Below are 110,373 nucleotides of genomic sequence, written 5' to 3' on the forward strand. Positions count from 1 at the left end.
TCCCAATTTTGTTGCCCTCCTCTTGATTATCCTTTGGCTCCTGGTTGTCAGGAGTTGCCTGTAGCAGCTGAGACGGTTGAGGGGCCTTGAGGGAGAAACCCTCCTTGCTGTCTGTGTGCCCGTGCGGTTCAGAGAGCCTCCTAGGCTGGGTGGGGTGTCACCTGCTAAAGGAACTGAGCTTCTACTACCCCCTGCCCCATGTTGTGACTGAGCGTGAGGGGTTGGGGAAGTAATTTTCCACTGTGGGCTCCACTCCACAGGGCTCTCCTGTAGGCCACAGAAGGAGCCTGAAAAGAAAAGAAAAAAAATGGAATAGTGCAAAATGTCACGTTATCGGGGCTGTAAATCTGTGAGACCATGTTGAGTCCTACTCAAGATTTTGTACATTCAAGGAGGCAAATCTTGTCCTTTTTTGACAGGTGCCGACACATGTACAGTCTGGCAAAATCAGCCAGCTCTTCTAGCCTATACATGGGCTGGCAAATTTATGGGCGAGAGTGGGGTTTCGTGGGCTTGCGACCGTGCTGTCATTTGGGTTCAAACCCTTTCTCCATTGCCCCAACTTTGGCCTATTGAAACCCTTTTTCTCCAACGGCTGCAGCAGGTGTGCTCCAAGTAAGAAACTAGAAATGGGTTGGGGGTTTTGTTTTTTGGTACCTTACCACAGACTCTTTATTGCTCTCCCACCCCCACCTGTCCCCTTCTTGTTTTTTTGGGGAATGGTTTCCCCCTTCAGCTCTCAAGCTGTTTCCCTTTTTAAAAGGACAAAGTTTAAGCATTTGGGAGGATAAGCTGGAAGGGAAGTTGCTGAAGTTTTCAAAGGTATAAAAACACAAACGTCAACCTCCCCAGAAGATGGATAATTCGAAGGAGGACTCAAGAGAGTGCTCCCTGACATCCGGCGGCAAGGGAGATGCTGAGGCTCTTTTTGTTTTTTGTTTTTTAGGTTTTAAAATCAGAATCTTGCTTAAACAGGTTGAAGGTTTTATATTAATTTAAAAATAAAAAAAAATCACTTTTTTAACCAGAGTGGCACTTGTCTCTTTGTCCCCCACCCCACCCTATTGCCTTACACTTCTTCTTTAATTCAAAGAAATCTGCTGGGTATAAATGATAGACGTTAGAACTGAACGGAAACCAAAAACCAATCCTTCCTCTTTACATACGCAACATTGCAAAGGCACACAGCTTGCTCTCCTCTTCCTTCCCCTCCCTTCCTTTATCTAGAAACCTACTCCACTCTTCCCTGCTGTCCCTGCTGCACGTCACTCATTGGCTTATGTGAAAAGCAAAACGAAACTAGGTCGTTGGTGTTAATATTAGCATTCATTTGGAATTGCTTCGTAATGCAGGTTAAAAAAAAAAAAAGCACACACACATACACACTTCAGTGCCAGATGAGGAGAGAAACATGGGAACGAGAGTGCTAGCTGTACTCCCATTCCCATTTCTCTCTCCAGAGGTTGGAGGGTGTCTTTGTGAATCGGGGAGCCAGCTTCTACTCATGTATACTCCCCCATGCAGTGTAGACCCCTGGAAAACCAGGATTTACATCACATGGGAAACATATCTGTTTAGGAGCAGGACCTCCCTTTCGGGCTGCTGCCCTCTAATTTGCAGAGGGAGATGATGGGGCAGGGGGCAGACTTAGGTTGCATTCGTATGGTGGGTGTATTGCATTCATTTATTATAAGGCTAGTGCCTGGTTTTGCTAACTTTCCTTTCACGCTGCGTAAGCCTGTTCCACCACATCTCTACCTCTGCACCAACACGGTGCGGGAAATGTTGTTCGCACAGATGTCAAAATGCCGTCCCTTGACATTGTGCCGTTCTGTGCTGAAATTCCGGCATGCTTTCTAACCAGGCTAAAAAAGGAGGGCATGAGCCTCAAAATGCAGTGCAGTGCATGCTGGTATGCCGCCTCTCGGCTCGTCATGTGAGCAGCTGCGGCGTGAAAACGGGGGAATGCCACACTAAAGGTCCCGTGATTTTCCAGGTTGAGAGGGCTGCAAACAGTTTTTGCTGGAGTCAAATAACATGAAAATGAGTGCTAAACTTGCACAATATTCCATTCCATTCCATTCCATTCGTTTTCCCGAAGTAGCTTTTGCATTGTGCAAAAGCTCAAATATAATGTGCAAAATAACATTTAGGGAGATGTCAGGAAAACGGAATAAACAGCAGCCTTTGCAGACTTGTTCCCACACCACCTCCTCACATTAGTTCCACGTCTTCCCTAGACCCCTGAAGAAGAGTGCTTGTGTGTTCTCATCTTAATTGCCTTGTAGTGAACACTTGGCTGCTTTGACTTTTGTGTGGAGCCGCTATATCAAGCTGCATTCAAGTTTATCTCTGCTGTCAGCATTATTGCTTTGGAAGAAGTGGATTTTTTTTAAATAGAAGTTTTTGAGTAGGCTCTGACCAGAACAAAAACACATTGAAGTGGGTGTTGAGGCATCTTTTCCCATTGTGTGTGAGTGTGCATGCAAACACACACACACACACACACACACACACACACACACTGTTGTGTCACTAAAAGCTGGGGTTACACACTTCCTAAGCCATCCTTCCCCTCACTACATGGAGAAGTGAACAGAGGGGCCACACACTGATTTGAATGCAGGATCTGGATGCTGAACACATTTCCTACCAGGATCAGGGCCAGGCCAACATCCAGAAAAACACAAGATCCCTCAGTTCCAGTTTCATGCAAGTGGTGTGAAACTCTCTGTCTCTCGGGCACACAGAGGTAAGTTCAAATTGTGGTGAATGTTTGAATGTACATTTGTTTGTTCTTACTATGGGGGTGTCTTCAGCAGCTCAATATATAATGGAAGGTGGGTGGGAAATTATGGGCAAGGAAAGTAGAATTTAACATCACCTGAGGGATAATTATTAAATATGAGTCGGGGGTTCACCTCTGCATTGTGGAATCTTGTCACTGCCGTTATTGCTTTCAGTTGGGATAATGTAACCCAAAAGAGCAGTGCTATGCATATTTCCAAAGAGAGATGGAAAGCCTGCTGTCATAAAAAAGAAGTCCGGGAGATCTTGTTTGCAATGAGAAGAACTTGGTGAAGGAGATCCATTTTGCTTCTCAGTCCCATCTTTTCTTCTACAGCCCAGACTAAAGTCTGCTGTAAGCCCTTCACACTATTGGCCTTGTTAATAAGTGTATCTTTATAAGTGTGAATTTTAACACTTGCTCAAATCTCTCTCTCCCCCCCCCCCCCCTTGTCAACTTGGTGTAAGAACAAAAGTGGGGCTGTCATCAACACTTCATTGCTAAAGACTTTCCTGCAGGCAATGGTGTGCTACTGCCACTGTTCTTCTTTAGGCCAGCCTTGCGCTATTGGACCACATTGGTGTTGGTGAATTCGGTTTAGGCCTTCTTGTATGACTGCCTTCTGTTCAGCCAAATGTCTCTCATTCTAGTGATCTACCAATGGACCATTTTTAAAAACCTTCCTTGTATTCAACACAGCACCACCTGTGGCCCCCACGTACCTGATCAGGTATATTAGCAGCCGCTGAGCTCACTCCATTTTTTTTTTTTTAAAATAATTTTTATTAATTTTCATAAAACAAAAAACACACAAATAAACAAACAATACATGACTTCCCCATGCCTCCCCTTCACTGCACCCCTGTTTCAAAAAGTTTTTAGCAATCCTTCATTCCTTTTCAAAATTTGATTTCCCTCCAAATTTTCTTAACTTAAATATTTACAGCTATAGTTCTCTGATTCTTAACCCTTAACATCGCTGAGCTCACTCCAAACCAGTAGTCTTCAACTTTTTCTGACCCAGAAGCCCCACCTTCAGCCCAAATATACATTGGTGGGCAGGACCTGCTTTGCATATATTTGTATAGAGTGGTAGTACTGTGTTTGCAACCAACCACTGAAGGCTCTATGCTCCCATGTTTACACATTTGAGGGACAAAGCCTATAGGCTGAGTTGAGTCATCCATCCTTAGCAAGACTGGAGACTGTTGGTTCTATCTTTTCATCTCGGTATTAGGTAAACAAAAATACTCTTTAGTGAGTAGAACACACCATTCTGTTACAGTCAGCTGAGCTTTGTTTCTAATAGCATGAGGGCATGGCAGAAGCAGCCTAGAATTCCCCCACCCCATCCCATGTAGACCAGGGATGGGGAACCTGCGGCCCTCCAAATCTTGTTGGCCTCCAACTCCCATCAGCCCCATCCAGTATAGTCAGTGTGCTGGATGGTGGAAGTTGGAGGCTAGCTACATCTGCAGTGCCACAGGTTTCCCATCCCTGGTTTACACACACAGTGAATTCCAGGCTAACAATGTTTGGAGAGCCACAACACCCATGTTCTGCCCAGATCCCAGCAATTTGACTATCAAAACATAACAGCGTACATGAAAGAAAGCAAAATTCTGGGTAGAAGACTCCTGAATTATACATACCTTTAAGAGGCTATAGGCTTAACATCTTTGCTTGACTCTTAAGCCCTATTCAGGCTTTTGTTGGGGGTTGAGCATGCAACCACTGTCCCTACTTTTTCAGGTTTCTGCATGATGCTGTCCTCTCCAATTTGAGGCAGGTGATGAGATTCAGGGGGTAGAGGTAGTGCAGTTGGCCCCACACTGTCTCCCCCCACTCCAATTTGCCCATGTGCTGCTTTATCCTACTTTCTAAATGCCTCTGGATTGCTTCTCTGTTTAAAAAACTGCCACTTCCCATGTCCTTGTTGCCATGGAGAATTACAATCTCCCTCTCTGGTTTTAGCCCTTATGTGGAATTGGCTCTTGATGCTCTTGAATACCTTCTCCAAGAACCCCTCTTTGAGAAATTAGATTCTTACTTTTTCACATGCAGCGTAGCTAAGCTACAATTCTTTTGACTTCTTGCGTCCACAAGCACCAAGCTGGTGTTATTTGGGGCTTCTTTGAAGTACACTGGATGGATGGCCCGGATTCTAAAGAACTTGCTTTGTGTGTGTTTTCAAAACCCCTAGGTCCGCCTCAAATTTAATGTGGCTAAGTAAGGCCTGAACTTAATGCCGATGGCATTGCATTTTCCACAAGCAATGAACATTGTGGGAGTAGGTGCAGTGACCTGCAACTCATCATTTTCAGGGTTTGTTCATACAATTTCTTACATTCTGCCTTCCACCGGGGCACATCACAGCAATGAAATCTACAACTAAAAAAAAAACAACAACACATGGCACAATCTCTCCATTGCAAATGAAACATAACAGTGTAAATTCAGCAAAAGAGGTGGACCCCATAAAACAAAATATTGTAACTGCCAAAGTTGGGGCAGGGGAGAGGTGTGTCTTCAGCATATGAAGAAAGTTATACAATGCAAGACACACCTATATGATCAGGGCTTTTTACACACAAATGTGTTAAAACACCTTGAGCTGGGCCCAGAAATGAACTGTCAGCCAGTGCAACTGTTTGAAAAAGGGGTTACATAAATTCTAAATAGAACCCCAGCCAGTAATCTGGCTGCTGCATTTTGAACCAGTTGGAAGTTTCTGAGGGATATATCTCTCTGGCTTTCTACTATTGCCTGTGATGAGTTCCCACCAACAACGAGCTTGAAATGGGAGGCGAGGGGAGCTGAAAGTTACACAGCCTGGCTGGCTTCTGAAAATGTCTTTGCAGCATCTGCTGTCTGTGTGCTTCAAGTGATTTGAGCTTTGGCAGAGAGAAATTGGGTATATAACACAGGAGGATTTTCCCCTCTGTGTTTTTCCCTCTGGAAAGATCGGTTTTCATCACTACTGTTGTTTTTAAAAAAGCATGTTCGAAGTCTGGCTTGCAGCGAAGCTGCTGTGTGTGCCACATGCCTAGCATGGCATATAAAATCTGGAATCTGGCTTTAGGCTACAGGGGAAACCATAGCTTCCTTTCTCTTATCTCAAATGGTCACGGCTCTAGTCCTCATTGACCCAATAGCTTGAATAGTGCAAAGACCCAAAATTGCTATTAGAATGAATTGAGTCAAAAGTAAGAGTGGTTTAGATATTGTGTGTGCATAATATGGGTGACAGCTGTTGCCTTAGAGGCATTGACACTCATGCAGTGCCCGTCCTGTTCTGCCAACAGATCAGAATGCCCTTTCAAAGGGGTGGATGCTTTGGCCACTGATGGTCTCATTTCTTCAAAGAAGTCTTCTCCCTCCTGTGCTTTAGTCAGGCTGACTCACACTGTGTCCACGTTCAGCCGAGAAATTATAGTGAAGCATTACGTATAAAAGAGGTTAAACTCCAGGCAGCTGCTGCTGATGCACTACTTACTGTTTCCTGAAAGCAGCAAATGAGCAACTTGGCAGCTGTGGGGGAAATGGTTTCAGGAGGGGAATGGAGTCTGCTGTTCTGTTTTGGGAAGTCTTCTGGCCTTTGTTGTTCATCAGACTGCTTTTGTTTAACTCTGGGGTGGGAGTGGGAGAACAGCTTCAGTCGAGTCTTAGGTTGCAAAAATGTGGGCATCTAGATTTATGTATTTTTTAATTTAAATAGGAGCATTACAAATGGTGTAGCTATACTTGAAGCTTTGTAAACATAAGAAATATAGAAAACATTGGACCTACAACGAAATATTGCAGTGTGAAATGCTCCTGTCCGTAATACGAGTCGGCCATTCCTTTTTCAGGGATGCTTCATTTCATTTGAGCATGCTAAAATCTTCATTGGTTTGTTCTGGGGGTCTCCTCTTAGGTTTTTCCTAACCCTTGTTTTTCATACTTTTGCAAACCTGTCAAAAGGGTTCTTTCCTACTACGCATGGATGGAGTCCTTTCTAGCTTCAGAAGGAACCACACTTAAGAGAATGAGTTCGCTATTGACGTACAGTGGTGCCTCGCAAGACGAAAATAATCCGTTCCGCGAGTCTCTTCGTCTAGCGGTTTTTTCGTCTTGCGAAGCAACCCTATTAGCGGCTTAGCGCTATTAGCGGCTCTTAGCGGCTAAGCGGCTCTTAGCGGCTTAGAAAAAGGGGGGGGGAGGAAAAAAACTCGCAAGACTCGCAAGTCATTTTCGTCTTGCGAAGCAAGCCCATAGGGAAATTCGTCTTGCGAAGCGCCTCGAAAAACGGAAAACCCTTTCGTCTAGCGGGTTTTTCGTCTTGCAAGGCATTCGTCTTCTGGGGCACCACTGTATAGGATTGGCTGCGTCAACCTGTATAGGATTGTTGCTGCTACACCTGTCTTCTTGCTGTACTTCAGTTGCTGTGTGTGTGAGAGAGATCAGGTACAGTGTAGTATAAATATACAGTGAATACTCTTATTAGTCACAATAATGATCATAGAGAAAGATTTGCTCCGTTTGTTGGAAGCACACCTTGAAACTCTTAAATCACGCCTATTCAGAAGTATTGGGCTAAGTCACATTTAATGAGACTTATTTCCAGTTAAGTTTATTTTCAATATATCGCTCTGTGAACTCCTATACTGATCTACCACTGAGAGTGTCAAAGGAGCTGGTATGTAAAATAGAAGATTGACAAGGAACCTGATGGCTGCCGCTTGATGGTTATATATATTGCCTATATGTAACAAGAGGGAATAAGTTGCCTAGGTAACCGCAGACCTGTTAGTTTAATTTCAGAGGTAAACAGGGCCCGGACCAAACTGTAAAAGCGAGAATTCTAAAGGTGATGGAGTAGATTCTATGTGAGTTTTAGAATGCTTTTGGTAGGTAACGGAATGTAGAATGGATCGGTGCACCCTAATCTGATATCTTTTAAAAATTGCTGCTGATTTCCCTTAATTAGGGAAATGTGTTCCGAACCAATTCTCTGGATTTCAGTAAATTAAAACTTGGGTTCAGCAACGTGAACATCAGTTGGTCAAATAAAACCTATGCCTCTCTGGTTCAGCAAACCATTGATACGATAAGGCACAGGAAGCTCATATTATCCTCCTTTAACTTAATGTTTTGTGCAGGTATCATGCAGTGGGTAAGGAATTACTGGCGAGAACAAAGCGCTTCCATGCTAGAGATAAGTACCAAGTAGCATTCCTCAAGGGTGAGTCATGGGACCCATGTTAGGAAATACTTTGGGTAGTAACCTGGGTAATGGCAGTAGGAGTGTTTTTAATTAAGTTTGCTGATGGCGCCACAGTCGCAGGCATTGTCAATACAGATAAGGATCAGGCACGTTATGCAGCTTGACCTGGCTGACGTTATAGACTGGCAGGGATAAAGTGTACAGACATAGTGCTTTGGGTGCCCTAATCAGGATTGATTCTGTATGTTAATTTGAAGTAAAAGTTGTTGGCAGCTAGATCTTGCAACACAAAAACTGCTTCTAGATTTGTTGACTCATGCTGTAGGAGGGGCACTGTTTGGGCACAGAGAAACATAGTCCAAAGCTGAGAGGTGGTGCCATGTAGTGGTTAAGCAACTGAGCAGTGAGCCAGGAAGTTCTCTACTCAAATCTATCTGACCCGACCTCAGTAGGTGCCTTGTTGTGCAAGGGTGATGGTGGTATTGACTCACCTTTTTCAAGATTCTTACATAGGGGTTCCTGAGAAGATAAGAGAAGTGCTTCGACTTCTAAAGTGCTACACAGCACACATGTGTTTCGATTGTTGCTTTCATCGTCTGGGACTGGGACAGACCACCAGTTTGTGTGGGGTTTTTGCATGCCACAACTGCGAAAGGGTTGCTTCAGAAGTAGGCGATCGGGGGTTTCCCCCCAGAATGCCTGGCCATAGTCGCAGTTAGCTTGATAGCTTTGTGGTTTAGAGAAAAGCTTGCTGTTTTTCTTCCAGTAGTAACTGAAGCTGCCTTGAATGCTGTAATGTTGTTAAAAACCTTGGCTGTGTTACACTTACTAAATCTTGCACAAAGGCAGAGAGAGAAGCTGAACAATAACAAACTAATGTCTTGGCTGTGCTTTGGGAACAAATCCGAAAATAGCCTTGCAGAATGTCAACCAATGGGAAGCTGGAGAAGGGTGAAGCAACCAGTGACTTAAGTGATGGAGCCAGTGACACTGTTGACTCTTGTCACCAAATGCTATCACTTCCATAGGACCTCAGAAACCCAGTCCTAGTTGGCTGGGGTAGCCTAGGGATCTGGTGTCATCCCTGCTTTGAGAGTTGCTTGGCAGGTGCTGCTGTCTGTGCCCTGCCCTTTTATGAGCGATAGTTGTCCTCTTGCGTAAGCCTCCCCACCGGGTTGTGTGCACTCCTCTCTTCTTGCAACACGTGGCAGATTCCTGGAAATGCGCATGAATTCGCTTCCTTGCACCAGGCAAAAGGGTTCAGTAGTTTGAGTTTATATCTTATCCTCTATCAGAGATTTAAAGTCAGTAACAATGCTGATTAAAAAAGAGCAAATGATTTTTAAAAAATCCACACCCACCCCTAATTAACCATCAAAAATGTCTTCTCAATGTATAATGTTTCTTTTCTGCAGAAAGATGCTGAAGCTGGGGCTCTGGTGAAGCTCCAGGAGGAGCAAACCTCCATGAAATGGCTTTTAAAAGCTGGGGATTAGACAAATGCAGGAAGGAACCCATAAGAATCAGCCATGATAACTAAATGATAACCAGAGGCAGTTTACTGGGGGAAAAGCAAAAGAGGAAGATTCCATGCCCTGTTTGTGAGCTCCCCAGGAGCATCTAACTGCAAGAAACTAAACATTGGACTAAACAGACCCTTAGTCTTGTCAGGCACGTTTACTGTGCTTTTTAAGCTTGCTGCTATCATTAATGCTTTGACTGTACAAGCCTGTTTTGCATTAGTTTGCCTGCTGCATCTAGTTATGGACATGGACAAAAAGACTATGCTGTGTACAGAATCTTACCCTCCCTGAGCATTGCAAAGGGATTCAGCCTGCCTGCCTGTTTTGTTATTTTCTTCACACCTGTAAGGGCAACCTGTGGCTCTCCAGATGTTGCTGGACTCCCAACTCCCATCAGCCCCAGTTAACATGGCCCCAATGGTCACAGGTTCTCCATTCCTATGTTAGATAGGCCCCGGTTCTTCTAAATAATGGTTGAAACAATTATATATATCTGCTGCTCATTGTGTGTGCCACAGGAACATGTGGTAAGATAATGTCAGTATGCAGTGCACTAAGAGACAGAATAAGCCACATGCTGAATGTTTAGTATCTAACGGCTTCTGCTGTAGCTTGAAGCCATCATTCTGCTGAAGGAAGATGCATTTTGTACCTGGCCACAGATTCTGTATTTTGCACAGTGGCCAAGAAAAATCCGTATAGTCAAAGCTATGGTTTTCCCAGTAGTGATGTATGGAAGTGAGAGCTGGACCATAAAGAAGGCTGATCGCCGAAGAATTGATGCTTTTGGATTATGGTGCTGGAGGAGACTCTTGAGAGTCCCATGGACTGCAAGAAGATCAAACGCATCCATTCTTAAGGAAATCAGCCCTGAGTGCTCCCTGGAAGGACACATCGTGAAGCTGAGGCTCCAATACTTTGGCCACCTCATGAGAAGAGAAGACTCCCTGGAAAAGACCCTGATGTTGGGAAAGATGGAGGGCACAAGGAGAAGGGGACGACAGAGGACGAGATGGTTGGACAGTGTTCTCGAAGCTACAAACATGAGTCTGACCAAACTGCAGGAGACAGTGGAAGACAGAAGTGCCTGGCATGCTCTGGTCCATGGGGTCACGAAGAGTCGGACATGACTAAACGACTAAACAACAACTCATTAACTACATGTTGCTTCTTCTCCCTGCACCCCCCCCTTGACCCTCAAATCAAATATCTCTCATTAGTATTGGTTCACACATGCAAGTTTGAAACTTGGCATCTTGCAGGTGTTGAATGAGGCATTTGAAACTAAACACTGCAGAGGCTGATTCTCCTCAAACACTATGCCGGGCAATGAAATCCATATACATTCAGCTGCGAGTTATCAGTGAATCAAGTGTACATCTTTCCTTTGATTAACTGAAATCTTAAGAGGCAGGTTATCTGAGTACTGAGCTAGATGAACCAGTGGTCTTCTTCCTATGTTCCGCTGTGTATTTTGCATTAGTTAAAACTTGCCATAGTTGGACCCTACCCCTCCCACCTCCAGTTTCATGCAATGGCAGCAACAAAGCTTTTTGCTCCTTAAACGCCTTAGCATTCTGGCAGCTGGCATGTAAATTGTGCAATAATCCAGTCGCCTGGTATGCTGTTCTGAATTCCCACTTGTAAAATTTCAGGCACATCAGCTATTACTATAGCAAACTGGGACACATAATGGATGAGACTTGCAACTAACATGAATCTGAGCAAGCACAAGGGACTGCTCTGTAGAATGTGGTTAAGAATCATGGCCCCATTTATGGGGGGCCCTGTGCCATCTCCAGTACTAAGAGCTTTCTTCCTCTTTATGTGCGTGACATAAAGGGGTGGTGGTCAACTAAGTTTTATTCAGAATAGACCCATTGAAATTAATGGACCTAACTTAGTCATGATCTTTAATCTGAGTGCGACTGCTGTGAGTAAAGCTTGGATGAATATCACCCCAAGTTTCCCCCCTCCTACTGTAGAAGCAGAGTGCATTGGCCCTGGTTCTTACGTCACATTAAACCAAAGTTTTGAAACAAACTATGGTTTAATAATAATAATAATAATAATAATAATAATAATAAATTACTTATACCCCGCCCTCTCCAGCCAAGACCGGGCTCAAGGCAGCCAGCACCAAGTACAAAAACAACTGATTTAAATACAGCTAAAAAAACAAGATTAAAATACAACATTAAAACATTAATGTGAATGTGCAGCAAGTTCTTGCTCCCCACCCATAAGCGCTGCTCCTGATGTTGTTGCACTACTCGGAAACTAGGTAGAGTCTGGCTTATTGTGGTATCTGGCTTGTGGTTCATTGTTCTTCAAACCAGCCACAAGCAGTAACCATGCTTTATTCTTGACTTACTGCTTGTTGCATGTTTAGAGGAAACAAACCCACAAGCCCTGATTCGAACATCACAACAAAGTAGACGCCAGCTTGTTTTGTTGACAGTGTAGAAGCAAAAGGAGTGGGAGGAGCCTTTTGAGCCGCATGCATGAGCACACTGCTTGTTCACATTCAACCATATATATTTTTTAAAAAATATATATATAGTTTAATACGGCATGTGGACTAGGCCATTCTTTCTACCCACCCGAGCCTGGAAGGACTCATCCTATTCCTAAGTAGCAACCCCCCTTCCCATGCATCGACACCTTGCCATCTCACAAACTTTTGCTTTTTAAGTTTGTGTTTCAGTCTTTTCGAAAGCTGTACTATTTACCCTCCCTCCCCGCCTCCAGCACACATTCAGGTCATTGTGCAAAATGAATTGCCCGCCCACCCCTCCAAAATATGTTCTCATCTTTAAATAGAGGAGGTCTGTTGCATGAATGCTGAAATTTCTTTTGGGGGCATGTATTCACTGGTAGTTTGGATACGCCCACAGAATAAACTTAAGATCCCTGGACATGTAGCAGCAGCAGCAGCGTGGATAAACTGCGGCCATTCATCCACATTGCTAAGAAATAATTTTTACAAACACACACGTATGGAAAGCATTTGCTGCTCTCATCCTAGCAGGGAGGCCCAACAGCTCCAGGCCTGCTTGGTTGGCCTTTCATTGGCTAGAATTTGTTTTGACTCTACAGTGCCTATTCTTTTCTCTCGCTTCAGGACTGAATGTGCTCATGTATTTAATGTACCGACACTGTGGGAAATATGGAGAGCTGCAATGAATAGGCTAGTTCACAGGGCTCCTTTGCCCCCTTTCCACCCGCAACATACTGAATGCTTGCTCTGTTCAGGGAGCAATGGAGGCTGACAGCAGGAAGGGCCAGAGCGCTGTGCTCATTCATAAGCGCTGTGTGTGTTGACAACAGATTAACCCATATGCAGTCGACTCCACACCACCCCTTCGCGACGGCCATTTTATTGGGCCTGTCTTGTTCATAGCATTAAGGCCTTAAGAGTAGGAATGAGGTGTATCTTCGGCCTTGCTGTGCAGTGCAGGTCTTCGTGGATATAAAAGCTGTCTGGGGTGGGTAGCGAAGCTGTACTCCTTTATATTCAGTTAGGGTTGATTTATACAGTAGCACCATTTTTTAAGTTGCCCTGTGCAGACTTTTAGTTAGGCTGAGGCTCTCGTGTGACTGCCAATTGGAAATGGAAGTACTGTACTTTATGTAGACCATGTTATGGCACTAACACACACGCGGGCGCGCACACACACACACACACACACACACACACACACAGATACACAGGACTTTTATTCCTTGCTTTCTCTATGAGGCTAGTTAGGCCAAATATTGTAGGCAGCTACCTATGGTTTGCATAAAAGGTAAAGGTAAAGGTACCCCTGCCCTTACGGGCCAGTCGTGTCCGACTCTAGGGTTGTGCGCCCATCTCACTTAAGAGGCCGGGGGCCAGCGCTGTCCGGAGACACTTCCGGGTCACGGGGCCAGCGTGACGAAGCTGCTCTGGCGAGCCAGCACCAGCGCAGCACACGGAAACGCCGTTTACCTTCCCACTATGAAGCAGTACCTATTTATCTACTTGCACTTAGGGGTGCTTTCGAATTGCTAGGTTGGCAGGAGCTGGGACCGAAAGACGGGAGCTCACCCCACCGCGGGGATTTGAACCGCCGACCATGCGATCGGCAAGTCCTAGGCACTGAGGTTTTACCCACAGCGCCACCCGCGTCCCCATGGTTTGCATGGTTTGCATACTCATGTATTAAAGGGAGTTGAAACGGCAGTCCCTGTAAGAAGCCAAGAATGCCTTCTCTCAGACCACCAGAGGGGGCAGTAGGGTTTACACCGTAATGTAAATTAAAGTACCGGAAAGCTGAATAAACGGTGTTGCAAAGGGAAGATGGTGCTCACCTGCTATACCTCTGGTCTCTCAAAAGAGTCCTGGTACAGTAAATTAAAGATTAAGGCATTTTTTTTAATGACTCAAAACTTTCATGGCCTAGAGACCCTCAGATTCATGAAGTGTTACCTCAGTTGGCAGGTATATGAGGTCAGTCAAGCAACTTACACATTCCATGGCTCTGATGAAGTGAGCTCTAGGCCACAAAAGCTTATGCTATAATAAATTAGTTAAGCGGTCCTTAAACTGCAACCAACTGTTCAGCAGTGGAACAGACTCCCATGAGAGGTGGTGGCCTCTCCTTCCTTGGAGGTTTCTAAGCAGAGGCTGGATGGCCCTCTGTCATGGATGCTTTAGCTGAAATTCCTGCATTGCAGGGGGTTGGACTAGATGACCCTTGGATCCCTTTCAACTCTATGATTCTATTATTCTGTGAATTAACTGTCCATTAACCACCCTGCAGTATTCTGTCAGGGCGGTTAAACTGGATCTCCCTGCTGCTGTATGCTCCACATACCCTGGCAGGTTTTTGTGCTTCCTCATGGATGACAGGAACTCTGAATTAGTTTTTTAAGTCAGTTGATATTTCAGTCACAGAACCAGGGTGTGCATTAAAGCTGGCTGTGGGGCAAATTGTCTGATTGCTCTGTCAGAGGGCCCGCTCTAAAGCCTTAAATGAGTTGTATGGGGAAAAGTTCCTCATTAAAAATTGAAAATCAATCTAGTCCTGCACTCTGTGGCTCCCTGAACCTGAGGCACACCTGACTTCTCAACTGGTTCAAGCCGCATTTTGGCATTGCAGCTAAGGAACACGCAGCAAACACCGCAAACTCAACAACAGAAAATACTTCAGGGACTCCAAATGCAGGTTTCGTAAGTGCTGCTTCATGTTGTGCATAGGAGCTGTACTGCCCACCCACCCCCCAATATGGAAAAAAGCTGCACTTCTTTCCTGTGTGTTCCTTCAGCCAGTCAGGAGCTTTATCTGTATCACATGTTTTTGAACACTGCCTCTTTTATATTGTTGTTGTTAAATTTATTACCCGGCCTTCACCATGTGGTCCCAGGGTGGGTTTAAACCATTAGAAACAATTAAAAACAACCCACAACCACAAAACAAGGCTCTTTTAGCTAGGGTTGCCATATTTTTAAATGTGAAAATCCAGACACAAAAGTTATTTTTTGGCCAAAGTTGTTGAGCTACAAACAAGTGTTTTTTTTACCAGCACCCTTTTCCCCCTAGAGTAAAAGCACTGGTAGCATTTCACAGTTCTGCCTCCTTTCCCTTCCACCCCTTACGGGTGAAACAGGAGGCTGGGTTCCTCGATTAATTCATGGTGAACCAAGGCTGCAAAACAAAGGCTAAAGACTGGCCTTGTTACTGATAACTGTACCCGCTGGCTGTTCTAGGAGTGCAAGCACATTCTTGCTTCACTCAGGACCGAGGCCTTCCACACCCGCTAAACTTTCCTTAAAGGTCCCCTATTTATGTATACAAAACCATTCTTTTGCAATAGGCTTATTTTAACACTCTCGACCAATGTTGTTGAACAGAGGCCAAGTAAGGGCAGGGTAGCCACAGGGAGAGCCAATGCAATATTCCCGTATGTGTTGTGCAGCGAGTGGCTTCAAGGAAGCATCTTATCTCCTTTCATCCACAAGACAAGCAAGTGGCTTGGTTTCTGGAATAAAAATACCTCTCCAGCTTTGCTGCCTTTGCTGGAATTGTGGGTTGTGGGGAGTGTGCTTCCTCCTGACATGCCCTGCTACTCTCTGCCCAGACTTGGATTTCCTCCCCACTCCTGCGTTGTTTAAGACATAAAGTGTGGGGCGGGAGAGAGAGAGGAAGAGGCGGTTGTGAGAAGTACTTGAAGGCTTGCCAGAAGTATGATGAAAAAGCAGTTTTCCCCCTCACACACATTGGTTGTACAAAAAAATACCAACAGCGTGGTGGTCTGAGACCAGAGTTAGACTTGTTCATCATTTGTAAACAGTGACTGCTATGAAGCACCATATGTAGCTTCTAACTTTTTATATCTGGGCACTAAGAGACTGATAAGACCAAGAGCCTCCCTTCCTGAGCATTTCTGCTGCTAATTTGCTTTGATTTAGGTACCAGGTACAACAGTGAGCTGGTCAACTGTGATCAAGTTGTGTTTTTAAAAGGTTTCCTAAACATTTCTTTGCCGCGATAGCACCAGCTTTACACTGTCCTGCAAACCTTCCTTGAGAGTTTGTGTGGATCATATGTTGAGTGCAAATGACTCCTTTTTTTTGGCAATATTATATCAGTTACATTTATGTCCTGATTGTTTTATTGGGCTAGTTTGCTAGCAAAGCGCAACCACATACCTGGGAAGTCAGCCTCAAAAGCTTCGGAGTTTGTCTAAAAATGGCTTAACAACTTTCAGGGTGTCCTGGTTTTTACTTTTTGAAATATGGCAACCCTAACATGTTGAGCCCACCAAAAGAATTCTAAAAGGTTGGAGAATCAGGACTTGGCAGAAGTTCTGCTGACACTTCCTCAGCAAGGCTTGATCTTCTTCATTCTGGCTTTTATTATGCTTTCCAACATCTCCGCTGCATTGTGTTTCTTGACATCTTTTTGCTTGTCTTATCAGCTTATATTTATTTTGTCAGTATCTGCGCTCTTTCATGTTTTATCTCGTTTGGGCAGGACTTCCACTTTTTAAAGGAAGTTGTCTCGTGGTGTTTCCTTTTATAGTTTCTTTGACTCAACTCGTCTACCACAGTGCTGCATTCTTTGGATTGTTGTAACTTTCCAATTTTAAGATAAACATTCTGTTTTCGAGTTCCTAATATGACGGTTTTAACTAACCTTTGAGCATCTTCAATATATCTGACCATTTTTGAATCTCCCATTGCAAGTAATCTTCTATTACAGAGTTCATTTTTCATTGTTAAATGTATTGAATTTTTGGAGCATCTTACCACTCATATAAATGTGTGGCTGTCCCCAAGCAGTTCAGTAACACAAGTCTCCCTTACCATTGTACACATTGTCAAGGAGGGGGTCACTTTCCCAAGTCTTCCCTCTAAGCTACTAACCAATACTTGCTCACAGGATCACTACTTCATGACACTAATTAATAAGTATCTGTGAGTATAAGGGGAAGCAAAACCTTGCCACTGGCACTGCGATTGTTGTTACACGACCCCCTGCCACCCACACCTTGCGTGTAGATATTAGGGGGTTGAAAGGGGGTGGCACACATGGGTGCACCCCTGCTTCACCTTCTCATAAAGTCCTCTTTGTGCGCATGACACGTGAAGGAGTAAATAACATGCCCCAGATCTGAGCACCTTCGTGATTAAGTCAGGGGTTGCCTCCCCTCTAGTTGGCTGTGTGAGTTTGACCTGCTTCTCTGGGTCACAGTAATTTATCACATCGAGAAATTTTGTCTCCTCAACATGAACACTCAAGCCGATGTGAGAGTAAGCTAAAATCACTTATTAAAACATTTTCTCTTTAGAATGCCGCCTTGATGTCTCTCTCCTTCGAAAATTTATCGTCAAGAGTGCTAAGTGCAGGAGGGAATAGTGTGCACTCAGTTATTCATCTATTTCTTAGGCTTAGGGTTCTATACAAACTGGATCAGTGCAGGAAATTGACCAGACCCCTTTCAATCCAATCTACAGTCCTTTTAAAAGAAACTCTGTATAACAGGCCAAGTAGCTCACTACATGCTAGGAAGTTCTTTTATGTGCAGTATGCAGTACAGTAAGCGCACATCTTACATACATTTAACTTGTGCACATTCAGCTTTGCGGAAAGTCCAGGAAAAAAATCTGGGCGCCATTGTACCCAGTGTGTTTAGATTACAGTGGTACCTCAGGTTACATAAGCTTCAGGTTACAGACTCCGCTAACCCAGAAATATTACCTCGGGTTAAGAACTTTGCTTCAGGATGAGAACAGAAATCATGCTTTGGTGGCGCGGCAGCAGCAGGAGACCCCATTAGCTAAAGTGGTGCTTCAGGTTAAGAACAGTTTCAAAAGTTAAGAACAGACCCCCAGAACGAATTAAGTTCTTAACCCGAGGTACCACTGTACATGGCTTTTCTTTAGTCCAATGTTAGAAGGTACAGCTAAAGCATCTTTGCCGGCTTTCTGTTTTGCAGGAGGCTGGACAGTTGCCTGGACAGAGAATTGCCACCACAATGTTCCTCAAACTCATGTTGCACATTACAGGAGGTGATGAAAGATGATGCACCACATGCTTTATTATATTGTGTGGTGTAGTTGACCCAGGGAGACCTGGGTTCAAATCCTTGTTGAGCCATGAAGTTCACTGGGGTTGGCCTTAAGTAATTCTCATCTCGAGTCTAGCCTAATTTCCATTCAGAGCTATATTTTGAGGTTAGTGAGATGAAACCCATGTAGCCTTTTCCTTCTATCTTACATTTTCCATGCAGATACAAGGGCAGGCATCACTTGCACTTTATATTATGGCTCTTTACACGACAAGACAAAACAACAGAATTGAAAACAAGTCCTATGGCCCATCCCATTTCCATTTGTAGCCCATATTTATGTATGTTGGCCTGAAGTCCTTGAAAGAAAGATGTGCTGCATAACAACAAGGAGAGGGGGAATTTGTGGGTCTCTTCCCCCTGCCCCAGTTCCAGATGTGAGCCTAGCCCCTACGCCTCTCAGTGCAGGGTGGTGCAAACAAGGGAGTTTCTCCCTTCACAATGTCTAAAAGAAAGCACAAGCTGCTGTTGCAACTTCCTTTTTAATGTGCAAATAAAAAGCCCTAAGGTCTCTGTGGTTTCCCCTCAGTGACACGGTGTTCCAGTCTTGAGTGTTGCAACAGCCCCTCAAGAGCTCTTTTGAAATGAGTGGAAAGGGCCGTTGGTGAATGGGAAGCAGCTTGTGAGGGCAAAGAAGAGGCGAGGAGGAGAGTATATGGAAGTGATAGTGTCTCTGGCTCTTGCTGTTCTATCTCCAGTCCCAGAGAACAGGCCAAGGAAGGGGTTATGAATGATGCTTCTGCTTCCGGAAACAGGATACCATATTGTGAAAGGCAGATGACTTTGTAGGCCACAGGCCACAGCTCTGGTCGTTCTGAGAAGATAGATAACTCACTTTTGAAACCAAAGGAGCTTCTGCTTAGAGATGCCACAATATGGAGGGAGGAGGATGAGAGACCTTGTAATCTCCTGCTGCTTAACATGCTGGGCTGGCCCTACTGTTAGACGGGGCGGAGATGACCGCCTCAAGCAGCAGCAGCTGGGTAGGGGTGACCATTCCTCTCTCTTGGCAGAGCTCTGTATGCCATACTGCCTGTGCAGGTCCCCCTAAACTATCATATTACCTCTGGTATGATGGTGGACACTAACACCTCTTCTTTGTCACAGCATTCGTTGTCACACTTAGACTGCAATCCTGTACACACCTGGGGGTAGGTCCCACTAAATTCACTAGAAGTGCGTTTTGAGGAGCCAAGCACAGTAGGAAGTGGTGGTGAAATGCATTTTCCTCCTCCACTTTCATCACATGGAATATAAAATGTGGTTGTCCACAGCTTGGCTGTTTGTTACCTCACTTCAACACTCCAAGCATGCAAGCTACTGGCTTAGGTTCTGCCCACAGTACAAAGAAATGGAGATGGGGTTGCAGTGGGGACATGTTCTGAGTGAAAAGGGGGTGATCCTGGGGTGTAAATGGTTGAGGACCACAAGTGCCCTGGGCATTCTGCCTCCCTCGTTGCATTTCTGTCAGACCAGGGTGTCGTTTTAAGCTAGGCTGTGCTATGCTAGAAGGATCCTTTTCGTTGGCATGTGGGCATCTGTTCTGTTTGACTTGCAATATGATGGAGCCCAAACTCTGGAGGGCAGCACATTAACTTAAGAACCATTTGACAGAGTATAGCAAAAGCAGGCAGGATGCAGCATTGGAGGGAAAGAGAGCCTTATGGTTTTTTTTGGGGGGGGGGAGGGAGAAGTGCAGGAGGCATTTTGGGGGGGGGATGTGTGTGCTGCCCAAATGCATGCTAGGGATGGAGAAAATGCTACAAATAAAAAGGAGCATGCATAAAATACAACAGCCCATGTTTGCTTCTGGGGGAAAATGCATAGTAGACTGCAGTCTCTCTATACTTTCTCCAGTGAATTCTGAAGGCTATCTTGACCAAATACTAGATCTAGTCTCATACTTGAGGGATCATGTATACCTACGGTTTTTGGATCTTTGACTACTTAATATAAATGGTATTGGCAGGAGCAGTTGAAGTGGACAGAGTTCTTTGGGTCCAAGAATGTGTCTGGGGAGTAGCAGCATGTTTTTCTGTTGTTTGTAACCAAATGTAAAAGATTTCCTGAATCACAAACACAATAGGATGGACTGCAGCAAAAAAGCCTGAGGACTATTATGTCAAGCATCTCTTGGTGTGCATCTCCTACATGCCTCCTGTACAAACATGGAAGATACTTTTTATTGATACTTTACATTTTTAATTGATAATATATAAACTGTTTAGAGGTTTTTCTACAGTCAAGCCACATATAAATTTTATTAAATAAATTAAAATAAACTGGCAATGTTTTTGAGAGAGACTTTTGTCAAAAGACTGACCGTTCTGGTTTGGGGAGGATGTACGAAGATGGAGCCAGGTACAGGCAGTGTGCAGGTCTTGTTGCTTGAATACTAAACCCCTCCCAAGTATGCTGTATGTTAGATGGATTGCTTTGAAACAGCTTGACATTGAGGAATGTTTGTCTCACACACCTTTCTTTCGTTCGTTGACAGCATCATGGTATTTTAACTCCACAGCCTCAGGTGTAGCCTATATTTGATGAGTCCTAATTGCAGCCCTATGGGTGGTTCTTGCGCAAACTAATGTAATTTTGTCACATTTATTCACAAATTCTTAAGTTAAATCCCCCCACATGATGGTGGAAAAAAGCAGGGGGTAGGGTGGGGAGCCCATGAGGTTACTGGACTCCATCTCCCATCATCCCTAGTCAGCATGGCAAGTGGTCAGGGAAGAAGGGAATTGTATTCCAGCAACATCTGGAGGGTCACAAGTTCCCCACCTCTGGATTAATGATTCTCCCATCTGTAAGGATTCTACTTCTATTATATCCTGCCCATTTTAAGGGAGCTGGCACATGGGCTGATAACCTACCTGCCATGGTCACCAAGAGTTCCAAGGTGTGACTCCCACAAGCACTCAGTCCCTATGAAGCATTTCCCAGTAATTTACAGTGGGAGACACCTGTGATCTACAGTGGGCAGAAAATATTGTGACATTGCAGGCCCTGGTGTGACACAAGAGATCAATCCTATCTCCTCTGGTCCTTCAGAGAACTCTGGAGGAAGGGTAGGTAAAGCCTCTTGCTTTGTGTGCTGTGTTTAGGCAGGAGAGTGGCCGGAATTTTTTCCTCTCTCACTGCTACTTAAGCTTCTTCAGTGTCCTGCATAAAATAAAAGACAGCAAGAACGTTGATGCAGTGGCCCTGCTACTGTTCTCTGAGCCCTTGCAAATGCCCGACACTGTCATTCTTTGGTGCCAGCCGTGCTGTCAGGGGAAGACTGAATAGGTGCAAATATGTTGCTAAAACACAGTTCTTTGTAACCTCCAAGAACAATTCGGCCAATATCCTTCTCATTCTACTGTGTGTTAGCACCTCCGCGTGAACAGTTCGATATCGCCCTTCTGTTGTCTTATGAGACAGCCTGTGATATTTTCCCAGTCTGCTTGCATTCTGCATGATGCAACTAGGCACTGAAAGATCCGCAGCCATACTGGGGAACCAAATGTTATGTTTTCCACCCAAAGCTTATTTGGTTTGGAAAGCTTTTGGAATTCCAAAGTGATGATTTAAGATTTGCAAGGGGGTGAAAGTTTTGGCCACACAGAAGTGGAATTTAGTTAGCGGCTTGCTCAACTCACTGATCAGTTCAAACCCATACTTGAGACGAAGAAAATAAATGTTCACCTTGTGAAAACCACATGTATTTCCCCACAGTTCCTCTGCTATTTTGGGGTTGTATGAAGTTTCTATTTTACTTGCCCAGTCATATCACAGGACTAAGATGACCACGGCATGCCAGCCAACAACATAAACCCATTTAAATTTTACATTGGTTGCCAAATAACTGAACACATATCATCTTTTCATACTACATACATTCCAATTAGCATGGCCTGATCGGTTTAAGAGGTAGACATTTTAAGCAGGAACCTGCTGAGCATGTTCAATCTCTAGTGAGAACTAGTTTTTTGCTCACAGGTATCCTTACTGGTGTGCATTGCATCAAAACAAACAAAAATGGCCATTAAATTTTGAACAGTAAATAGTTCCACTCTGGAAACAGATCTGAATTACTGACTCTGGTGAAAGCTATGAATTCCATATTTATTAACGAACGTAAGAGTGATAATTTTTGTCATGAGTTATACGTGCTGAACCCAAAAGCAACTGTATTAACTTCCTAAGATAAAACTGCAACAACTAAAGAATACATAGCCCCACATGCAGTGCTCCACTCAGCCACTGCAGTCTTGTATCTTTCCCCCCACCTTCCCTAAAGTCAACAGGGGCAGCAATTAGCTGGATCCCAAACCGGATTGGCCCTTTATGTCACAGCAACTTTTTTTATTTCAGTGGCCAATGTGTGCCTGGCTCTGGAATAAGAAACAAGAGGAAAAGGAGGAAGTTGAAGATGTTGAGACTTGAAATCAGCTGTCTCTTTAACTGGTTTGAACAGAATAATTTGTATTGAAGAACCAATTTCCTTGGACAAATAAAGTGAATGGCCGCTGACCCAGTAAAACTGGTTTCTACAGAAGGAAATGTTGCTACCCCGCCAAACACATTTGGTCCCAAGCCCATACCAGCCCAGCCCAGCCCATGCGAACATCACTGTATGGAAGAACCACAGAGACTGCACCTGCTGTAGCCAAAGCACAGCAAAAAGGCTGTGTTCCTGTGGCAGCAGTATGTCTGCATGATCTTCTTCATATTTTGTTCACTCTTTATTGTCTTGCTTTCATCTGTAAGAACCATGCTTTCATTGGGGCACAAAGCTGGTGGGTCTCTGCTTATGCTGACTGCTCATCTGAGTGTCTTGAGGGAATCGTCATTCGTAGCTCAATGGTTTCTCTGTCCTGCATTCCAGGCTCCTCCGTAATCCGCAAATGGGTTGTGGTTTTGTCCCCTGCAGACTTAGCTGCAACACAGAACAACAGCCATAGACAGAATCATAGAATTGTAGAACTGGAATGGACTAATTATTATGAGTATAAGAAATTGATTAATGAGAAATGAGTATAAGAAACTGATTAACCAATATTTTATCCATTGGACTACAGCAGGCATAGGCAAACTCGGCCCTCCAGATGTTTTGGAACTACATCTCCTACCATCCCTAGCTAACAGGACCAGTGGTCAGGGATGATGGGGATTGTAGTCTCAAAACATCTGGAGGGCCGAGTTTGCCTGTGCCCGGACTACAGCTACCATCTGCCCCAGCTAACATGGTTGGGGATAATGAGGTTTGTATTCCAATAACATCCAACAGGCACCAGGTTCACAATTCCTGACATATATGGTGGTGCCAGCTTATTTTATAATGTGGGAAGTAGCCTTGAGAGCTTCAGATCACCTTGTTAAGAATGGAAGAAGAGGCTCCTGGATCAGGCCAATAGCTTATTTCATCCAGAATCCTGTTCTCACAGTAACCAACCAGATACCTGTGGAAAGCCCAAAAGTAGGAGCTGAGTGCAGCAGCACTCTCCCACTTGTTGTCTTGCACGACAGCAGCAGGGCAGAGGATAAGAGGTCTGCCCAGCACTATGACCTTGAAGGCGAATTTATTAGTTTTTTACATGGCTTTGGTTCTGCTAGAAAAGTGAAGATATAGCTCCCATGCAGAAAGCCTGAAGCTTCACCTAGCCAGACTTTTGACTGCTAGAGGCATGAATTTTCACCAACAGAAGGCTCAAGACCCATGCCTCATTGCATGGAGTTTGAAGGCTTCCAATTTTATTTTTTAAAATTATTTTGCAAGTGAAAGTGATGCACAAAATTGGCATATTATGTGCACTGGCCCATTTACCTTGACAAACATTTTAGACTTATGGGGTTGTGACGATTGATCTAGGTTTTTAAAAGATAGCAGCATCTCAAACAGTCAGTTGTTGAATGGAGGCAGGGTTAATTTGACTGAAGCATTTAACCCCAGGATTAGTTTTCAGTGCTAGAAGTCACTATGGAAAATGAAATATGGCATTTGCAATTCTATACCTCCTGCTAAAGAGGAGAGGAATGATCTTCCAGATCCTGTTAGCAACTTTTCTATTGTTATGCACAGAACAGAATATACCTGCTGCATCATATGTACTCCACCCAAGGAAACACATCACACACCCCTCTCTCACACACCCACATCCCTACACCTTTAAGGCTGTGGAGAGCCTTTATCGGTCCAGTCTTCTCACAATGTATACTTGTTTTCCCACATTCAGTTTAAAAAAGTATATTTGCCTTTCATGTGTTACAGACTACTTCACGGGTACACTTAGTGTACTGCCAATTTTGTAACATGTAAAGCAGCCCTCAAGCCGAGGTGTAATGGGGTTTAGCATCAAACCCTTCTTGTCATTCCTATATGCAAAATGACTGCCGGCTTTGAGCAGAGAGATAATTTTATCCAGGTGGTTAAAATTTCTCCAGCAGCCACTGGCTCTTTCCTTTCCCTTTCACCCTCAGCCTTGCTCCTTCCCCTCTTCCCCCACCTTCGCCGCACAGGGCAGGCAAAGTTCACTGAAGGGTTCTGTACATTTCCACAAGTTAGGTGCGCTGCTAAGTAAACAGTGCTCTTGGTCTATGCTAAGCAGCCCCATGATTTCCTGCAGTGCTCTTCAATCAGTCTGGCACACAGTCCAATTGTTCTAACTGACTGTGTTTGCAATTACATCTCAGATGTGAGCGTTCAGCACCACGGTGCTACCAGAAGGGAGCTCTCTATAATGGACAGATGGATTGGCAGGAGCGGAGATTGCAAGCAGACCTAGAATCAGTGAACCAGTGACAGTCCTCTCACTAGAAGCCTTTGCTGGCCCTTTTTTTTTAATTTAAGAAACCTGCATGATTCTGACTTGAAGCTACTTCCCTGAGCACAAAATCTGCAAAGATGTACAATGGAACTGGCCTATAGAATGTACAGAGGAAATACCCACTCTAAAGCCTTAAAACTGGCTTAACTGAAATCTCTCCTGCTCAAGGGATTCTGGGAAACATAGTTCTGCGAAGAGTGTGCGCAAACTACAGCTCTCTTAACAAGATTCCCTCTATAAACTACAATTCCCAGGATTATTTGGGAAAAGCCACAACAGTTTTAAGGCCAACCAGACTAGTGGGTTTTGGTTTTTTTGCAGGTGCAATTAACAATGGATTAGTAGTGTATTTAAACTTGACCATCCATCACTACCCCAAACATTCTGGGCATGAAAAATTACCAGATTTCAGCAGGAGATTATAGGACATGCAACATTTGGAAACAAAACTGTATGTCCAATGTAGGTGCCAATGATAACGGAAATCACATATAACTGTGCCAATGTCATCATTAGCACAAATAATCATGAATGCATAAAAAGGATGTCTGCAGGGGCCCTAGGTACAGTATAAAACCAATATAAAAGCAGAGTTTGTCTCACAGACGCTCCACTTGTGTGGACTGTCCTATTCTATATTAATCCCAGAGTGAGTATATAAATTACGGAAACCTCACTATCTTATCTGAGTGGGTCTCATCTCATATTTTCTGGATCCTGACCTGGCTCGGAACTTACCTGACATGCTGCGCAAAGACACTTTGGCAGTGTGGGGACGAGCTGGAAGATTGGCAATGTCACTGAGCGTGGGATGATGCCTTTGTGAGGACGACCGAATGAGCTTGTTTCTCGGTCTTAAAACACCTGGCGGGAGAAGCACAGAGAGTGGAAGGACACTTCAGTATTTCTGCTACACACATACAAATAGTGATGTAGTGATTTAAAGAAGCCAAACAAGAGCCATCCTTTTACATGCATCAGGTCTCTTACAGATGTGCTTATTCAGTAAACCAGGGACGAGGATCCTGCGATCTGATCTGCCAAGATGTTGCTCAACTGCAACTCCCATCAACCAAAGTCAGCCTGCCAATGGTCAGAGGTGATAGAGATGGTAGACAGGGAACAACTGAAGGGTCACAGGTTCCCCATCCGTGCAGTAAACCATTTGGCAATTGCTGTACATCTCCCAGCTCTGAGACTGGAGTAAGGGTCAATCAAGAGATGGACTAGAGCTCTTTTCTTTTTCTTAAATCACCCCTAGCCATAGAAACCGGCAGCAGGAAAATGGTGCTGGCTTTGCATTCTGCAGCTGAAGGCAAATGTTTCACATTTTCCATGCAAGGTAAAGGCAGCTCTGCATATTAACACTTAATAACCTGAACAGTGTTCATGAAAGGGTTAACAAAATCTACCCAAAGCATCTGCACATGGAATATAACACTTACCGTCCTTTCCAGTTATTGATGGGAGTTGTGCGTCCATCCGTCCTTTGTAGATATGACCATCAAGACCCAGTATATCTACCTCTTCATGCTAGGAATCAATGCAAGCACAGGGCAGATTTCAATTTAGCCAAACAATTTAGGGCAAACATTAAAAATCCATTATAAACCAGTCCTGCAGTTTCACTCCATCAGTCTCAACACTTACGGTGGAGCTTGAAAAGCTTTCTCACTTTGACAGCAGGGTGGCCAGGCTGGAACCTAGTGATCCCTGATTTGCCTTTTAAATTCCCTGATCCAGTGACAGCTTCCCTGCCCATCTCTGCCTTAGTCCTGTTGTCAACTCACACCTGTTTGCATATTACCTCCAACCTCCAGATTTTGTTGGACTACAACTCCCATCAGCCCTAACCACTGGCCATTCTGACTGCAGCTGATGGGAGATGGGAGTCCAAAAACATCTGGAGAGCATACCTTGTTGCAGAAGGCTGCCCTACTCTACCAAGGAGCTTACAAAGGTAGAAACTTCATCTCTAGGTTGCAACCTGTTGGTGGTTCCATTGACTGAGAAAGAGTGGGAAACGCTGGAATCCCTTCTCTGCAGTAAACAGATACAGTGGTACCTCGGGTTAAGTACTTAATTCATTCCGGAGGTCCGTACTTAACCTGAACATGAAGCACCACTTTAGCTAATGGGGCCTCCTGCTGCTGCCGTGCCGCCGGAGCACAATTTCTGTTCTCATCCTGAAGCAATGTTCTTAACCTGAAGCACTATTTCTGGGTTAGCGGAGTCTGTAACCTGAAGCGTATGTAACCTGAAGCGTATGTAACCCGAGGTACCACTGTACAGACTGTCAATGATGTAACAGGCAACTTGGATTTTAAGTTGAATTTGTCCCAACCCTTTATCACATTGGTGTCCATCTACTGGTTTAAAACTCTGACATCCGAAGTAGTCTCCCAGTGCATATATTTGTAAGATTTCAGCCCAAGCGGAAGATAAACTCTCATCTTCTAGACTGGCAGCTTTCATGTAAATCCAACATGCCATGGTTGTCAACTTAAAAATGCAACAATATAATATTGTTCTAAAAACCTCAAGAATTAGAAAAGTTAATGAAAGAGCCCAGCTGCAGCCACTGGTAAGGAAATCTATACTTTGCCCCCAGAAAAGGGAGAAGAACAGGAACTAATGGTCTGTAACCCACAACTGTACTGGGCTCTGTACTATGGTAAGGTCAGACCAAGAGAGTTATATGTTTACATTTTTCTAAGCAGAGGTAATAAAAGATGAACAAGTATGCCTTAAATTAAAAGCAGGTCCATCATGCAGGTTTGGATTACAGGTAGGATGACTACTTGAATACTGTGTTGTTTGTGTGTGGCATTTAAATTTCCAACCAGGAAGAGGAGCTTGGGCAAAAAAATTTTTTTTGGGGGGGGGATAATTGAAAGCTGGAGAAGGGAGAATTCTGTTCAATATTTTTACTTTCCAGTTGTTTTAATTTCTTGTGGTTAATTATTTTGAGTGCCATTCATAGGAGAGAGGTGGGATGCATGTTTTATGTCAGGGAAATATGGAAGGAAAGTAAAGGAGGCCAAGGCTGTGGAAACCAAGATAGAGGCTGCACTTTGGATGGTGGGCATCTGATTGGGTATCTGGGGGAGAAGAACATTTGAGATAAAAAAATATATATGGCTTTTTGAGCCCCCACAATCAGGACATGTGTTCTGATGCACAAGAAGCCTGCAAACCGTTTAGTCATTGTATTTCTTGCATGGCTTCTAGCAACAAGCACTATGAGAGTTGGGATACTGGCCTAGAACTAGCACTGGTTTGAGCTAGCAAGGATGAACAAAACATTTTGCAATCTAAATTAACTTTTTGCTAACAAAAGATAATAAAAAAAGAAATCAGGAGAGTGTGGTCAAAAGGAAATTTGTTTTTCAGTTATCTTTATGTTACATAATTCAGAGAGAGATAAGCTGGTGGCAGGTGAAATGTGTATCACAGGAACAATACCAAGCCATTAGCCCTGCCATTAAGAGAAAATTGTAATGTCAGCTAGAAAGGAGCATTTTCTACACACGGTGATCTTGTTCTCATTCTCATTTAGATAATACATTATTCCCTTTTTGCAGGGTCTGAAATAAGCCTAGACTGCAACTTCCTCAAGGTCAACAAGTGTGTCCAGACCAATAATTGTGTTGACTTCCATTTATTGTTGCCGTTCCAGTACTCAGCCTTTACACAGCACACAGAATTGTGGGCTTGGGTTTTATAACATTTGCATTTCTGAAAACCACCTTAAATGTGTGTCCCCCGCCCACATGCAAGAGTAGAAGAGCCTTGAAATGGGAACCTAAAATTGGCCCGTTTCAGTTTCTACTAAAATAAATTAGCAGAAAATAGTAGCATAGAGCCTATGTGAACGAGCGCAAATTTATGAAGGAAAGGAAAGTCTCTAATACTGAAAGAAGGGTTAGACCATGGTCAGGAAAAAGAAAGTATGTGGTTTCTCTTAAGACCAAGAGCAGTAAAATTTGTTTCTCTTCAATTTCCTATATGAACCTGCCTGACTATTAAGTTCAGTAGGGAAGCTCATATAAGCCCTCTCCCCCATGTTAAAAAGGACAAGGGAATGGGGTTCTGGGGCCCTTTCCCTTGACAACCACAGTCATGTCTCCTGCTGACAGCAAGCAGGAAGGAAATGCTCCCTCACCCTCTATTCACACATTCAGACAGTGTGGGAAAGGGCTCTCCACAGGCACTGATGCATGCAGGCACTGTGTGTGCAGGTGGCAGAGGGTCAACCTCCTTATTGGCTGAGGCAAAAGGATCTGTCCAAATGGTAGGCAACAAAATGGGAGGTGGAAGCTCAGTGTACGTAAAGATGCAGCTTGGGGCAAAAGCAAAAATTATCCCAACTTCAGATATAGTTTGATCAGCCTGAACTGGCGGTGACATGGAAGAGGTCTCTGGATCTTGGAAGAAAAAACTCAATGTCAACCCAGTTTGTGGCAGCTGCGAAGGAGGCAAATTCCTTACTAGGGATTAATAGGGGAGAGACTGAAAACAAACCTGTAGATATCACAGGGCCTTCATATCAATCTAGTTGAGATGCTATGTAGAAGTATGGCTGCCACATCTCCAAAAGGATATTGTAGAGGTGGAAAAGGTGCAGGAAACGAAGGGGCTGCAGCACTTCCCTTGTGACAAAAGAAAGCACTGGAGCTTTTTGGGGGGGGGCAGGGAGGAGACCAGGAAAAACATGCCTGAGGTTTATAAAATTAGGCATAGTATTGCCAAAACTGATTGAGGGAAGTTTTTCTCTGTGTTATTACTAGTGCTAGGGATCATCCAATGCAAGGTGCAGTAGTGTTTTCTCTTTTTAAAAAATCAAATAAATTTGATGAGTTTCAAAGTTACATGTGAAGAAACCAAAGGGAGAGAGGATAAGCAAATACTCAGTGCAATCCAGACTGTATTTCTCCCTCTTATGTGAAGTGGATCATGCAAAGCAAGTGCAGGCCTGTGCATCCCTTGTAGGCTCCAAAACCTACAGGTCAGCTATGAGTCCAGCCTGACTTCCACGCCCCACCTTCCGGCTTCCTCCCCACCCCCAGTTCTTATTACCTTCATCACCGCCAACATGGCGTTTTCGTCCGGTTGGACTGGTGCCATAGACTGTGCAAACTGCTGCAGCCGTCCGTAACGCCGGTATGGGTAAGTGAGGGTGTGGCTGCCTCCGCAGTGCCGAGGAACGCTTATGTAGCTGAAGTCTGACATATCAGCAAGCCTGTCGCTGTTAGGAATCAAGGGTCAACAGGTCAAAGTGGGGAAACCCAGTGTGTAAGGGGCCGAATGCAAAAGAGCAGGCTCGTGAACCTTGAATGGTTTGTAGGAGGTGGAGTTTCAGCAAGTATAGCTTGTAACACAAACTGCACCATCTTTTGCACAACTGTCAAAGGCACAGGTGCTCTGTCTTCTTGCTCCCCTTGCTCCCAACTACCAACCGACTACACTAACCTGGTTTCTGGAGGACAACACCCCAAACCATACATAGGTACCTGGTGGATTGTGACAGAATCTGTATACTCGTCCAACTGCTAGTGCTGGCTTTGCTTCTCCATGCTGCACCAATTCTTTAACAGACCAGCTGTCCCAACACACAGCCACAACTCCCCCTGCATTATTCTTTATTTTCTCACTTCACTACAGTGGCCAGGTGAAAAGGGGGACCAGGGTGGGCTACCACATCTTTAAACTGTGCAGAAGATGAGAATCTCAGCCGGTAAGCCTTGCATGTGGAAATCCCGTCTTCTAAGCAGCTCATAAAAGTACAGCACCCACCCACCCTGTCCTCTTACCCAACTGGGGATCCCACCCATCAGCCACATTCATGGCTTACTAGCTAGACCAGTGATAACCAACAGGATGCTGTTGGCCTGCAGCTCCATTAAAGACCGAGGGCCATGTTGGCTGGGGCTGAAGGGAGTTGGAGTCCAGCTTCTTCTGAAGGCTAACCTTGAGCTAGACCAGGCAGGACTTTCCTTTTGGACGTTATAGCTGGGGAGAAGGTGGTCAAGAGGGGAACAGGAAATGAGCAAGGTGGAAGGTCTGTGGCACCACCTTTTGTTGTGGCTGCTGAGAGGTTAAAAGGAACAGGAAAGGTCTTTCCAGGTGCAATAGTAATTTGGTTTCGGTGCCGAATGTTAAAAAAAGTTAGGTTGCAATTCTACACTTGCTTACTCCACAGTAAGCCCCATTGAACTCGGTGGGGCTTGCGTTGAGTGTATATGTGTAATATGCCACAGTAATGCTGTGCTTGATTTTTCATGGTGCACTTTAGCAGCTACCTTGAGTCTCCTTTTGGAGGGAGAAAGGTGGGAACAGACAAGTAAATAAGATAAGTATGAGAGAGCCAGCCAAATGCCGCTCCCAGGTTGTTTAGGGTCAAGTCCTGCCCAAGGATATTTTGAAATGCTAACTTCAGAAAGCACTTTTTTGGGGGGGGGGTTACATTTCTTTGTCACAATTTAGCACCTCTGTCCTTAATTGTCACACAAAACACCACTCACAATTACACTGAACATTTTCAGAATGTCAAAACTGATTCATTTCCCAAATAAAGCAGAAAACACTAAGCCGCTCCAGAGAGGTCATGGTGGAAGGGAAAACTGAAATATTAGGTGCATACTCAGTGCACAACAACAACCTGCTCCTGGCTTTGTCTCCCTAGCCTGCACTTCATCAAGCAGCAACACACACTCACACACACACCCCAGAATGAAAGAGTAGATCTTGTCACAAGTCAGCATGTAGACAAGGAGGGAGCTTCCTAGACAGAAAGTAGAATTTCAGGCATGGAAGCAATAGGTGGAGCAGCAACTAGCAAGCTAACAATGAAGCAGAAATAAAAATGCAAGCTACATTGCCAGTTTTGATGGGAGGGGTTTCTGAAGTCTTGGTGGAACTTTGCTGTTGGGAACCGGGGTGGCATACCTGACCTGCAGTACAAGGTTAATGTTTGTTTGCATGTTACTTCTTTGGTTCTGCAGGTAAAGGAGTTGGCTTGCAGACATCAGTAAATATATTGTGAAGCTGTAACAGTCAGGTCCGACTTGTTCAACAGACATCTCAAGCTCAGAGTTTGCTTTGGAATTCCAGATTTTATTACCGTGCAGCAGCAGCAGCAAGTCTGACCACTAAATATGTGCATTCTTTCCATTCACATAGCTAAATGTACGCTAAGGAGAAGCACCTTAAGGGGTTGCTTCAGGCATGACGAAATTCCTACACTGAAGTTGGTTCTGCATAAGAATTTGCATAGATCCTGCATGCCAGTTATCCAGTGAGATAAGACTAAGAGCACGTGAGGAGCTTGTGGCTTCTTGCCACACAAACTTGTTCCAAAAAGTGGATTCTGTGTATAGGAATTTTCACCCATGTGTGCAACAAAGTGAAGAAGTTCCACATTGGTAAGTGAGAAGGCTCAGCATATAGTTAGCTGCTCCTGCTCTTCTTGTGGCTGATTTCTTGCAAAGCTGATATTGTTTACACCCTATTTGGAATATCCACCTGGATAAAAAGAATTAACTAGGAGCTCGACCCAGAGATTTAGCTAAGTATTAATGACTGTTTCATAAATCTGACTTTCAGGGATTTCTGAACAGGTGGTGTTCTGTTGTGCCCATGCCTTGAAATCCCTAGGATGGCTGCGTAATGAAGCATTATTCAAGCCCAGCATCAGCACCTGAAATGATGGGGTAAATGTCTGGGCCCAGAACCCCCAGAAAGCCCACTGGAGCTGACACTGCTGCCCTCCCCTTTTGATTTTTTAAATGTAGCTTACCCAACTCCATACTCATCAAAGAAGCACTGAGCAAAGTGGCCTGAGCCACCAACATCTTTTATTCCTCCATACTCATTCTGGGATAATAAAATGGCCTTCTCCACCACTCCTGCCACCAAGGAGGAGGCATTCCAGTGTGCAGCCTTGCTGCTCGTCTTCCCCGCCTCCAGGTGGAGAAGCCAAGGAAGCAGCAATATTTGGGTGAGTGTCCTGGCGAGAGCCATGGTGTTCCTGTGTTCTGGCTGCTGCTTGGTTTTCCCCTGGGGGAGCAACACTCAGAGGAGCACCTTGGCTCGCACCAGGTTCGGCAAGAACTGGGGCGTGGTGGCAGAAGTGGGGTACGGTGGGTGAGGCCAGGAAGCCGCAATTGGGTGGGGTGTGGAGTTGGATCTGTCCCGGGTGCCTTCAAACTGAGTGCCAGCCCTACTTTGCTTCTCGTTGCTTTGGAGCTATGAACTTCAACTGCTCGAGACCTTTTCTCCTACCGTTTGCCATACGGGGTTGAGCCAAGACACTGGGCCTGCAGCATCTCCCTGATCATCTGAGCGTTGACCTTCGCTGCTCCACCACTGTAATGGCTCTGCACCTTCTGTATATCCATGAGCATCTTGGAATGGATGCGGCGCAGCTTATTGAGACTCGCACTCTTCTCCAGTGCATCAAAACGAACACCAGGTCCTAGCTTCAGACTAGGGTGGGGTACAATAGGATGGGAAGGGGAAAGGTGGGGTGCAGCAGCACAAGCCAGAGAGCAAGGAGACGGCAAACAGCCACAGAAAGAGAACGGAAAAGAGAAATCATACTGCTAAGCAGGGCTGTTGCTTCCAGCATGCCTTGCTTGCATTTTACACGCCTTTTGTGAGAAAGCAGGAACTAGTGAGAACATTTACGTGGAGCTATGCTACCCGGGAGGACCTAACCAGGTTCACTCAAACTGACAGCTATGAAGAATCTAAAAAGCAAAGGACACATGTTCAATGGGACACATTTTCTACAGAAGATCCTCTGAGTGTAACAAATGGAGGGGTTGCTGAGGTCTACTGCCCCATCCAGCGACACTTCTATCTAAGGATGTGTTGAGAGATTGCCCAAAGGAAACTTTCAGCCAATTTTTGACAGGGATGGTTGGAGGAAAGGGAGGGATTCACCCCCACTTACCCCCTTATATCCCCGTCCTCCTTCCACCACCGGTTTCCTAACTTTGGCACTGGGGTTATTTCTTTTAGCCTCTGGTTAACAGATGCCACTGTAATTTTTTGCTACACGGTGACAGAATATTGTTTGCAAGAGAACTGTAGGAAACAAACAATGGCATCCACTAGCTGCCAGGAAAAGCCTTGCCACACCAACAGAGACTAATTCCCTGCCCTGCTCCCCTACCTGCCAGTTTGCTGAAACGATTGCCCCATTCTCATCACATGCAAATGGGGCAGAGGAAATGGGGGAGCTCCCTCTGTCCAACCTGTCAGTGAAAAATCTTGTTTTGCTAGGCAGGAGTATTTGGGCTGCAAGCTATTTTCCTGCCACTCCTGCCTTCCCCCAACAGAATGATAGCAATATCACCAAGGCCAGAGGCACTTTGCATCTGCTGTCTTCTCAGTTTCATTCTCCCCAGCAGGCCCCCCATTTCCAAATCTGTGCCCCGTCCAATTCCCACCTGACCTGCCTCTTAAAATACACACAAGCTAGGAACCAGAAAAAAACCCTCCGAAGCCCCTTGTCCTCTGCGTACCTGCGGTTCAGCTGCCTGATTTGTTCCAATTCATAAACCATGTATGGCCGGAGGGATTGGTGAGCAGGTAAACCTGGCACAGCAGGGAGTGTAGTGATGTGTCTGCCAAGACAATAAGGCAGGTTAAGCAAAGGGAGGGGTGGGAGAACGAAGCAGCTACAGGACAAGGAAGTCGTCCCTGGTTCAGCTGCTGACATCTGCTTGTCACAGAAGGGCAGGCCATGCAGGACCCTGGGCTGGCTGATGGGATGTGTTTTTCCCAAGCTACCAGTTGGAGGCTGTGGTTTCCCCATCATGGCTGAGCAAGGAGGACTCAAATCCAAATCACCCAGCTTCCAAGTCCTGTACTGCACCTATTTTTAAACCACCACATACCCCTATAAATATTTATTGTTAATTTTCTGTCCTTCCTCCCGAAGGAGCCCAGGACAGCAGCATAAGCACACAAGCACCATAAGAGTTCCACACATGGACTTACGGGCCAGGAACAACCATTTCCAAAGGTCGGTCGCAAGAGATGCAGTGGAAATGGGCCAGGAGTCTCCTGTTTGGGTAGAAAAAGAGATTCTTAGGCCAAATGAAGGAATTACGGCAATGGGAGTATAGAGCAGGTGCCGGGGTGGGGGGGTTGATACAGGATATGCAAATGTCTGCCCGAACGGTCCGTGCGAAGGAGAGTAAAATGATAGTTTGTACACACATTTTCATGAAGGGGGAGATGCCCTGAAGTTGAAAGGTTTGTGGACTCACAACAGCAGAAGAAGAAGCAACACAAGTTGTGTCTAGGGAGCTCCTTATGTGCTTGGTAACACCAGGCACTCACAGATCTCTCCGTGGATGAGGAGGAGATGCAGAAGGCACTTTTTGCACACTGCAGCACAAGCAGGCCAGGCACATTCACCTGCTGCCTTCTTACCCCGTTCCTATGTAGTTTCTGACTGCCTGGGTAGCAACATAACAGTGTGGAATTAACTTGGGTATCCTAACACTCAGCATGGGTGCCTCTTATTTAAAACTGACCACCTGGGGAGTTGTCAGAGAGCAACAGGAGATCATTCTCGATATTTTAGAACAACACATTTTCAAAATCTAAATGTCAAATTGCATGCGAAAACGTTGGGAGTTGTTTTTAAAAAAGAACGTCAACAACCTGCTTTAGAAAACAAGTACAGTGGTACCTCGGGTTACATACGCTTCAGGTTACAGATGCTTCAGGTTACAGACTCCGCTAACCCAGAAATATAACCTCAGGTTATGAACTTTGCTTCAGGATGAGAACAGAAATCGTGCAGCAGCGGCACAGCAGCAGCAGGAGGCCCCATTAGCTAAAGTGGTGCTTCAGGTTAAGGACAGTTTCAGGTTAAGAACGGACCCCCAGAACGAATTAAGTTCTTAACCCCGAGGTACCACTGTACTCCCCTCTTCAAAACTGCACGTTGGTTGCACTTTGTACTGTACTTCTATTCCCTACCCCCCTTTTCCTTCTTCGAGGGAAGCAGATTCCTCCGGTGGAGATCAGGTAGCTATGGAGATCCTTCCCTCCCAAACATGACACACCTTTACCTAATCCCACTGACTGACGTTAAGGAAGCAGAGGTGAGCGGGGTTATGAGTCAGGAATTGGCACCACCAGCTACTGCTGGGAAAGAGGACTTGGTGCATGGGGCAGGATTTGAGCAGCTTCAAGCCTCTCTGTTCCTTGAAGATCGCCCTGGAGGAAGAGCTGGAATTAACTGTGCATACACAACTTCGCCTGGGGATACCATGCTTCTTGTCGGAAAGCATTTGCTGGCGCCTTATTCCTCCACTCTTTCAAGTACAGTCACTGTTTCGTTCCGTCAAAGGATGTGGAGAGAAGCAACGAGCAAGGCCTGGGAGGCGGCCTGCTTGGCTGTTGGATCCAGTCTCTATCTTCTTACATAACGGGCACACAGTATGGGGGCTGCTGACTGGGCCACCACCCTCCGCCCAGCAGAATGCATTCGTAATTGCCAGTTTCCATCGCTGAGCCTATTCGCTCTCCCTTCTTCGAGGTGAGTGAGCTGTGCCCCATGTCCCCACGCGTTGCAAGCACCACCACCCTCTGGTGGTGACACATGGGTGATGCAGCTTGCAGCACTGAAGGAAAGAGCATCCATTGACAAGAACATGGAGGGATGAGAGAGTGCCAGCTGGCCAACTGGGCCACTCCTTCCAAAGACTTCAAAAAAACCCAAAACAAAAAACACAGCTATGCAGCAGAGTGCGATTGAGATGCCTATAGGCAGGGGAACGTCCAAGATTCAGAGAGAGCCCCACCTGAACAAAATTATCAGTTTCAATTTCTCACTTTTCCAGTCTTAAAATTCAGTTTGCCCCTTTTCCACATTAGTTTGCATTAAAAAAAGGGGGGGAGGGGGAAAGGTCCAGGCAAAAAAATGTTTGCAATTTTGTGTACATTTCTCTGTAGATGTGCACGTTATATGTCATTTTACCTAACACACACATTTCTGCTGGCAATTTTCCATAACACAATGCATTTTTGTACTCTAACATACACAGTTTTGTGTGTGTGTGTGTGTGTGTGTGTGTGTGTGTGTGTGTTGTTTTTTTACTGAAGACATGCATTGCAAAAACACTGAAGGAGGACCAGCAGACTTTGGCGGGGGGGCTGAATCATAGAACGGTAGTGTTGGAAGGGACCCTGAGGATCATTTAGTCCAGGGGTCAGCAAACTTTTTCAGCAGGGGGCCAGTCCACTGTCCCTCAGACCTTGTGGGGGGCTGGACTAATTTTTTTGGGGGGAAATGAACAAATCCCTACGCCCAACAAATAACCCAGAGATGCATTTTAAATAGAAGCACATGTTCTACTAATGTAAAAACACGCTGATTCCCGGACTGTCCGCGGGCCGGATTTAGAAGGTGATTGGGCCAGATCCGGCCCCTAAGCCTTAGTTTGCCTACCCATGATTTAGTCCAACCCCCTGCAATGCAGGAACATGCCACTGTCCCATAGGGGGATCGAACCTGCAACCTTGGTGTTATTAGCACCATACTCTAACCAACTGAGCTATCAATTCCACCACTCCTTTGACTTGCCTGGAACCAGGGAGAAGAGAGGGTGTACTTTGGGGAGAGTAAAGAGAGTAAGACAGAGAGGCTTGGAGGGACACACTTGACCCCAGGGCCTACTCTAATCATACTGCAATAGTAAACGTGAAAGGCTTCCAGTCTTCCAAAGCAGTTTTTTTTTAAGCACCCCCCCCCAAACATAACTTCTACTCTTTGAAAGCAGAGGTTTCTAGGCAACCTACTGACATGGGAGAATAGATATATAGGCAGGTAGGCACGGTATACTCCTTCAAGCCAAGGGTGTATTGTTCCACAAACTGCTAACTATGCCTAGAAGCAGCAAACACTTCTGAAAAGAGTTTGAGCAGAGAGAACTAAGAAAAACCAAGGATGGTGTAGAGCAGGGGCCAGCAACCTTTTTCAGCCATGGGTCGGTCCACCGTCCCTCAGACCATGTGGTGGGCCAGACTGTATTTTTTTTTGGGGGGGGGGAATGAATGAATTCCTATGCCCCACAAGTAACCCAGAGATGCAGTTTAAATAAAAACACCAGGCAGGTCCCAGAAGTAACCCAGAGATGCGTTTTAAATAAAAGGACAGAGTCTACTCATGTAAAAACATGCTGATTCCTGGACTGTCTGTGGGCCGGGTTGAGAATGTGATTTGGCCGCATCCGGCCCCCAGGCCTTAGGTTGCCTACCCCTGGTGTAGAGAAAGCATCTTCGGCAAGGCTTTCGGTGTTGGAACAGGGCTCACTGTTCCCAGCGTAAGTGTCAAAAACAAATACCCAGAGCCCAAAGAGTGCAGTAGAGAAGTAGGGCGTGTGGACCCCAGCTTGCTGGAGAAAAACCATTCTCTTCAAAGTGCTATGTTAGGGTGCAAGCTACTCCAACGTCCTTTCTTTCAGGAACTCATACTAGATATACAAAGAGCGCTGAGGTCAGGCCAGGCCAAAGGGCCATAGTCCATCCAACACATCTTATCCTGACAGGCAGTGTCTCAGCATTCTGCTCCTCTACTTAAGACCCTTCAACTATAAAACCAGCACACGGTTCCAAGGAGCATGTTGTAGGCAGTGTGCATTGGCATGCTGGAGGCTTTCGTTTTCGCACAACACCCATAAACGTGAGACACGTGTGGCAACGTGCATCAGATTTGGCTTGACATCTGCCCGCTGTTCTCATACGTCTACCAGAAGATAAGAGTTGTCTGTCTTCAGACCTTCTTACCTCCTGATCCCAGCAGCTTCGTCTCCTATTTCTTGTGGCATCCTCTCCTTCAGCTGTTTCCGGATATCCTTCCAGCGCTCCTCCAGCTGCTGTCGGAAGGGGTCCAGTTCCAAGCGGTCCAGCTGCACAGAAAGGGACAGAACGGTTCTGGAGAGAGCTGCATGTTCAAGGCACTGCAACGCTACCATCCTGCAACGCTACCATCCTGCAATGCTACCATCCTGGAAGCGGCACAGCTGCAAAGCTAGCACTGAAGCTCTGCCCCATTGAGTGAGTTGCTGCCATTCAAAATATTGTTCAGCCCACCTTTCTGGTGCTCAAGGCAGCTTACGGCAGAAAAGTCATGCATCCATTTCAACACAAGCTGGGAAAATGGCATAGTCATTAATCAGTGCCTAAGTGGTAAAGGCCTAGATATGGAGGAGATACCCCGGGAGAGCGTTTGAAAAGGCGAGGTGCCACCACATGGTAGACCCTGTGATGGGCAGGGGTGTGTGGAGAGACAGAAGAACAAATTGAAATATTTTGTTCCCCCTTTACCAATTAAATGAAGCAAAGATTTAACTGAGGGCCATTTAACGCTTTCTGACTGCTGAAATGAGGTACTTTGAAAACATATGAAAGACCATAAAAGCTATATTAAATAATTAATGGCTGGATGGCAAGATTAGCATACAAAAACGCATATTAACTTACACTGCATTGTTTTAGAGAGGACGTGAGTTAGAACATTTAAGATAATTGTATGGTGTGTAAAGAATGGAAATGTTCATATGCTTTGTATGTTTAAATTAAAAGAAACTTAAAAGGGAAAGAAGAAAAAGGTGTAGGTTCTGAAGGCAGGCTAGCAGAGAAGAGCCTCAGATGACAATTGGTATGAACAGGCAGGTTTCTATAGGAGAAGGCATGCCTTTGGCCTAGGGATGCTCAACTATTTCACTTGGCCTGTCATTTTCAAGTGACCTGGTCTGATTTGCATTCCTGGACAGCAGATTAGAACACAATTATCCTCCACTTTTTGCACCCTTATTATTTTTTGCAATATAGTTCTCAGGTAAAAGATAATAAAAATACTAAAATGCATTCAAAAATGTGTATTTAAGGACAAAGTTCATACACAAATATGTATTTTATGTGATCAAACACATTAAACAGATTTTTAAAAAAAATGCATTAAAAAGATTGATGCAGAAATGGGATAGAATGGGACCCACAAGTAAAAACATGTAAAACACGCATGCATTGGTTGACAATTAGACTGGCCTGTCCATCCCTACTTCAGACATCCTGTTTATAGAGATTTACTGGTAAAAGCTGACATTTCAAATTGTGTCCAGAAACAAACTAGAAGCCAGTATTTAGAGGCAGGAATCATGCGTATTCCTACCCTTCAGCCTACCCTGACTCACCTGATTGGCAGGGTCAGGCACGAGCAATGAGACATGCATGGCTGGCTCACCAGCATAAGCATTTACAGTAAGTGTTGGGAACAGGGCAGAAAGGGATGTGCTTCTGCATGAGTCACTGGGTACTCCCAGCCACATTCCACAGCACTGAACCACAAACATGGGAAGCTCTCGACACTTTGGGATGCCCTCATTGGCCTGGCTGTGAATCATGGGCAAGGCAAGAGCCTTGCTTACCTTGGAGTCCATTTCAATCAAGAGTTTGTCAAGCATCTTCTGCCAATCTTGTTCTTGCCCAGCCATCTTGTTCAACAGCTCCTGCATCATCTTATGCAACTGCTCCGTGGTGGCATCGAACTGGCTACGGCTGACCTTCGCAGCAAGGGCAGCCTTATCTGCTTTCTGGAAAAGTAGGGGGAAAGATGGGGGCATATCTTTGGTCAGATCTGTATCGCAAAGAACACCCCCACCCTTCCCATCAGTAGCTCTGAGTGTGCATGTCCAGAGAGCATCTCCCTCCAATCTATAAGGATGGCAAGCACCAGAATCCCCGTTCAAACTGCTAATGACTGCCCTGCAGGCTGGCTGCAGAGCTGGGAGCAGAATCCAGGCCCTATCTACTTCATACACTAGCTCCCTCTGCAAGCAGAGCTTATGCACGAGCACCAAGCCATGGCTCAATGCGCATGGGACAACTGTGATGTGTTATCAAGTACAACTCCTCACCACATCGATTTCCATCACAAGGCTGTCTTTGTCCGCTTTTACATTTTCTAGTCTCTCCAAGGACTTGAACAACATCTGTAAAGAACACAAAGCAAAGTAATCAAAGGTGGTTACCCAGAGACTCACATTCCTACTCAGCAGGGCAGAGGAATCTGGTGCCCTTCAGATGTTTCCAACTTCATCTCCCATCAGTCCCAGGCAGCATGGCCTATGATCAGAGGTGATGGGAGTTGTTTGTAGTCCAACATCATCTGGAAGGCCACAGAGTTCTTCATTCCCACTACACTTATATTTAAAATTATATATATTATATATATATATATATATATATATATATATATATATATATATTCATTTACTAGCACATGTTCTGCAAGGTCTCATTGCATCCAAATACTGCAAATCACACACCTCTCATTCCAAAGTGAGCCATCTTGTGCTTCTATCTCATGAGTGATAACAGACTGTAGCCTAGTGTATTGACAAAGCATGCTTTAGGTCAACTAGCTCAACATTTTGGGAATCGATACTGGGGGTAGAGTTGGGGTGGGAGAACGCTCACTTGCCAAGGAGGGCAACAGGGTGATTTAATGGGGCCCCCGGCAACCCTACCAAAGTTTAGTGAACATCAGGTAGAACTCTTACTCACTTGTAAGAAAAAACAAAGTTGTTTTCAATAGCAGTAAGGAGCCAAGATACTGCACATCTTAGCATCACACCTTTTTATTTGGACAATCTGGCTGTCAGCTACTTGGTGGCTTATTATGCAGCTGGTTCTCCCATGAGGGGTCTGGGTAGCAGGGAACACAATGGCCCCTGGAGAACAGGCTGCCCCCCCCCCCCGAATACCAAATGTTGGCACATCTGCTGTAAGAGGTGATTTGCTGATGCTTATTGATTTGTAGCTGCTTGGACCAAATGCCAACAAACCCAGCTGGATATCGAGTACTGCTACCACCACTATAGTCTCATGGCCTCAGTCACCTGCTTTGCACTTGCTTAAGCAGAGGGAGGAGAGCCAGCTGCTTTCCCCTGGAGGAAGCACCACCAAATCCTTGTGAAGCAACAACACTGGGAATGTCCCATGTCATTTGACCCTCTAACCTGGCGTCAAGATCACCTACACTGATCTCCTTCTGCTTCTGGCGATGATCTTCTACAAGAGTGCCTGCAGTGGCGTTCAGCTTCTCACAGTCATCCTGAACTTGCAGGATGGTGCTTTGGATCTGGTTGAGCATCTCTTCATCCTGGTTGCAAAGGCAACAAAGTAATGAAAGCCAACATTGACATGGGTCTCCTTAATTAAATCCCTCCCCAAGTGTGTTAATTCCCTTTCGTTTTGGTGCAATGCGTATTTTAGCTACATTGGATCAGAACTACAGCCTGAAGATGACCGTACACCATCAAGCAAAAACTTTGTATTTAGGAGCAGACACCTGTGGGTGTCTCCTCTCTGGATGTTAACACGTGTGTTGTTCTCACCCCTGCCCCTAGTTATCATTGATGTTGCACTGTACTTCCATTCTGCCCCTAGGTGCTGATATTGATGCAGTTTCAGCATACAAAAGAAAGCACAAATCCTGGCACTTTGTCACAGAGCACAAAGAACAAAAAGATGCCATATGAGAAAACAGAATCACAAAAAAGCCATGGACATAACCATTATCTATGGTAGGGTGGCTTGTTCAATCCTTCTTAATTCCTTGCTTATGTTACCTAGGACAAGAATTTCTCTATCCCACTTTGGAGGATGGGAGAGGGATTCAGAGATCCCGTCTCTAGGGATGGGCAGGATAATAAATGATATGAATATGTGCAGCTGCACACATAATGCTGTCTGAGGACAGCAGGTTGACTCATGCATTTGGAGAGCCCATCTATGATTCTGTAGCTTCTGCTTCCAAGCCTCAGTGTCCCGCAGCTTCCCACCACGTAACTCCCTATATGAGCCTTCTTCAGGCCTTACCACTAAGTCTCAGATCAGGCCTCAGCATCCACACAAAGCTCCCTGAAGTCCTCCCTCTGCCCTCCTCCTGGAAACTTGAGGTCACGTTCTTGCGCCGGCCTTACCTGGCGGTGCTTGGGTTTCTTGGCTAGTTTGCCTTCTGCCTGCCTTAACATGAAGTTGTTAATCAAGTCCTGCAGCTGCTCATAGCGCTTGAACAGCTGGCTAACCTTCTCACTGACATCTAAGCTGCAAGCTGCACATGTGCTCTGGACCTGAGCCACCCCAGGCTCCGGGGTAGGCGGCATGCTCATGGACAGCAGCGTGGACGAGGAAGCCATCATGTTCTCTATGACACCTCTAAGCTTGTCTAACTGTGGGCAAGGGAGAAAAGGAGGAGTCCAGCTTTAGACAAGGGAGTCAGACGACAAAATGTTTCTTATCTTCCACAGAACTGGGGTCGAGTGGTGGCAGCTATATCGTGCTGCTCTAATTGGCCCACTCCATTGTCTCTCAAGACAGATGGATGCCAACAACAATGTATTACATTATTTTCAGGCAGAGGCAAGAGGAGCAGGCAGGGTCTGGCAACACAACCATAATGCCAAGAATCCCAGTGGCCACTTAAGAGTTTCTAGAGCTCATGACTACAGATGGGGTGGAAGTTTTAGAAAGCAGGGTCTGCTAAACTCTCAAGGGCCAATATGGACATGACATATACCCCAGAAGCCAAAGTTTCTATTCACTCTGGAAGGGAAGCTTTCACTGGTGCCAGTGGGAGCTCTTCTACACACAGAGTTAATAGCAAGATTCGTGAAAATGATTTTTGTTAGGACTATGGGGGTTTGTAAGAGTTAAGCCAGTCTTCTGCACGTTCTGAAAATTGGTCCTTGCCCCCTTGCAATTTGAACAGATTCATTTAGCGCAATCTCTGGTTTAACTCTCAGGTTGTCAAAGGGGAGGGGATGGATGTTTCGGTGGCCAAGGAGTGGCCATTGGGGGAGAGGAACAGGACAGTGTGGCCTCCTTCTCTATACCTCTAGAAGAGGTTCAGTATGTGGGAAACAGCAGGTGATGCTTTACACGACATGGAGCCAAAGATTAATACCTGCTCATAGCTGCAAAACAAATGGCTGTTAAAAGCAGAAAGCTACAGGGGCCGGTTCAAAACACTGGTAACTCCAGAGCAAAAGGCCCTGCAAGACAGCAGGAAAGCAAGGCAACCAGAGTCTGTCCCACTGAGCAGAAGCGGCCAGAGCTTGAGTCAGCCTCCCTTATCTGGAGGATTAGGAAGGGAGTTTTTCATTAAAAATAAAAACAGGCAGCTGTCCATGTACCAACTGTGGGGATCCTGCAGGGACATATATCCTAAGCCAGCCCAGAGAATTCTCAGCTACTTATCTACTTGTAAAAGTGGAATCAGTCCTCCCAAATTAGATCAAAACTGTTCCTAGGGCTGTGGGCTTCCCCACATCACAGCAGGGCATGCTTATTAAATCGAGGACAGCATCATTGCAAACTCCTGATTAGCAAACCCAATGACACAGCTGAACGCAAGAGTACAAGAAAGTTGCAATTTTAGGAGTGTACTTCTTCAGGGCAACCTGAAGAAGCGTGTCTGGCAAGCTGATCACTGGGAAGGGATTCTTACTCCCTCTTTACTGTTACTCCTCCTGGCTAACTAGAAGGTGGCTGTCAGCTTAAGGCGTCAGCAGAAGAACTTGGACCAATCTTCTTTCCTAGAATTTCCAAGCAGATTTGGCTCTGTCTGGCTCCTGCCTTAGAAAGCTAAGTCTCATGCTTTTCTTCTCACTGTGAAAGAGCCACCTCTACAGAGCCTTTGCAAAGTGCAGAGGTTTCAAGAGGAGATCTGACAGGCAAGGGACCTGAAACCAAACTAATGGCCGGGGAAACCATGTGACTGATTCTTGGCAGCCAGGAAGAAAGACCTCACATTTCCACTCGCTGACCTGTTCTTGCAGGTAGATGGCAGTGTCGGTCACTGACTGCTCCAGCTTGGCTTTCCCCGTATCCTGCTTGTTTCTGAGCTCCTTTAGCTCTTTTTCTATATCCTGCACTGTTGCTCTGTACCGCAAAGCCAACAACAATAGAGAGGAGTTACTCACCAAACAGGAAAAGGAAAGTTGTTTTTGGAGTGTGTGTTTCTAGGAAATCAGAAACACTCACAACACAGTTCTGGGGGAAACGGGGGTCACTGAAACTAGACCACAATCAACTCCCTAAATGCACCTTCTTGGCCAGCTTTCGAGGGTAGGGGATTTGCTTTGGCATATTTATTTGTAATCAAGTCACATTGCACTACAAAATGCCCCAACGATATGTGAAATCATCCTGGCAATTCGACTTCTAGCTACTTTTTTTCCAGAAATGTAGAATCAATTTGAGGAAGACAGACCACTTGCAGGGGCCTTCACAGCTGTGAATTAGAGAACTTTAAGTTTGGGGGTGTGGAGCTTAAAATATCTCTTTCAAAGGTTTACAAATGACAACTGTCTCCTAGGAATGCCAGGTGTTTCATATGGCAATTGTCCCTTAGAAAACTGCAAGTTCACTCTCCACATTCTACTTGTTCTGTTTGTAGTTTTTTGTAGTTGTTTCTTACTGCATTGTGAAAAACTTTTAATGCTTTTAAAAATTAACATGAGAAAACTGTGAGTACAATAGAACATAAAGGATGTTCCATATTTCAGAACACGGCGAATCCATCAAAATTTATAAGACTCACAATATATCTACACAGTGTTCCTTCTTTCAGAGATTCTGACCCAGGAGTGCTGAGCTCCTCAGCACATTCACACTTACAATTAGAGGCATGGGAACCATTTCCCACACAATTGTAATTAAGCCCCTGGCGAGAGGAACAATATGGACCGAGTCCATCATTTGAGTCCTTCCTTCCTTCCTGGCACCCAAGGGATAGATGCAGACACTGCCAAACCATAACTGAGTCATCCTAATTACATGTGGGGGCAGAGTGAAGTGAGGTGATCATTTTTCCTGCCCTCAGAAGGTGCCAGTAAATAAAGCAAAGGAAGCCCCAAAAACAATGGAATCACATCACACTTCCTCACACCCAGAGACATACTATTGGAGGGACTGCATGTCAGTAGCATCTGTGATCTTCTCACAAGCACTCATATACTGGTCGCTGACGTTTATTAAGAGAGTGCTGGAACTGTGGCTGTGCGAGCGGTATGCTTAAAACTCACAGCACTCTTAGCAAACTACAACTCCCATGATTCCTTGGGAGAAGCCTGCCACTACGGTTAAAGTGGTACTGGTGCTTTAAATGTATGGTGTGGCTTTTACAGGAGGGATGCCAGGACTGGAAAAAAGGGGCTCCCATGCTCACCTCTGCAAAGCCTCAGCTCCATCTACTGGGTCCAGTCTTAAGCAGCTGCTTAGGCCTCCCTATCTCCCCACACATGATTTATTTGGGGGATGCAAGACCTTTCTATGGTGTACTCACACCTTTTAAGAGTTTGGCCTCGTCTCAATACCTCTCAAAACTCATTTCTGCACATTCACATTTTATAACTATTTTGTTTTATATATATATATAATGCCAGCAGAAAAATGTTTTAAGTAATTTCTAACAATGTTACAAATTAACGGGTTTGGGTGGTTGTGTTTGAAATCTCTTCTGTGTGTAAAGGTAAAGGTAAAGGGTCCATTAGGTCCAGTCGTGGCCGACTCTGGGGTTGCGGCGCTCATCTCGCTTTACTGGCCAAGAGAGCCGGCGTACAGCTTCTGAGTCATGTGGCCAGCATGACTAAGCTGCTTCTGACGAACCAGAGCAGCGCACGGAAACGCCGTTTACCTTCCCGCCGGAGTGGTACCTATTTATCTACTTGCACTTTGACGTGCTTTCGAACTGCTAGGTTGGCAGGAGCAGGGACTGAGCAACAGGAGCTCACCCTGTCGCGGGGATTCGAACCGCCGACCTTCTGATCGGCAAGTCCTAGGCTCTGTGGTTTAACCCACAGCGCCACCCGCATCCCTTCTTCTGTGTGTACATTGGTGCTATAAAGCGAAGGAGCTACTTTGCCAACCTTCTGCCTTCCAGATGTTGCTGGACTATGACTCCCATCGTTGGAAGTTGATCATTGGCCATTCTAGCTGGGGCTAGTGGAAGTTATAGTCCAAAACATCTGGAGGGCACCAGGTCCAAAAAAGCTGCTCCACACACAGAGTTTTCTATTTAATCTGCCTGGGGGGAAAGAATACTGATGACATTCCAAAATATGATTGAAAAAAATTCAGTTGAATTCTTCTTTTTTTTTTTTTAGTGTGTATATGCTAGAAAGCCAGTGAAATTTCAAACCACTTCTAATTTTCACTGAGCAATTCTTTGTGGCATCTTATTTCAGCTGCACTTTTGAGAAAGACCCCTCAACTTCCATGGAACTATTAACTGGTAAAGATCCCATTCTGGCTTCCCACTGTACAGCAAACAATTACGTAACTCCACAATTAAGGTGGTTGTGGTGACACCAAACATGACAGGCCAATGTTTTAGCTGATAAGACTGAGACTGGACTCGCCTACTAGGTGGCTTCCTTCAGTATTGTGGCTACTTATTTACCTCAGAAAACCTATCTGCATGTTGATCTGACCAGCTCCTTCCAGTTTGTCATCTGTTTCTGCCAGCTCTCCTTCAAGTACATTCTGGATCTTGTTTAACTAGAATCACAATTGGGGTAGGGGGATCAAAAGCCATACTTGCCTTGAAGAACTTTGGTCATGAAACACTAATTTTCCTTTATGGAAAGTCCCTGAGAGAAAGGGGCACATCCTCACCTCCCCGTGTTGTAAACAATAGATAGTTTACATCTACATATATCAGAGCTAAGGTTCAGGTCTAGAGATTAAGAAAGTGCTTCCTATGAGGAATGTTAAACTGATTCATTGGTAACTGGAGCATCATCATGATTCACAACATTGGGGTTCTACTGGCTGAGTTTCAAGTTTAGAGTCACAAAATCAGGCTGAAGATTAACCACCACCCATAATATCTCAAATAAAACAGAGCACGTCTTTTAAAGACCCTTAAAGACACCTCAACAACAGCAACAAAAAGTAAACTGTATGACTACATTGTGAATATACTGAAAAGGTTATATGTTTCTTAAATGAAGATCATGAGCAATAGTAATGTTGTAAAGGGAAAATAGTAGAGCGATGAATTCACCTATTAAAGGAACTAAGAATTACAAAAAAAGGAGAGAAAGCTTAAGCTTGACATTGGGAATACTGTCATCATATTCAGGAAAAAGGGGGGGCAATTATAATTAAATAACAATCCCCTCTAACGATCCTGAAGGCAGATTTATTTTCAGCACATGTTTACTGTTACAACCAAGCAAAACTAGACCCTGAGCAATTGACAAAGCGTCAGCAGGAGACTCAAGGAAATGACAACGGCAGGATGCAGGATCAAACTAAGCCTTGTGAAGTTAGGTGGTCACTTTGACCCAGACAGACAGGGGAACCACACTAGGACCACCCAAATACACCACTGAGCTTCAAACAGCTAGTGCACATTCTATTTTAAATTGCAGTTTGCAGAAGCACAGAAAAAAAAAACCTAAAGTGCGTCTCACTGATCTCATCCATGGTAGGAATTGTGAGCACCTGGTACCTCCTGTAGCTGACAAACATCACTGTAATTCAGAAATGATGAATTGCAGGAAATCAGAAATATAAAATCATTTCTACAAGTTCTGCCGTCAAAGTAGCATGCAAACCAGCTTACAGTTCTCAAAATCTCAGCTTTCAATTTAAGTGGCTTGGATTTCTGATACTCAGAAGCTTGTTTCAAGTAGTAGGGCAGGCATCCCCAAACTTGGCCCGCCAGATGTTTTGGGACTACAATTCCCATCAACCCTGACCACCGGTCCTGTTAGCTAGGGATGATGGGAGTTGTAGTCCCAAAACATCTGGAGGGCTGAGTTTGGGGGTGCTTGTCAATGGTGGTCAATTGACTGCGCAACTTCAAGAAAGTCCCCCCCCCCCACACCTTGGTGTTTAGGAAGTTGATCAAAATATATTCCATTCATAACGCTTTAAAGGTTGAGTGCTGATACAATGAACTTTATGTTTTGGATATGTTTTGATGGCTTCTAAGAACAGGATGCTTCTTGGGACTGGGCAAATTACCTCTTATATGAAAACCTGATTGAAAACATTCTTGCTGCAAATAAGGCAGCATAGTCTCTCCCTGACAGTCCCCTACCTTCTCTTTCTCAGTTTTCATGTCTTCTTCCATGGCCTGGAGTGCAGCAAGCTTTTCAGGAAGATCAGGTGGGATGAGAGCAATGTTCCGGTAAACTATCCAGCAAAAACACAGTAGAATTATAAATATATACAGAACAAGTGAGCCATCAGGTGACAAAACACTGTAGTGCCCAATTCAGGGCTCCAGTCAAACAGCCATGCCCTCTGTAGGGATAGTCCATCCCATTCCCCCCACTTCTTTAGGGACAGTCCATTCCAACTGCATTGAACAGTATCAGTGCACACTGTTTGGAAGTTTCAGTTTTTGTTGTTGTTGTTGTTGCAAACTTTGGGGTCCCCCCTCTCCCCACAAACAAGCCTATAGCTCCCTCTTGTGGGTGGATGATGCCAGTTTAGTTAAATAAGATTCAGCACTCACAGAACGAAAGTTTGCTGTTAGTACATACAGTTGTCCCTTGGTTCTCGAATGCCTTGGTACTCATCTGTTTTGGCTCCCGAACACCACAAACCCGGAATAAGTGTTCTGGTTTGCAAATGTTTTTTAGAAGCCGAACGTCTGATGCAGCTTCCGATTGAGTGCAGGAAGCTCCTGCAGCCAATGGGAAACCGAGCCTTGGTTTTCTAATGTTTTTGGAAGTCAAATGGACTTCCAGAATGGATTACGTTCGAGAACCAAGGTATGACTGTATACAAGTAGGAATTAAAACATGGAAAGCTCCTGTTCCAGCCAAGCTACCTTCCAGATTACTCAATGCTTCTCCAATTAGCCTCCCTGCAGTGTGCCCACTGAACATGCTCATTCCTCATATGGATGGGTGACCTTTGACCCTCCAGACATTAGGCCCATCATCACTGGCCATACTGCCCAAGAAATGCTGCCAGGAAACGTCCAAAAGGTTGCATGCTCCTGGTTAGCTCTAACCCCCAAATCAACCCTCCAAACATTTGGGTGGGCTTACATTTTTAGATTTTCTTTCCCAGAAAAAAATGGTTGCCCAACCTGTTGGAAATTTGCCGAAGCAGGTTTCAGATATTTGCCATTTAAAACAGAAACCCAGAAAACTGATACACACATGATACATACGTGCATCTGTGAGGAAGTCTTGCAGCCTGCGGAGATCGGCGTAGCCACACTTGAATTGATCTAGGAGGCTGATCTGGTCTCGCAGAGCATAGTACAAGTCCGTCAGTTGAGCGAGAGACCGCAGGGCATCCACAGTCTCAGAGTAGCGGGCTGGGGCCAAAGTGGAGCCAGACTCGGACAGTGGCATGGGGGTTGTGGCGGAGAGCAGCGGAGATGCTGGAGGTGTAGCTCCAAGGACAGGCCCAGGGGGCAATACAAGCTGCATTCCAGGCTGCGCACCAGCCCCCTCACCAGGCTGGTAACCAAGAGGACTGGGCCAAAGAATCCCAGGCTGACCAAGGTACCCAGCTTGGGCATCAGGAGAACCAGGATAGAATGGAGGGGGTCCGGGAAATCCAGTTTGTATCCATGGAATGACAGCGCCTCCAGGGAAGGCTTCACCAGGCTGGGCGCCAAGGACTCCAGGATAGGCTCCGGGATAGGCTCCAGCATAGGGTGCCAGGCCTCCAGGATAGGCTGTTTCATCTCCAGGTGCGCCAGGCTGGGCCCCAGGTGCTCCAGGTTGAGCCCCAGGTGCCCCAGGCTGGGCTCCAGGTGCCCCAGGGTATGCCCCGGCTGCTCCAGGGTATGGAGCTTGGGCTCCAGGTGCACCAGGCTGGGCTCCAGGAGCCCCAGGATAGGCCCCAGGTGCTCCGGGATAGGGTGCTTGGGCTCCAGGGGCTCCGGGATAGGCCCCGGGTGCCCCAGGGTAGGGTGCTTGGGTTCCAGGAGCACCAGGCTGGGCTCCAGGAGCACCAGGCTGGGCTCCAGGAGCCCCAGGATAGGCCCCAGGTGCTCCAGGATAAGCCCCAGGTGCTCCAGGATAAGCCCCAGGTGCTCCAGGATAGGGTGCTTGGGCTCCAGGGGCTCCGGGATAGGCTCCAGGAGCACCAGGATAGGCCCCAGGTGCCCCAGGGTAGGGTGCTCCGGGATAGGCCCCGGGTGCCCCAGGATAGGGTGCTCCAGGATAGGCCCCGGGTGCCCCAGGATAGGGTGCTTGGGCTCCAGGGACTCCGGGATAGGCCCCAGGAGCCCCAGGATAGGGTGCTTGGGCTCCAGGGGCTCCGGGATAGGCCCCAGGTGCCCCAGGATAGGGTGCCTGGGCCCCAGGAGCTCCAGGCTGGGTCCCTGGAGCACCAGCAACACCAGGCTGGCCTGGCTGAGCTCCAGGAATGCCTGCTGGAGCACTTCTTGGAGCCCCTGGTGCACCAGCCGGTGTTCCTTCTCTTCTGTGAGTGCCAGGCAAAGTTCCTGGAGATCCAGGAGTGGCTCTGCTTTCTGGAGAGGTCGCAGAATCAGTTGGAGAGTGTTGGACTGGACTTGTCACCTAGAAACATATAGAGAGGAGTGACAAAAGCAGGGGTGGCTTTAGCTTGGGGCATTATCACAGGCATCTCACATCTTGCAGTTGACTTCATAAGAACATCTCATGTCCACTGTGTATCAGGAACACTACCACCACCTTCAACTGCAGGGCTGCACCAGAGCAAATCCAAGATGGCGGCCACAACCCCTCAGCAAATCCAAGGGCACTGTCACTTTGGAAGCAGGTCAACTGGTTTTGTATCATCCTTAATTCAAACTAACAATACATGCTGCACAATCTGAGGTGTTGACTGGATTGCCCTTAGTTGGGTAAGGCCACAAGAAATGGCCTTTAGAAGTTTCCTAAGTGTCCAAGGACAGTGTGGTGCAACAGGTAAGATTGCTGGATTCAGATCTAGGAGGCCTTTGATAGGAAATGGCATTCTAAGTGTCACAAGGCGCTGCTGAAATTTGAATGATCCAAGTCCGCCCCAGTGTCGCTACTGAAAAGCTCATAAACCCTCCTTTGTATAGGAGCAGCGGCTGGGCAATTTCATTCATAAGCTTCAGTGCTTCTCCTTTGTCCACAATGGGAGTTAACTGTGGTTAACTCACTGATGAGAGGAAGACAATCTGCATGTGCTCAGAGGCAACCTTTCATTACTATTACTTGCCATGTTCAAGGGGTCTAGGCTGGTATTGAAAATAAGGACCAGAACTGAATGGCATAAACCAGTCCCTTTTCCTCAAATACTTGAATCCCTAGCCTGTATCCCTCTGGTTCTGCAGTTGTTAGCTTATGCTACCTCTGTCCAAGATCTACAGGGAAATTATGCAGGAATGCATAAGAGCCATCATACACTCAGTCAGAACTACTTTTTGTTCCTGAAATATTATTGCTGTTCAGATCAAAAAGCAGAAACTGACACCTGATCCTACACTTAATAAGAAAAAGGAAAAAAGCAGGAGCCCATGGATTACAGCTGATTCTCCAGCCTGAAAAGTAACACTCTGCTTCACTCAATTATACCATGTTGACTGAGGGACTGGAAAGACTCACTCATGGAATCAGAGTACATATAAACCAAGAGGGAATATTTCACTGCAGTGAATTCCTTCTATTGAGATTCTGATGTAGAACAAAGAATTACACTGTCCAGAAACAATTTCTATGCACATTTCAGAATAGACCAAGTGCTGAGTTTCCCAAAAGGTAAGAAAGCAAGTAGCTGGGTAAATTTTCTAGAATTCCTGCTATTGTACCTTTGTCAGGAATCCTAAATATTTCATTTTGCTGTTGACTGAATTCTTTTAAGTCTGGAGGTAAGAAATGGCTGGGCCCAGAGCCCAAAGCCTGGCCTCAAACCAATCACTAAGCCATGGAAAGATGCTACAGTAAAGTGGTATCTTTTTTAAATCTGTACTTTGCACATGCACAGATGATCTACAGTAATGAATCTATCATACCACTTTAAAACAGTTCATTATTTTGTGGAAACTGGCTATATATCCAAATGCAGGCATTTAACATGCATGCAAGTTTTGTCCTATCTGGCCTTATGGGACACTAGCTGCTCTATGACTCTATGGAAATGTGAAATTAATGATGCTTACAACAATTCTAAATGGGTGCTTTGGAGCTGCACTGTTTTAAATGTTCTTCAGGGGCCGAAACAATAGCCCTGAGGTGTTCTCACATTGTTGTTTAGGTGCTAAATTGCTTTTTTCTCTCTCAAACTCCTGCATGCCTTTGCTCTCAAGTGAAAGAAATACAAACTCGCATAGTCTTTATAACACTGCAACACGGTTATGCTCAGGACAAAGATTTTTCTTCAAGATATTCATCCAGGAAATGCTGTATGCACAGGAGAACCAAGTACAAATCAAAACAACAAAGAGCCTTGTGACACCTTAAAGGTAAAGGTACCCCTGCCCATACGGGCCAGTTGTGTCCGACTCTAGGGTTGTGTGCTCATCTCGCTCTATTGGCCGTGAGCCGGCGCCGTCTGAAGACACTTCCGGGTCACGTGGCCAGCGTGACGAAGCTGCAGCTGGCAAGCCAGCACCAGCGCAGCACACTGGAAACGCCGTTTACCTTCCCACTATAAAGCGGTCCCTATTTATCTACTTGCACTTAAGAGTGCTTTCGAACTGCTAGGTGGGCAGGAGCTGGGACCGAATGACAGGAGCTCACCCTGCCGCGGGGATTCGAACTGCCGACCATACGATCAGCAAGTCCTAGGCACTGAGGTTTTACACACAGCGCCACTAACAAATTTATTATGGCACAAGCTTTTACGGACTAGAGTTCGCTTCATCAGACTCTTCATGGGGCAAGACGACCTAAGCATTTAACACCAATTATGGCATGACTACACTAGCTACCAATTAGTTTCTGGGCTCAACTCTGATTTTTTTGAGTGCTGATTTTGACCTAATTAAGCCTTATGCAGCTAAGGACTCCAATACCTTTTGGACTGCCTCTTCACACATGAACCTACCAGGGCACAGCAATCATCAGAAAAACTTTGTTGTGTGCCTTCAACAAGAGAGGTGCGGAGGGTGGCAACATGAGAATGGGCCTTATGAGAAGGGTGGCTCCCCATTTGAGGAATGTTCTCCCCACACCTGGTACTATCACTGTCTGCTCCAGGTTCCAGGCTAAAAACATACACAAGATAAATACTGACCTTGACCAGTGGGGGAAAGCATTGTTTGTTGTTCTGCCTCAGGCAGAAAAATGTCTGGAGATGGCCTTGTGCAAACAGCTTTGTGCTTATAACATAGGACCCTTTCTAAACACTTACCTTCTTTTGGTGGCAGTGGGAGAATAAAGCACCCATGTCAGCCATGGGATGCAGTCAAAGGGGAGGGGGTAGAACTAGCATTGTTCAAGGGGATGGGTTGGTTTCTGAGGTTTTAGAAGTATAAGCGGCATGTGCTCAAGCACTGGAGAGTATAAGCAAAGTCAACCTCCTATGAGGAAAACAGAGATACCCTCCACCTCCCACACTGTCCCCAATTTAAAACCATGTGGATACAAGCTTCATCATCATGCACCAGAAAATGATGACATGGCCACTTTCCAATAGGCAATTACCAACTTCACAGAAAATACCCATATTGGGGTATAATATCTGCTATTTTTCAGCAAGTGCAATTAGCTTTCTGAATGCTGGGCCAAATGTATGGACAAACAGGCTGCCTGGTTGAGATGATGTCACCAGGATGGATTAATGATGCCTGCCAGGAAAACAGATAATGTCCAGAAAGACCAATCTTTAAACACTTGTAGCTAGATTAACTTGTGATTTCCATCCTCATGTATCTGCCCATTTTTATGCTTAAAAAGTGGCATTTTTATGTCATGCATTCAGTGCTTCATTTTTTATTTTTTTAAAAGAGAGATGTTGGGGCTCAAGTCTGTTTGGAAACATCATTTTCTGTTCCAAAAGCTTTCCTTGCACCCCGCCCAACAATATTCCTGATGTGTGAAAATACTCTGCAGTTATTCAGTAGCAAGGGAGATGCACCTTGCATCTGGCTTAAGGGTACTTTCATTTAGCTTTACTTTTTGTATTCTGGGCTTGAAACTGTAGCTGAGCTGCTGGCAGATGCTGTGGCTGAGTCCTGGCAGAACAAATAAAGCCCTGTACAGTAGTATCTTCATCCAGCATCTGCCAAGATAGTGACCAGACAGATGGCAAGCAGTGGAGGTGAATGGAAAGGTCCAGAACAATCTATGTGAGCCATACACTAGCTTGTCATCAACTTTGTTGCATGCTTATTAAATACAAAAGGCAGAAAACAAAGCCCCACATTGGGCTGATCAGAGGCCACTGAAAATTAGCACAAAATAAATGTTACCCCCACCCCTGGGACTGGCCATAAGATGATGAAGAAATGTGCCTCATGGTGCACAGATTGTACGTAGAAAACTCTTTTTGTACACAATAATATAGGTCAAAGTGAAGGGGATAAATAGGACATGAGATTCAACATATAAAGGATGCATGCATTGTCTTGGTATTTTTCATGAAGAAAACGTTCATGTGCAAACCTTTTATCCTCCAATCTTCATTTTGCTACACAAATCATACTCACGGGAGATGGGCTCCTCTTCCCTTTCACAAGGACATCCTCTAGAACGTCCCACCGCACCATATTGCTCATCTCCTCTGGGGAAGGAAACTGGCTCAGCCTCTTCTCTAAGTCTTTCTACAGACAAACAAAAACATTAAAGAGGTCACACTTTATTCCCCATGAATAGTATGGAAGAGGCCATTGCAGCCACCTTCATTTATTCTTTATTAGGAACCCTGGCTGTGGAGAGGTATCAGATGACTAGGATACATACCAGCGAAGAGCTAGTGGGTACATCAAACTGTGGGACAACCCTTTTTGGAGAAGTGTCAACAGGCCGGGGATGGGAAGGTGCTGAATGTTGCAACACACACACACACACACACACACACACACACACACACACACAGAGGGATTAGCAGGTGCTGCTTGAACTAACCAGAGAGGGTACATCTTCAAGGCAGCTTCTGATGCTATGAATCTGATACATTAGCACAAAGCTGGGAGTACAGAAAATGAACAAATCATGTGCCAGCGAGTGGCTGGGTTCCCCTCTATGGACAAATTGAACACTGTATGCTAGTCTGACACTGCAGATGTGCTGGAACAGGAGGGGTGGGGAAGTAGGCTTGGGACCAGTGTGGACGGAATTTGCCAATGCCTATTGACCATGGCAATCTGATAGGTCACTGAATTTACATCTGGTCCTCTGCAAAACTAGCACACAGCAGGGAGAGGTTGCAGCTTCTGATGCTATGAATCTGATACATTAGCACAAAGCTGGGAGTACAGAAAATGAACAAATCATGTGCCAGCGAGTGGCTGGGTTCCCCTCTATGGACAAATTGAACACTGTATGCTAGTCTGACACTGCAGATGTGCTGGAACAGGAGGGGTGGGGAAGTAGGCTTGGGACCAGTGTGGACGGAATTTGCCAATGCCTATTGACCATGGCAATCTGATAGGTCACTGAATTTACATCTGGTCCTCTGCAAAACTAGCACACAGCAGGGAGAGGTTGCTATCTGCATGGAGACTGGTGTTCTGTAGAGGAGCTGTGTGGGAACATACCACTTCATTATCCAAACTTATCTGATCACTTAAGCAAGTCTTCAGTCGATCGTCAAATGCATGGGGGTCCAACTGCGAAAGGAAGGAAAAGATAATTTAGGATTTCCCCAGGCTGCTCAGGAATAATGTATGAGTGCAAACATGTTCTAATATTGTAAAAGGAGCACTGCAAAAGTGAGCTTGTTTTCCCCACACTTTTAGAATACAAGAGGTGAGCACCTGGGGAAAAGGTTTGCAGGGAAAATAAAACTCAAGCACCTTTATGCATGCCCAGTTCACAGCAAATGCATAGCGCAGGGGGCCATTTTCCCTCCCAACAAGCCTTTGGGGACAGGAGCAAACATCACGTTTCCAAGAGAACAAAGAAACAAAAGCACAGCCCAGAAACCTGAATTGCTCTCATGGGATAGCCTCTGAGGATTTATCTGGGTATTCAATATTGCTCAAAAATACACAGTATTAAGCATAGCATCCCAGTGTCTGGTATGAATATGCCAGGTTGAGTTTTGGATTGCCAAGGCTGAGAACGGCTTCTTCCAACACTTCCAGACCTATGGCTAGGCCTGGGGCAAATAATACACAATGACAATCAGCCCATTTCTTTAACAGTAGGTCTCCCCAATCATATATCAAAATGGGAGCGAAGTTCCACTTTGACAAACACATTGAACATGTGGGTCAGACTGCTGAACCTCTCATCCTCTCAGTGTTGCTTTCCTCCTGAACTGTGGACCCAACAGGAAAAGTGATTAAATAGAAGGAAATAAGGCGTGGACTAGTTTACCAATGCTAAGTGATCCTTGATTTTTTGTACTTCATCCTCTAAATTGGCTGTGGCTGCCTTCATTTTGCCAGCCTCATCTATTACATCCTGCAACAAGGATATGGCCTAGAATACAAAAAAAGATACAATATCAGTGAAAGGAATGAATGCATGGACTCTTCTAAATATCAGCCTAAATATAATTTCCAACTGACAAGAAGCTACCATGTGTTTCCTAATGTCTCTGACTGCCAAAGACAGAAAACATAGGAAATCTATTTTCAGGTCTTACAGAGCCCATTCCTACTTTACTCTAAGTAGCCTACGCTGGAGAGGAGCTGTTTCCCCCAGGATAAACTACATCCAAGAGAAGAAAAGAGGGAACAGAATCAATATAGCCCCCCAAAAGCCCACCACCTACTGCAAGGTGGTAGGATAGAACATATTGAGCAAGGGCAAGGGGGACCTCCAACAATTTTTTAATGCCCAATATGTTTTAACCATTCACTTTTCTGCAGAGGCAACAATATTTTTCTAAACTTCAGTATAAGAAAGTCAACTATCTTCAAGCAGGTACAAACTCTTTATCTTGAAATTCAGATATTATTGCCTTTGAAAGAGTGCTGATGCACAGGAACACGTTAGGCATCTAAAATAGGGCTGCCATACACCTGGGATTTAAAAGGCGGAATTGACGTCCAGGGGGATTTCTGAAAGGTGGCGCTTTGTTCTGGCAAGTCATTAAAAAAAGATTGCGTTTCTTTGGCATTTTTCTAGAAAAACAACTTTCTGGGGGACCTGCTTCTTACTTTTTGAAATATGGCAACCCTATCTATTGTCAGTATATGAGAACATTGCAGCTGCAAACAGCCAGCTTGTTGACATCACAAGATGTGGCTATCTGTGGGAAAGAATTTCCCAGGAAGTTCACAGGCTTCTCAGAGCTCTGTGAAGAGTGTAATTTGAAACCTTCTGTTTGCGCATGTACAGCAAGTTCTCCAAGGAGCCCAGAGGATGAACCAGTCAGCAGAGAGGATCAGCACCTCATACGCAGGTCTGAGAGAATCACAAAGGGCGTACCACCCAAGAGGTATTCTCAAGAGTTTGCTAGTTCAGCTGTTGCATGTATTACTATTGTTGACAACAAAAGCCAGGTTAAGGGTATGTCTAAGTCAGAGACAAAGAAACAACAGGGAGTTGCTAAGCGTAACACAACATTCCCTAACCAAGGTAATGTAGAAGCACTCATTCCTTGGAAAACAGACAACCAGAGAGTTACATTGGTGAAACCAGTGGCGGGTAGTTCCAAGGGTGGAACTGAAACAACAGGGGATTGTTATATGTATAACAACTGTTTGTTTTCTTCTCTGGATCAAGCTTTATCCGCAGCTAATGATGATTCATATGGGGAAGAATGTCAATATATGAGAACATCGCAGCTGCAAACAGCCAGTTTGTTGACATCACAACAAGGAAGTTCACAGGCTTCTCAGAGCTCTGTGAAGAGTGTAATTTGAAACCTTCCGTTTGTGCATGAACAGGAAGTTTGTCAGACTTGCTAGAAGAACTGAACTGAAAGGACATGTTTTTCTCTAGTGCTGTAGTCAGAAATAAAAGAATGTAAAAGACGTTTCTGACTTGTCTCCTTTCCCTGCTAGGGAAGAAGCAGGAGGGAGGGGGTGTGCATTTACCCACGCTTGGGAAAATGTCGCCTATCAAAATCTCCCTGGTCTGTCAGGATGTCAGCCAGAGGAGGTTACCGGTATGCAAGCTCTGAGGACAGTGAGAGGGGCCAGCCTCTGTGGAGGGGGGGCTTGCGAACCAACATCTATAACACTTGTCAGATCCTATCCCAGCACCTTCAGATTTGCACACAAACACCCTGACTAGATCTGTACTCCAGGATTAACATAGGGGATTGGCATTAGACATCTGACTATACTCTGGAGCCTTCTGGTCCTGACCACTACTGCCCATTCAGCCTTGCTCTCCAAGTGAGTAAAGTAAGGAGAAGGAGCAGTAACTTCCACAAGCTTTCTCTTGCCCCTCTGGGAAGTGGTGCAGATTAGGCCCAGAGGAAGAGACAAGTGAATGGGCAGTGGTAAGCAGGAAGTGGGTGCCATCAGAGATCTTGCCCAAGCCCTTCCAAAAATAAAACCTAGAACCAGGACAGCTTTCCAGCAGGACTGCTACACTTCCCTTAAACAGCTTATTAGCCTCATAGGGATGATGTGGTGGTTGCGGAATAAAGATACTGGTTTTCTTCAACCCTGCTTCCTCCCTAAATAGTTTACCTGCCTCAAGTTGTATGCACCTCTTGATTCTGGTGTTATGAAGAGTCAAATTTAGCTATTCCCTATGTACTTCCATGTACATAAGGAAAACAGCATAGCTTTCAGTTGCACCACAGGAGATGCATGGTAATTCTTAGAAAGTTGGTTTGGAGCCAGAAGAAAACCCAGCAGAGCAGTCTTAAGATTCCAGTAGGATTATGTGGATGGCTAGCTTGCTCACCAGGACATGAACAGAATAAAGGCAACATTCTCAAAGTAAGTTTCTAGTTCTCCTGTTGGCTACAAAAACAAACCAACCATAAAATGTGCTTGCAATATGTGCTGTCATTAATGTCCTTCAAGTTCATTCACACACATGTCCACAGTGAGGAGTTTTTCTGTCTTGGTATTGGTTGTCTTGACTAATCTGATAAGGCCTAGGCAATGAATCATCTACTAAAGGAAATAATCAAGTCTCTGTCTTGCTTTGTTGTGGAAGCCTCCCCAAATAGGAAACCAGGAAATAGTAGTTCAAATTCACTAAATGATTACATTTCCTACCACCCTCTTCAATGCACTAGACACCAGGAGGTTAGTTGAAAATCAGAACAGCAGCTATCTCACTAAGAATTCAAGTATAGACTTGTCCCAGGCCTTTGCCAGATGCAACTGGACATAACAATTTGCTGCTCATTAACTCATAGGCGGTTTCACACAGAGCTTGCCCCGTCATCACTATCCACTCTGAATCTGGAATACTTATGAGCATGTACTTATTGCTATAGCTCCCCTCATAGACTAGTAGAGGCATGTTGTCTGGGGGGATTCTATACTGCAAAATGCTCCTGTTCCTCTTATCTAATGAAACATAGAAATCTGATAAATATTATATACACTGATTAATTCAATTTAATATACCACTTTTCAGTTGACTCTCACAAAGCAGTTTACATTAAAATCTTAAAACAAGAGGCAGCAATTAAATCTATAGAATAAGCCAGCCAAGATAATCTACAAGAGGGATATTTTTTGAAAGCTACATCTCCCCTTCCCACAGGTAAAGAGGTTATTTGAGTAGCCCTGGGGTGGCGGTTGAGGGAGGGAGAGGTCTCCTCAACTCCAATACTGGGAACTGGGTTGTAGGCAGCTCTCCAGGCCAGTTTGTCTTTAGTCTCTCCTCCCTTCAGGGCAAGATGGTCCTCAGAAGGCCCCATAGTGGTGGATAGTAGAAATGGAAACCACCTCACTCACTCTCAAATGTCTGTATATGAGTGTATGTCTGTGTCCAGAAGGACTGGAATTCATTCCCAGGTGGCGAAAATGGAAAGTGGAGCCTTCAGTGCTCCCAGCAGGGATTGGAGCTCATCACACACAAACATACCACGTCTCCTACCAAAACTGCATTCATATTAATTTGTTATCAACACTATACAGACGATAACCAGACCTAACTAACTGGAAGGCTGCCTGATTTAAAACATCCTGGTGTGCATCAAGAGATGGCTAGAACTAACAGGCCAAAGCCAGGCCAAGACATTTTGTTGTCTGAGGTGAGGGAGAAGATGGTGCTCCCCTTTTCCACATACAAAAGGCCATTCAACTGGCGGCTGAAACTTACTCCAGTGCTGGTTGACAGAGACAGCAGCAGCATCCTGAGAGCAGCAGGTTAGCTTAGGGGGGCACAGGGCAGACTGCATGGCAGGACTGGGGGGTGTCGTTACTGCCCCCAACAGCTCCCTCACTCTGCCACAGAGGTGGAAAAGCTCAGGCTCAGGGACCAAATGTGGCCTTCTAGAATTCCCTGTCTGGTCCTCATGACTCTCTCCATGCCACACCCTTTCTCCCTAGGCCCCAGCCCTCCCTGCCCCTGCTGTGCTCCTTCCTTGACTGTTTTTGCCTTGCTGGTCCTTGAACTCTGATAATGCCTCTTGCTTGCCTGGATAGAGAGGATAGAGAAGAGTGTGGGAGCATGTGTAGAAACTAGTCTACTGTACAAAGATAGGATTTACATTACAGTGGTACCTTGGGTTAAGAACTTAATTTGTTCTGGAGGTCTGTTCTTAACCTGAAACTGTTCTTAACCTGAAGCACCACTTTAGCTAATGGGGCCTCCCGCTGCAGCTGCGCTGCTGCTGCACGATTTCTGTTCTCATCCTGAAGCAAAGTTCTTAACCCGAGGTAATATTTCTGGGTTAGTGGAGTCTGTAACCTGAAGCATATGTAACCTGAAGCGTATGTAACCCGAGGTACCACTGTAATTGTTCCACCAACATTTTGTTCTCGACTGGTCCCACCCACTAGTGGCATGTGGCTCCTGGAAGACTGCCCAGATAGGAATGTGGCCCTCAGGCTGAAAAATATTCCATGTCTCTGCTCTATTTAATGTTATTCCTATGCACGGAATACAGGCAACGGACTCCTGCCCACCCAGCTGGGGTCTCAGCACAAGCCAGAATAAGCCAGCTTCTAAATAGCAAGAGATGAGTCTCTACATGTCCAGCTCAATGGATCATCTAGAACTAATGGAAACTTAAGGAATGTAAGATATTTCAACTGCTCCTGCAGTTGCCTGTTGCAAAGCTTAGCTCTGCTGGGAGCCAATCTTGGCATAGCGTACCTCACAGTTAACAAACTGAGCTGCCTTTGGTTCACCAATTCTAATGCAGGGGAAAATGTTCAGGGCAGAGAGTGGGGGCACACAGTGTTACTGGCATCCATCCAGCTTTCCACTTTAGCCAGTCCCAGTGCTCCTTTGACAGGTAAATCAATGCCTGTCTGGTGTAACTTAGCAAATCCTCTGGATTTCTCAGAACTTTAGCAAATGATTTCTCTGTTGCCAATGACTTTACGAAGCACTACAAGTAACGAAAGCTTTGGCATGAACTGTTTTTGAAATGTATGACCCAACATTTGAATAATCAGTTGCTTGAAAGAGTATTCAAACTCTTAAGTCAAAAACGTAAAACAGGAATTACCGGTAATACTAATTCTGGAAATTTGGAGGTGAAGCTTGTATTGACAAGGTACCTAGATGTAAATACCAAGTGCATATTTGATGCATTTTCTTAAGGGCTACTAAATGATTCCATGGGGAAACATTTATTTATGCTTCTGTTCATTATTCCAGGAGGCATCACCTCCAAGGAGGAATACGTGTGAAGCTTCAGGTACTGCAGAGATCTGCACAACAGATCTAGAATCACGGTGCAGCAGATTATGGTGTTTGCCAACACAACATAACAATGCATTATAGTTCTCTTTGTCTCTTCACTCCAACACAAGTTGACAGTTAAACATCTTTGGGGCGGGGTGGAACTTTCAGAGAGGAATGATTGACAGCTTGCTGTACTGTATCCCTGCAGCGAGCTAGGCCTTTAAAGGAAAAGAAAACCAAACCAAAACAGTCCTCATGACCATCATGCCTCCTTCAAAAACTAGTCTAAAATTAATATTGTTCGCAATCGTTATAAAGGGCACTCAATTCCAATGTAACCTTTGCATGCCCCTGAAATTTCAACAATCTGGGTGTGTTTTTTTAATCGTTCACATACCTTGTTGATGCCCTCTTCGTTGGCTTCAACTTTCTTCTGCAACTGCATCGCTTGCCATAGATCGGCCACAGAGCCACTCCTGGCTTTATCCATCAAGTCGGTACCAGAAGGCAGCTTCTCTAGGCCAGACATTTGCTGTTCAAACCCTTTGACCCGCTTTCCCAACCCCTGCACTTTCCCCTGGACTCCCTGCACTTGATCTTGCATTCCTTGGACCTGATCTTCCACTCCTTGCACCTGATCTGCCATCCCTTGGAGGTTAGCCTGCAGCGCGAACATTTTATTTTCCAAGTCGTCAAGGCGAGATTCTATGTCTTTGTCTGAAACCCCCTTTTCCTTTTCCTTCCTGGGCCTGCCTTCTTTGCCTTCTTTGCCTTCCTTGCCCTCCAGGCCTTCTTTGCCTTCCTTGCCCTCCAGGCCTTCCTTGCCTTCCTTGCCCTCCAAGCCTTCCTTGCCTGCCCTGCCTGCCCTGCCTTCCCGGCCCTCCTTGCCTGCCCTGCCATCCTTGCCCTTCAGTAACTCTTCATCGGACAGTATCTCCCCAACCCCCGTCTCAATAGCCTCCGGCATGTCTGGCTTGGATGGCGGGCCCCGATCCACTTTGACCTCCGTCATGGCATCCTGGATTTTGAGATACCTGAGGATGGCATGGAGGAGGGTGTGGAGGGCATTGAAATTGACATGGCCAACCTCTGGAGTCCCTATGGAGATGTCCGCCAACTCGTACAAGGTGACTTTCAGAGACATGTCTGCACCCCTTTCGACCCACCCTTCGCTTTGCGACAACTGCCAGCTGCCTTATTTAAGAAAAATAAAATAAAATCTTCTTTTAAGAAATAACAAAAAAAAAAAAAACCCGGTCCCAATCTTTTATTAACCCCTATGAAAATATAACGCTGGGATGGGAAGGCTGTTCAATAAATAAAAGCTCTTCCCTTTTTTAAAAACAAGGAATATCTGTCTGGAGTATATATATATATATATATATATATATATATATATATATATATATATATTAAGCCCAATTTATTGTAAGCCCATTCCTAAAAGTGAGCAGGCTGGCGCCATAAAGGGATGAGCAGCGCCTCTATCTCGCTTTATCTTTTTGCCTATCCTTTTCCCACCCGCCCCCCTCAAAACGACCACCCCTATTTAAAGGGCTTTTTCAAAGCTCCCCTCAGCCTAAGCAGCACCCGCCCCGAGCGCAGCTCGCAGCTCGGGCGAGCGACAGACTGACGAGCAGCTCCCCGCCGAAGCTCGGAAGAGAAGCCGCCTCCGCCGCTGACAATCCGGCCCCGTTCGAATCCTTGCGTTCCATTGGTTGCCTCACAAACCTTCTCATTCCGGGATTGGCTTCGAGAACTGCTCATGTGCTTTTGTTTATTTCTCGGCTGCCGGCTGATTGCGAGCCGGCGTTTGTGGTTGCTACGCGACGGGGGTGACCGCCCTCCGCCGTTCCGGGACTCGCGGCGCCGCGCGAATTATGACTCCGCGCGCTCCCTCCCCCCTCGCTAAACAGAGAGGAATGGGCGGGAGCCGAAGGAATCGGGGAGGTTTGTTAGCCAGTTTAATATATTTCCAGTTTAATTAAGCTATTTCTTTCCCATGGGTTTCAGAGCAGCAGATTCAAAAAGTATAAAATAAAATTTAGACGCTACACACACACACACACACACACACACACACTGATTTTTTTTTAAAGGGATGGGGGCTGTCCTCCTATATCTGTTGGTGGCATTCGTAAATCTGTTTATATCAAACATTTAAATTGCCCTGTAGGTTTTCCAGAAACAAAGGGAAAAGTGCTGAAATACTGCGCAGAACCACTTAAGCGTGATTTAGCCCTAAGGTCATCTGGGCCAACCGTTTGCCAGAAGCAAGACTCCTGCAAGAGCTCTCCTTGCAACCAAAGGCCTTGGATGGTGGAAAGCAACCTGTTTCAGGTATGGCTTAGTTTGTACCAGCGCTGTTTTCAGTGTTCAAGATACTGGGAACAGATGAACTGTGGACAGCAGAAAGTGGGGGAAATTGCTCAGTGGTGAGAAAAACAGGTTCTGTGTATCATAGAATCGTAGAGTTGGAAGGGATCTGAAGGTTCATCTCCCCAAACTCCGTGCACTCTATTTAACAGTTAGTTTTGCATTGATTTGTGAAATCTAAATATTATTATTATTTATTAAATTTATATAGTCTATTTTTTATATATTTATAGATACAGATATAAAAACCTATGCACATTTCATGCAGATTTATGTCCAATGGGCTTGTGGCCCAGGTCTTTTAAATATTTGTGATGCCCTCTACTCCAAAGCATGTTTCCTCCAACAATGGGCAACTACAAAGTTCCCATGCGACAGTGAGTACAGCCGACAGGGGGACTTTGTGGCCTTCTAAGTGCAGTTGGACTCCCATCAGTGCCAAGCCAGCACAGGAAGAGAGTTGCAGTCCAACATCATCTGGAGGATCACAGAGTCCTCATCCCTGCAGCCCTGATCTCTCTCTTGCTCTCTCCCAAATCTCGAAAGCAAACATTCACCTACACAGTGACTTCTGACAAGCAGCAACTGTCTGTCACATCTCAACTGAAATATCCCAATGCTTTGCCTCTCTTGCAATTGGAAGGTTCTTCTTAACATCTCACTTCCGCTGTTTAATTGCAATTTGAGCTCCTTTGCTCCTGTCTTCTCCACAGTAGCACAAAAGAGCAACTGGTCCTTGCTTTCTCATAACTGGGATGGAGTGAAAAAAGGGGCAAAAGTGAAACAGATGTAGGGCTGGGATGGGGAACTCCGGCTCTCATTAGTCCCAGGCAGCTTGGCTGAGGGCCAGAAATGATGAATTTCTATATTCTTAACAGTGTTAGCAATTTCCCTATCAATAGAGCCAAAATTTCTGTGGCAGACAGTTGGTAGTAAACCACCACAGAACAGATTTGGAGGTATCTCTGAGTGAAATGCATAGGATCAGTCTACTCATGTCAGCTATTCTAGAACAATGTGAATTGACTTTGCAGGACCTAATCATGTTTTCATGGTATGCTGACTAGTGAACCTTCATACAGTAGTTTTTGACTACTATGGTTGTATTTGTAACTATGCAATTTTTTTCCATGTTGTAAGCCAACTTGAGCATGGTTTTAGCTATGGAAAGGCGGAATACAAATAAAATTATGTATGTATGTAACATCAGCTCAGAACAGCTCTCTGTGTGTACTGAAAGGTTAACAACTCCATTTATGGAGTGCAGTCTATATTACCATGAGGACTAGCACCTTGAGTCTGGGAAAAAAATAGCAGATTCTTTGCAGAGTCTCTTATCTATGATTAGATGCCCTGATCATGTGATGAGAGCTGGTGGCTGTGCTCAGTTCCTCTCATCCAAGCCAATTGTATTTACAGATGAGAAAAATGCCCTTAAGGACCTACTGTAGAGCAGGGGTAGCCAACACATTAGTGACCACAGCTCCAGTTCTAGCTTTGGACCTGAAGGCTGGGGCTGATGGGCACCACTAAACATCTGAAGGGCACATTGGCTACCCCTGCTTTACAGTCTGCACAGCAAATGCACATTAAGGGCAGCAGTTCCCACAGGTCTTAAGCATATGAAATTAATGCTCAACATTTGATTCATAAGTGTAAGGAATCCTGGCTGAATTCTAATACAGATCACTATGGAATTACTGTTTTAAGGTTATGCATGGGGTTGTTTATTTTTATTGCTGTTTTAATTGTGTCTTTACAAATTGCAACCATCCTAAGACCGGCTGTTGAAGGGCAACTAAGAAATATGTAGCAGCAACAGCAACAAGGACAGCTTCTCTAAAACCATGATCAAGAATATATATTTGCAGTATTTTATGCTTCTCCTAAGTGTTGGGCTAGATAGCGGTGTTCTACTTCTGGCCTGACTGCATTGCAGTGGAGGTGAAATGATATTCTATATTTAGTTTGTAATATACCCAGGGACCACTTTTAAAGGTGCACTGCACAGATGGGCACTGTAATGCTCTCAGATCTGAGATGCAAACAGAACAGGAAACATATGGTTAAAGGAGTGTATGTCCATGTTGGTTATGTGTGTGTGTGAGAGAGAGAGGGAGGGAGGGAGGTGGTCTGGATAGTGCCCAAGTGCCCTTCTCTAAACAAAGTAGGAAATTTCAAGACCCACTTATTGTGCAATGAAATCAGGGGAGCCTTACATTAGGTATGGTAGGATGCTGCATATATTTTTTTTGTATATGTGAGTGAAGCTAGACAAAAAAATCAGGATTCATTTTGGTCCATATGTGAACCCCAGTAGGTAAAACTGAATCCATGACAAGAATCACAGACTCAGGACTGTAAGTGAAACAAATTAACTGGTTTGTTGATATGCAATTGTCAGGGGCTCAGGAGCAGAGGCACAGGGAAGAGAGGAAATGGAGAGCGAAGGGGAAGAATCTGAGGGCAGCGTAGGAGAAGATGACAGTGGCCCGAGAGATTCCATGAGCCTCTCCAGCGAATCAGAAGATTCACAGAAGGGGGCGCCGGTGGCCAGGGCAAGGGGGGTCCAAAAGGGGACACTCCAGAAGCAAGGGGCCAGCGGGGACTCCCAGAGCAGCAGTTGGAGATCAGGACCAGCTTCCCCACCAGAGCGTAGTGGGGGGGAAGAGTCCCAGATCTCGGGGCCAGCGTCTCCCCCAGCAGGGAGAGAAGATGAGTCAGGGCTGACCACGCCTCCATCGGAGAGTCAGGGAACGGAGGGGAGGTCAGGTCCAGCTAGCCTCCCGGAAGAGGGAAGTAGTGACAGAAGCAGTGTAACGGTCAGGAGGAAGGTCACTGGGTTGGCGCGAGAGCCAAGTTCAAATGTACAGGCGCGTGGGACAGCAGAGAACCCGGATTGGGAACCAGGTCCTAAAGCCCGCCGGAGGCAGGGGGAGGAGTCAGGGGACTCAGCGTCAGAAGAGTCCAGAAAGGGGAATGCCCCAGCGGACAGGAGGACCCAGAGGAGGAGAGAGCAGAGGAAGAGGTGGAGCAGGTCTAGAGTCTTAAACTGGTGTCAGAGGGGAGGAGATTCAGACGGAGCTTCGGCGGTCTAGGGTTTAAGACGTAGAGCTGCGCGCCACGGTTTTGAAATAGAGACTGAACTTCAATAAAGACTTTTGTATATAACAACGACCTGGCGTTGGTCCTCTGTGAGCTGGGACTTCGGGCAGCTCTGACAGCAATGCTCAGAACAAGAATAGCAGTAAGTCCAAATAACTGCACAAATACATAGTTCCTTGAACTATACAAGCTCTTCCATGTAATTGACAAGCCAATTATACTATTTATACGATCATTTAAACAATAATTTATCATCAAATCCTAGTCTGCATCTCCCTGCCTAAACCTCATCCAGTCCATCTAGTTTATGGGCCACAGCTCAGTGGTGTTTTACAGGCAGGTCCCAGGTTCAATCCCCAGTGTTTCTAGGTACTTCTGGGAATGTTCCCTGCCTGAAACCCTGGAGAACCACTGCAGTATAAGGCAGCATCTTATGTTTCCAAGCTGTTCTTGGCATTTTCGCATGGAATTCATAGCTATTGATCTATTCTAGTGCATCCCCAGTTTCCCATAGGCTAGGAATAGTGAAAGAACGAAGCAGAGAGGGGGGTGGGGAAACAATAGGCAGCCTAGCAAGAACAGCAGCAGAATCCTATACGTGTCTACTCTTATCTAAGTTCCACAGAGTTCAATAAGATTTCTCTACCCTTCTGACATGCACTGGGTTCACCTGCAAGCAAATGTTGACATTCCATGAAGCAACTACCAAGCTGCATGAGTCTCTGGCCGTACCCTGACCCTTAACTATACAACCAATAATAAGACAGATCTGGACCATAAAGAAGGCTGATCGCCGAATAATTGATGCTTTTGAATTATGGTGCTGGAGGAGACTCTTGAGAGTCCCATGGACTGCAAGAAGATCAAACGCATCCATTCTTATGGAAATCAGCCCTGAGTGCTCCCTGGAAGGACAGATCGTGAAGCTGAGGCTCCAATACTTTGGCCACCTCATGAGAAGAGAAGACTCCCTGGAAAAGATCCTGATGTTGGGAAAGATGGAGGGCACAAGAAGAAGGGGACGACAGAGGACAAGATGGTTGGACAGTGTTCTCGAAGCTACCAGCATGAGTTTGACCAAACTGCGGGAGGCAGTGGAAGACAGGCGTGCCTGGCGTGCTCTGGTTCATGGGGTCACAGAGTTGGACACGACTAAACAACTAAACAACAACAAAAGTGCAAGCCTCCTGCAGGTGGCAGCATATCACATGAAATAGGATGTAGGCAGCTATTGACAAAGCCTTGTATGAGTGTCTACCGAGAAAGTATTCTGTTTACACATTGCACACTTTCTGCGTTGTGGATGTGACCCATATCACAGTCTTCAAGTATGCCTGTATCACCCAGATCAGATAAGTACTAGAAAGCAGTGTATAGGTAACAACACACGTCTCTTTTGCTTTTCTTTTGACCACAAGCAAATCTGGTCTAGCTAAAGAATCACAATCACTGTTGCTGCTTAAATTTGAATTTTGTCCAGAAACATCCTTTACATTTCCCCCTCATATTTCATTCTATTTTGTTAAGAATCATATTTATAACCCACCCTTTATCTCAATGCATCCCAGGGGTGATTTAACTCCTTGATAGGTTATGCCTCACCCTTTCGCCCTCCGCCTATGAGAGAAATTGTCTTCACATTTCAGCTGTTCAGTATCCACTCCCCAACTGTGGCAGTCTTGATGCCTTGCATAAAAGGGGCAATGCAAAAAAAAAAAAAAAAGGCTACAAAGGTGGAAGGCTTATCAGATGTCCTGTGATCAAAATACCAGGCTCAGGGAAGTGAGGCTATTGAGTGTTGAGTAAGCACAGCTAATTGGAACCAGTATGTTCAGAGGCATTGCCACTTGCCTTTGGTGTCCAGATGCTGGGGACAAACAGGGAGGTCACCATTCCCAGCATGACTTGCTCTGCTCATAAGCTTCTAGAGGCACCTGGTTGGCTGCAAGTCAGAATGCTAGACTAGAGGCACCTTGGCCTCATCCAGAAAAGCAATTCTTGCAGTTTTCATTTTAGTGCATAAATACTCACACTAGAAACTCTTTAAGAGATATAGCTGTAGATTTAAAATCATGTGTTTATAAGCTTCCTCAAGCACTTACTTGGACGCAGACAATTCTTGGCATATACTTGGAAGAAGCACAACTGTTGACTTATTTAGTGTTGTAAGTGGAAGCACCTGATAACAGCTCCAAAGCTGTGGGTTACAGTACAGCATCCTTTGTTTAATTCACTCCCTGCATCTTTTTTGTGTTCCTTCACTCTTCTCAGGAAACGGGTGGTCAGTTTCGCTTACTGGAGATCTCTGCTCCCTAATGATGTCAGAGGGCTCCCTAATGAAGTCAGAGGGCCGCAGCTGATGTGTGTGCACTGTTTCTACATAATCTGCAATTGACTCCTCATAATTGCTGGCACAACTTAATTGCTGTTTCCAGTTTAGAGATAAGTACCAGCAGCTCTTGGGATATTTTGAAGACAACAGCTGGAAAGGGAATCTGTGACCATTTTCTCTGATCTCATTGTTATAACAAGCCTTCATTCATAACTCCAATCAGTTTGTCCCATTGGTTGTATAAACAATTCCAGGTATGTAGGGCAAGAAATGTCACATTCTCTTTCAGTTGCTGGCACTCAAAAGCGCTATTAAGCCCCGGCATTGCTCAATCCAAATACTGAGCTATTAAACAAGGACCTTCAAATTACAAGAATTAAAGAATCTCTGGAATGATGCTTTGATTTGCTTTTCGTTTTAACAGAATGATTCACTCACTGCATCCTTCACAAGGTCCTTAGCTAGCAGCATCAATTCTATCGTAAGCATGGATCTGAAACTCTGCAACAGATTTTCCACCTGTAAAATAGTGGGTCATGTGGAATTCTCCATGTCTTGTTGAAGCTGTTACTGATGTACAAGCCTAGTTCAGTTATTTTGTAGTGAAATGCAGGAATCCCTTCTAAACCTTATACTGTATTTATATTCTATAAAACCTCAGGCGGATCTTCATTTCAGGAGCAAAATTAAAACCTCACGAGTCCTACTGATCATATGATATATTCAAAAACACCTCACCTCCCAGGAGAAATTTATGCAGCGAAATGTGTAAGATTACACCTAAAAGGTGTAATCTTGCATGTGATAATTCTTTGAGGAAGGATACTCACTTAAACCCCTTTAAGCCTTCTGTTATGGGAAATTATTCCCAGGGCATGTTTAGCATTTGATAGACACTGTTCATACACTGAAAAGGAAACTTGGTCTCTTAAGGCTCATCTGATTTCCTTTTGAGCTGTGCTTTCCAGACATGGGCACACACTTTAAAGTTCTGTGTCTGAGTGTTGTGGGGTTTTGTTTTGTTTTGTTTTTGGTCCCAGCGCTTTCCTCAGGGAAACCCGTGTTTTATTGCTGAATCTGAGTGAATCTGCAGAGAATCCAATTGCCATTTTCTCCAATTCAGCAGTAAAACACAGATTTCCCTGGGGAAAATGCTTTGGCAAAAAAAAACACTTGGACACAGAGCTTTAAAGCCCCGACCTGTGTCTAGAAACACAGCACAAAAGGCAGTCTGGATGAGCCCTTTGTGTGGAAGAGCTTTCCAGGTTATCATAAAAATACATGCAAGTGGAAGGCTGTGTCCTGTGAGATACCCAAAGGCAAGGGCATGTACATAGATTTTTCTCTCTGTGCACCTCCCTCTAGGGTTTGCTTGCAGTTTTGCTCATGACAAAGCAAAAATTATTAAAAATCAATCGTGGGCTCCCAAACAGAAAGGAAAACTGAAAAGAAAAACAAGGTGCAAAGCGCGCCATTGTCAAGAAGTGACAGTCACTGCAAGATTAATTTAAGGTGTTACAGTGGCTGCCTCCTTATGCCAACCCACAAAGCTCCATCATGGTAAGTTCCTTTCTCAGGTTAGTATGGAAGTCAAGAAATAGAGGTTTAAGATAACAAAGTTCCCATTCCAATGGTTGAAAAGGATATTTGTTTGGGTTTCCTAGCAGCAATCATAGCAGTTGAGAACAGGCTCTAGCAAGCAGGCTTAACAAAAAGTAGATGCTTAGATTTTTTTCCCACTTCACCCTGATTTGGAAGGCTAAAACAACTGACTGCATGTGCATGACAGCAGGGTTTTCATACTACCCACTGCGCCATCAGTATCTCTGAGAAATGCACAAAGGCTTCATAGACGTTAAACACTACAGGAATATTCTGAATAAATCACCTCTTCTTTGGATACACTATAAAATTTCTGCTCAAGAAGGCAATCTTCACAGCTTGCACAAAGGAACAGTACACCTAGAATGTTCAAAACAGAGGCCAGAGATCCTACCATGGTGTACAGGCTAAGGTGCTTCTTTTTTTGCATATAAGGCCTGATCAAACTGCCTTCTGGTTCAACAAGGAAGAGACCAGGATCTATTAGGCAGTGCATCAGATGAGGACCAGTTTCAGCCGTTTCTCAAGAGGACACAAAGGTTCTTTCTGAAGTATCTAGGGGGTTTTTTTTGTTTGTTTTGCATGTCCACAGCAAGTGGCAAAATTCCACTCATATTTTGACAGCTCTGATTAAGATAAGACTCTGCATGGTTGTAAACATAATCAAATTTGAAAAAGATAAAATGCAATAGAAGCATGCTTTTTCTGGTCATGCAAGAAGGCTACTGGGCATTTGCCCATTTCTTAGTTGTATGTGGCTCCATGGTTTGCCTCCTCTGTGAAACTTGGATCATGTTCTGTGTGCTGTTTTGTGACCAATTGCATGGTGTGGCATGACAGAACTTCTTTTGTCTTAGAATCTCAGAAAGCTGAGGTAAAAATTATACTCCCTTCTCCCATAGCTTCAGCTTGAGGTGGGCAATTCACTTGAGACGGAGGTTGCAATTGTCTGCACTAGTAAGTGGGTTTGTTGCATCACCCTGTCACCCTAATTAAAAAGAAGCATGAAAAAAAGCAAAACAGCAAAATGAGAATGAGGGGGATAAATGTTAAAATGTCAAAGCAGTTAAAAAACATAAGTTATGCATCTGGAAAAAAACATTCTAAATATCTGAAAAAGAAGTGATTTCCCATTTAAAACCAAAAGCCAACTCCCTCCAAAAGCTCTAACTTAAACTAGCAAAAATAACCTCTTCAAGTCTTCCCCAGGAGCTGGAGGTGATGGAACGGGAGAGGTTATGGGCTTTCTTTCTAAAACCTACAAGACTAAAGGGAAAATGCTGCAGCAACTGGAATATGTAAAGAAAACCCTCTAGGATTAGTGTGGACAGAAACAAAATTTAAATGCCATGTGTAACACTTTTACATCACTTTAATTCTCATCCACCATCCCTCTTGTTGTAGTCCAGGGTCTTGACATATCGATTGTCTCTGCCAAATTGTTTAGAACATTAAGGACCAATATAGTGTTCAAACAAAGCAGTATGATAATGCACAGATGAACATTTTAACCCTCCAACATGAATATAGGTGGTTTTCATCGTTGTAAAACTGGCAACAGAAATCCATCATGAATATTTGAACCGCTTGAGAGCAAAGGAGACCTCACGAAGTTCAGGACTTTACCCACAACTTTACACAATGCCGCTAATACTTTAACTGTTAACATTAGAAGTTAGAAGTCTCAGACAATTTTGAATCCGAGTTCATAAAAATCACAGCAATGGATGAGAATAACTTTGCTCTAATGCTCAGGATTCATAGTAAACCTATCCCAAGGTATTGCTTATGTTTAAAGCCATCTGGGAGGGCTTTTAAAAGACAGCATCTCAACAAGATGTGCATACCTAGGTAGCCGTGATGAGAAAGGTAGTTAAGTTGTGTTGTGTGCACTTTTGCATACATAAATGGAGGAAACTTTACTTGCTGAAAGTTAAAAGCCTGTCCTGGACTTGCAGTTTTCTTGTCTGTAATTTAATATGGAATGATATACATTTTAAAATGTGCTTGAGTTGGAGGGAAAATATGTTGGGGAAAGGTGAAGAACCCCCCCCCCCCAAGATAAGTGAAGAAGACACTCTGCATGGTACTTTTGAAAGCCTCGCCTGTGTTTTTGATAACTCAGGCTATTAAGGGAGAGTTTCAACATTACAAGTTGTTTCCATTTTTATCAGTCTAGAAGATACTGTATGCTTGGGCTCTGTTCTTACAACCTCTAGTGTGAATTAGAATTGCCATTTCACCCATAAGGCACTTAAACCGTGCCTGGGTGTGCCAGAATATCTGCTTGCATGGATGGTGAAATGTTGCTATTGGGACCATTTATTGTTTGGTGTCAGAATGTGGCTGTTGATAATTAGTTAACAAATGGGTTGTTTAGTCCACAGCAGGTTTTTGTTTTCTCATCTTTCAATACAAGTATTTGAATGCATTCTCAAGATCCTATAATCCAGGTGTAGCCAATGGAATGCACTCAATAAGTTGCTGGACACCAACCTCCACCCGTTGCAGCTATTCCAGCAACACCTGAAGGGTATGTTGGCTGCCCCTGTGTATTCTCTATTGTAATGCAGTAAACAAAAAAATACTCCTTGGTAGTAAAGCTTCTGACAGCAATTGGCTGAGCAGCTATGACACCATGGAGTGTTAATTAGTCTTCTAACTGCTGAGTTAATGAAAGCTGACTTATTGAAAGCAAGCCCGATGCTCAGGCCAGGCAAGAGCTTGAGACGTGAAATTTCTGGAACAGAACATAGTATACAGTATCTGTCTTCAGTTTGACTGGGAAAAGGTCCTATGCAAGAGGCTGAGATAAGAAGAGCTGTTGTGAGCCAAGGACCTAAGTGGTTTGGCTGCTATGAAGCGTGCTAAAAGGATGATTCATACATCCTCTTTCTAAGCTTCTGGTGCCTCATGTCCACAGTGGCAGTGAGTATTTGGAATTCTCACACCTCCACTGCTTTAGTCATTACACTGTAGAAGGAGCCTGTGTTGTAATGGTCAGAGCCACTCTCAGTAGGAAGCTGGGGGGCAGTGAGCCAAGACGAAGGTTTACTACAGGTTCAATTGTAGACTGAAGCAAAGAGCTGGTGGAGTTGATAAAGTGGGACTTGGGGAAAACCCCTCACATGGTGATTTGAGTTGTTAAAATAACAAGGTGGCCAGGAGAGGGGGTTTTGGAAGCTGACAAGAACTATGGCCAGAGGTGTAGAGTTTCTTAGACCTTCAATCCCTTTAAGTCCACTCTCAGGAATAAGTATTTCATCAGGTGCAGTTTTTCTCCTGTTACACCATCACACGTGATAAGGAAAAAGCTACCTTGATCTAAATCTTCCTTCAGCTGAACTGTTAAAAAGAAATAGGGTCTGGTCCTAGGAAATGTAAGGGAACAACTGGGCCCAAAGCGGGGAAGCAGGGCTAAATGGATTGGACCAGGCAGAGCCACTGCAGAGCAAAGGACTGGGTCATGTTCCAGGGGCTCCCTCAAAGGGAACTGCCAGATCAGTATGGTGGGCAGCATCAGGCTTGCTTCCCTTTTCTCCATCTCTATGATAGCTAGTAACACTGAGTGGGCTTTTGAGTAGCAGCCACCAGGCAGCCAAGCAGTGACTGTGGCTGGTACCTAGTCATCTCTCACCCCAATTGCCCAGTCAGAGTGGAACGACAGCCTTAGGCCTCCAGTAGTTGGCAAATGCAACATTCTTGCTTTTAATCAAACAGATCAGAGTAGATACAATTAACGCTAGCTGCTTTTGTGAACTGTCTTGAAGGGAGTGTTTTGTCATATAAGTATGCTATTCATTCTTACTAATGACCAAACGTTCTATTGCTTAGATCAGGAATGGGGAACTTAGGGCCCTCCAGGTGTTACTGGACTACAGCTTCATCAACCCCAGCCAGCACGACTCAATGACCAGGGAGGCTGGGAGTCATTGGACCTCAACAACCGAAAGGTACAAAGAAAAGGTTATGCTAGACAGTTGCAGGAATCTTACAGGTCAAACACTAGCACCCTAGGAGAACACAGCACAAGGGGTAGGCAGTTTCACTGTTAGCTGGAGGCTGCCATATAATGGGACTGTCTCAAAAAGATTTGAATTTTGCAAACCTTCTCAGTAAAATGTTTTAAGAAACACTGCACTGGGCAGCAGGCAGAATCACCCTATATGTTAACAGACAGCACTATAGAATTCTCTTAGGGACGCCACAGATAAAAAACTGTTCTAGATTTACCATTGTGCATCAAGAGTACAGCTGTGTAAAACACACAGAAAGGTATTGCATGGATGTTTCTATACTTTCTGGCCGATGTGCTTTAATTTTTGGCCATGAAGGAACACAGAATACCACCAGAAGCAAATCCCATTAGACCGTACTTAATCTTACAAATTTACTCACAAACTGTAGCAAGAGTCTTAAAAGGTTATATACTCTTGTTACATGGCCAGCTAGGCAGAACTGGAACCTAGGGCTCTATAGAGGAGGAGAGGTAGCACATTCTAGTTTCTACCATGACTTTGGAACCCCTTAGCATCATGCTATGTTATTGCTGATCAAATTACCTAGACTGCAGTAAAATGTACCTATGTGTAGATGGTTTCACAAGAGGAAGCTCTGCTGCACCCATATTAAGAATGGCTCCAAAGGCAGTAAGAGGGCATTGCACATTCCAGCAGTGCAAGAAGAATCACACCTCCTTCCATAGAGCTTGAAGACATGCATGACTGGAGAATTTATGAAGTCAAATCTCTGTAAGCAATTGAATACACAAGATTTGCTGAACAAGAACAGAAGGCCACCACTAGTATCGGTTTTTAAAACAGACTGCAATGCCTATTTGCACCCTGATCTAGCTGGCTCCGAGAACTCTTGGCCAGTGAAATTGAAATACCTGGGCCTCACGGCATCAGTCTCTTGACACCCAGACCCATAATAATGCTTCCCCCACCTAAATAGCATCAACTTTATGGCACTGCCGATTCATGCATATTTCCTTGCACATTTCTTTTCTCCCTTCTATTTAAGGAATGAGGATGTGGGAATGATAAAGAGAATCTAATCATCCATGGTAATGTTGCGGAAGAGGTAAGCCATGGATTCCCCATTGTGGATTCGGCGGATGGCTTCAGAGAGGATCAAACTGATATCCACAGTCTTTATCTTGGGACACTGCAGTTTCTGCACTTCATGAGGAACTGTATTGGTGACCACCACCTAGCAGTGCACAGGGAAGTAAAAAGATTAAATTTAGAAATGTGGCTGAAACATAATTCACAGGATCTAACTTTTGAAAAATCAAATCAAACCAGAAGTTCCTTGATGGGTCACCAAACACACACAGTGTGCATTTGCATTTAAATTCCTTAATGGAAATAGAGGTTGCAGCCAAAGTTTTGAGATTGTGTAAGGTATTTGCATTTGATGCCCCGCAATAGTTGGAGGTGTCATTAATATAATTATTGCAAGAACCACAAAGAAAACTATAAAGCTGCAAGAGAACAGGGCAGCTGGTAGTAAGGAGCACAGGAGAGGCAGCTGAAAGCAACACCTGGCGCCTCTGCTCCTCAGAAACAGCTGCTGCTGCCTGAACTGCTTGAGATAAACAGATGGGCCAGAGAAAAGAGGGTTGTGAGTGAGCAAGCAAGCAAGCTGAAACACTAGTTCTAGTATGAAGTGTCAAGTAATAAGCTCAGCAGCACCCACTCACTGAAAAAGCAACAATTCACCTAGACCAAAGGTGGCTGGGGCATTCAATGCTTGTCTGCCTAAATTTAAAACCTAGGATTTAAGACAAATCTAGCAGTACAGCTGCAGTTTTCTTTAAATAGTGCTAAAATCCTAGAAAGACACTTAGACCTACAATTTCCCATAATATCTGGTCATGGGGAAAGCATATTGAATGGTGTTCAACTAAGTTTTACTCAGAGTAGACCCCCTGAAATGAGTGGCTAAGTTAGGTCCATTCATTTCAGTAGGTGTAATCTGAGTACAACTCAGTGTTTTGCATAGATGGGCACTGTGTTAATGGCTCTCGACTGTAAACCTCTAGGCCAGAAGACAAAATGCACCACAAGTATTGCCACTGTAGCAATCTGCTGCATTTTCCTGCTTGGAAAAATGCAGCCACATCAATGCAGCTTCAAGTTTCCACAAGCAGTAAGACAAGGAGGAAGGAGGCACTACAGCACAGCATTCCTCTTGGTGGGAAAAATGTTATGGTCTGAAGCAGGGGTCAGCAACCTTTTTCAGCCGTGGGCCAGTCCACTGTCCCTTAGACCATGTGGTGGGCCAGACTATTTTTTTTTTTGGGGGGGGGGGGAGAAATATGAACGAATTCCTATGCACCATAAATAACCCAGAGATGCATTTTAAATAAAAGCACACATTCTACTCATGTAAAAACATGCCAATTCCTGGACCGTCCACGGGCCGGATTGAGAAGGCGATTGGGCCTTAGGTTGCCTACCCCTGGTCTGAAGTATGAGATTACTGAGACAGGCAGCCACCACAGCACAGCTCTGTGTTTCTGTGGTCAGAAAACATTTACCGTATTTTTCGCCCTATAGGACGCACTTTTTCCCCTCCAAAAATGAAGGGGAAATGCGTGTGCGTCCTATGGGGCGAATGCAGGCTTTCGCTGAAGCCTGGAGAGCGAGAGGGGTCGGTGCGCACCGACCCCTCTCACTCTCCAGGCTTCAGAAAGCTATCCGCAAGCCTTGCAAGCCTGGCGGGAGGTCCCGCGGGCTCGCAAGGCTTGCGGGCAGCAGCCTGCAGCCCACAAGCTCGGGGGACAGCGAGGAGGCGCAGCGCCGCCACCCCGCTACTCCCCGACCTGGTCTGGAGGCTGGCAGGGGGGGAGAAGCAAGCTTGCTTCTCCCCCCAACCAGCCCCACAAGCTCGGGGGATAGCGGGGAGGCAGAGCGCCGCCACCCCGCTATTCCCCGACCTGATCTGGAGGCTGGCGGGGATAGCGGGGGGGGGGGGGGAGCAAGCTTGCTTCTCCCCATCACCAGCCCCACCAGCTCGGGGGACAGCAGGGCAAGCCGCTGCCCCACGGAGGCTAGAGAAGCTGTCCCTGAAGGCAGAAGAGGGAGACGGAGCACTCCGTCTCCCTCTTCTAGCTTGGGGATGGCTGCGCAAACCTGGGCAGGAAAAATTTTTTTTCCCTTGATTTCCCCCCCAAAAAAACTAGGTGCGTCCTATGAGCCGGTGCGTCCTATAGGGCGAAAAATACGGTAAGTGCTGAGCTATAGTAGTGGAAGAATGGGAATCCCTGTTTGTAAGGTTCTTGTTTAAACCAGCCATTCTTTTTCTTGGAGTAATGAACCAGTAGCATTTGGTTTCAATCTTAGCAAAACTCTTTAACTCCAGTTAGTTTACCATCTACTGAAAAATATATGCTGCAGCAGGGCAGGGGGCTAGTCCTCAAGATGTTGTACTACAATTCCTGTCATTCCTGAAAATGGATCATTATGCATGGGGCTGATGGGAATCCTAGTCCAGCAACAGCTAGATTCATGCAGAAGCCAACTGATGCTGTGTGTTTATATATTCAGAATGTGCAACAGTCTTGTACTCCATATACAAATCTGTCAACTTATTGATCAATCTAAATCCATCATTTGCTATTTAAAGCAACACTAATACACAAATAAGAGGGAATCTTGCCCATAGAGCAATATACCAAGACTTGCCTCATCAATTGATGACTCTTCAATTAGACGTGGAGCATCAGCAGACAAAAGCCCATGAGTTGCCATGATGAAGATCTTATAAGCACCACGCTCTTTCAGGATTTCTGCAGCTGCCACAAAGCTTTCCACATCATCAATGATGTCATCCTGAGAAGCAAAACACATCCCAGTTAAATCTGGAAGTTATTAGCAAGCACAAACTGCTCCACTGTCCCACAAGCAGTATGTAACCACTTTGGCAAATCTGGAATAATCTGAAGATGCTTCAGTGTCTAACCTAAAGTTACATATGAACTTTTGGTACATTGCCAATATGGATTTCAGTAGCAGGTATTTATACCAGCATGGTATGAGTCTGCTTCCTGGACAGGGCTAAGTTCCTATAATGAGCACATGACAGGCACAAACTTTCCAAAGATTTATGAAGGAGTGCTGTTTGGAAAATATACATGAAAATGCTTCTTTGGGCAAAGATATATTTGAAAATACAAAAATGGCTTTAGTTAGCTCTCTCTCAAGGAGAGGTACAGGATGCAAGCTGCCCATGCTCCTGGTTACAAACTCAAGAAGTGTCTTGTGGAAAGGCAGGCACTAGGAAGCTAGTCACACAGGCTACACAAAATGTACTGGTTTGGCACAAGGCCCTGTCAATTTTATTGACTGTTTGAGAAACCAGAATAGGGACCTTTGGGTAGGAGGTTCTGAAAAGCTTGTTCATATGGAGTTCTATGACACAGTGGCAACATGCACACTATACAAGCTGGGATAGGCCAGGATGTCTAGTCTTGCATCTTAAAACAATCATCCCTCCAAATGGAAAGGCTACTGTACCTAGACTTTTGTCCAGGAAGTTAGCAATGAACCCCAAAGCTTCACTCAGTTAGGTGTCACTGTCTATCAGAGTTAGATTTTCTTTCCAGATAGAACACTAACAGGAATTTATACCACAGCCTCATAAGGCCATTTAATACTGGAGGATAGCTACCTTATTTAATTAGTAGAAAAAAAGTGAAACCAGACAATACAATGTGACTGTTTAGTTTTCCTACATGGCTTCTAGCCCAGTCCTGAAATCCCAACTGCATCCAGGCATAAATATTTGAGATGTAATGAAACCTAGGGGGAAAAAATCCCATTTGTCATCATGGCCTTTTAGTTCCTTACCACAATGATGGCAATTCTACCTCCAACATCTCCAACTACTGTTATTGGTGGCTTCTCTTTGGCCATCATAACTAAGGAATAAAAAACCCAACATCAGAATTGTAATATGCATATTCATCTTTCATGCTTTGTATGAAAGAGACCTCATAGTGGACATTTTGTTTCACTTAAATGAAAGACAGTTCAAATAGCTGTTATTATTATTGAACATAAACAAACAAACCTTGTCACATTTAAGCAATTCTGAATGAACTGTGTTGAGGCACAAAAATTATGTCTCACAGCACTGATTTCAGCCACCCTTTAAAAGGTCATCTTTAGATACTCCTCAAAGGGGAGGGGTGGTGGTGGTGAAACTTACTGGTATTTAGGGTTTTACTTTTTGAAATATGGCAACCCTATTTGAGCACATGCTCAGCCCAGGTTTTCAGGACCAGTCCTTTCACACACAAATCACAAATCACCCAGTTTTCATTTTAGAAAGTTAATGCGGGGAGAGAGACTTCTGGTGTTGCCATTAAACAACTGATTGCAGATTGTTCCTGGATGTGTGCATGACCTCTGATTTAAAAGCAACTTAATTTTGCTTGGTTCCTTATCTCCCTTTAGATAGCTACAAATTATTATATGTGCAGAGTTTGTTTCCTCAGCAGAGAATTCAGATGGCTCTTACGTTGAAATGCCTTGCACATCAAACCAAAGGAAAATAAAAGTAAAGAAAAATGCAACAACATACAGGGTAGCTCCAGACCAGTGTGCAGAGTAGTGTTTTTTACTGTTGGAGGAGAGTGGCGTCCATCATCCATGTCTTGCTCTGTGCACTGAGCCTCCCCATGGATAACCGCTAGTCCTAGTCGTAGCCGCTCTGCATAAGACTGGGCCCTACATAAAAGCAACAAGATATTAGTGGGGTGAAATATATTCACTTTTGAAAAGTCCTCTGCTTTAGCTCATTTCCATGTGCTTCATTTAAACAGGATTCAGCTTGGGAAAGGAGTTTGCTTTTTCAACTAACAATAAGTAGTTAATGCTTAAGAATGATGCCTTTCACTATTGTTTTTCAATTTCCTTTTAACAAAATGGACTCCATGCACAATCACCTTCTGCCACTTTAATATGAAAAGCAGATGCTATTTATTTTGGAAGTGTGTCAAACACTTCCAAAACATGATGCTCCTTTCCTCTGTCTCTGTAATAACTTCAAATGTTGAACTGAAGATATAACCTAGGTCTGGATTAATCTAAATAGCTGTGCTGGCGGAAGCCAGGGCAACAAGTACCACTAACACAATGGGGCTCACCCCACCCCACACTCAGATCAGCCCTGGAAGGTTGGAAAATTCCTCCAGAACAGCATGCAAGAGGAGAGGGGAGACCATTCCATCTGGAAAGCAGAAATCCTTGTGCTGATGGGAGTGATCTCCTTAGCATTACTTTACACTCCACTCAAAAGGGAAAAGAGGAAAGTGTCTCAAAGTGATCAACTGTTCAAAGTATTCCAGAAACAGTGTCTCCAAAGGTTCAAAAATATTTGTATTGGCATTCACTGGAAGCTGATGTAATTGAACAAGAAGGATCAGTACACACAAACTGTTTTTCTACTGGCATGGATGGACTGATCCCAAGCCTTAAAAAACTCAAGAAAAACCCCCTAAGCAGTTTACATATATTCCTGGTTTCCTTCATATGGTCTATAGGGACACACCAGAATAGTCACATAAGAGTAACACAGCTAAGTTATTGAATGGTAAAAAGATATAGGAAGGGATGAAGAATGTGCATGCACCAGGTCCAAACAGGTTGAAGGTGCTGCAGTTGCATCAACTGTCACTCCATTCTGATTTTTAAAAAGAGAGAATTACCACTTCAATTCAGGAAAACTAAGGGAGACATGTCAGTTGTTCTTGAGCTAGATACTGAATAAAGCTCTCCAAATATAGGTGGTGGTCCAGAAATGCATTGGGCTATGCATCTTTTAAACACTCTATCTGCCACACTGATGCAGTTTTCCAGTGGCCATCCTATATTAAAAAACTGCCCTAGGTTCATGCCTATTAAATTATATTAAGAAGATCTTTTCCTACACTATCCTTCCACAGATGAACTTTTTGCAGCTCAGAGGGGGATGAATTTATCATATATCTTTAAAATCTATTTCAGGGTTTCTCGCTGGTGTTTTAAGGTATGCAGTTGAAGAATATGAAGAACAGCATTTCAGCATTTCCCACAAGTTCTTGGTGCATCTCCTTGCTATACTTCTGATAAAAAGAAACTGTTTCCTAGCAGAGCCTGTCACTTTCTCCAGCAAGAGAGAAAACAGAAACCAATCACCTTTTGATTTTCTTTTCCCAATTCCTCACATATCAACCATTTAATCTCTAGTGCTAAGGCATCTTTAAACATTGCCTGTACAAGCTGATTTTGTAGGGTTTATTCACATCAAAATTAAACTGTGTTTACCTCTTAGCAGCATCAGGACTCTTTGCTACAATTACTGCATTTCTGTAATCAGGAATCTGGAGCACATTGAAATCATGGTGAGACATTAAAAGCAGTTAAACTCTGACACAAAATGAATTAGGTTTTTTAAATAAATAAATAAAATTGCTCTTTTGTTACATAGGGTGACAGCTGAGAGCAATGCTATCATCATTCTCAAAACACTGGGAGACATTAAACTAAAATTGGCTTTTAAATAGTTCTACAGTTTTTACTATCATTGCTGCAGGATGTTTAAGTAATTAGACCCCATCCATATATATATATTTGACTAGCCTTAGCTCAGGGCCACACTAAAACATGAAACCATGGATTCATTAACAACCACCACAACCAGGTAGAGGCAAAGTCAGAAGAAAATCTAAGAAGAAAATTACCCCCAGTATTAACCAAGCTATCAGCAAATGCTTCCCAACATGCCAAGCAGCTTGCACTTTTAGCAAGGAGGCTGTTAAGATATATTACTGGGATCCCCTTTAAGAGCAAAGATTAGTTGCCTATAGCAAGCATAAGCAATATACAGGTCTAAAAAAGACCAGCACTAAACAGTGTTCTAATCAAGCTGAGATTATAACTATTGATGGATCAAAGTAACTTCACCTCTTCTTGTATATACTGAAGCAAGAAAGGGGAAGCCCTCAGGTTATCAACAGGAAAGCTGAAAAATCCCTGGATTTCTTTTTGATGAAGATCCATAGTGATGATGTGTGTCAAGCCTATAAAAAAGAAAGAAAGAACATACGTTACACCAGGGTGCTAACTGCCAGCCTAGGGGCCTGATGCACACCCAACCCACCCTTGCAAGACCTCACTAAATCTGACAGCAAGAGCTGATGGGGGAAAGAAAGTAAAGTTGACATGGTGCTGAGGTGGGTGAAATGGTGTAAGCTTCTTTCCTTCCACACCCCACTGCCCAGTGGCCTAATGCAGATGAATGGATCAGCTGAGAAGAGGGAACATGTGCAAAGTCTGTGTGCAAGCGAGGTAACCAGCTCCCTTTCAGCCACTTCCACTCTGGGGTTTAGCAAAGGTTGAATGTGACCCTCAGGCAAAAAAAAAGGTTAGTCCATTAAACTCACTTAAGAAGTGCAGTAGGGTATCAGTCACATTGATGTACCCAGGTAACATGGGTTTAAAGCACTTCTGCTCAAAGAGGTAGTCTGCAGACCAGTGCTGGTTCACTAGTCACTGGCTGCCAGTCCATGGTGGCTCCATCACAGCCAAGATTGGGCAGGATGCTTCAGGAACTAAATATGGCACCAGTCCCTGGCACATGACGAGGAGGGTAGGGCTTGCCAGTCCACCACATCACATAGTTTGAGAAACAGTGGTTTAAAGAATCTCATTCACAAATTTTACTCCTAACAGGTAACTGATCTCTTGGGTTTGGGTAACCCATCATGGTTATTGCCACACACATTCTGCATTATAGGTGACAGGGTCCATTGAACCTTAGATGGATGTACCGGATGTTGACTCACAACGGACTTTGGCACTGAAACAGTAGTAACACGTAGAGCAAGAACAAGACTAAAAAACCCCCCACTGCTTTATGCCAATGTTTTTGTGCAATATTTAGAACAGGGCTTTTTTTTTTAAAAAAAAAAAAAAAGAGCCAGACGGAGTTTCATCCAAGGTTTAGTAGGCCCCAGACAACAGTCCTCCTGCGAACTTTGTTACTTTAGTGGTCACCTTTGCTGCTCCAGCCTTCGCAAACTTATGTCTCTCAAAAAGAGGCCTGGTCTCCTACCCACAGTGAGCAAAGCCAGGAATTTTAAGGATTCCATTTCTATTTCACCCTTCGTTTAAGAAAAAACATATATGTATGTTTTTTACCCTCTATTTTATCCTAACAAACACCCTGTGAGAAAGGTGTGGTGAAATTCAACCACTTTTTCAAGGGCACCAAAAGAGTTTCTTGTTATATTATATAAAATCAAACTACTAGTTTGAGGGTAGCTATTTCTAGTTTTTTTTCCTGAATAGAAATCACTGTTAGTATTAGAAATGCCATCCTAAATATGTGGCTTGTTTTAGGATTATTTTTGGCTGTTCTTTCTGCAAAAAAAGAAATGTATTCTTATAGCAGGAAGGTCTCTCTCTGCAAAAACAGCCACTCACTTCTTCAGGGTCAGATCTGTTGTGGGAGGTAAAATCTTGCTGCTTCTGGTCAGCTCACTCACCTGCTTTGGCTAACATGGAAGCAAGGAGTTTGCAGACTATAGAGCCTCTCTTCCTCATCTTGCTTTGTTTGCTGTAGGGGAAGTAGGGAATTACCCCAATGATATTTTTGGCACAGGACGTCCTCAGTGCATAAGCCATGATTAACAGTTCCATCACCGCAGTGTTCACATCTCTGAAATTGTTCAAAAATATTAATCAATAATCCATCTGCCAGTCAAATTCTAGAAACAGCTTCTTCTAAGAAGAAGACAATGTCAGCCAAAATAATGTGACCAGATTTTAAAAAATCATTTATTTCATTTCTTAGACCACAGCAAACAAAGTCATTTTTTAACCTAAATGAAAAGTTTTCAAAGTAATATTCACAGAATCTCTGGGGTTTTGCAGAAACTTGCCAGGGGTTTCTGAATGCAAATATCAGAAATGGTGGAGACACTGCCCAGTAAACAGCTTGTGCACCATTACCAATCTTATTTCTTTATTCCATAAAATACAGCTTGGTTTTTTTGCAAACAACCTCAAAGCAGTTTACAAAAATGACATTATCCATAAAAACTCAGTTAAACACAACTATTTTAACGTTTAACCAAATAATTAAAATCAATGATAAGCTGAAAGCCAGATTAAAATGCAAGTCAATTGCAGAGCTTGTAGCCAGGGCTGCTGCAACAAACAGCTGTGCAACCCTTTGGGAGGCAAAGGCACGGGAGGGCATCAGAGGAGGGAGGGAAGGAAAGAGGGACAGAGGCCAGTGTTGCCCGAAGCACCCCTGAGCATCATTCAAGGCACCCCAGGGTGCCACGGCACACTGGTTGAAAACCACTGCACTAAAAGATCAATTCCTTCCAAATAGAGGGCATTGTGGCATCTGTGGCAGTGTTAATGTTCACCATGTCAACATGTATCAAAAGTTCCTTTGCACCAGCTATAGCTCTTTCCTTTTTACATAGTGCCTGACAGACCCATTGATCACCAGTTTCAAAAAAGAATGTGTGTGTGTGGGGGGGGGATGTTAGCAGTAGCCTTTTGCAACAAGGAGCTAAACAGTGTTGGCAGAAGGTGAAAAGGCCTAAACATGCCTAATCACTTGCTGAAGGTATTAGGGGAACTCTGGACCTGGAAGCACTCTAGGAGCACACTCTCTGAAGCACAGTGAACATTCAAGCTGCAACCCTTCTTTCATCTGCACTTGGCGTTCCACCAGATTTGGACCACAGTCTTTCCTGATCATCTGAGATGATACCCTTAGGAGTCTTTTGGCTCTCAAAGACATGTGACTGATTAAGTCTGTGTTTTAGCCAGCTGCTCTCATTTCTTCCACTGTAAGCTTTCCCTCGGAAAATTAAACCCCCATTTATCTTGACACATTTGCCAACGTTCTCCAAATTGGTTTGTTCTGCCTCCTATCTCCACCACACTGCACTGTTTATATACACAAAAAAGCTTTGTTCACCATCAAGGAAGTAGCCAAGAATTACATAAAACCACTCCATCCCCCAAGCAATTAAGACAAAAAGTTAACAGTGCACAATTTCCCCCTTCTGTGGCTTAAGGTGGCAGAGGCTAAGGAAGGACAGTCATTGTTTCCTAGGACTATGCATTTCACCAAGCTATCAACTTATGCTTATGATTTTAAACTAAGATTCATAATGACCAAGTAGGAACAACAACAGCCCCAATACTTTAGGCACATTTACATGTTCAGAAAATAGGCCTAGGTTAAAATTGTTCAGAAGTCTCAAGGCAGGAAAAACGGGGAATGGGAGAGAGAAAGAACACAATGTCTTTCCAGCATCATAGATATACAGTACTTACACGAATCTAATGCACCACTGAATCTAAAGCGCTCCTCGATTTTCAAAACTTTGAAATAAAAACAGTATTTGCCGCCAAATGTAAATCTGCCATCAAATCTAATGAGCACCCTAATTTTTGTGATGTAATTTGGCCCAAAAAGGTGCCCATTACATTTGAGTAAATACGGTACATGGTAGGATACCAACTATGTTACTCCTATCTAGTCTTACTCACCATTCACGTCTACTGCAATGCTGGTTCAAGAGCCATCATCCCAGCCCCATAACTCACCTCATCATCTGGGGCATTAAGCTCTTACCAGACAGAGAGGTTTGTGTGAACTAAAACAGAATAGTTCTTTTTTTATTCTTTAAGGCTATTTCTGCACCCCAAGCTACTAACCTAGATATGTGCAGGCAAGCAAGCTACACCATATCTGGGAGGCAGGAAGAAGGAAATCTGTTTTTAAAAATTGATTTGAAAGGGTGCCTTATACATATACATCAAAGCTGTTGAGTCGCAGCTTTGCTGCGATTCAGACCTTCCCAACACCACAAACTTAAACAGCACCCATGAACTGCCCTTGCTGCTCCTTGGATATTATTATTGATTAAATTTCTATCCTGCCCTTGCTCCCAAAGTTGACCAGGGCAGGTTATCTGCATAGCAGATAAAGAGAGTGGCAGTTGAGGCACTCCACATGGAGAAAGGATAAAACTAAATACCAGGCAAGATAGGATCATTTTTTGAAGCTACAGCACACAGCCAGAAAGGCAGGGAACTCCTGGGCAGATGCTTTTAACTAAACAGCACTAAAGGCTATCAAGCAGGCACAATACTGGCAAGAGGCATTTTATTATAGAGTTCTGCTATAAAGATTAATCTAGTTAAAGGAGCAAGAACCTTAAAAAAAAAAAAGAGGATCCCAAAATAGAAAGGAAATGGAAGAGTAACTAATACAGTCTTCAGGAGAGCTTTGCAGGCTGAGGAATTGCATTGGGTTTCTTTTACTGTCACTTTTAAGTGCCACATTAAGGTGTCGGATTTAAAGTCCACACTGTTGGTGTAAAAGATTAACTAGCATTAATAACATCATAGGCTCTCTTGCTGACGATGGTGAATGGGTAGTAGGGATGGCAGAAGTATATTTACACATATAAATAGAGAGGAAAGACTCCAGAACAAATCCATTCAACCAGAGTTCCCACATATCCAAGGATGTGGGTTTATAAAATTCAGAATTCAATCCACACATACGCACACAAAACTCCCACAAACCCTCACCTGGGTATTGTCTGAATAATGAACACATCCTGACCTCGAACAGATTCTTTTATTTCAACCCTTGTTTCTGTAAAGGAAGCACAGATATTTGAAAATAGTCCTTGCAAATTAGCCTAACTGGTACCTACGTATAAGCAACATGGCTGGAATGGGGTGGGTGGGTTTAAAGACTTAACAACAACAACTTTATTACTGTTGTAGACCAGCATAAAGACTTCACAAAATTAAAGTATTAAAATTCTTTCCAAGTGTCTATTTGAGATAATGGATCTTTAGAGTCTGTCTGATAGCTTAAGCCTGCCTGATGTATTGCAGTGTTTTTAAACTTTCTTTTTTCTTTTAGCCTTCCTAGGGTCCATGTCGCATTCTAAAGCAGTTCACAATTTAAAGCTGGCTGGAGGAATATCCGTGTTGTGATCAGTGGACAGGGGCATGCGGTTTAGATGTGGTGAGCGTGGGAAGGGATTACTAGTGCATCCAAACAGGTGGGAGGACTGCAAGTCCTACCCTGCCAAGCCATTCCCACCACCGTCCATCAACGCAACTTGTCCAAAACTCTTCCAAACCATTCCACCTAAGCTCTGCCAATGGATGCCCCTCCTCATCAGCTGAAAGAACAAAGTTAATCATCCATGTTGAAAGGCAGTATACCTTTTTGGAAACCAGGTGCCGGGGACAAACAGGGAAACACTGTTGTCCTCATGCCCTGCTCATTATGTATTTTTAATCTTTGTTGGAAGCCGCCCAGAGTGGCTGGGGAAACCCAGCCATATGGGTGGGGTACTAATAATAATAATAATAATAATAATAATAATAATAATAATAAGCATCCCAGAGACGTTTGGTTGGCCAAAGCTGGAAACACAGTAATAGGCAAGATAGGGGCAAGGGACTTGCCCAAGGTCACAAAACTAGGTACAAGAGGCGGAATCTGAACACAACTATCACTCCACAGTGGTACAAATGTGGTTCCGGGAATGAAAAAATGTGTTGTGGGGGGCAATGTTTGCCACCTAGAGCTCCTTAGAGGAAAGGTGGGGTATAAATGTAATTTAAAAACCAGTTCTTTTTGCAAGGGTAAAAAAAAAGCACAATAAGTCTTTAATACACATATTGAATAGGTTTGTCAAAGGCTCACTCAGCCATTGACAAACAAGTCTTAGCAATTTTATTTACGTGTTGTGGAAACAGCTAGAAAATCAAAGGGCTCACCTCTGGGTTCTGAAAATAGGAGAATAGTCATTGGGAAAATGGCCTTGAGACTTTAAAAAAATGATAATTTCCCCCATGTTTTTTTTTTTCCAATTTTGGAATGTCTATAGTCTGTTCTTCAGTAAATGCTCTAGAAGAAAAAGAAAAACCTGACTTGCCTCCATTGGTTTCCTGATACACCACAGATTTTCCGAGCTCAGCACCAAGTCGCCTAGAAAGAGAGACACACATAGAGAGAGATTCTCAACAATAGCTTACTAACATAGGATTTCTCACCATGCAATTCTAGAACAGCAAAGCTAAACTCAGCACTAAACGACAGGGCTTACTGACAATCTGCTGCCTGCCACAACAAAGTTTCAATCCTGCTTGTTGGTCAGAACAACACTCCTGAAGCAACTATTATCACAGTAAGAGCAAACACACATATCCAAGTGGCTTAGGATATCTACCCTGAGTTTTACAGCTAGTTTAAGTAGAATTTTAAAACTAAAGCCAGGGCTGCAGGATTCTTAAAGCAAATTTCCCATTAAAAAGAAGGGACTGAAAAGCATTTCAGTCTGCATAACCTGGTCTAACTCTTCCCAGGATACTGGAACTTACATAATTCTGGCATTAGAAATTTAACTGGGGGAAACTGAAGTAGGCCTCAGGTGGCTCAAACGTTCTAGGAACAAAGAGAGATACTAAGGTATACAGGTAGAAAATTTATTCAGTTGTCTTCTAGTTGTCCCACCAGCAGGGGAAGTTCAACAGATGGTGACATGGGATAGGACCTTATTGGTGGTGCTATCCCAATTATGGAATGCTTTCCTTCTACAAGTACTATTAATGCCAACATTGCTGACAAGGGCAGAACTAGGTTATGATCCATCTGTTTGCTTGGGAATTTATGGGAAGTTCTGTTGCTGCTATTGATGTGCTGGAATTTTTATTCCTACTCTTTTTTTGTTATGTTGTAACTCTCCTTAGGATGAAGAGATGAAGGACAAGTTATATACATCTTAAATAAATTTAAAAGAACCAGCCATTAATTAGAAGTCATCACTAAGCAAATATTTTAGCAAGCATATATGCATTATTTACAAGATAAGCAGTTACTTAATATAGTACATTTCAACTTCACAGGCTCTTTCAAGTTACACTGAAAAGCTATTTATGCTTCAAGATATAATCAGAGATTTGTTGGAACATAAACATCAAACCAAAAGCCAGTTAGCTTATTTGTTTTTGATATTTCACACAACACATTAGAAGGCTACCCCTTTAATCAGCTTTACGGTTTCTTTTTCATAGCCTTTGTGGCATATACTGCTCCTAAACCTTTCTGAGACAGGGAAAAGAATCCGCACACATTTCTGAGCTTTGGACAAATCCAAAATAGAAGGTTAAGGTTCATAAGCTTTCCAGGTTGTCAGTTTTTCATTTTCAAAAAGTATAATGAGATTATTATTATAAATATAGAATAAGAGGCTAACTAAATTATGCTTTACTGCTGTTTAAAAGGTGACAGATTTGGAGCACAGTTATCCTGAAAGTGACAACAGCAACAGAGAATGAATGTCTCTTTTTTCACTCTAAGTACCCTTGGGATGCTAACTGGACTAACCAAAGGGGTTTGCCCAACTTCTTTGGGAGACCTCCAATGTTGTGCCAGTGAATATAACGGAATTCCTTTTCCTCACCTCCCTGCCACAGGTGTCCACCTGCTCCACAGGGTTCCCCAACCGTCCAGAGCAGATTTGGGAGGATTTGGGGGCGGGGGAGAGAAGGGGAAGTTCCACCGCACAAACAGATGTCAGCTGTGCAAATGGGTTGCCATAGGATACCATCTTTTGGATTGAACTAACGCTTGATCTGCAGAAACCAGACCACAAATGTTTTCACCAGTGATGGGTATATTTCTTATTCTGGCATTTGTGATACCCAACAAATATTTGTTTCCCAGTTTGTGCATGGCTTCAGAAGCAGAGGCTTTCCCCTGTAGTCACAATGACTACTTTGCCTCCACAGTCAGAGGCAATATGCTTCTGAATACCAGTTGCTGGAAACCACAGGAGGAGAGTGTGTTGTTGTGCTCATGTTCTTCTTATGGGCTTCTAGTTGGCCACTGTGATAAGAGGATGCTGAACTAGATGAGCCACAGGCCTGTTCCAGTAAATCTATTATGTTAGTACTGTACTGCTAAACTTCAGAGGCACTCCAAAGCAGAGACCCTTCTTACTTCTTCCAACTGTCTGCAAAATTCAGACCAACATCAGACACAAGGCAATACCCCTCTCCCAAATCAGGGAGAGACAGGGTTGATGGAAGAGCAGCTTTTAGCAGTCCATCAATACCAGACAAATATTGCAGACCCACAAACAAAAGGGTAATTATTATTTTGTTTCAGTTTCAAATTCTCCAACCTACAGGAGATAAGGTAGTTAACAGTGTACTAAGAGGAAAAAAGGTCAAGATTCCCAAATAAAATATGTCTATACCACATAAAACAGTTGAAAACTACAAGCTCTCTTTAATAAAGCAACAAATGGAATCAACAAATGTGCACACATTGTTTATAATACATCACGAATGCTTACTTTACAAAAGCCTCAGTAAAACTCAATTTAAAATATTTAAATCTGAATAAATTATCGCTTAAAGCCCCAACCTTTTAAAGTGAAAATAAAGAATCTTAAAAATTGGGCTCACCAGAAGTAATGCTAAGCACTTGGGTGGGTCACGCATTCTTGAAGTAGGCTGAAGTGAAATATGTAAACTCAGGCATGTGGCAAAAAGCCTATTTTAGGAAATATGGCTTACTTTCCAGTTCATATACTGTTTAATTGCAACTCATGAATACAGGAGAACAAGATGCATAAAAACGTGATACACTCACTCAGTGATTTTCTTTGCCAGCTCTGTGCAGGCTGCTGTGGAGTTTGCCGAGAAGACCCGGTAGCCACTTCTGGCTGCGTTCATTGCCAAGGAATCATGCAAACCCCTTGGAGCTCGAGGGTGAGAAAACACAGATCTATAAGGTAACAGCAATTTCCTTGGCATCCTCCTCTTCAGCCTCAAGACTACCAGATCAGGTTTGGGGGGGGGGGAGGAAAGCAGTTTACAAGCAAGATCTTCCCCAACCCAATTATTACAGCAGACCAGAATTATTACAACCACCAAAAAAGGAGTATTTCAAAGAAGTTAAGAAGCCCAACAAGTCAGATCAGTGTTACTGGTCTTTACATGCCCCCTTAAAATACTCATATAGAAGAAGAGATACTATTTGCATAAACAGGTCAAGCCCCTGAGAACTAGCATGCAGAAAGCTTAGTGTGAGGGTTGAAATTTAAAAGCAAAGTAAGTATGCAATGCAAAAAAATGAGAGGAAGGGCAACAAGGAGTACAACAACGAAACTTGTTTACATACAAGAAGCAAGGTGGGGTAGGCAGACTCGGGAAAGAGGGTTTCTCAAGACAACAGGAGTAGTGGCGGAGAGAGGGCTTGGCCACACACGCGGCCAGCACCAGAGAAAAGTTGCACTGGAAGTAGGCAGGGCAAAGTCTTCCTGGGAGATATGGGGCAGAGGAAGCAGGGAACACCTTACTTTAATATTAGCAATTAAAAAAAGGAGGAGGCGAGTGCCTTCCCGAGGAATGAAAGGGAATCAGAGGCGTGGAGCTACGAGACGGAAACTTTCGGAATAAGGAGAAGCGGATTTTGAAAGGGGGTGAGGGGTCGGTTGGGTGGAATATGGAAAATGATGAAGGTGCAGAAGGATCAGACCCTCTCAGGCCACCCAGAGGAGACTAGGCTGGGGTGGGCAGCTGGAAGGGACGGGGGGGGGGAGGTTGGGGGTCTAAAAATGAGGGGGGAGGGGCTGTGAGAGTGGAAATGGAGTAAGAGGGAGAATGGGGGCGGGAAGTGAGATGAGGGCGGATTTAGCAGAACTGCGAGGCGGCTAAAGATGCAGGAGGAGGGCAGCTCCAGGCACCGCTGCGGCTTAGGCGCCCACACGCTCGACTCTCTTGCAGCTACTGGTCCCTTCCTCGTCGGGACTCTTTCGGGCCCGCTCGCTCTCCAGCCCCCCAACCCAAGCGAAGAGTCAACTCCACCAGTATGCCCGGTCATAGAGACGCCGCCCTAGAGCGCCACCTTCTGCTCTCGGCGGCCATTTTGCGCAAGCAAGGCCTCTTCCCCTCTCTCCCGCCCGCCCGCCCGCCCGCCCGGCTGTTGAGAGAAATATATGCAGTCCTCGCCGGTGTCACGCAGACATATTGAGTGAGGGCAGGAGGGAAGAGCGTGCTCAATACTCACCACTTTCCCTTCCGTTCCCTCCGCTGCTTACTCGGGGATGTTTCGGTTGACTGTCTTAAAAGGGGGGGAAAGAAAAGAAATCCCACTGCCACTTAGCTGGGAAGCGCTTCACCTCTTCCTTAAGACCGTGAAGAGTTTTCCCGAAACAAAGATGGCTGCTTCCGGGAGGGAGGGGGAGAGTCCGACCAACGGCCAAGTGGGAAGTTCTAGAATGGAAGTGGGCGGAGCCATTGTCGAGTAGGGCCGGAGAGGTCGCGAGCAGAAAGCGACAGAGGAGGAGGAGGAGTGCAGAGAAAAGTTACGCTTCAGTCTCTGGGGCTGCAGTCCTGCGCTTGCTTACGTGGTAATAAGAAGACCCACGTGGAACTTGAACTCGGTGGAACTTACGCCAGAGTATACTGTACATGCATAGATTGCGCTATAAGACTTCAAGAGAGGGGGGGAATGACTTAATAAGAAACCTAGAGGCGAGAGGGAGTTGTTCGTTAACAACTTCTATACAAAGAGTATAGAAGGGAAGGGTCTGCTATACCGTTTAACCGCCTTGAGTCCCATCAGAGGAAAAAGTCAGGGGTATAACTCAATATATAATAGTAATACTTGGAGGAAGAAGTCCAGGGCCCCTGTTAACAAGAATGAGCAGGGCTGGCAAACCACATACTGAACGTACTGCAATCTAAGGAGAAGCCCCACTTCCTCCTTTCTGCAAAACCATTAAGCCAAGGGTCTAAAATTGCTGAGCTTGGATCACTGTGGAGATGTTCCTTTTGCTTCCTCTTCAGTAACTCTGCTTCATAGTGGGGATTACAGCTCCATGGTGGTGTTTGGCTGATGTTGAACAATCTAGCACTGTTTCTGCTTTTAATTTATAACCTTCCATCGCAGGGTTTTTAACTAGGTAGGTGAAGAGGTAAAGGACCCCTGGACGATTAAGTCCACTCAAAGGCGACTGGGGTTGTGGCACTCATCTCGCTTTCAGGCCGAGGGAGCCGGCGTTTGTCCACAGACAGCTTTCCAGGTCGTGTGGACAGCATGACTAAACCAGTTCTGGTGCAACGGAACACCGTGACACAAGCCAGAGCACATGGAAATGCCGTTTACCTTCCCGGTGCAGCGATACCTATTTATCTACTTGCCCTGCTTTGCTTTCGAACAGCTATGTTGGCAGAAGCTGTGAACATCAATGGGAGCTCACTGTGTCACGTGGATTCGAACTGCCGACCTTCCCGATCAGCAAGCCCAAGGGGCTCAGTGGTTTAGACCACAGTGCCACCCACATTCCTGTAGTTTTTAACTACTAGGAGGGCCCTGGGGCCCTCACAATAACAGCTGTTCAATAAAAGACCTGAACAGCAACTTTTAATCTATTCTTTTCAGAAGGAGACTACATTGACCTTAGTCAGCTCTTAACTAATCCATGCTTGGGTGTCTCAACACAATGTAACCATCATAATAAACTGCTGCTCCAGCCTTCATTGCATTCCCAGCAATAGGATGTAACTTGAAATGGCATTAATGATTGCTCGACAAAACCAGGCAGTTTTAGTTCAGAGGCCGTTATTCTGAATTGCAAAGATAGGGTATTGTGTGTCCTGTATATTATTTCTGTACAATGCCTAGTGCATATTTGATGCAATCTAAATAATATATGATTATGAGTATGTGCCCTAAATCAGTAATTCTATAAAGGGGCAATGCAATACAGCCAAAAGTTAGATAAGATTACTGCTACTTTAATTGAGATGCTGCTTCCTTCTAAACAAAAAATACAAATAAGGTCATTAATGGGTGTAGTTTTAGTATAATGGGATCTTTGTAATATTGTTTTGCAAATGGCAATTTAAACATAAGTCTCTGAGATTTGTCAGCATGTAATCATAATTTATACATGGGACATTTTAACATTTATTTACATCTTAAGTAGCATTCCATTATCTAACACTTTAAAGAGCTAGCAAACAAAGAATACCCAAAGGGTCATCCATAAACCCAAAAACCTAATGTAAGAGCACAGGGATAGTGGGAACTGGCTTGAAAGCAACCAGATTTATTTTCCCCTTCCCAAAATTAGACAAGAAGATCTCACTTAGTGAGAACAATGTTTGACTGCTACATGATAGGCAGGACAGAGGTCATCCTAAAGTCTTATGTTTAACCATTGTTTCAAGCAAAGGTGATTACATATCAGACCTGATATATTTCCACTTAGCCCCAAATAAAAAGCATTTAAAAATCAAACACTATAATGTCTATTGTTGTAAATGTCCGATGCATCTGGGAAATCAGGTACAAACTATTCATTTCATTTCATTGCCTGCTTGCTACTTGTTTACTGATTGCACATGTCCTGAAATATAGCCCATGGAATCTTTTCGGTGCATACTCTGTTTCTTGGTATGTAAAATAACCCAGAGTTATCAGATAATGTCTCCTTAATCTTTCTTCTTGGGCGTGTTGGAATTGAGGCCAATGAGTTGGCTAGCCAGGACAGCAATCCACTTTAGTGTTAGGCACACAGGAATCCTGTTTAGCTATTTTATCCCATCTTCAAATCTCAACAGGGGTAAGTGGCGAGAGCTGTTGGAAAACCTATGTAATACAGTATTCTGTTCATCATCAAATGCATCCATGAAGACCTGCAGGTAGGAAATTGTCCTGGCTCAGCCAAGAATTTGATCCAGAGTCAATAACCAGTATCTTCTGTAGGAAAGGCCTCACCAGTATGTATATCTTGTGTTACCATTACTTTGTAGCATGTTGTGCAAGTCCATTAAATGCTTGCCAGGTGCTTCAGCAAGCTTCATTTCTAGTGGAAAGTATCACCTGTATTTTCTCTCTGCTTTTATGAGGCCAGGCTTAACCCGGCAACAGTTTTATCGAATAACACTGAGAACTTGGATGTAGCCAACATTTAAATTTCTCAGCACCCTTGGCCTACCCTATGTGTTGTATACTGTATTACCATGCTGTTCACCATCCTGGGCTCATTTTGAACAAAGAGTGGTATATAAACATAATAAATAAATAAATGTCAGGATTGTGGGAAATGTAAATGGTAGCTAGACCCACTAGCTTGGGGCAGTTGAATGCTGCGCCAATTTTTTTTTTTTTTTAAGGATAGGTCAGCTATTCCAGGTGCTGACACTGGGCCTGTTTCTGAACAAATAAAGTGTATGCATTAACTGAATGGAAACCTAGAGATAGCTGTATGAAACATACCTAACAACCATTGTACCATTTTCCTACCATGCTATATTACAGTTATGTTCTGTTGAAGTTTACTTCTATGCTGCTTTTTGGCCAAAAAAGGCCTCCAAGCTGGCTTACAAAGGATAATTCAAGCCCCCCAAAAAACAGCTAACATTTCAAAAGAATCTAAAACACATTCATGTTTGTGCCAGAAGGCAAAGATGTCAGAGAGAGCAGGAACAGTTCTTCCTTCTAAGGATCAGGAGTCAGGGAGGTGAGGCAGGGCCTGCCTCTTGGTGGTTCCAGCAAAGTTGCTCTCCGGGAGGAAAGCAATCTGTCATTAGATAACTAAAAACACTAATGGACTGTTTGAATTCTTCTTATTTTTTCAAATTATAAGAAAATGTGCTCTCTCTATACTCGTGCAATACAACGTTTTTTCTATAAACCTAAATACGAGTTTGAATTAATAAAGCAGGGTCAACCATTTTACTTTCCTTTAATTGCATATCATAGTCATTTGACAAGTTGCATTTGCAGTGGGACGGCCAAAGGAAGGTCTGGTGCTTTTTCTGTCTTTTAAGTACTATATTTAAATAAAATATGTCAAGGGCGGGGGGGGGGGGATATTGCATAGACTGTAATGGAACTAAGGCGTAACATTACTATTCATATTATTGGTGGAATTCAGTGTTTTATTAAGATGTTCAATCCATTGGTGCAAGCATTTCAACTTCCCCAATGGAACTATATTCCTTCCATGTGCTCTCCTGGGGGTTCTCCCGACCCCACAGAACCAATTTGAGGGACACAGGGGAGGACTTGTGCTGGCTCCTGCTAGCACAACAATAATACAGCCCATTATTATTAAATGTCTTTAAACTTTTTAACAGACAGAGCCAGGAAACATTTTCTTTTCTCTCTCTTTCTTTTAAAGACATCAAATATTCTGAAAAATTAAAAGCACACCACAAAAGAATCCAAAAGAGAATGAGAACATACCTTTTATCCAAATTGTGGAGAATCAACTCTTTATCTCTTGCAAAGCTACTTCTGGTCACAGCTTAAGAAAGCTAGGCAAATGCCATTAATATGTGGCCTAAATCTGTGACAAAAATTGTAGATAGAGCCACTGCATACTTGACAATTATTGCTTCATAAAAGCACAGAGGAGAGAATGTGGGCTATTAAATTAGAAAAGGAATGCATAGCATGAAGGCTATGAAACTTTACTGACTGGAAATGCAGTACATTGAGAATTCAGTTACATTTTGTTTTAAAGCATATTTTGTGGCCTGTTTTTAGAAAAAGGACGTCAAGTTGTCAGATCATTTGAACAAGTAGATCACTGATACAGACCCCCTTAGTTTTTTATTTGCTCCTCATTGCACTGTCTTACAGAGTTATCCGAATGCTCACAACTGAGGCTTCTTTTAAGTCCAGTATTTATGAATACTTGTATGGACTTAACTTGTTTAATGTTCTGATTCTTCTGACCTGAAAATGACTCTTAAGCCATAATAAGATTACATGGTGAAACTAGAGCAAAAAAATTACTGGCATCAGATCTGAGGCACCACTGAGAAAGAATAGTCAGTCAAAAAAGTAGAAAAGCCTCCTTGATGCCAATTAATAAGCTGAATGAAGGAGAAAATACTACAGAAGTAAATTATGAAGTCAGAATTCTTCTAATTAAAGTTACTTTGGTGGAAAAGAATTAAGTGTATAGTTAAACCAGGAAACTGCCTCCCACAGGCAACAGTGATAGCCACCAACTTAGATGCTTTAAAAGAGGGTTAGGCAAATCCTTGGGGGAGAGAGTGTCATTGATGGTACTAAACATAATGCCTATGCTTTGCCTCCACAGTTGGAGGCAACAATGCTTTTGAATATCAGTTGGTGGGAGCCACTTGTGCTCGAATCCCGCCTGCTGGTTTCTCCCTGTTTCAGCCCCTGTGAGAATAGGATGTGGGACTAGATGGGCCATTGACCTGATCTAGCATGCTCTTGTTATGTTCTTAATGAAGTGATATTATCTTAGCTTTCAAATATGGAGTTTCAGAAAGACCCACTGCTGCAGGGCCATAGATACAGGCTCAGCACCTCCTGCTCTGTTAAGTACAATGGTACCTCGGGTTACAGATTCTTCAGGTTACAGACTCTGCTAACCAGTGGCATAGCGTGGGGGGTGCAGGGGGGGCCGGCCGCACCGGGCGCAACATCTGGGGTTAGGGCAAATCCACGGGTTAGGGGGCGCAAATCCACGGGTTAGGGGGCGCAAATTACTTGCCTTGCCCCGGGTGCTGACAACCCACGCTACGCCACTGCTGCTAACCCAGAAATAGTACCTCGAGTTAAGAATTTTGATTCAGGATGAGAACAGAAATGGCACGGTGGCAGCGTAGAGGCAACGGGAGGCCCCATTAGCTAAAATGGTATCTCAGGTTAAGAACAGTTTCAGGTTAAGAACGGACCTCCGGAACGAATTAAGTTCTTAACCCGAGGTACCACTGTACTGTCATTTCCCTGAAGGTGGCAGCTTAAAGCGATCTTTTTGAAGGAAAATGTCATCAACAATGCTTGAGATGTAAGGGTTTTAAAGGATCCCTCAAAGCTAAATTTCAAGTGCAAAATCTGAGCGTCTGAAATTCACAAAGTTCAATCTGACTTGTGAAACAATTGTTGGTTTTTTTGAACAGGATGCCAAATGTAGAAAGACCTTGGTACCAAATGCCATGACAAAAGGGAAACCAAGATCCATAGAGAAATGATGCCTAAAACCGGTTAGTAGCTGCTTAACATCCAATAAGAAAGGTGACTGCAAGCAATAAGATGGATGGCTTGTCCTGGATCTGCTCCTGTCAAGAGAAGGTTCCCCTGATCCTTTCTTTAATATGCTACTGAGGATGAAAAAGCATTCTATGTACATTTTGAGCTTTAGTCCATAGTAGGAACTTACCATTTATCTTAGGTGGTGTACGTGTTTTCCATTTCGTCCTCACAAAAGCCTTGCTAAGTAGAATAGGCTAGGCAATAGTGCCTGGTCCCAGGCCACCTAGTGACCATGATGTCTGAACAGAGATATATGCCTAGCTCTCCTGGTTTAAGGGATTGCCCATACTTCCACCTGCCCTGTGCCAAGAAACCATCTCACTTGGCTGGGAAAGCCACAGCACCGTGGCAAAAGTTTCCGTTACAGGAAAGTGTGATCAGATGCCTGTTATTCTGTTGCGTTTCTTTTAATGATGCCACCTGCTGGACTCCAAGTATAAACGCTGCTTCACTGAGATGTGTTTTACGCTCTAATTTTACATCCTTTTAAGAAGGATTTTCTAGGCATGGATCTGAGCAGTTTTGCCTTTGCACTTTCCTCTGGAAAACCTACTCTTTAGTGCTAAATTGGAACAAACAGCAATCTGCAGAAAACCCGATTGCTGTTTGTTCCAATTTGGCATTAAACTGTAGGTTTCCCTGCACTAAGCAACAGGACAAGCAGAGGTGTGGATAAGCCCTAAAAAAAATTATGAGTTTGTGGGGTCTGAGACACCCTAAATTCCTGGGTCCAATAAAAGTTAGAATTAACCAAGGTTTGGGGAGTTAAACTGTGTCAAGCACTGAATCACTGGATTCAGGGCTTATGCTAAAAATACAAGCCAGGCTACCCTGGTGATCACAGAGTATGAGTCGTTAGGAAAACAAATTCTGAGAATGGCTGAGTTGTTACGCAAGCAAAGAGGCAGGGAGATGGGCGATTAACAAAGTAGTTACCCTGTGCTGGACAGCTGAGGGGTGTGAGCCCCTCCTTCCTGTATAGAGGTAGTTAGCATGAGACAAAAGGCCAGAGTATTTAGGATGGTGGTTGGCAGTGATGTGCTGGCAAGAAAACTGTGACAAGCTGTAAAAAGGAGACAGAGAGCATGACTGATTTCTGTTTTAGATCCAAGGCTGCTGAGCCCATGGGAGAATCAAGAGACCCTCTTGGAGTGCAATACTGGGAATGTCTCCATTGTAGGCTCAAGTTGCATATATGTGTAAATAAACCATATATCATAAAGACACCACAGTCTCCGCTTTGCCTCATTTCCAAAGGAAGTTATTTTTCAGAATAGGCTAAAAATACACACCTATAGGCGTTGGGGTCTTTGCTGCTTTGATTCCTACTGACAAGCAGTTAAATTATCCAGAAGTTGCATTGAAAATATTGTTTACCGGTACCTCTTATGAGAAGACTCTGCTAATTCACTTCCATGGGATCAATATAGCACAATATGGCATTTAATGCAGAATCTAGCTGATGTAAGAGAGAGCTTGCAATCTAGGATTTTGTTTAAAGTATGGTTCTGTCCCCCAAGGATTCTGAGGGCAGGGGGAATATGAAGACATGTTGATAGGTCTTGAATGGAAGCAGAGAGAACTCTGAGATCAAGGGACTGGACTGAAACAATTTTCAGACCCTTACCCTAGAAGCAGGTCAACTAAGTGAATTTGTACAAATGTTAAATTTGCATAATCTCCAATCACAGAGTGGGGATTTTGCAATTACAGGGTTTAGACTTGAGTGGATTTCCAGCAAAAAATTCCAGAGCCTCTCCTCTTAAGTTGTGTCACATGGCTTACTTAAAAGAAATGCCCCTTTTCATCCTTTTGTCCATATTTTTGGGAGGTGTGACATTCATGCATGAACTGCCTGATCTGAGAGATTCATTCCATCCCTGTTATTCCTTCATGTGTTTATTTATTCCACAGTGGCATGAAAATCTCAACTCCTTGTACCTGCTGATCTGTTTTAGAGGGTTTTTAAAATAAAAAAAATAAACCCTATATCATTTTTTTTAAAAAAAAAGCTGATGGGATCAGCTGCCCAGATTTACCAGCTGCCTTGAAGGAGGAAACCACATGTTTAATAACTTGTTCTAATGCAGCCAGGCATCCCACACTGATTGGAGCTTTAGGGCAACAAGCAATGATAACCCTTGTAGCCAGCACGAATTGCTGTGCTCTCAGCTTGTCAGCTCACAGCAGTTGCCTTCGCATCTAGATCCTTCGGCATTTTGAACAGAGAAGCCTCTGTGCCCGCATGCTACAATAGCTGCAAATGCTATCATTAAAATATCCTAGTGTTATTTCACCATGTACCAGAGCCCTCTCCTCTTGCTTTCCTTGTGCGTAAGATGCTGTAATTAAAGAATCCTTGTAACTTGTCATTTCTGATCTTCCAATAAAAAATGGGAGAGAAAGTTATTTATAGGACCACAAATGATAAACAAGACTAGAAAGATTTTAGGCATGGCCTCTTTTGAACATCTGCCTTCCTCCAGATGCGCACAAGATCACATCCTGTTGAAAGATGCAACAGCCCCATATTTTTTTCAGTTCCATTAAGCTTTGTTCTTTATCAGCACTGCAGGCAATTTCATTCTCACATGACATCTTAATGCCCAGCTAGCTACCTCAACTTGCAGGCATCTTCCTCAAGGGGGCAGTAGCTTTCTCCAAAATAAGGCTGTGTATATCAGTGTTTCCCAACCTTTTTTGGGCAAAGGCACACTTGTTTCATGAAAAAAATCTCGAGGCACACCACCATTAGAAAATGTTTAAAAAATTAACTCTGTGCCTATATTGACTATATATAAAGTAACTCTCTTTAATAGGAATCAAATAAACACAAATAAAGTATTTTATAATTACTTTATTATGAAATAGTAAGTAAACAGAAATATGAAAAATTATAAAATACTTTATTCAGTGAACCTGTGAGGGCCCGCCCTTTGCGGCAGCCGATTGGCTGCCGCCGTGGGCAGTGAATATTAATGATGTATCATTTTTGTGCTTCATGCTGTGGCCACAGACATGTGATCTGATGGTGAATTTGGGGGGGAAAATGTAAAAGGCGGATCTAGACGGATCCTCATGAATTCATATGATTTTTTCATTCAAATTAAATAAAACCACCATGATACTGTAGACTATGTCTTACTCTGTAGACAGCATCAAAAAAATCACGCATCCACTATTTCGTGGGGCTGCAGGGGCGCAAAAACATGTTTAAAAAACACGGATCCTCATGGATCCTCATGATTTTTGCACAAGACCAGCCCAAAGTCACCATCAGTTCAAACATCATGGCCAGGGGCACAGCATCCACCACAAAAATCACGGAGCCACGGCTTCCTGGCCATACCGTGGCCCAAAAACGTGGTTTTGAAGCACGGATCCTCATGGATCCTCACGCTTTTCGCATTAGGCCAACCCAAACTCACCCTCAAATCACATACCATAGCCAGGGGCACAGCCTACACCACAAAAAACTCGGATCCACGCCTGCCTGGCCATGCCGTGGCCCAAAAACGTGGTTTTGAATCACGGATCCTCATGGATCCTCACGCTTTTCGCATTGGGCCAACCCAAACTCACCGTCAGATCACACGTCATAGCCAGGGGCACAGCCTGCACCACAAAAAACTCGGATCCACGGCTTCCTGGCCATACCGTGGCCCAAAAACGTGGTTTTGAAACACGGATCCTCATGGATCCTCACGCTTTTTGCACCAGATCAGCCCAAACTCACCATCAAATCACACATCATGTCCAGGGGCGCAGCCTGCACCACAAAAATCACGGATCCACGGCTTCCTGGCAACACCATGGCCCAAAAACGTGGTTTCGAAGTACGGATCCTCATGGATCCTTATGCTTTTCGCATTGGGCCAGCCCAAATTCACCGTCAGATCACACGTCATAGCCAGGGGCACAACCTGCACCACAAAAATCACGGATCCACGGCTTCCTGGCCATACCGTGGCCCAAAAACGTGGTTCCGAAGCATGGATCCTCATGGATCCTCACGGTTTTTGGACAAGACCAGCCCAAAGTCACCATCAGATCAAACATCATGGCCAGGGGCACAGCATCCACCACAAAAAACTCGGATCCACGCCTGCCTGGCCATGCCGTGGCCCAAAAACGTGGTTTTGAATCACGGATCCTCATGGATCCTCACGCTTTTCGCATTGGGCAACCCAAACTAACCGTCAGATCACACGTCATAGCCAGGGGCACAGCCTGCACCACAAAAAACTCGGATCCACGTCTTCCTGGCAACACCATGGCCCAAAAACGTGGTTTCGAAGTACGGATCCTCATGGATCCTTATGCTTTTCGCATTGGGCCAGCCCAAATTCACCGTCAGATCACACATCATGTCCAGGGGCACATCCTGCACCACAAAAAACTCGGATCCACGGCTTCCTGGCCATACCGTGGCCCAAAAACGTGGTTCCGAAGCATGGATCCTCATGGATCCTCACGGTTTTTGCACAAGACCAGCCCAAAGTCACCATCAGATCAAACATCATGGCCAGGGGCACAGCATCCACCACAAAAAACTCGGATCCACGCCTGCCTGGCCATGCCGTGGCCCTAAAACGTGGTTTTGAATCACGGATCCTCATGGATCCTCACGCTTTTCGCATTGGGCCAACCCAAACTCACTGTCAAATCACATATCATGGCCAGGGGCACAGCATCCACCACAAAAATCACGGATCCGTGGCTTCCTGGCCATACCGTGGCCCAAAAACGTGGTTTTGAAGCATGGATCCTCATGGATCCTCATGCTTTTTGCATTGGGCCAACCCAAGCTCACCGTCAAATCACACATCATGGCCAGGGGCGCAGCCTGCACCACAAAAATCACGGATCCACGGCTTCCTGGCAACACCATGGCCCAAAAACGTGGTTTCGAAGTACGGATCCTCATGGATCCTTATGCTTTTCGCATTGGGCCAGCCCAAATTCACCGTCAGATCACACGTCATAGCCAGGGGCACAACCTGCACCACAAAAATCACGGATCCACGGCTTCCTGGCCATACTGTGGCCCAAAAACGTGGTTCCGAAGCATGGATCCTCATGGATCCTCATGCTTTTTGCACTAGATCAGCCCAAACTCCCTGTCAAATCACACATCATGTCCAGGGGCACAGCTTGCACCACAAAAATCACGGATCCACGGCTTCCTGGCAACACCATGGCCCAAAAACGTGGTTTTGAATCACGGATCCTCATGGATCCTTATGCTTTTCACATTGGGCCAGCCCAAATTCACCGTCAGATCACACGTCATAGCCAGGGGCACAACCTGCACCACAAAAATCACGGATCCACGGCTTCCTGGCCATACTGTGGCCCAAAAACGTGGTTCCGAAGCATGGATCCTCATGGATCCTCTCACTTTTCACATTGGGCCAACCCAAACGCCCCGTTAAATCGCACATCATGTGCAGGGGCACAGCCTGCACCATGAAAATCACGGATCCACGGCTTCCTGGCTACTCCGTGGTCCAAAAACGTGGTTTTGAATCACGGATCCTCATGGATCCTCACACTTTTCACATTGGGCCAACCCAAATTCACTGTCAGATCACACGTCATAGCCAGGGGCACAACCTGCACCACAAAAATCACGGTTCCACGGGTTTCTGGCAATACCGTGGCCCAAAAACTTGGTTTTGAAGTACGGATCCTCGTGGATCCTCACACTTTTGCACTGGGCCACCCCTAAATCACTGTCAAATCACACTTCATGCCATGGGGCACAGCTTGCACCGCAAAAAAAACTCAGATCCATGGGTTCCTGGCCATACTGTGGCCCAAAAACGTGGTTTCGAAGCATGGATCCTCATGGATCCTCACGCATTTTCCATTGGGCCAACCCAAACTCACCGTCAAATCACACATCATGTCCAGGGGCACAGCCTGGTAAAAGAAAATTAAATATGCTCAGAGTCCTGTAGTGATTTCATGCTCTTTATTGCAGCTTGTAAAACAGTGACTGAATTTCCCCCCAAACCTGAGGCTTTTATATACATTATTTACACAATGAGTCCCGTCTGACTGGCTGATTCTGCTTCCCTCCTGGAGCCTGATTGGTCTTTTCCTGCAAGCCATTCAGTTCTTGCATTCTAGGATCCTACTTGCCTATTGTTCTAGGATCCAAGCTTAGTACATAACAGGGAAGGAGCTAGACAAAGAATGATCCAAGAAGTCCTCAACGGCAGAACAGGCAGGTGATAACAAGCAGTGTGTTACAACGGCTCTGAAGGCGGGTGAAGGCTGCAGCAGATAGGATCCACCAGTTCGTCGTGACTACTCATGCCATCAGAACAGAGCACTACTGCGAAGGCTGTGCGTTGGTCAGCGTGCACTGATCTACACACATAAAACAAATTCACGCACAGACATCTTCCAAAAACCCAACCCAACCCCCCCAAACCGTCCCCCCATGGCGATCACTAAATGGCCACGGGGGCAGGAATGTGAAGCCCCTAGTCATGAACTGACACATGGGCGGTGGATACAGATTCAGTCATTCTGACTCAAGGAATGAGGCAGTTGAGCAGCTCAGCAGCTGTATCCATGACTGAGCAGCCCCTTTTAGGATCCACTATGCTCACCCCGAAAAGGGGAAGGGGCTGGAAACGGTGCCCTAAACATAGTATGCCTCCCTTTTTCCCTGACTGGATTACCGTGCTCAGGTGGAATCTCTTTTCCCATAGTTTGAATCCATTATTCTGCATCCTAGTCTCTAGAACAGCAGAAAACAAGCTTGCTCCCTCTTCAACATGACATCCCTTCAAATATTTAAACATGGCTATCATGTCACTCCTTAATCTTCTCTTCTCTAGATTAAACAAATCCAGCTCCCTAAGTCTCTCCTCATAGGGCTTGGATTCCAGACCTTTTACATTTTGGTCACCCTCCTCTGGACATGCTCCAACTTGACAATATCCTTCTTCAACTGGACACAGTATTTCAGGTGTGGTCTGACCAACCAGAATAGTGTGGTGGCATTCCTTCACTTGATCTAGACACTATACTCCTATTGATGCAGCCCAAAATTGCATTGGTGTTCTTAGCTGCCACATCACACTGTTGACTCATATTCAGCTTGTGGTCGACCAAGACTCCCAGATCCCTTTCACTGGTACTGTTGTCAAGCCAAGGGTCCCCCACCTGTGCATTTCATTTTTTCTATCCAGGTGTAGTACCTTACATTTCTCCCTATGGAACTCCATATAGTTGGTTTTGGCCCAGCTCTCTAGGCTATTCAGGTCATTTTGAATTCTGACCCTGTCCGCTGGTGTATTAGCAACCCCTCCCAGTTTGCAGTCATTTGCAAATTTGATTAGCACGCCCTCTATTCCATCATCCAAATCATTTATAAAAATATTGAATAGCACCAGGCCCAGGACAGAACCTTGTGGAACCCCAATAGTCATTTTTTTCCAGGATGAAGGTGAGCCACTGATGAGCACTCTTTGGGTTCAGCCCGTCAACCAATTACAAATCCACCTAACAGTAGCTTTGTCTAGCCCACATATTACTAGTGTTTTTGCAATAATATCATGGGGGACCTTTTCAAAGGCCTTACTGAAGTCAAGGTAAGCTGGTACAAGGGAAAGCAGGATTGTAATTACCGTAAAAATTACTGATCATAGAATAGAATCATAGAATCATAGAGTTGGAAGAGACTACAAGGGCCATCGAGTCCAACCCCCTGCCAAGCAGGAACACCATCAGAGCACTCCTGACATATGGTTGTCAAGCCTCTGCTTAAAGACCTCCAAAGAAGGAGACTCCACCACACTCCTTGGCAGCAAATTCCACTGTTGAACAGCTCTTACTGTCAGGAAGTTCTTCCTAATGTTTAGGTGGAATCTTTTTTCTTGTAGTTTGGAACCATTGCTCCGTGTCCGCTTCTCTGGAGCAGCAGAAAACAACCTTTCTCCCTCCTCTATGTGACTTCCTTTTATATATTTGAACATGGCTATCATATCACCCCTTAACCTCCTCTTCTCCAGGCTAAACATGCCCAGCTCCCTTAGCCGTTCCTCATAAGGCATCGTTTCCAGGCCTTTGACCATTTTGGTTGCCCTCCTCTGGACACGTTCCAGTTTGTCAGTGTCCTTCTTAAACTGTGGTGCCCAGAACTGGACACAGTACTCCAGGTGAGGTCTGACCAGAGCAGAATACAGTGGCACTATTACTTCCCTTGATCTAGATGCTATACTCCTATTGATGCAGCCCAGAATTGCATTGGCTTTTTTAGCTGCCGCGTCACACTGTTGGCTCATGTCAAGTTTGCGGTCAACCAAGACTCCTAGATCCTTTTCACATGTACTGCTCTCAAGCCAGGTGTCACCCATCTTGTATTTGTGCCTCTCATTATTTTTGCCCAAGTGCAATCCTTTACATTTCTCCCTGTTAAAATTCATCTTGTTTGTTTTGGCCCAGTTCTCTAATCTGTCAAGGTCGTTTTGAAGTGTGATCCTGTCCTCTGGGGTGTTAGCCACCCCTCCCAGTTTGGTGTCATCTGCAAATTTGATCAGGATGCCCTTGAGTCCATCATCCAAGTCATTGATAAAGATGTTGAATAAGACCGGGCCCAAGACAGAACCCTGTGGCACCCCACTAGTCACTCTTCTCCAGGATGAAGAGGAACCATTGATGAGCACCCTTTGGGTTCGGTCAGTCAGCCAGTTACAAATCCACTGAGTGGTAGCATAGTCAAGTCCACTTTTCTGTTTTTCCATCAAGCCCCCAGACAAGAATGCTACAGCATCAGCCCCAAACACTCAGTCTCATAACAAAAAATACTCAACAGGGTTAGGGCTGAGGGTAGGGGAAGTACAATCATGATCTTTCCAGTCCTCTAGAAGCTGACCCTTTTGGTCATTTTGGTCATGGAGCCAAATATCTGTTCCCAAGTTTAAAGAATCTAAACAAGTAAAGAACAAGCTTGCCCTTTACATACAAATGCCCTGAAATTCAGCCCATTGGGCAACTGATCATGGGGCTGGGAGGAGGGAGGTAAGGACTAGCACCTTCTCTGCCCTCCACCTCCAACAGCTACACCTGAAAGTTTCATGATGCGGTTTGATTTGAGAAGCAGAATGTTTATAAAGGCACTTAGCCAATTTCTGCCACAGAAATTCTGAACAGAAACACTCTGCAGGTTCAGCCCCCAAAAGAAACTGCTCTATGGTCTCTGTGTTGGGAAATGGGAACAGATCTTGCTCATCACCAACCTTCCCTCCACAAATCAGTATCACTATGAGGCTGAACTGAACAGCTTGCTCCAGAGTTTTAAGAGATACGTTTGTGTGGTGGAGTGGTTAAGAGCGGTGGACTCTAATCTGGTGAGCTGGGTTCGCTTCCCCGCTCCCCCACATGCAGGCTGCTGGTGACCTTGGGCCAGTCACACTTCTCTCTGAAGTCTCTCAGCCCCACTCACCTCACAAGGTGTCTGTTGTGGGGGTGGAAGGGAAAGGAGATTTTTAGCCACTTTGAGACTCCTTCAAGTAGAGAAAAGCAGGATATAAAAACTAACTCCATAAATAAGAATTCTATGGAAAAGGACCATCCCTGCCATGATGATGAAAACTATATGTTTGGATTTTGCTGTATTATACCAACCTGTGGAATATGACAGTTCGCAGTTTCAAAATCTATTTGGCCACAGTGGATTGACAGTCTGGACACACGAAAACCTCTGGAAGATCTTTTGAATCAATGTCTATGCGAAAGCAGTGGTACCAGTCCTTGCAGTTTCCTTCACAGTAAACCATAGTAAGGTCACCACTGGCCTCCTGCACCCTTCCTTCAAGAAACATAGTGACCAGCAGCCTTCAAACAAGGAAGGTAAAATATCTGAGCAATAGGTTAGTGTATCCTTCCATCCCTCTGGGCATGATCGAGACACAGTAATGTAACTCTCGTTCAAGATTT

The 110,373-nt window shown here is 44.5% G+C and overlaps 2 protein-coding genes and 2 long non-coding RNA genes across 8 annotated transcripts; 2 read left to right on the forward strand and 2 right to left on the reverse strand.

Moving 5' to 3' along the window:
- Window positions 1–22,206: 22,206 nt before the first annotated feature.
- Window positions 22,207–64,234, reverse strand: QRICH2 (glutamine rich 2). 2 transcript variants are annotated; one of them, XM_081850666.1, is made up of 20 exons: window positions 63,244–64,234; window positions 57,441–57,545; window positions 56,657–56,728; window positions 55,607–55,720; window positions 50,159–51,524; window positions 49,073–49,167; window positions 47,423–47,520; window positions 44,787–44,901; window positions 42,942–43,190; window positions 41,996–42,118; window positions 40,872–40,946; window positions 40,383–40,547; window positions 38,740–38,861; window positions 34,936–35,001; window positions 34,458–34,559; window positions 33,211–33,414; window positions 30,007–30,175; window positions 26,373–26,460; window positions 25,666–25,791; window positions 22,207–23,039 (listed from the first exon to the last, which is right to left on the reverse strand). In XM_081850666.1, exons 1-20 carry the CDS (start codon window positions 63,988–63,990, stop codon window positions 22,912–22,914), a joined length of 4,329 nt encoding a protein of 1,442 aa, XP_081706792.1. In that variant the 5' UTR covers window positions 63,991–64,234; the 3' UTR covers window positions 22,207–22,911. The 2 variants fall into 2 exon arrangements, with proteins under 2 accessions (XP_081706792.1, XP_081706793.1); XM_081850667.1 differs by lacking the exon at window positions 33,211–33,414.
- A 14-nt stretch (window positions 64,235–64,248) lies between these two features.
- LOC309335731 lies at window positions 64,249–77,403 on the forward strand. Its single transcript, XR_014153681.1, has 3 exons — window positions 64,249–64,796; window positions 65,023–65,186; window positions 77,287–77,403. It is a non-coding gene; the product is annotated as an uncharacterized lncRNA (long non-coding RNA).
- On the reverse strand, window positions 73,616–94,540 carry PRPSAP1 (phosphoribosyl pyrophosphate synthetase associated protein 1). Of its 4 annotated transcripts, none has more exons than XM_081850865.1 (11): window positions 94,396–94,540; window positions 92,977–93,088; window positions 90,254–90,306; window positions 88,884–88,950; window positions 85,802–85,974; window positions 84,219–84,334; window positions 83,580–83,635; window positions 81,856–82,001; window positions 81,120–81,190; window positions 79,956–80,102; window positions 73,616–77,475 (listed from the first exon to the last, which is right to left on the reverse strand). In XM_081850865.1, exons 2-11 carry the CDS (start codon window positions 93,057–93,059, stop codon window positions 77,317–77,319), a joined length of 1,071 nt encoding a protein of 356 aa, XP_081706991.1. In that variant the 5' UTR covers window positions 93,060–93,088; window positions 94,396–94,540; the 3' UTR covers window positions 73,616–77,316. The 4 variants fall into 4 exon arrangements, with proteins under 4 accessions (XP_081706991.1, XP_081706990.1, XP_081706992.1 ...); XM_081850864.1 differs by having other exon boundaries at window positions 92,977–93,111; window positions 94,396–94,536; XM_081850866.1 differs by lacking the exon at window positions 94,396–94,540 and adding an exon at window positions 93,508–94,221.
- An 84-nt stretch (window positions 94,541–94,624) lies between these two features.
- LOC309335728 lies at window positions 94,625–101,642 on the forward strand. Its single transcript, XR_014153677.1, has 4 exons — window positions 94,625–94,795; window positions 96,957–97,037; window positions 100,284–100,455; window positions 101,522–101,642. It is a non-coding gene; the product is annotated as an uncharacterized lncRNA (long non-coding RNA).
- Window positions 101,643–110,373: the final 8,731 nt, after the last annotated feature.

Source organism: Podarcis erhardii (assembly GCF_964252035.2).
Source record: "Podarcis erhardii genome assembly, chromosome: 2".
NCBI classification, from domain to species: Eukaryota; Metazoa; Chordata; class Lepidosauria; order Squamata; family Lacertidae; genus Podarcis; species Podarcis erhardii.

Excerpts from the sequence above, each read along its gene's own strand:
- QRICH2 (XM_081850666.1), bottom strand. The coding sequence starts at position 63,990 with ATGTCTCTGAAAGTCACCTTGTACGAGTTGGCGGACATCTCCATAGGG. Across the intron at positions 55,721-56,656 it reads TAAGTTTGGATAATGAAGTG|AAAGACTTAGAGAAGAGGCT; the intron begins GTATGTTCCCAC and ends GTTTGTCTGTAG. Across the intron at positions 34,560-34,935 it reads GAAATGGTTGTTCCTGGCCC|ACACATCACTACACTCCCTG; the intron begins GTAAGTCCATGT and ends TTGTCTTGGCAG.
- PRPSAP1 (XM_081850863.1), bottom strand. The coding sequence starts at position 93,140 with ATGCCAAGGAAATTGCTGTTACCTTATAGATCTGTGTTTTCTCACCCT. Across the intron at positions 85,975-88,883 it reads ATTATTCAGACAATACCCAG|AGATGTGAACACTGCGGTGA; the intron begins GTGAGGGTTTGT and ends GAACAATTTCAG. Across the intron at positions 81,191-81,855 it reads CACTGGTCTGGAGCTACCCT|TTATGATGGCCAAAGAGAAG; the intron begins GTATGTTGTTGC and ends TTTATTCCTTAG.